General features: G+C 40.5%; 1 protein-coding gene across 5 annotated transcripts; it reads right to left on the bottom strand.

The window, feature by feature from the left end:
- Positions 1–63583: 63583 nt before the first annotated feature.
- On the bottom strand, positions 63584–109752 carry LOC106655883. 5 transcript variants are annotated; one of them, XM_023461209.1, is made up of 5 exons: positions 109294–109752; positions 94757–94814; positions 73816–74093; positions 66904–67281; positions 63584–66408 (listed from the first exon to the last, which is right to left on the bottom strand). In XM_023461209.1, exons 3-5 carry the CDS (start codon positions 74011–74013, stop codon positions 66187–66189), a joined length of 798 nt encoding a protein of 265 aa, XP_023316977.1. In that variant the 5' UTR covers positions 74014–74093; positions 94757–94814; positions 109294–109752; the 3' UTR covers positions 63584–66186. The 5 variants fall into 5 exon arrangements, with proteins under 5 accessions (XP_023316977.1, XP_014231965.1, XP_014231964.1 ...); XM_014376479.2 differs by having other exon boundaries at positions 73816–74075; XM_014376478.2 differs by lacking the exons at positions 94757–94814; positions 109294–109752 and adding an exon at positions 90560–91111 and having other exon boundaries at positions 66904–67041; positions 67132–67281.
- Between the last annotated feature and the right edge of the window lie 34427 nt (positions 109753–144179).

Here is a 144179-nt window from a genome sequence, read left to right as displayed (position 1 = left end):
TAACGTATTACATGTTACAGTATGTATGTATACTTATAGGTGCATACGGTATAGAGAAGGACTGTATATGCACTGTTACATATGGGCAGTAGCTTGCAACGCGGACTATAAGAGATATCAACGCGACCGAGTGAGTGAGAGAGATTACGCAAGCATAAAATTTAGACAGAAAATGTGAATATACATGTAAAATAAAGAACAAAAAAAAATAAACACACACATAAAGGAAAGAGTATAGTAGAGGGGGAGTAAAAGGCACGAAAGTTGGTACATCAAAGCGACGCGAGAACAAGCAACACTTAATACATTCTTGAAAACCGGCATATTATGCGAGAGACGCACGCGCCGTCGATCCCAATTAAACGTCTTTTACCTCGACTCATTTTTTTTTCATTCCTTTTTTTTGCTCTCTTTCCCGTCTGTCTCTCTCTCTGTCTTGTGTTTTTTTTTCTCTTCGTTCGTCAGTTGGTACATACGCACACACACAGACACAACAGGCCTCGATCGCCAAGTCCTCCCTACCTCCCCGATTTGTATGTAAAACACAACTGTTATAAGTTCGTACGTAGTACATACATAGCTAGTCAAGGATATAAACTTATACGCGAACTGTGCGCATGACTTAAATCACTCGATCGAGTTTTACCAAAGGCTAATCGAAGCGAAGCGTTTATGCATTACATGTGTACTGTCGCGGGGCACGCGCGCATGACTAAACACACACACACACACACACGCATCTGGATGACCCGTGCCTGGCATGCGTGGACTTATATAGATTGGTCGCGCTTACCTAATTATATTACATAGGATCGTGTTTGGTATTAGCTCGTCGAGAGATACTAGTGCGTTGATCAGTCCGCGCGGTCAATGCGATATCGATCTCATTCTGGTTGTCTGTCTCTGTGAGCGAGTAAGCGATTTGTTTTGTATCGCGACGGATGATGCTGTGCAAGAAAACTTAAGAATCGGATGAGTGAGCGTGTATAAATACGTTGTAAATATTTGCTATAAATTTGTTTGTATTATATTTTCAGCGATTTTCTGTCACGATTATGTACAAAATAGACTAGATTTCAACCACATTAAATACTATAATTAAACCATTAACATCCAGAATAATGAAATTTTGCTTCACTCGAAAATCTTGAATTTAAGCCTGGATTCTGGAAGGGCATTAAATTTTACGTCAAATTACGTTTGTGCAACGTAATTTCAAGGTCAAGAACACAGAAAAAATCCTAATTTCAAACAAAGCAGAATTTCATTGTTCTGGATGTTAATAGGTTGAATCCAAATTCCACCACTAGATGACGAATACATTGTCTTCGTAAACCTGCAAGTGGAAAAGTAAAAATAAATGTATAAGTCAAGACACGGTTTCGAAAAAATCAAGTGTCTTAAATGAATTTTGCTTTTATCTACAAAAAATATTCATTAGCACCTATATAAGTGTATAAATATGGAAAAATATAATCGAGTTTCATCGAATTGTGACTGTGTTTCTGTTGGTATAACATATCCCATTGAAGAAAACGCGAATAAAGAATAATGTCGCAAGACAGTTGTAATAACGAAATGTTAACACGAGAGTAATTACGTTTTTTCACTCGATTCACTCGATAATTATTAGTTTGCATATAATCATAAATCGCCAAGCATGTCGAATATACATTAATTCCGTGTAGGCATAAGCACACCTGGATATTCAGTGTAATGATATAAAAGTTAGATACAGCAAAAATAAGAATAGTTGACGAAAAAATTGATAAAAATGGGTTAAAAACATCTATTATTCACTGCAAACCAAAATGAGCAAATGTCAACCGAGTCCGAGGTTCGATTGATTGAGTTATATACGTTTCATATCGAATAATCATTAGATGAAATACATCCGATATTCACAATCGGAGAGGAAAAGAAAAAATGTCGAAAAATCGTGTCTATAACGCGCGATCTGTAACACTCAATCAATATAAAGTCAATGAACGTCGGTGTGTGTGTACGTATGTCGATACTCATCATCGTGTAAAATACAGTCGCCAAATCGACGACTCTCGCGTCGTCGCACATACCCGTTCCTCCTTTTTGACTTTTTTCCCCTTTTTTGCAGTTTTTTTTATTTTCATACAAAACCCGAAGAGTCTCTCACAATGACTCTCACCCTCACAGCTCAGAGAGAAAGAGCTCGCCGGTTTCTCGTAAAAATTATAGGCTCGTCGTGTGTGCTGCGAAGATGAAGGAGGCATGGGGAGGCTAACCTAGGCCCCGAAATCGACCCGAAAAATTCCTCAACTGCAGCAAGAGCAGCGGCAGCCGCATCGGGAGAGTGCGGTGTATGTGTGTGTGTGCGTCTATATGAACCTCAAGTCCAAGCAGAAGAGAGAGAAAGAAAGAGCGAAAAAATAGGGAAAAAGAGTGCGTGCGATCGGAAATTCTTGCTGTCGGACCATCAGTCATTACCCAAAATTCCCGAAATCTTTCGCTTCTTCGTTTCTCTCTCTCTCTTTTGGGCGGCAGTTTTTACCTTCATCTTCTTCTTTTTTTTTTACTTTCCTTGCTGACGTTGTTGTTACTGCGTCGTCGTCGTCGTTGTCGCTCACGATGCACACACACACACACACACACACATACATACACCAATGTATATGGCAGCAGAGAGCAAGAGCAGCCAGATATTAAGATGTTTGGAGAGAAAGAGAGAGCTATGTCGCACGACGACGTGCATATATCCCCATTTTTGTGTGTGCGGTCGCAGCGCACAAAACAGCACACGGCAAACCGTGACAGAGAGAGAGAAACCCCCACACGAATACACATCGAATGTGTATGTCACAAATACACTCGCAGACTCGCATTTATATATCCTTCGGTGGAGCGAGTGTAAACGACAGAAATTGTTCAGTTGAGCTAATTGAGGCTTTGACGAATGCCACGGAATGCGCTGCTGCTGCTCTCTTTCTCTGTCTCTGTCTCTTTTGCTTCGCGCTCTCCTCTCTCACTCTCGCGAACCTGGTGGGTCTTCTTCGTGGAATAGGTGGTGATTTTTATCGATTTTCTTGCCAACTTGACTCTCCACTGCTGCTGCCTGTGCGACTTGTGGAGCGCAAGTCTCTCTCTCTCTCTCTTTCTCTGGACGACGTTTCTGATTGTCCTTTCATTTCTCTGTATGTATTTCTTTCTCGCTTGGTTACTACTGCCGCCGCTGCTGCTGCTGCTGCTGCGTGCATCTGTTAGACCCCCTATATACTCGATGCAAATATTCGAAAAGTATAAAAATGTTGACAAAACTTGAATTAAATCGATCTTGTTATATTATCTAAGAAGATGAGTGAAAACATTGCATTCTCTCTTGGGGATACGTTTGACGACGATATTAAAGGGAATGAATCGTCCGAATCTCATACTTTTTCTACTCGCTGCAAAAGTATAATTACTAAATAAATAAAGGATCGTCGTCGGGAGCCGGTGATTGTTCTGCTGCATGCGTCGCGTTTACACACGAGTCCAAAGTACACATACACACGCCGCGGGTATATACGAGGTATACGACGTGCGCAGCGTTTGACGAAAAATGTCATAAGACAGCCTGTGTTTAGTTCCTTTAGCTTCGTCGTTATTAAATACACACGCACATACACATTTATGTGGCAAGTTTGAGTCTCGAGTGAATATCGGAGGGTTTGCGATTAGAACATTCCAGGGTGCGGGCAGCACGATCGTGATTGAGGACAGGAGAGCAGGTATATATAGCTGCGCACACACACGCACACACCTGATGCAAACTGAAAAAAATTAAAAATAAAATTATATGTATAAAAAAAAAAGATGCGACACGAAGAGCGAGAACGAGAGAGAAAGAGTCCAAAGAGAGGGGCCTCTCGCGTGTGTATGTATGTGAGTGTGTGTGTGGACGCGCGGTCTCTCGTCGCTCGCGATGCAGGTGGTCGTGAAATGGCAATGTCGCGCGAGCGAGCGATGCATCGCACACACACATACACGACTCATTCTAGCGCAAGTTTTCACCGTCCGTTTAATAGATGACGAAGCGCATTGTCTATAATTGATGTGTTTGTTTATGCGCCGTGTGAGTATAGGTGCTATTTTTTTCTCTGTTCACGATTCAATTCGATACATCGATTTCACAGATTCGCTCGGATTTTGGTGCTTCTCTGTCTCTCGTTTTTGCTCTGCTCCTCCTCTGATAGATTTGTATTTTTTAACAAACCTCTTTAGCTATTTAGCTGTCAATATTTACGAGACAGTTAATCTCGCCCCGTTTTTTCCTCTTTATCTTTCGAGATTTAGAATTTTTTAAACTTCTGCTCAGCGCAGTTTCTTTCAAACGCCACACACACACACTTACACATACACTAACTCATATAAAACGCTAATGCATGAAACGCAACATGGTCTATAATGGGTTGTAAAATTTGACAGGTTGAGTGGTACTTGGGGTCCGGGGCTCTCTCTCTTTCTCTCGCTGCGTTTGACTCTAATTATTAAAAAATTCGACCACGCGTGTGTGTATGAGTGTGTTGTATATTATAGACAAAGAGGAAATGGCGCATTATGCACGTTATATGCAAAAATATGCGAATCTCTCTCTCTCGTGAGTCGTATATCAATTTACATCCAATTCGTATCTCCTATAATTTTCCATAATCATCATTCTTATGTATCGCAGGCAAATGAAAGTCCAAACGGTTGGGTTTCGATATATCGATGCGTTGTGTACATTACATATATAATACATATCCTTGTTTTCTTTCTACATATACGCGCGGGACTATTTGCGCCATTTTTCAATGATCGGTCCACTTTGGAAAAACGTATTTTATATGGCGTTTAGCGCGATCGAGACTTATTACGCGCGAGAAAGCCACCTTGTGCGAGCTGCGGCGCGGAGTCCGGACTTGTCTTTTTCTCGGGTCTAAAGGGGGGAGAAAAAAAAAGTATATAGAGGGTATAGACCTCGTTACAATGTCGGCATTGGCTTCCTAAGATCTACGAACGCTTTACGTGCTTTCTGCGAATCTTCCTTCGTTGCTGCGAGCGGCCGTTTTTCTCTTTTTGTTTTTTGCACTTTACTCTCTATTTATGCTCGTCTTTTTTTTATTCTTTCCTCTCTCTCTCTCTCATTTCTTCCCTTTCTCCGTGGGCACCGGTGGTACAAATTAATGTCGTCTTCCGGCCTTCCCTCGCTGTTGTACTCCCATAAGCTATATGTGTGTTGTGCAAGTGGTATTAAAACTTCGAAAGCAGAGCAAAGGATGCGTGTGCTGTATGCCGCGCGGTCGGTTGGTACCAATACAGCAGCAGAGAGCATCGCTCCACCTACCGCATAGAAAGAAACTCCGAGACCGAGAAACGCGCAGGGAGCGTAATATACACGAGGCAAGAGAGTGAGAGAGACACTTTTTAATGGCTACTGCATTTGCTGCTGTTGCTGCTGCTGCCGCACTGGATGCAACTCGAGCGACGGCCATTCGACGAATCTATGGGGGAAACTTTGCGGGCCATGAGCAAGAGGCCTGCTGCTCTGGGGCATGTATTCGCACACACATACACACACTTACACGGACACTTGTTACATTTTGCACCGTAGGTGTATAATGAACTTTCAAACTCGTCGCGCCGCGCTTGAAAAGAGCAATACCATTAGCCGGACATTTTAACGAATCTCCAGAATTTCGCGCTTTTGATTCGTGAGCTTCTTGAATTTGTATCGACGCACGTTTTTTTTCGTATTGCTTTGTCGTTGTGTGGCAATATAAAACGCTATTTCGTAAATAACGGCGGGAAAATCTTGTCGGTCTAATTGGATAGGTTTTTGGGGAAATTTTTACTCTCTTTGTATGGACAATTTCCCTTTATCTCATTTTTGGAGATATTATTATGAAAATTATGTTAAAAATTTTAAGCTTATTTTAAATGACCTGAAAATCCAACTGTTTCACATATATAACAAATCATATCACCTAAATACAAAATAATATCACCTTTTAAGACCCCACCACTAGATGGCGTGTATCTTTACCTACAAACCTGCAAGTGGCAAAGTGAAAATAATTGCATAAGTCCACCGGATCATCAATTCCGCCGTTTCTCTGATATAACCTTAACTGACATCTGCTTTTGATCATGCTTTAAAATCAAAATCAATTAATAGATTAATAATCATTAAAAAATTATATCGTGCCGTGACACCCGGGTATGTTGAGAAATTAATTTTCTTGCAAACCCAAATCACCAAATTCTATATATTTATAGATGAATAAAATATCAATTTAATTTAGTTTATAAACTGTTAGTTAAGTTTGAATAAGGAGAAACAGTATGTAGATAATTCTCAATACGTGATGAATATCCTACTGAGAAAAAGATGAAATTGCGCCTTAACCTCTCTCCCAGGGCTTCGTATGGCGCAGCAAGAAATTATGAAACGCGAGTTTATTTGAAAATGGTATTCTAGTCAGTACAATAAAGAATTTACGGTCGATAAACTAGCATAAAATATTAAGGGGTATTCGAGACTTATTTAAAAAATTTTTAAATATAGTCATTAATTAGCCAAAAAAAGAAAACGTTACACTTTTGGTTAGTATCTAAGATGCCAAAAGCAGCACCCTATCCTTGAAAATTTTGAAAACACCTTTTATCAATTTTATAATATGTAATATTTACTTTATATCTTACAATATAAAACGGAACGATATATATCATAGTTTTAATGGGCTTACACATTTGTCTCTCTAAACTGACTGCGCGTATCAACGTCTCGGATTGATTTACGAATCGAGGGGAGATAGGCGCCTGCAGCGAATGAAAAGATAAATACGTCAATGATGGCATCGAGAGTTGAGCTGCTGTTGCCCCGGTGTCGAAAACACACATCATCGCGCGTTTTTCGGCAGGCTCGCTCGCCATCACCGATCGATTGATTACTTTTTTCATATAAGAACTAAATTATTTACCGCGTGGATCTCGTGACAGGTCTCTGTATACAGGCATAAAATCCTATTTTATACATCGTTTATAGCCACGGCCGTACTATATACATTATAGCCGTCTCAACTAGTGAAATGCCTCATCCTGTGAACGAGGCGGCTCCGGCTACTGCTGCTGCTGCTGCTATGTGCACGGCCGGATCTCACTTGAGAATCCCGCGATGCTGCTGCTGTCAAATTATGTGAGTTGCAGTCGATAAATCAGTCGACGATCTGATTGGAAGAGATACTACACACACTCAAGTTCCTGCGGTATGAAGGAGCTAGAACGAGAGAGAAAGAGAGAGAAAAAGCTCCCCGGGCAAACGAGAGTAAAAAAATATTCATAAAAAAGCTGCGATCCTCGTGTGCCTATGCTACATAACAGCGATACAATACTCGTTCGGGACGAGAATGAAACAGTGTGTGTGTGCATGTGCGTGTGTACCCAAGAAACAAGTCAAGATAGCTAATTGGAAGTGTATAACGCACGCACACACACACACACACACACTCACGAGTCTCGCTCGCGAGCGAAAGAATAGAAAAACGACGAAACAAAAAGAGCGCGCCCGGGAGACTGAAATGGGGCTTAAAAAAATATATTATGAGGAGATCATTGAATGGGATAGATCGAGTTATTATGTGCGCGCGTTATATACATACTGCACACGGGGGCGACCCGCGCGTAAATCTGATGGTACATTGTAGACGATAAGAATTTTAATGAATTCATTTATTATTTATGTATTATCTTGCATCGCATGCTTTGGCTCGAGTGGTTTCTCTGTGTGTATGTGAAACTTTGAGCGGATGGATTTGCAATCAGATTATAATATTACGAGCCCACGCGTGCGTAAATTCCATCCGATACGATGACCCGCTATCATGCACCTATATATTGCGCTCTTGGTTTTTTTTATACATATTATGTTGGCTTTCTCACCAAAAATATTTCGGAATCTATATACGCGACGATGAGTTATGGATTTTAACCAGCTGAAATATTTGCTATACTCGTACGCATCCTTCTTTTTTGTTTTCTTTCTTTTTTTTTTCAAATTTTGGTCGAAATCATCGAGCAGAAATAATGGAGTGAAAAAAGGGAGAAGAAGCAGAAGCCAAGGCGCTGTGAAAAGGCACAAGACAATAGGGTAGCAGCTGATCTTTCCTTCGATCGTCTCAAAGATCGCACCATCCTAGTAGCAATAAAGTGCACACCTCTCGACACACACACGCGAACGAGCCTTATAGCGATTCTGCTCCTCCGCCAAGCCAGACTACCTCACAATACCCATTATGTATCGTACAACACGAGCGACTAACACGCATATAGACGTCGTGCCGCGTATCCTCTTCCTCCACCCAAGGACACGGGTAAAAATCGCTTTCACATATTGTGTGTAGGTGTGTGCATTAGGTGGCCCACCCGTGCGCCACACGCCGATTCTTCCTCGTTGTTTGTACATATTTAAGCAGCTCGTCGTTGGCCCATTCACGCGCTGTTCCCACGTACGGCGCCCCGAGGCTCTCGTATACTCGTGTGGATTGTGTATCGAACTACGCGCAGTGCGAGAAGGTAGTTCGAGTATCGTTAAATGTAGACCGATACATTTGAGTACGATGAAAGAAGCACGATGTATCGAGTCTATGGCCACGAAGGACTCTCCATGCGAAATCGTGTTACCATTGTGAAGAAGAACCAATATGTTCGTCAAAAACGATACTTTGACTTAAATACAATTATGTCCAATTTGTCACTTTCATACTTATAAATAAAGGTACTCGCCATCTAGTGGTGAGGGCTAGCTTAAATTACGATAGAATTACAACTTTTTTGTACAAGTAACCCAAAGTATTAAAACAGTAATTCTCAATCACAATATTCATAGTTGAGTACTTACACAATTGAATATTTTTCGTTAATTTTTACCATAAAAAATGTTTTGTCCTGTTTGATTAAAAAAATAAATCGGTACTGGTGCGTTAATTTTATGATTTTACGAAGATTTTACATTCGGAATGAGATTTTCCAGTTTAAAAGAGAATCGGCTCGTTATTCATCGTTTACAGACGTTCTTATTTTTTGTTTTGTCGCAAAGTCTGTATAATTAAAATTACACCGATCGTTAATTGAACAGAATCTTTACCAAATGTATGCATTTTTTCTCTCCATTCCTTAATTTTGATTCCTCTATTCACTGCCATAATGACCATTCGTTTTTCAAATATCAAATGTTACCTTTTAACATACTTTTGAATGCTTATAACTTATTTTTGTTTGTTTACTCGCTTATTATAAAATTAAAAATCCATACAGGTGTACTACGAAAATGCTCGCTGTAAGCATACAGATTATTTCCGAAGTCAATCTTCAACGTCACTGAAGTCAAAAAGAATTCAATAGTTAGAAAATCGTAAAGATTTTTTTTTAACCCATTAACCCGTTTTGGGCCAAACGGACGAAATTTCCTACATTTTTTCCGGTACTATAAACTTTGTGAAAAAAATATCTGAAAAATGTTTAAATAGTCTTATATGATGTGAAATTTTATGAACTTTTCGAATCCGGTGTCCGAATTGTCAAAAAAGTTGAGGAGCAAAAGTTATGAACAATTGAACAACAAAAACACGATTTTTTTGAAAAAAATTTTGATTTGACGTAAATTTTCGAATTAAAAGAGACTTGATTCGTGGGCCAAACACATATTTTTTGCGTCCACGGGGTGTAGAGATAAAAGTCCAATGGTTATAATATCAAAATTCAACATGGTCCAATATTTGTACACATAATCCAACTTTTTTTTAAATTCAAAAAATTTAAAAAAATAATCGTAATTGTAATTGTGCCCGTGTACAAGTTTCATGTGTACGAACGATACCTTGCCGTTTTCATAACTCGAAGATAAAGAACTGGACGTTTTTTTTTTTGATAAAATCAACCATAACTTTTGACTTGTTCATTTTTTCGAAAATCTGAGCTCAAATTCAAAAAGGGCATTAAATTTTACATAAGAACAGGCTACTTGCATATTTTTTGACTCCTTTTTCATAAAAAATACAGCGACCGAAATAAGTGTCAAAAAAACGTCATCTTGGGACTTAATGGGTTAATTTTGGAGCGAATTGTATGATCTATAATTCAGGTGGTCTCCTTGTAAGAACAATATATAATTATGTGTCAACAAACATAAAAATAGTATTAAATTTTAATCCATAGAAGTTTGTGCTGTATATTTTACTACTATTTTCTTTATATTTTTATTGTTTATGTATTCTATTAGGGTATTCATTTTTTATAAATTTATGTTTTCTTGTTTGTAGATGAAGTCTCGCCGTATTTTGGAAGAAGAAATAAAAAAGTTCATCAATAGGGCGGCGTATAAGAACTGGGCAAACAGAAATCTTCACCCGTTTCTGGATGCCCTAAGGCTCCTTGTTTTATTTTCACAACTAAATCTAACGTGTAAGAGATATTCTCATACGTTAGATTTACATTATTTTAAGCAAAAAGAGGCCAAACTTGTTTTGACAAAATTTTTATTAATCCCCAAAACATCATAAGTGATTCAAGTGGTCACTGGTTGGGGCAAAGGCAGCAAAGACGGCATTTCGAAAATTCAAATGCTGACCAGGATATCATCACGATAAATACAGCAAATGATGATCAGTCATATTGAGTGATAGTACGGCACACTTATTTGAAGCAGAATCTTGTATAAATCTCTTGTGACTTCACGATACTCCCTCTGTTGACAAATTGAAAAAGCTTGTGATCTTGTTGCGAAAAATTTGTAAATAATGAATGTTGTTATAATATTAAAGGAATTTCAAAATATGAACTTTTATATTTCCATACTCTACATCCTAAATTTTATTCTTACTACATTTAATATAACAATTTTCAGTAAATCGCCGAGATTTTCAAAACAATGAGCTGCAGAAGGTGACAGTGAAATGGTAACATTTGGCCTATGAACACAGTAGAAAACCTCTATAATTTAAGTTCGAGACACTTTTCCAAGCGAAGTTAACTATTTTTTTCTCTCTGACCTTCTTCCCGTTCATACAAACAAACCATTCTCGCCCGCCTATATGCTCGTCCAAAGCTCAATATAAGCAGATAGTGTAAATTTCAGTGCTGCGCATGTTTGTTATGGAATTTCATCGAGGCTCTCGCGCGCGCATAATAATGACATGCGAAATTCGAGCGGACGAACGGCACAAGTCTCATTGACAGGTAATGTAGTCGCCTTTGCTTAACGAGCCCGAACTCGTTGTACAGTGCGACGTGACTCTACCGTGTACGCAGTCGCATTATCAACACGTGCGTATTTTAAAATACTGGATGGGAATATTTTTGTGCCTGGTAACAAGGATCTGCATAAGTGCGTTGCTACTACATGCTTTTGAACACTCTCGCAGCGAGTGAAAAATGCTCGCCGCGTGCGTATGGGGCCATCGAGCGACGCGACTTGTCGATCATTTTTTCAGCTACTTTTTTTCATAAAATCATTCGAAAATACCTCCACGTGCGTGTATAGACATGCTGTTTGAAATGGTCGATCGCTCCATGTAAAGCTGATCGAACCCTCGTAACTTCGCGTCTAAAATGCACAACGTGGTTGCAAATTTTCGTGTATACCGATCAGCGTCGTTCTTTTCTTTTTTAATTTTTTCATTTTTCTTCTTTCTGTTTTTACTCGATCTCGCGAAACGTACGTTTATACGCGCCAACGCATATAACGCGCGACACGCCTCCGCGTTTTTGCGAGGATCTTTGGGGCAGTTTAATAATACACACGGGCACGCATTTTTTAATTAACCTCGTGCGTACGTACGTACTCACGCACTCGTGCGCTATTCCGGATGATTGGCCCGAATTAATATTTTTTTCGGGCCTTTATCTGATGATGCGTGACGCCGCGCGTGAGCACACACATACGCACTCGCGAGATTCGGGTTGAAAAATAATTTAAAATATTATATTCCGCGAGCGAATGCGCCAAGCCGATGTGATTTTTCGACAAATAAATTGTTTCGCGTCTTGATGAATGGAGGAAGATTAGGGGAAGAGAGTTATTAAAATTTTACGCAATAGAATTGACTTTTTGGGGTGAAAAAAACGAGGGTCTGGTCAATGCCCTTTTCTCGTGTATGAAATATAAATGTAGCGCCTCGCACACCCATGTGGTATATGAGTTGGAAAAAGGATATATCGTCTGCTCCGAAACAACGATATTGCCTCGTGGGTTTCTACTCTTTAACAAATTATAGAGAAGTGGACAAAATTTATGCGCATTTAAGGAAGCTTGTGTCGAACAATCAGAAGACGATAATAACGCTGCTAATAATAAAACGTTATTATTACAATTCTAAAAATATTCGGACACGATGTCAACAGGTATCTCGTTTAGAGTAGGTGGTCCAATGAAAAAATGCATCATTAAATCGATCTATACGTTGTCGATGTCACGTACGTTTAGCGAAAGGACGCCCAAAATTCTCTCGTCGAAACAGGCGAGATTTTTTTTGTTCAAAAGTCTGCTCGATGCATTAAATTTTTTTGAGTTTTTTTTTGCGACTCGTTAAACGCATAAGTTGAAAAAAATTGTTCACGCTCGAACTAATACAGCGAAGCTCTAGACGTTACATAAAAATATTAATGTGCTCGCGCGTCTGTGGTCTGTGGGACACATTTGCATTCGACACATCGTGATGCGCATTTCTGTATTACGCGCGTCCGGACAAATAGCACCAGCTCTTGGTTATTTAATCTTAGTAACACAAATTTAAATGCAGAGTGTCGAAGCTCTCGAAGCTGCACTGGTCTCCCCAAAAGAGCCCATAGGACCAGCAAGATTATTATTGGCTTCGTAAGAGCCTTTGTGGTCGATCCGCGTACATGTGTATAGCAGCACTTATTATGCAGTTTTGACGTACTCTAAGCTAATATTTCGCACTTGATATGTGTGTGCTCGAGCTCGCGCGCGCGAGCAAGAAAAGTGGTTTATTGGTTAATACTTAGTCTTTCTACGCGCTTATAGATAATAGGCGTTGCGAATCTCTCTTTCGAAAATTTCGCGACTCAATTCGCAAATGTAAATTATAACGACTTATGCTAATGAATTTTCTTGAAAGCGTAGTTAAAAAAAAAAATAAAAAGAAGAAGAATGAGAAGGAGGAAGAAACGCAGAAAGAGAAAAAGACGTTCGACGTATAATTTGAGTACGACTACTCTTCTGTAAAGCTGTGAAGCAGCTCGGCATTTTTATACGAATAAATTTCGAGGTGTCGATGGTACATGGAATATAATTGTTGTAAATCACATTACAAGATCTTTCTTTCTCTTTCTTTCTCTCTTTTTCTCGCCCACTTGCAAAAATAAATATATACAACGAAATATCATAAAAAGCATTGACGAATCCGTGCGTGCACGCGTGGAGAGATGTCAGCATCGCGCGTTACTATACCACAAGAAGACGCGTTGACTTTTTTTGTCTTCTACCTCACTTTTAACGACTCCTATTACGAGGATGGATTTTTATGCCCCGGGATTATGAAAATTTTTCGGGTCGAAAAGACGAAGAAGAGCCGTTAATCACGGCGCGGAAGACGAACTTATACATATCCGAGAGCGACTGAAAGAGAGAGAGAGAGAGAGAGAGAGAGAGAGAGAGAGATCCCGATGAAAATAAAAAAAGGTAAGGAACAAAATGAATTCCTGTGCGATGACAAATATAACATAAAGGAATAACATATATACGCGATTGTATATAATATTAAATCGGTTAGCTTAATAGGCCGAGTTGTAAGCGACTATTTGCTGTTGTGTGCAGCATCTACAAATGCAGTAGAACGCATTTATCCGAGCGCGAGTACATTATCATCATTTATATGCTAATTGTATGCGCTGATCGTTGCTCGTGCAGCTCAGCACGCCATGAGAGTATAAATGTCCCTGCGTGTGGATCCAAGCGATATGCAGTAGCAGTGCATTCGTCTTCTTTCTTCGCATGCGCGCGCGAGAGGACATCACGTCAGTTTTCATTTCCGGATCACCCTCGATCCGGTCGTCGTCGAGCTCAAGCAAAAGAGTTAAATGGATTAGCGCGTAAAAAGAGATGTTCGGATTTCTTATTACTTTTTTTCTACGCGTTCTCGAGAGAAACATTATAACGATACCGGTATGTATTAATTTATATCGACGCTACTTAAGTCTACTTGCGGCGATCTCGATGCAATTGAATTGTGCGCATGAAATTTCGATTTATCAATCGTCGACGCTATTTCTGTCGTATCGTTTTTCGCATTCAAAGTGCGCGTATACGTACATAAATAAACGCGTAATATGTGCGATGATGCGACTTATTTATGATCGATATCGTCATGCGTCGGGTATGTGTCGTATATAATATACCTAATTCATTAATGGATCGTTTGTCAATTCGTATTTGTAGGGGATTTAAAGTACTTTTTTTTTATACGTTTACCAACCGATCGAGATTATAGCACATCACAAGCTGCCAAAGCTAAACTTTTTTCTAAAGCTCCACTCGTATATGTATAGGCCCGTTCGTAGACTTTCTGTTTTTTTTACACGTTATATGCAAGCATAACGAGAAATGGACGCTGCCGCCGCTCGGCTTTTATGGCTCCGAGGCATCGATCATTTTTCTTCGCATCTGCATAAATAACTCAGATTAATAATAAAGTATATAAAGGTAATAAAAAGGCTACACGAGCACACACAATGAGCTATAAAAATGCTATGATCGCGGGCTAAACGCGGGCTATACACGCGTGTAATATAAAAATATATATGAGCCACTCGTTCACGAGTGTATCAGAAGAACTGCGAAAAATAAACAGAAACGAATGAAAAAAATCACTGGACTTTAATATAATACGTCGCGAGGAAGCTTTAGATCCAAAAAATATACCCACAGATGAGCAGAGAAATGTGCGAAAATTCGGCCGATTTTTTTCGCTTGAATTTCTCTCTGTCTCTTTTACTGCCTTTAAGAGGAACTCGACAGAGAGAAAAAGACTAAAAAAAAAGAATACACTTACTTTTACTCGCGCGAAAAGTATAATATGGAAAGGAAGAGTCGCGGGCGTGCGCGTGCAGGACAAAGAGAAAACTTTCCTTTATGTCTTGCAAATGAAGCGCAGTGAGAACGCATTATGTATCAAAACACGAATGTTATAAGTTCAATATATAATAGCAAAAGATTAAAGGAAAGTCAACAACGCACTCAGTGGATAATGAAGCGACTTGTCAAACACTTTATTGGGGGGTTTTTAGTTTTGCGCGAAAGATGACCACGGTGAATTGTGCTTTTGATAAAGAGAGCTTTTATCGGGCTCTCGAGTCCATTTGGCTACGTCTAAATTACAAACTTCTCGATATATTAATCGATATACATTACCTTGTACTTGTCATTGGGGGTTGGTGCTATCGCGATTCTCGAGGTACAGTTACAAGTGGAAAGCGGGCTTGCGGTGAAAAATCGAAGACGCTTTATCGGGTGAAAATATACGTAAAACCGTGTGACAAGCGTGTACTCGCGTACACTCGCGGGGAATTCGTTCGAGAGTTCGCACACGCAGACAATTTTAAGGGTTCATTAAGCAGTCAACGAGTTGTAATAAGCTGAATTTACGGTTTGTACGTGAAGAGATCGCTGCACTATAATGATAATAAAAAAAGTGTATAAGCGCTCGTATTATGGAATTTATTGTATTATATAAAAAAAAAAAAAAATAATAAACAAATGTAATTTATATCGTCCGAGTTGGCCTACACGTCGCGGATAAATACAAATGCATCTTTTTATTGCTTAGCCTTTAGGCGTATGTAATATGTACGCCATACGCACACGTGTACAGAATCGCATATTATAATGGACTGGATATGGTAACTATTATAATAAAGCGCGGGCGCACTCTGGGATCTCGAATTTTTGCTCACAATCGTATACACTTATTTGTCTTCAATGGCAAATGGAATAATTTGCCGTAGATAATAAACTTGATTGATTTTTTATCGGGCAGTATATACGCTATTTACGCACGACAATGTTTATTACACTCGAGTAAGAGAGACAGGATGTTACATATAACGAAAAAAATCCCCGCAGCACGATCACATCAATAAATTAACTGTCAAATTAATTTATGATTGCCTCAAATACGTTTTGGGCAACAGAAAGAAGAAGAAAGATTACGCGCGCCCGGCTCTGTATATACATGAGACCGCATGCGCCACCGCACATCATATCAATGTCGGAAAATCTTAATCTGTCCGACTGCTATACTCATGGCGAGCTCTCATGATCGATGACGAGTGTCTTTAAATTCGTATTATGTATATGCACTCGTGTGTGCGCGTAATTTATACCTGAAGCCGATCCTCTCCGACGAGCGCGCACATCGCGAGGCATCATCATTAAGAAAAGCACATAATGTAATCGTAATTTAAACTACGGGCGACGCGAGCGGGCAGCGCGTTTAATCAATCTGTGCGCGCAGCAGCTCTTAAACCGTTACGAGTGCGCGGCCAGTGATATCGGACATAGACATCTCGTCCAACTCGAGTATTTTTTTCTGTTCTGCTCTTTTTTTTACGCTTGTCGAGAGAGAAAAAGATGGTTTGTATTTTTGCAGTAGGAATTCGTTTTACCGAACGAGCGAGGCAATAGTAGAGACGCCGTCCCGCCAACTGCGGTGTATACTCGTGAAGCCGAGAGGGAGACTCTTGCTTGTATACGCCGGATCGGATTTATAGAATTAATTTTTCAAGTCGCTTGATTGAAAAATACAAACTTTTTATAAAACGTGTATTAAATAAAACGAATTTTATTTGTACGCACTATTCGTACAAATACAATTCGGACAAATAATAATTCATTTGAAAGTTTACGAGCACAACGTTTTTTATTTGACAGTGATGAAAATAGTATCATTTAAGCCTTTATAGATATGATTCAAAGATTAAAAGATAATATTTTATAGTAGTTATATTTTATTTCCTTGAATTTATTGCCTAGAGTAGAAATCCAAATATTTATTGGAAATTCTTACGAGCAAGCTTGTCGAGTGCCCCTTAATATATACTTCCCGACCTATCGATCTGATGAGGTATTTATCAAAGAACAGGCGTTAGTTGATTCACCAAGTGCGACGAATGATTGTTTCACTCTGTCTATATTTATTCAATATTATATTTAATTTGTTATTACATTTTAAGCTCGTAAAAATTATTAAATAACTCACTCCAACGAGAATTATTAAAATTAAGCAATTGAAGACAACAATTCTTATTTTCGAAAATTTCAATACTTTTGTTTTATCCTACCGAGTATATTAAAAGGAAATTAAAACACTCAAAAATAGAATTGAAAACATTTTTAGGTTTTTAGTCTTTGCCTTTGACAATGAATTTTTAAATATTAGCTAAAACCATATATTTCCAGCCCATAGTAAAAGATCATGAACGGCTCGAAAAATACTAATAAAATTTGAGGACATTATTGAAATAAAAACAAAACTTTCACGAAAACATAAAAAATTTGTTGCATATTCGATTACACGATAATTCAAAGATTAATGAATCAGTATTGTTAAACAATTATTGCCAAATAATGTCTCTCAATAATTGAATGCACTTATGCAATGAATAAGCTGCATTTTCACTACTTGAAACTTTTTGTAGCTTTTGATAACTTGCTAAGTTTGGAAAAAATTTCTTACTTAAGGCAAGTATTTTCAATAAGCATACCCATAAGTAGTTACTTCAAAAATATTGTTTTTATTTCAGTTGAACAAAGAAAACGGAGTAAAAGGATTTTGAAAATCACGACAAATTTGATAATTGTTTATAATATTTTATTATTTTTCCCAAAATTGAGACATATTGGACGATTTTCTAAAATCACGTATAAGCTTATTCATATGATTGCAGAAGTCATAATTGCATCCAAGGTTTGCGACTATCATGTAATACATTAATATGATATTTTAGATTCTTCGGGTATCAAAATAATTTTTGAAAAAATTCCACATTCGAAGGATATGCTAGGACTGTGTACTGTATTTATGTGAATTATGAGGCAATATTATTTTCCAAATGATTTGTGGAAAATGTTACATTCAAACGGTTTAATACGATTATGTACTGAATTTATGTGACGTTTGAGGTATACTTTTTCTCCAAATGATTTATGACAAATCTCACATTCAAAGGGTTTAATTTGATTATGTACTACATTTATCTGTTTAGTGAGGTTACCCTTTCTTCCAAATAATTTGTAACAAAACTCACATTCAAAGGGTTTTTTACGATCATGTACTGCACTTATGTGTCTATTGAGGTCTTTTTTGAGTGAAAATGTTTTGTGACAAATGTCACATTCAAAGGGTTAACTTTGATTATGTACTGCATTTATGTATCTATTGAAGTTACCCTTGTCTGAAAATGACCTGTGACATTCGAATCTCACATTCGAAGGGTTTTTAAAGGTCATGCACTGTCATTGTGTCTTTTGAGACTACTCTGATATCCAAATGGTTTGTGACAAATCGAACCAACATTTAGTCCGATGCTATCATGTTTCGCACTGAAATGGCTTTTTAGACTTGCTTCTCTTTCATAAGTTTTATGATATAATTAAATCTTCTTTTTATAGAAACTATTAGCTTTTTTTCAGTCGAATGATTTTGCAGAGATTGCTTTTCTATTTTCCCAATAGGTAGGCCAGTTTGATACTCAGTTTTGCAGATCGTTTTTGGAAAAAGCTTCAATTCAGATATAACATATTTGCACTCAAAATCTATGAATATTTTTTCTTCTTGGGTAAATCACTAACCTCTTTCATGTGGTTTGCCTAAAATTAAAATGGATTAATAGATTTTGATGGTGAGAAATGAGAATATAATCAACATAATCACTAAACTCACTGGTGCTGTATGAAACAGGAATATTTCAACGTTTTTGACTTCGCAAGAATCCACTGAATCGAAAACATATTCTTTGCCTGCAGCTGACCAAGTACCTTTCGGCTCTTCTTTCACTCTGAGGAATGATCAAAATTGATAAAGCGATTGCTTTTAAAGTATTATGGCATAAAAAATATTTATACCTAACTGCATCCTGTTTGGTGTCCATCACTCACTCCACCACTTGATTGTAATTGTGAATTCTCCTAATCAGCACTGAGAAAATATTCAAGGTTAGACACCTCGAGTAGGCGACACTGTACCTTGATTTTAGGTAGAGACCTATACTCTTTTTTTTATGTTATTTGTAAATACTTGTTTACTGCAGGAATTCCACTCCTAGTTAGCTACTCAACTACTCGTATTTCAGCGAGCAGATTCGGCGATTGAGATAGCTCTTTGTATTTTCCCCCTCTACCATTGAATAGCCGTACGCAGATATGTATTGCCATCTGTATTGACGCTCGTCACCTTAGTGTGTGTTGCCATTCATTCAGGCGCCCAATTTGCGCCTTACTTGCGATACATGCCGAATACGTTCACATAAAAAATGTCTAAGCCCATATCGAGTCGAGCCCATATTGTGACGACAATTTAACAAAACTTTTGATTTGTATAATTGAGTACTTGAGCACTTTCAAAACTTACTAGTGTACAGAAACATTAACGTAGAAATCGAATTATATTTTATCTGTAATTTCGACACTGAAAAGTTCGCAAAGTTTATATTGTAGGTTAAATTAATTGATTAAAAGTCGCGGTTGTACTCTTAGTAAATTTTTACAGTACTATAACTTCTACTCCAAGCATTTGGTACATTTAAGCTAACTATCGTATGTTTTCAAGTGTTCGCATGACTCGATTTGATCCTATGTAATCTCATTTTCTTCGATGAACCATTGACAATGGTCGCAAACAAACGCTAAGCATAAGACAAACTCCCCATACAATTAAATACAATATTTTATTTATTTTTTATCGCTTTTACTACAACATTTTACAAGCTTTTGGTTACGACTATGATCCACCGAAAAAAATGAGATCACATAAAATCAAATCGAGATATGCGAACGCTTGAAAATCTACGATACGTAGCTTGAATACCATAAATAGAAAAATGAAAACATTGAGGATCCTATTAAGCGTTATTAACGTTAAGTACATTTACCTTCAACTACAAATTTGATGAGGATTCGGCTAGTTGTTGACTGCTTCCATCCTAATACCGCAACAATTATACCGGGAGAAAAATGTTGTCGTAAATAAGTAAGATTTTTTTCTAGTAAAAGTCACGCAGTCTGCGAGGAACAGTATCCCCTGCATGAATTACAGATATCTTCTGCTACACGGTCAGCTCGCCTTATTCCGGAAGATGTTTGCAAAATTAATTGATATTAAATGTCATCGGTTTCGCGTTAATTCCATCTGCATACTAAATGATTTCTAATCACTGGGGTTATTTACGGACCGTCCTCGGAAACGTGCGGTTGCGCGTTCTCTCTTTCTTTCTTTTTTTTTCTATGCATTCCAAACATTATGCTCACCCTCGAATAAGCCGCTACGGTGTGTGTTATATACGCATCGGAACGAATTTATAGCATCGCTGATCGGAAACGCTGCTGTGAAAAAAAATGTGTGTCTTCAATCCACATGATAATTAGCACCGACGGAATTGTATAATAATTCTACTATGATCAAACATCGCATCAAGGGACGACGATGATTTCTTCGTGTCTCGTTCGCAGCGCGAATATATTTCATCGATATAATATTATAAGCGAACAAATTGTGCTAATCCCTCGAGTCACGCGCTAATCCTCGCGCACTACAAACTGTATAGATATTTACCCAAGCTAAAACAAGATGTATTTCTTGATTTTTATTAATTTCTGCTGCTGCTTGGCACGAGAGAAAAATGTCATTTTATTTTCTCCCATGAGCTTTCATGAATATATGCTAATACAAACGTATAAATAAAAAAATCATCATCGTGCACTGATGCACGCGCCGCAGCAGCGCGATGACTATCAAACTTTTAAGTAAAAGCGCCTGCTATAATCAAGCGCTCGGCTTCTTTAGGAATTTTTGAATCTGAATTGCCGCGCCAGCTCCTGCGCACACGACGTATCGCGGGGCTCGTCATATCACGACGCGTCGTGCCTTTATCATCAGTGCAGTACACCTTGGTTTTTTTGACGGGCGCGCAGTCTCTCCTTTTTTTTGCTTGTTAATCCTACGACGCGCAGTGATGCAGCTTTTTATCATCATTATTATTATTTTGTTACTAAAAGTACTAGGTATGTGTATCTGTGTGTACACAGACGCACAATCGCAAACGTTTCGCTCGGAGCTCTCTTTTGTATACACCGTCTTAGCTTCTGCTCCTGCTGAGTGTACATTGTTTTTGTATCCCGGGAATTATATCAGGTTTCATACCATAAATTTGTATGAGAGATTCGCTGCGGCCAGACGCACACGCACACAAACAGAGGCATGTGCACTGCCTGCTGCGGAGTGTAAGAGAAAGAGACAAACTCGATTGAAGCTTTGTGTTGGGACGCTCTCTCTCTCTCTCTCGATTGCCTTTCGAGACAGAGATAGAACGTGTTAATGATAAAAATTAACATTCAAATGGTCCATATAGACGAAAAAGAGTATCATCCCACGCGCGCGCACGCCTCTATCGCGGCCCGCCAATCTCTTACATCTCATTTATAATTCTTCTATCCTTTTACTTTTTTTTGGCTGAAATTTTTCTGTCTCTCTCTCCCACTGGCGAGTAATTGCCCTTTCAAGAAAGGGAAAGAAAAGAGAGAGAGAGAGAGAGAGAGAGAAAAAAAATTATCTTTTGCTGAAAACTTGAAACTTATCGCGGGCAGCAACAATGCGCAGCAGTGCATACCGCGCCTGCACGTACGCTGCTGCGCGGGTCGGCATAGAAAATCGAGCAACGCGTGTGTGAGTGTACAACGAGAGTAACCATACCTGCAATATAATACAGAGCGCGAATGAATCATCGCTACCATACCATCGTCATCATCTTCATTCTCGAGTGAGAGAGAGAGAGAAGCAGAACGAGTTATAATACTGCAGGAGGCCCGAATGGAATGTAGCCTCAAGTATCTCCCTCTCTTTCTGCACTCTGTACACTCTCTCTCTCTCTCGCTCCCTCTCTCTAGCTGCCGAAAAATTTTTACGTGCACCCGGACGCACGAGCACACACGAATTCGCGTATCAAAAAAGAGAGAGAGAGAGAATGAGACGAACCTCTCTCGCATCTTGTATAAGAGAAGAGAGACTTCAGTGGTTAGCAGCAGCATCAGCACGTGAGAAAGGGAGAGACGCGCGAGCCTTCTTATATGCATTCGACAAGGTAGCAGCAGCAGCTCTATCTATATATTTGCGATCTCGTTTAGTGGATGAATGAAGAGAAACGGAAAAAGACGCGCGCCCGCCTACGGTGAATCGGTATGTGTGTGTGTGCCCTCTTTGCTGCTGCTGCTGCTGCTGCTGCTACCTCGTTAAAGGAGCCGTTTCTGTTTCATTGAGCTTCCAACAGCACAACGCACGGCGCTTCTTGGCTCCGATTCTCGTCCTATATATAGCTGTGCTGCAGCGATCAACACACACGCGTGCTAGCGCCCGTTTCTTCCCGTCGTGTCCTGTACACCGTACAAGGAGTAATATCAAAAGTGTCAAGGGGATCTCTCGGATTCTCGCTTGTGTGTTTCGTGGTACATAGGTACCTATGTGTACACTAGACCCAATCTAATTCCCTCCGATCGACAAAGTTGTGGAACGTGTCTAAGCATAGGAATTCCGGCGTTCCAGCGGACAGAATTAGATTGGGTCTAGTGTATTTTATGCGAGAGTTATAGCAGGTTTTAGATTCAAGAACCTGGCGCACGGTTTATTATGCTGAGCGAATCCAAGTCACTCCTGCATCAACTCCCATGAATTTCCAATGGGTTTTTGTGACTATCGATCGTTTTGAAAATTTAGGGAGTTGATAAGGGGAGCTAGGTGAAGTTCTGATGACGTTCATAATCTCGATTGCTTAACAACCCCTTATGTACTTTTATGCCGTTTTAATGCTTTTTCCAAAATTGTGAGAATTCGGTCAAACGGTCGACGGGAATCTTTTTAAAATCCGTTTGGAAGCTTAAATATGATTTTTCTTTAATTCCGTCAAATTCGACGAGAATTTATTTATAATGCGTTCAGTAGCTAAAATGTAGTTTACGTCGCATTATTTTATTAGATTTTGCATCACAATGCGCGGTTATGCAATTTACATGCATTATTCCCCAAATCAAGAGAATTCGACCGGAATTTTTAAAAAAATTGAATTAATTTATGCCTCAAGTAACGGGACATATTATCACATTCTTGCTCGCTCTTACAATTACATCGATGCATTAGTAAAGAAATTGTTCAAATTTGTTCAAATTTGAATTAATATATGCCTCAAATCGATTCATTGATCGTTTGTTGCTTCGGAAGTATCGGATTGAAAGCTCGTTTAGGGCTTGCAAGAGCTACGCAGTATATTACTCTGTATAGTCCGATCAACGTTTCATTACACCTACAGGAGGGTAAATTAAAGTCGTCGAATCACGACATCGACTTTCGTTCGCGAGAGCTATATTGTGCCGTATATCTGGGTAACGAGCGAATCAAGAACGAGCACTCACGCAGCAGCAGCATCTCTTCGAATCAGTGGTCTCGAAAAAGAAGGGAAACAAAGAGCAAAAAAACAAAAAAACAAGAGGAAGAGGGATCTCACCCGCACTTGGTCGTCATCTCGCGCGCGCGTCGTCGTCTCCGAGTGAGTGAGAGAGAGGGTGGGCGCGATCGCGAAACGAAAAACGAACGAGCGAGCGCCTTGTTTTCGGTGTCGAATTACCTTGGTCGCAACTACTACTACTGCTGCTGCTACCCACTACAAAACACAAAAGGTCTCTGTCTCGACTGCTGCCCCGCTGATGCGGATTCTTATCTCTGTATCGCCCAACTTGTTAACATACCAAGCTAACTCGTGTCTGGTGGCTGCTGCTCTTACCGTGTGTGTCTCTCGCACCCGAATGAGCGCCCAGCTACTACTACTACTACTACCACTAACTCTTTTTTCAGCTCTCCATGTCTCTCTGTCTCTCTTGGCGCGTCCAAAGCCGCACCTCTGTTTTACACATCGCGCATCGCTTTGACTCCTCTTCGTTGTCTTTCTCACTTTTATATATAAATACACGAGAACAAGAGCCCCTGTTCGATGAGTACTTCGGTGCCTCTCTCTCTCTCGCTCTCTTTCTTTCTACCAAAAGTCGTGTCATCGCAGGGATGGCTCTATTTCGCCAGAAGGGTGTAAATAATTTTCCTTTCCCAATGTACTACATTAAATTCGCTCGATACAACAAATGATATTTGCCGGCTTTGTTCAACCCGAAGCTGATCTCTTAAGATGCTCAATTTGCGTGCCTCAAATACCTCAAAGCTCGAGTCGCGCTCCTTCACAACAAAAAAAGAAAAAGTAAAAAAAGAAAAAAATTTCATCTCATAATGTTACAGAGGCCCCGGCGTAAGCAGCAGTAAAAAGACATAGATTAGTCGAGCGCACTCATTCACAATAAGTCAATTGTGTACGAGGGACCACGCATATGAGGCACACGTGTAAACAGGCCACCATCGGTCGCGCGCGCGAATTCCAAGACGAGGTAGTGTTGGCCCCAAAAATCGGCAAAGTTTAACAACGTTAACTCTCGGCGGAGATGTGTGTGTATAAATGCATGGCGCATGTATACACAGAAAAGAGAGAGAGACAGACTGACAAAGAATGAAAAAAAAAGGAAAAAAGAAAACGAAATAAAATAACACACGTACAAATCGGCGAAATGTCGTGTCGGTTATTCAAAAAAGCTTATACACGTGTGTGTATCAGCAGGGGGTTCCCTTAGCGGGTCCTCGTACTCACACACGTGTATACGTAAGTGTGCATGTGCGAGCCTCACGGCTCTGTTTGACTTAATAGAGAAATCACCCCTATTTATAACACGTACAAGGTAGATGTGTTATATTGGACGTGTGTAGGACGCGTCGCGCACACAGCTCGCAGCACAGACACATCTCTTCTCGCTCTCATCTTCGCCTCGTAAATTTATATAAACGCTACGACGTAGAGGACGACGAGCTGCGACCATTGTCCGCATCAGACTCGGCAAGCGGATGCTTAAATGTGCTGCCTGATCGTGTGTGTCGTTGTGGTACACACACATACATATAAGCCTTGCAGAAAAAGTGAGAGAGAGAGAGAGAGAGAGAGAGAAGATGACTGATCGATTTGTATCGTGAATTATTAATCAGAGTTATGCCCCCTTTTTTTGTAGCTGCTTCTTTAATTCTTCTTCCTCCTAACGTTTCAGGGTTTTCGAGAGACAGAGAGAGAGAGAGAGAGAGAAAAGGATATCGTGGATCACCTGCGTTGATATTTCTTGTATAGTATAGAGGACCGGGCGCCGCTGCCGACGCGCCGTGACGTTGCGCCTCTCTCTCTCTCTCTCAGAGAAAGAGTAGGTGTGTTTTTTTACACCGAGACGCGCGAGACAGAGAGAGAATGTTATAATACACTTCGCACATTTGGCTCTCTGCTTCTTCGGTGTGTAAAGTGATTAATAATATCGATCTCTGCCGCTGCTTCAGCCTGTGTATGGCCTTTATATTTGCTATAAACAGCCGCGCGAGCCATGTTTGATGATCGAGCTTGCGCGATAATCGTATTTAGCGCGCTGCAAATTATCATATAAGCATATATAGTATGGTACTTGGGTTATGTATATATCCTCGTCGACGATGATTAGTTTATAGTTGTTTGGATCGAGCTTCGACAAATGATTAATGGTCTCGTGCTCACCTCTTCTTCACGACGATTTCATTATGTATATATAGCTATTTCTTTCCGATCGGATAATATATTTAATTGAGCGCGCGCGCGGAAGCGTCGATTCTTCTGATTCGGATATCTGATTAGGTTTTCGGTCTCGCGCGCGCGACGCTAATTTTTTCAACGAGCCAGATAGTTTCCGTACACACGATTGATCGTTGAATAAAATTTGACTGATCGAAGTAAGTATGTAATATGTGCGAGGCACAGTGGCAAACGAGACTAATGCGCGCGTTAACCGCCCGACTTAATATTATATCGCATAACCGCGCGCGCTGCTGCTGCTGGACGAGGTTTATTTTAATTCGGTGCGTATACCCGAGTGATTTGAAAAATTCAAAAGTCATTTAGGCTTTTTTTATAGTCCCGTATTATATGCATATAATACATACAGCACACACGTCGTTTGGGTGGTATCTTTTGATGGTAGCGCGCGAGCGAGCGCGGCTGCGCTTTAAAAAAGTGGATGCAATTATCTTTCAGCGATGAGCTCGTATGAATCCACGCAACAATAAAAACAACAACGACGACGTCGACGACGACTGGTCTTTTGTGTGTGCTACCTCCTGGTTTGTCTCTCTCTTGCTCTCGAGTGGAGGAATAAATGACGATGATGAACGCGATATAATAATGGCTATAAAGGACCAAGAGTTTCACAGGCCGACCAACAAATCAAGCCCTCCGCTTATATATAAAAAAAAACGACGTCAGCCTCGTTTGTTATCTTATCATTGACGAAATGGCCATTTTTATTAGTTATGATCTTCTTCGTCTTCTTCTTCATCTGTACCTTTTTTTTGTATCTAATGGGCTCGTCGCTTCTTGTTAATCACATGAGCTTTTACTTCTTTTTTTTAATTAAAAAAAGGAAGAGCAAAAAATGTTTGCCCCATTCACAAACTCTCGGCATCGGTGGTTCGCGTGTACGTATGCGCGCGGGTAAAATTAATAATAAAGAGAATCGTACGACCTTGATCGCATCCTCCTCCACTCTCTCTCTCACTCACTCACTCCCTTCTGCAGATGCGCATGCAATCTCATCTTCTAAAAATCCATCGCGCGAGATACATTTTTTTCCTGCGCGCGCGCCTCACTCTTAATGAAATTACAGGTATTGGGTGCTTTGCGCCCAATTAGTGTTTTAAGGAATATATATCTGTGTGTATATGTGTGTGTGCTGCTCCTTGTAGGAGAGAGGGGCCCTGGCCTAAAAATGCGTTGTAGTACATAAGTGCAGAGGATATAACGAATAAGAAACAAGAGAAATATACAGCAACTATATAACGAAAAACTCGTAGGAGTAGAAGTAATAACATCCTAGTTAGTTATATTCTTTTTCGAACGAAATTCCAGTTAAATAACCCCCGGTACATATAGAAACTGTGTCTCTCGCTCTATCTTTCTGTCTCTCTTTCGCTCTCTTTCTCTCGCAATTTTGGGCCGAAAATGTTTCAATTCCACGCGCGCTCCTCACGCCTTTTCGCGGTTTTATATATACATGTACAAGAAGAAGAAGAGAAATCTCTCTACGAGCCAGACGACTGTATCGCTACTGCAAAAAGCTTCTACTACTAGCACACAGACACCTGTGAACAAGATGGTTAATGCCGATAAAAAAAATTCACGCAGACGCGCGAGCTTCAACGCGTCGCATAAAATGTCATAAAAAAATTAGTCACACACACACATGCACACAAAAGGCAAAAGACTAGCAAAAGGCATCCTACTTACGTAAGAATCAGAAAATCTTTTGGTAATCTCTCACAAGATAAAGCATTTTGCGAGCGCTTCCAGCTCATATACATATTATACGCTCGTGTATCTACAAATGTATACATACATACATACATATGTATATACGATTATAAGCTATATAGCTATGAGGAGGACAGCTGTGAACTATGCATAAACTTTGCGCGCGCGCGCGTTTTGTGCCTGCGCGCTATAAAAGCCATATCTCTGGAAATATATCAGCATAATTGGTAGCTCGTATAGCAGCACGCGCTCAATTTATTCGTGGCAATAAAAAGGCGTTAACATGTAGTATCTACCAAAAATACAAGCAGCAGAAACAAGAGAAAGAGAGAGAGAATAGAACGATCGAGACTCGTCAGAAGCAGATGAGTATCGAGATTGGAATTTCGTATTTCTTATTGCGCATCATACGTCTTATAAGTCGCGCGTCCATATACCTGAGTGGCTTCTCGTAGTTTACCAAATTTAATCGCGATACTTACGGCTGTTTTACGTATATTGGTGTATAATTTATGCCGAGAGAGCATGAGATTCCAAATGCAAAGTGTAATTTACAGTAAATTAATAAAAAAGCTTACAATTTGTACACAGAATTTAAGTTGATGATTTTATTATTCAGGGTTTCAGTTAGAAAGCTTACCACTGATCTGAAGAATAATTGGGAAATCCTCATTCACAATGTTGGAAAATTTTTTTCGCGTGCATCATTTACGATAATATTTTTCTTGGTTTTGAAAAAAAAGAAAACATTACTTCGTGAATTCTCTCTCAAATCAAGCGATAAACGATCATGTTAGCGAATTGGGAGTACGTTTCTTTCAATAATTAAATCCATGATATTTTTAGAATCAGATGAGCCGATTTGTCAATGCACGCATCCCTCCGTATTCACGGTTAATGCGTATCCAGAAAGTACCGCGAATATTGAAACTGCGAATATGGAAACATTAATCTTACGGAAAAACGGGTAATTGGTAGACCTAATTGAGGTAAGACCTGATTGTTATTAGTTATTAGTGTTAGTTTTATACGACTTTTATTGCTAAACATTGTATAATTAAATGAAGCATAAATAAAACTTGTACTTACCGAGTTTTTTCTCTTCAACCATCAATGCTGTTGAATTTAATGGGTGTACGGAGTTAGTGTGGTGGTTAATTGTCGGGCATTGTTACTCAATAAATATTGCTTCAACGTCAGGTTTTTCTATTCGTATACCAATTAGGAAATAATTGGGGAATAGGTGCAACTGATGATTGTAAAGCCAAAAAATTGGCTCACCAGCAGTACTTTAATTTTAGTTTATGTACAAATGTATGAACGGTTTTTCACAATCACAACAAAATTAAAAACAGTTGCATCTTAATGTTTTCGGACAAATTGCAATCGTAGGGTTTCTCACTATCACGCACTGTCTATTTATGTATCGTTTAAGCTGATCCTTGCAACTATATGACTTGTGACAAATCTTACATTCAAAGGGTTTGATGCGATCATGTAATGATCTTATGTGAACATTGTGGAAACTTTTATGTCCAAATAACTTCTGAAAAATGTCACATTCAAAGGGTTTGCTCCGATTATGCACTGAAAATATATGATGATTGAGATGACTCTTGTATCAAAGCAATTTGTGACAAATATTGCATTCAAAGAGCTTACAGCTATAATGTATTGTCTGTATGTATCTTACGAGAATTTTTTACTGACCGAATAATTTATGACAAATCTTACATTCGAAGGGTTTGACCCGAACTTGAACTGTATTTATGTATAAGATTTTGTGTGTGAAAAAGCTAAACGAAATTCAAATATGTCAGTGAAAATTGTTCGTTTATAGTAATAACACGACGTATAATTAGGCTCGCATTGCGAGAGGCCCGCGGGCTCGAGCTGCGAAAAGTAAACACGTAATTTTTGGCACATTCATTAACGCTTCGTATACATTTACCAAATATAATACTTTGTAACGTACATCGCATCGAGCCACAAACTGTCTCTTGGTTCGGGATCATCTCGTCCCCCGCGTAGCTCGCCCCTAGACCTAGAAAAAGTTTCCTCTAGCTCTCAACGCGCGTTGTAAAAAAAAAAAAAAAAAAAATACAAGTGAAATCATGGATCCAAGCCAACTAAATCTACCGCCGACAATCAGCAGCAGCACATCGTACGACGCGCCAGAATTCGCGGCGCAAGTAATCGGGCCTAGCAAGAGACGGCGCGAGCAGGGCGCCAAGATCCGCGTGGTCTCGGGCCCCAGCCGCAGCCCGAGCGGACACAGTCCTGGACAAGTTGCCCGGACTCGATCTCGCCCGATACGTCAGCGGAGTGGTCCAGTGGGTCGACGAGCCGCTGCTCGCCGCCGCCTCTAGGTAGACCGAGTCCTTCACAAAGGCAACAAGTTCGTGGCCAGTACCTCGAGATCGACGGGCACAGGCTGCGCGCGAGGCCGCTGACCAAGGTGCCGCTCGTTCGAGTACTGGCCACGAACGTGTTGCCTTTGTGAAGGACTCGGTCTACCTAGAGGCGGCGGCGAGCAGCGGCTCGTTGAGCTTCGCGCGTTACCTCTACGTCGAGCCCCAAGACGTCGCCAAGTTCCCGGCCAAGTACCACCGATCGCCTCGACGTCAACGAGCGAAACCGTGAAAAACGAATCGGATACGAGATAGAAGTCTCGGCCAGACCAACGGAAGGCCTCGCCGTTGAACACCTCCGATCAGGGCAACAGCAGCGGCAACAGCAGCACGCAGATGCAGAGCTCGTTGGCGAAGCCCGCACAATCACCGTCTTCGGTGTGTCGAGATCCAATTGCCCGCAACAGACTTATACGATACGCGCAGTCAAGCTGCTGACAAAAGAACAACAAAAGCGTTATAATAAAATATCGGCAAACTATTCAGATTTACAAAAAAAAAAAAAAAAAGCTATTTCCCAATCCGCGCATTGATTCCTTTGAATGGGATTAAACGCGACAACGGGCTGCCACTTGTTTTCGATACGATCCTATACATACTCGAGGCAAAAATCATTGCCACGCAGCACATTATATAAAAAAAAAAGGTGGCTCAATAAAAGTCATCAGTTGCCGAAATGACATCGTATTTCACGAGTCTCATTGTTCACCCTGGCGCTTTAGAAACAAAATTATGGATTCCTCGACGCGCTCGAATATGTATGCGCGCGCGCGCGGTGAATCACGAAAAATTTGCCGAAGCGGCATGGAAGGAGAAGAAGACGATGAAAAAGGCGAGAAAAAAAAGTTATCGCCGGGAGAGATTCGCCAACAATGTGAGCCTGCAACGCGTACGCTGCAACGCGCCTCTCTCTCTGTCTTAAAGTATGTAATATACAGCCCCGACACACTATTTGACTGAGCAAATTAACGTCATCCCTTTCACGCTCGCGAAGGCACAAAAGTCCGCTAAAGGCACATAAATCAATTACCCAACATCGGGCCGCGCGCGTACCCGCGTACTATGAACTTGTGAGTGTTAAAAAAAGGACAAAAAAAAAGAAGATATTTCTAGCCGTGCACTCGAGCGCACATATACATGTGTACCTGGCTCGTGCAGCGGCATGCGCGCAGGTCGAGACGGGCGCGTCAATGCAGTCGTCGCGCTTTCACGCGTGAGAAAATTTAGTCACGAGAGAGAGAGAGAGAGGCGCGAAAAAGAATATTACGGCGGACGGAAATCGTAGTCGTCGTCGAGCGCTGTTCTCGTCGCGTATGTGTGTGTGTATGTGTTGCAGAGTATGCGTGTATGTATATACTGCACACGCGTGACGAAGTGCTCATATTTGTATGAAGGTGACGACGCGTAGGAACGCTGCGCGCGCGTTTGTTTTGATGGATTGACCGCGAGAGCTCTTTAAAAGGGTTAAAAAAAGAAGAAAAAAATTCTTACTCGCGAGAGACTGAGAGGTCGTCGGAGACTTTGTCAGTGATTGTTTTTTTTCTTCTTTTTTTGCACCCAAGCTGAGAAATTATTTATTGCACAATAATTTACCTTTCTTTGCATCGGTACTCGATGAAAAAAAGATTATAATATACACTGGTCGCGTTTGCTTTGAAATCGAGAGAGAGGGAGAGAAGGCTCGAAAAAGTATCAGCCTCGCGCGAGTGTGTTTCTGTATCTCAAATATTTTTAAGTATTTCCGCTGCAAGAGATCGCCACAATGCATTAAGCTGTATTATACAGCGATTATTCTGTAATAAAATATCTTCCGCGACGGTCTTGGTATGTACCCCGGTCGAACTGGCATCAAAAATTTTCTCAATAGTCGGGCTTATATACATACAGCCGAGCTCTGTCGCGGTTGATCTTGGGCACAAGCGCCGGTATCAGCTCCTCGAATCTTCGACGTTTCTTACCCTTGGCGCGCGCGACGCGAAGCGCGCAATATTATGACAGCTTTTTCAGATGATGATCGCTATGTGCGCGCGACGAGAGAGAAAAATCATCGCACCGGATGTCCACGCAGCGTGAGGCGTCAAATTCGCGCGTGTCGTAGTTCGCTGCTGCATTATACATTATTGTATATATACTACAAACTGCTCTGGCTGCGTGCGAGACTTTGGCCAAAAGCTTGTGCTGCTGCCTCGCATCTTTAGCCGCGATCTCCGTTTTTTCGTCCCAAAAGTTCGGGCGCAGAGATTTCGTTGAGCAGATAAAGGACTTTGCGCCTGACGCTCTCTTAGCCCGGGACCGGAGGAAGAAGAAAAAAAAAGATTACGACGCGATGAGCCTTTGACATGATACACACGTATGTAGGTTCGAGGCAGAAGCAGCAGCTTACGGTAGTGCGCGAGAGGCGTGGTTGCAATGTATATTTTTGACGTGTGCACGCGTATCTTACGTACATTTATGTATATTTCGATGACGATCATCGACTGCGGCGATGAAATAGTTTTTGTCAATAAAAATCGATGTTTTATACCTGTTCTCGTTAAAAGCGCGATGCGCGCAGACAGCCTGACGCAACATAAAAATTTTCAAAAGCTCTTTTTTCGATCATAATGATGAATTAATGTAGGACCCACACCGCCACGCGGTGGTTAATATTGGTTTTAGCGTTTTTTTATCTTAATTTTTACTTTCGTACGTCCAAATTTATTTAAACACGCGAGCTTATATGATTCATTTCGCGACGTCGAGTAGGCCAATTTAACTGCCAATATAAAGAGTCACCAAGTACACACAGCATACATATATTTATTTATTCGCGCGCGGATTATATACATTATAAAAAACGAGATCAAAAGAATTAATGAGATTAGGGAAATGAAATAGTAATACGCATTCACGGACGTCGTTATAGATTTTGGCTTCTCGAGCGTCAGCAGCAGCAACAGCAGTCCGCGACTCTCTTTGTTCGCGCGCTCGAACGCTATACACGGGCACAGGCCTAAATAACTCAATGTCTCGTTTCTTTTCATTCGCGAGCTCGCGCGTGTCTATACGTTAATTCGCCATAAACCTTAATACGAGCCCAATTAACATCGCGAAAGGCGCCATCGGGGATTTTCTTTTCTCTTATACATTATATATTTATTCTCTCTCTTTATACGCTGCTGATTCAGGATCAATCGCGGGCGTTAAAATCGCTTACTTAATTTTTTTTTTGACTTTGCATCGATCGGATCGATACATCACCTATATGAGAGAGCTAGAGGACAGAGCTAGAGGACAGTCCGCGATGAAGACTCTACCCTGAGCATTATCTATCTCTCTCTCTTGTGTGTCTCTCACTCTGGGCCGCCACCGCCACCGAAACCTATAATTCCCATCCATAATTCACTTCGATCAAGAAGACGCCCTCCGGGGTTAGATTTATATACATTGTGTATTGACAGAGACGAGCGCAAAAGTCATCGATGGGGTGTAGTTGTTGTTTTCTTCTTCTTTTTTTCGTGTGTTCTTCGCTCCAAAAGAGAAGCCATATAAGAGAACACGAGAAAATGACTCGGACTGCGACTACTCGCCGCGAGGCGGGCGGCTCTCGAGCAAAAAATACTAATCCGTAATCTTGAAAAAAATAATCGCTCACGCGCATTCGAGAACGACAAATGTATTTATTCCGTAGTATTAGACGAGCGGGTACATAATGCCATAGTTTCAAGGTATAATGTTAGAAATCAACAAGAAACAAAAAATGGAAATGAGAATGAGTTCGATGCAGACGCGCGGCACCAAAGTTTGAAAATCATATAGAAGCAGCAGCAGCAGCAGCAGCCTGCACGTATAGTCACCGGCGCCGCTTCCATGATGGTTGTGTGCGTGTATACACTACCCACACACGTATATATGTATTTAGCGTGTGAAAGAATGTCGCTGCGAATCCGCCGAGCGCATGGGCCGTATTATGTATTATTTCAATATCGATTATGGTCGCGCACGTATTAATTTCGTTTCTTCTCTTTGCTCTCTCTCTCTCTTTTCGTATTATATGCCCCCGCGCGCGCGCGACGTAACGCGAAATTCCGCAGACACGATCTTTTTCTAGACAGCAGCAGCGGCAGGATTTCTCACACTTGTGCAGCGCAGCGACGAGCGTTTGAAACTCGTTATACGTACACACCCGGGGATCAATGGGATCTATACTACAGAGAGGCGATGCCGCCTGCCAAATTGTGCAGGCCTCCCATTCAATACTACGCAGCAGCAACTCGTTCGATTTTGAACTCGATACTTCATCGCGTTTGTAATGTAAGTAACAATGGTTCGCGTCGCAGTTTGGCCCTTTTTGGGAGCATTATATAATGCACTTATTGACGTGACGTCGTACGTCGAAACAAATAAGAACACACATTTTCGTATAAGTGTGGGAAATTGAATGAATCACTCCTACGATTCGAGGATGCATTATTACATCGCGACAAGCGAAAAATATAAAAAGCTTATCTCGAGATTTTAATGAAGCGTTTACACGGTAAGACATCCATTAAATTTTTTATTTCTTTGCGGCTGCTGCTCGACTTGTACATTATTACTTTTTTTACGCACCACATTTCGCACAATAAAAATCATCGGCTCTCTCGCGCGTCGTTGACGAAAGAGAGGCTTTCCATAAAAGCTACGGAACTAATCTTCGGTGACGATAATAAAAATGAAAAAATAAATAAAAAAAAACTTGCAGAGCATAAATAATTCATAGGTTTCGTATCTCGCGCGTCAAAGACGTGGCTTTTCGGATAGTCAGAAAAGTTAAAGGTATGTAAAAAAAGGAGAAGCCGTGTGCGCAAGCACCCGAACACAATATGTTGCTCAAGACGATTCGGAATCGACTCGCGTGCTCGAGCTTGACCGAGAACTCGTAATGTGTAACAATATATTTTATGGTACATATCTTGCGTTAATTTAAATCCCCCATATGTCATTCATAAAACCTTATACATACAAGTCTCTACGAAAAAAAAAAAAAAAAAAAAACAATAACAACGAAGGAAGAAAGAACACATCTCGAGCTTCACGCTCTCGAACACTTACTTTTGTTTCACTTCGCGCGCGCGTGGAGCGTTGCGTGTGAGTGTGCAAGACAAAAAGACGACGTTAGAAAGCAAAAAGTCGAAAAGCAAAAAAAAGGAGGTAGCCCAAGTCGGTCCGGGGCCGGCAAACAATAAACGTTCGTTGTCATCGTTAACTAAGCAGCACACACATAAAAGTTTCGCATTCACGCTTGCATCGATAAAAATGGCCTCCACCACCTCCTCCTTCTCTCGCACGTACTACGCAGGTACAGGTAGGCAGCAGCATCAGTAACACAACATCAGCATAAACAGTATGTATACAAGAAGCTACGAAAAGTGGCGCCAGATTGTCGAGGTCCGATGCCGGTGCTCCCAAAGCAAAAAAAAAAAAAATAACAGAGCATCATCGACGTTTTGTAGAGAGAGAGAGAGAGAGAGAGAGAGAGAGGAAGGAAGAATGTAGGTTCGCGCGTGTAAAACACGGAGACAATAAAAAAAAAGAGAGAGAGAAAAAATGAGCAAAGGTATCGAGCGAAAGAGAGGAGCAAAATTCCAGAGGGCGACCCTTACCTACACAGAGCGATACACTCAGATACATGTGTATACTGCGAGAGCCACGGTACGAGGTCATCTTCAGATTTCCCTTATGCGTGGCTCTGTGTCGGTGTGTGTGTGTGTGTACCGAAATCTGTTAAATTTTGTCCATTGTGTTTGGGAGTGGTGCTCTCTGCTCTGCGTATACATACATATAAGTTTGTGAATGAGAGAGAACGAGAGAGAATTTCTCGAGCTCCGTACACAGCCAGGAATCGTTTTGCCTCGTTGAAAGATGCTGGATAATAAAAATAAGACGAAAACAGGATATGTGGATGTTATATACATATAAGCGTGTGCGTTTGTGTGTTTCTGCGCCGCGGCGTAATATATATACGAGTGAGCTATGTCGCTATAAATATACTTTTATATTATTGTATATTATATGAGTGTGATGTGGTGTGAAATTTTGGGTCAGTAAAAATAAAAGCGAGAAGAAGCGAATCGGTCGCGATCGCGCGGTCATAGGGTGGAGTTGATGCCTTTTTAATACTTCTAGGGAAGATATCGGAGCGCGGCACATTTATGATTGCGACTTTCGGAATTAATAATGAAGAAATTAAGCGCGAACACCGTTTGACACGTATACTCACAGGTAGGGGAAACAGAGGTGATGATAAATATTCGAAATTTTAAACAATCTTTAGATTACTATTTTCTCTGCAACCCAAAAAAAGTAGTCGACATTTTCCAAATCGCCGCCCCCCGACGAAACTCTTCTTGTCCCGCTTCAATACGAAATTGTCAAATTCAGCAGAAAATCATGTCACTTTAGGGTATATAAAAGCGCGCGTGCGTTTCTTTGTCGTTCCTCGGAATCGACTTTTCGACGTCGCTAGTTCTCGGCAATCTTTCTCTCTCTCTCTCTCTCGTCTGACTGCTCTTTTCTCAAAGCTCTCTCGCTCGCAGGCGCGCGCTGCGCTTATTATTCCGACGCATCAAAGCGCATATCCTTCGACACCCGCACAATGACATATACTCGAAATACACTCAGTCTACACACGTATACCTCGAGTCTCGAGCGAAGAAAAGAAGAAGGAAAAAATAGCGAAGGAGCACAAAATCTGTTCCGCTTTTGGGACGCATGTATATTCTCAATCGTTACACGCATTCTTCTTACATTATACATCCTTGTATACATTATATGACCAAGTTTTCAACGCGTCGCTGCTCTTTTAACTTCTCGACTGGTATATAGGTATAATCCTTCCGCGCGACGCATCTGCATAACACATATTATATATATGCGAAACTCTTTTTCTCTCGTTATGTACATAGGGGAGAGCCGATCGCGGACATCGCATTACGAGGGCGACAAAGGATTTCGGTACGTACTAACATATCAAGGAAAATGATCGCACGCGCGCGACCGAGCTTACGCCTTACGTGTACGCACATTCTTTTGCCTACGTTATATGCAAGATCGGTAATAATAATGTTTAAAGAATGCATGAATTCGTATTCACACGATCAAACGAATACAGACGCGTATCGAAGATCGTCTCGAGACCCGACGATATTCGTATGTATGTGCGTGTGTAGGTGCCAGCGGGTGGCACCTTTTGCTGCCGTTTCTGCTGCTGCTGCCTACGTGCTCTCGCCTCAACGAGTGTGAAATAGTAGCCCGAGTTTGTTCATTCATGAAACTCGCTGCTGCCTTCTCTCCGCGCCCCAAGCCTCCTCTTCTTCTTCTTTTTTTTTTTCTTATTATTTTGCTCTTTTTTTTTCTCTCATTCCCTCTCGTCGTTGCTCCACTCATGACCGTACAGTAGTGAGGGCCTTCGGCGTCGGCGTCGACTTAACACACACACACATGTCCGCGCCGGCCCATATGGGCGTGTAACGCGTTACCGCGCGCAGTTCCGTTCTGCAGCGATGTCTACACGCGATCTCGCTGTGTGCCGTTTACATGGTATATAATGTCGGATGGGGTTGTGGCATGGTTAATTCGTGCACACGCAGTAAACGCGCGTGAGACTGCGCCGGCCCCCTTTCGGTGCGGGGGCGTTGAACGTACATCCGTACCTATCGTTATCTCGAGTATTTTCATGAACTTCATTTTATTTTTGGTTTTGTCCATGTAGAAGCTCTGTGATAGACTAGAAAACGAGTTCTTGAATCGGGTGTCATAGTTTCATTTTTTCACTTATTTGTAAATTAGATTGAAATTCTTACCATTGTCTTGCAGGGTTGAAGTGGTTCTTTGGAACGTTTGCCTAGTTAATGTGAAATCAGAGCAGTTAAATTTTTATGTGTGAATAAAAACCAGAGAATTCATAAATTATATAAGTCTTATACTGAAAATAATAATTATTTTATCAATTTTTTTGGAAAACTTCGTATTTTAGATTTGTTGAAGTGTTTTTGGAATATTTATATGACTCCTATTTTAAATACCATGGAGCATATTTTTCAGTAGAAGCTCCTCGCCAATTAATTGATAGACATTTTATTTGCTTCACTTTTACATTAACTTCGATCCTGCAAGAAGCGAAATAAAGTATAATTTTTACCCGCAGGGTAAAGTACGTACAAGCGTGTTTACTGCCAGTCACGCTGCTGTTTCAAAATGCTACTGCAGTAACGTGACGGTAAATGAACGTAATTGCTCTGTTTATCAACAAAACTCGTTAAAGATTGTACTCGTTACACATTAAGTAAGCCCTCGTTTTACAGAAAAAGCATCTTCGCGCCGGTTGCATAATTTACTATTAATACATCAAATTTAATCAATGCAAACTATATATTTCGTCAAATTTTTGACACAAATTCCGTAAATATTTTACTAGGACGGATATTTGATGACTGATGTAACTTCCAATATCAAGTGTGTAATAATATCATGTGCTGTATCGGTGGGGTAGAAAAATAAATTTCTCTTTTATGTAAGTGAAATTTTCATTGCAATTTTAGGTAATGATTTGCTTGTATCTATATGTGTTGCAGGACATAATTGCGTATGACTAGTCGATGTTGGAGGAGGAAAGTATCGCCAAGGAGCAATCACAATCGCTGGAACACTGCACTGATGTCCCTTTAAGGTGCGTACAGTCACTGGCAACGAGCTAAATTCCTGCAGTTAGCAAGTGTTTACAAATTGCTGAATTACAGTTAGAGCAGCTACTCGAGGCATATAACCTCAAATATTTTCCAAGTTTATTTCGTGGAAATTCACAGTGAATACATATAATTAAGCGAATGATGGAAAGCAGAGAGGACACATTTAGGTCCAGTAAAATCTCTTTATAGCGGACACCCTAATAAAAACTCGAAAAGAGTCTGTAGTATTATTTTTTTATGAACATGCGGTGATATTTTTTTCAGCAATCGCTTTATCAAACTTGATCATTCCTCAGGGAGGAGGAGCCGAACAATACTTGGTCAGATGCAGGTGACGATTATAATTTCGATTCGGTGGACTCTTGCGAAGTCAAAAACTTTGATACATTCACATCTCATGAACAATTGGTAAGTTTGATGATTTATATTATGATCTGATTCTAGACTATCAACAATAACGATTACGCAATTTTCATTTTAGTCAAAACACATGCACAAGACTATGGCGCTGCAAGATAGGTTAGATAAAGAAATATTCATAGATGTAGAATGTAAAAACATTAAACCTGAACTGTCTTCTCTATCAACAAAAATCTGCAAAACTGAGTATCAGAATGATCCACCTATTGCAAAAATAGAAAACCTGATTCAGACCAGTTACTTGGTTGAAAAAAGTCCGATGATTTTGATGAAAAATGTAAATGTCAGGAAAACTTTCGATTAAAGCTCGACAAAGCAGAGAAAATATTTGAAACAGGAACTGTGAACTAATTATCTAATGAGAATAAAATGCGTCTCAAAACGTATATAGGAAAAGCAAGTCGAAAAACACATATTAATACCAGGCATAAAAGCATTAAACCATTCGAAAGTGACATTTACCACAAATCATTTGGGGAAAAAAGTGGCCTTAAGGGGAGTCATACACCAATTCACTCCTCTTTATCATTTTTTGGATATAAACCACAGTTTTATGTCAATCTACATTTTCAACATAAAATTGACATCTCTGAGCCCTAAAAAATGTGAAAAATTGCAGAATAGGCCTTTGCATCTAAACGTAGCTCATTTTTGCTATTCCTTTTGGCACTGTGGGCAAGGTTCAGATCAGAGTTTTTGGGTTGGGAGATCCTGATAGGTCTCAAAATCTTCAGAAAAGTATCCTTTATGGGCTGAGTTTTGTAGAATTTTGACTTAGACCTTCATATCAGTTCTATTATTCAATGTGTGCTCAAAAACATTGATAACTTTTTTTTATATCTTGTTTTTTTCACATCTTTTGGCATACAAACTTTTTTATAACTCTAATCGAAATTCCACAAAACTCAGCCCATAGAAGATACTTTACTAAAGATTTTGAGACTTATTAGGATCTCCCAACCCAAAAACTCTGATCTGAACCTTGCGCACAGTGCCAAAAGGCTAAAATAGCAAAAATGAGCTACGTTTAGATGCAAAGGCCTATTCTGCAATTTTTTTCACATTTTTTAGGGCTCAAAGATGTCAATTTCATGTTGAAAATGTAGAATGACATAAAACTGTGGTTTATATAAAAAAAATGACAAAGAGGAGTGAATTGGTGTATGACTCCCCTTAAACGTCACGTGACAGCAGTACATAATCGTATCAAACCGTTTGAATGTGACATTTGCCACAAATGATTTGGGGAAAAAGTGACCTTAAACTTCACGTGAAATCAGTACATAATCAGAGCAAACCCTTTGAATGTGACATTTGCCAAAAATTATTTGCAGAAAAGGGTACCCTCGAAAGGCACATAAATACAGTTCATAATCGTATCAAACCTTTTGATTGTAAGATTTGTTATAAGTCATATAGTCTCAAGCATCAACTCAAAAAACGACAATCAAACGAGTAAGCTAGATAATTTAAAAAAATCCTTCTTATAAATATCTTTCCATACCATGAATAACAATAAAGTATTTAATACTGTTTTTAATTTTGTTGTGATTGTAAAAAACCTTCTACACACATATTTATATCAACTTAAATATAAACAATATTTCGGAAATAGCTACTCTCTATTCATGCGCTGGTAAAAAATGTGTTCCTCAAATAAGAATTAATATCTCCCCTACCTCTTCAATTGATTTTATAGCACTGCGTGGCATAAGTTCACATTTATGGCACGCCTTTCTGTGGCATAAGTCGTACATTCTGGCACCGCTGCGTTCGCATCACACTCGCATACGCTCGTGCGCTAACCTCACTTTGCGCTACCAGAAAGTGCGTCTTATGCATCGGAAAAGGGGGCATAAATGTGAACTTAGCACAGTACTATAAAATGTTGTACGATACTCGTGTCATGGGGACACTTGTATCGTTAATTACTATTTGTACACGCATGAAATTCAACATTGTGCGATTGATTCTCTGTGACATCAAATGAATAAACAATTTTTATTTCCGATCATATGAAAAACTTTTTTTCCCACTCTAACCTAAAATACGCAACTTTGCCGCTAATTTTAGGCTCTCGTAGGAAAAAATAGTATCTCAAACTGGTGCAGATATGGTTTTTTAACAAAACTCGTTACAGCACTCGCCTTCGGCTCGTGCTATAATCCCTCGTTTTGCTAAAAAACCATATGTGCACCCGTTGAGAAATATACTATTTTTATAAGCATTCATCACCTTTTTTTAGAGACGGCAAGTGGTTTTATAGAATAAAGCTTCAATGAAGAATATTTTAAAAGTCACACTAAGCATTCTTAATAATTATAAAAATAGTCACATTTAGCAAAGGAAGCACTGCACCAATGTATCGGCAGCTATTGGTTCATTTCTCTCAATCAACATAAAAAAACGAAGCGTACATGAAGTGTAACGACACATCCACCAAATGGCATTGCTTATAAACATCGTCAGAGAAACCAAAGCCACGAAAAACGCAGTGGCCGAGCGTCGATCGATCCGTCTCGTACCGGGCGGCGCTTCGATGGATTCCAGGGGACTAAATTAGCCCTAACGCGGGGCACTCCGTACTCTATCGTGTTACCAACTCTGCTGCTGTTGCAAGCCCAAGTAAGTCTATTAATTTCCCGCGTGTATGCGAACGCGGTCGAATGAACAACACCCTCCTCTCGTCTTCTTCTTCTTCTTTTTCCTCTCGACTCGAGTCACCTTGACTTTGATCTCCTCGTATTATACGGTCGCGAAAAAAGGTCGCAAGTCGCGCGTTCGAAAGAAACCCTTAAGGATTCACGACTCACTTCTTTACAACATTTATCGGCTGCTTATATGCAAAGTATGTATACTTTCTGCTCTCTTCACTTTCGCTCGAAAATCAGGTTGGTTATATATACACACACTATGTGTGGTATATATCGAGTAAGAGAGGATACACATCGTATATAACCGCTGGCGCGCGTCGATCTCGAGCGCCGCCCGTGAACATATAACACACACTCACACAGACACTGGCTCCGATATCAATACGTTTGAATCTTGGATATACGTACACGTACGTGTGGGTGCGAGAAAGGGAGGCTCTCCGCTTGATGGGCCCATATAAAGCTGCAGGCTAGCAGCAGCAGCTTACTAACGAGAAACGAGATTCCGGGGCCGCACGTGTGTATGTGTGTCTGCAGTATTCATATCCAAAGTGCGACAGATAGTCGCCTCGAGGCCGGCTTGAAAAACAAAACAACAACAAAAAATGAACAGGGATGCGAGCGAGAACAGGAGTTCATATTATAAGTAGGCATGAAGAGAGAAAGAGAGAGCAAAACGAGACATGATCTCGAAGGTGCAAAGTGAAGGAGGTACTCGAGGCAGTTAATACTTGATGGCTGTAGCCACCGTGACTTCCAAGGCTCTTAATTAGCGCTCCAATGTATGTGTGCGTAAGTGTGAGTGTGTGTGTAAGCCTATACATTATATTATATAGTCTCTTTCAATACGCTCACACATCGATGATTATCCGATATATTCTTACACATACACTTTATACACGCATACCGATCGTCGGCGCGCGTGCGACCATCACGATCATTAGCTATAAATATATTAATAGGCCTAAACGAATTATTTATTGTTTCTCACTATATGAAGTAAAGTAAATGTACTTATGTGTGCTCGAACTCGATAGGCTTTTGTGTAAAAGATTTCTCGACTTATTATTATTATACTCCGCACAAGGTTTACCTTTATGCTGGCCACATGTAAGTATTGTTTTTTTGCTTTCTTTGTCTCATTTTCATCGATATACACATAATCTTTTTACGATATGGGTGTACAATAAAAATGAAGAGTCACCTGGCCGATACGTTTATTACATGCAAAAATCGCTCATTAAGCGAGTCAAATTTTTCACCTCCTCTTTACCATGTCCAAAAAAAATCGAGTAAATTCAATATCGCATCATCTTGAGGCAGCTATATATTACGTAAGTTACTTTTTTTTGTCGAAGGGAAGCCTCTCATCGTCGCGCCCTGTACACATAGGCGCTATTATTATACACGAAATTCGCCTCGCGTAACATTTCAATTTTCATTTCCGGCCTGATCATTGATCCCTTATAACTCACACATGACAATGAGCACAAAACTGCTCTGTGTGTCATACGCGCGTTATTATAATATATAGGCGAAATCTCGGATCTTGTATCATCGTCATCCATTACCCATCAAGCCGTACACAATCATAAATTTCAGGCCTCGTGTGTCAGAGTCACCTGTGCGTGCGTTTGTGTGTGGCGCCGGTGTATTTCGCTCGAGCCCCAACCCACCCTCCACTGCTTTATAGGACGGGTCGCGCGGGATATAAAATGAAATGCATTATAGCACGTGTGGACTGCACGAGGGACAGGAGGATGCTATACTGTATAACGAATACATAAAAAACCTTGAGCCGATGCAGCATCTTCTACACGCGTATATATAGATATAAACAGCTGTAAACGCGAAATCAAAACAAAACGACGGGAAGCAGCAGAAGAAAAACAAAGAGGCGAAGCAAAAAAAATCGAGTCAGTGCTCTACACAATCGACACGGCCAATATAGTATATTATCGCCACACGTTTTTTCGCCTCTTAAAGCCTCTCGTATGTGTGCTATATGGCTCTACTACTACTACTACTACTACTACTACTACTACCACTACTACTGCTACACGACGTTGCACATTTGACGGCGTTTCTCTCTCTCTCTACACTCTTTCTCGCTCGCTATATACCGTGGCCTAATCGGCTATTCGTGTGGTCCACCTTTGTTGAGCGCAAAAGATCGTCGCGTCACACTCTTATACAAAGGAGTTTCTGCGCGCGCTGCACACTTTACCCCCTGATCTTATTTTTCTTGTTTCTTTTTTTTTTAAACCTTTTCTTTTTCACGCGATTCGGTTGTTTCTTCTTTCTCTCTCCCATCCCTTCCCTTCGGCTCTCGGCTTCTATAAACATAAAGGCATGTGTAGATCTGGCTCAACTCTTTTTTTTTCACTCTCTATGCGTGAATAATATGTTTATATGAACTTAAGGGCGGATACGTCCGTCAAGCCACCCTCGTGCGCCGCGGCCGCCACCGGGTAAGCGAGATGAAACGTAACGATTACCGCGAGTCTCTCGTGACGCGTCGAATTGTTTTTGAAATATTTTTTTTTTTTAATTTTAACAATAATTTCGACCATTTTCCGGTTCACTTGCTTATTATTTTGCATTACAAAATCTGTCAATGTAGTATGCGCGTTCATTGTTTCCTGATGGCAATGGGGGTAACAACAGCTGGCGCGATCGGTTGACACTCGGTACTGATCGCAATATCGATTTCTCCTAAAAACCAAAGGAAACAAAAATTGAGGAAAAAAACAACAAACAAGAAACGAAATCTGAATCGATAAAGTTTTCAGTTCGAGTCGGTTGGTATAGGTGAAACCAAACAACAAAAAAAAGGGATCTAAAAGCCGAATTTCACGTCCAGCTACACACTTGGCCCCCTGAACAACTGAAGCAGCAGCAGCAGTAGTTGTACGAACAGCAGCAGCAACAGCAAACACCTTGTAGGCAGGTATAGGTAGTAGTCCTGGCCTCGCGCGTCGTGTGCGTATAATATGTAAATGTCCATCTATACCTATACCTACTCTGCCTGTATAGTGTAAGGAAGTCGCCGACTACGACGACGACGTGCCTGACGCTTGTTGTATTATTATGGTCGCGTCGCTTCTCTCTTCTTTTCTGAGCTGCTGCTGCTGAGCACAACTTTACAAGGCGACCGTGTGCATATACGTGTGTTATGTGTGTTGCTTTAATTATTCCGCTGTTCTCTCTGTCTCTCCTGTTCTCTCGACACACGATGCAAAAAGGAGAAAAAAAGTAAAGAGTCTCGCGCAGAAGCGACAGAGACGAGCGAGAAATTCGCCGCTGTGTTAATAATACGGCGCCGCTACTATGTACCTGTGTAGTAGTGTGTAGTAGTGTGTAGGATATACACACGCGGAGGCGCGCGCGAACGCACAAAATTAATTCGAATCGAGTGGTAAGCTAGAGAGGAATAAGAGAGACACTATATTGGTAGAGGAATATACATTAGCTATATGAGCAAAGTCAAGTAGTAGTAGGCGCTCGTTGGTTTTGTGCGCGCGCACGCGTTGATGATCGCGTCTTTAAGAGCCTCTCCGATCGCCACACTTGTCTCTTATACCATTTCTGATGGATCGACGCAGATAAGACAACACACACTGTATTAAATGCGATGGGGCAGTGGCGGCGTTACACTTAAAGGTGATTCGCTGTCTCTCTATGATGCGCCAATATTATTATAGTATACTACGCAGCGTCTTCGTGTGTTTTATAATGTGCTCCGATTTTTTTTTCTACCTCGGCCGGCACGTTACGTATTTTAATATTTTGTGCTGGCCCGATGATGACTGACGTCGATGAGATATGAGACCTTGTACACATATTATGCGACGCGTGTAATATGTGTGCTGGACCGACGTTCTTCCTAATTTTTTTTTAATTCACCTTACCCCCGTCGTAATACGTGTAACGAAAATTTCGAGCCTCGGCAATAAAAGTGTGTATCCCCCCCGCGTCGCGTTGCCACTTACTTAACAAGTTCTCAAAATCTTCCCTTCTCTCCAGCATCGAGACCGCCGCACACAATACGGTTGCGGCAAAAAAGGTCAAAACTTATGTTATCGTGGTGTATATACAAGAAGAGGCGAGTGTTGTTGGTACATCCCGTCCTCCTTCTCTTTTCGGGCTCTTGTTTCTTTTCGCCGTGTGTCTAGAAGGAGAGAGAGAGAGAGAGAGAGAGAGAGCTCTTAGCGCCGCGAAAGGGTGACAAGCCGAGAGGGACACCTTGCTGAAACGCGGAGCGGAGCAGCACAAGCTCTTCTCGTTCTCTCTTTTTCTCTCTCTACTCGATGACGAAGACTCGATGCGGCAGCCAAAGCAGCAGCAGCAGCGAAACGTACTGTATACGCTGAATGAAGAAAGAAATACAAGGATATATATTTGTGTATGTGTGTGCGCGAGAAAGAATCGAAGCAGAAGAAGAAGAAGAAGAAGAAGACGAAGACGAGGACGTGGACGACGAAGACGACGACGACGAAGAAGAAGAAGAAGAAGTGGAAGGACTAAAAAGACCCCCCACGGTTTCTCGCACTTTCCCACGTGCGGGTGATCCTGTTTCATCCTGCGCCGATTAAAAAAACGCATCAATACCTGTGTATTGTGTGCATGTATGGGTGCTACATGTGCTATATATATATTGTAGCATAACTGAGCTGCTTAGGCACGATACGCACACACCCAAATAATCTATGCTGCTGCTGCTGCTGCTCGAGAGAGAAAAATAGGAGTGACGTCAAGGCCGATACATATATTAACTTATAATCTCTCGCGTGCGGCGCTTCGCATCTATACAGGCGCTTTTTTGGGCGTGTGTATATTATATGCGCCATACGATCGCGCGTCCCTGATTGCGTATTAGCGCGAGATGTGTATCGATGTTTAAACACCGCATTCTTCGCGCTGGGCGATTATTATTGCCGCCTGGATAATCGTACTACATTGTTAGAGACAATTTAAGTTGAAAAATGTGTTCGCGTTGATTGAGACGAGATTCATTAAAATATATATGACGCTCGAATGTATGTTTGGGTAGGTGACTCGGGACTTTTTCCCCCGGACAATTACTCGCTGTGGCGCTCGTGCCCCAACAAAACAACGATATAAAATAATTGTACATCGTCGAGTGCATTTTTTACACTTGTCGTCGGATTCACTTGGCTTAATGGAGAATGATGAACTTGGTTTGTTCTTAAAAACCCGGATGCTGTGTAAACAACTTACTAACATGAAATAGATCGATATAGGCTTCCGGAAACACGACACTCGTTGTCGAGTAAGTCGAATTAAGTTTTTCTTTCTTCGATTATCGATTATTATCGATGTTAACGGAAAAAAAATCAGCGACATATTAGAATAATGATTACTCACTGGACGGCTGCTGCTGGGGTAGCTACCGTGGAAGCATGATTTTCTCGATTATATAAAATTAATTTATGCGACAGAAGCGCGGCATCTTCACACGGCAGCAAACACAGCAGCAGCGTCAGGCTCGAAAATTTCTCGCGCGTCGCTTCCTTTTATTTCCCGCATAGGCGCGCAGGCTTCGCGCGCGTAAAGATTTCGATCTATATTTCCACTCTGTCGAGCAGCTGATCCGACCTATTCGCTCCCTGAGCCCTCTCCAACGTCAAGTGTTACATGGCAAAATATTATATACCGTATATATTTAAAAGTCCTCAAAAATGACATTGTGTGCGGCCTCACATCGATCAGTCGTTAAAATGCACTTTCCAATCGATCATCGGATTATATTATTGTATTGAGCTTGGCTGCGCGGGATCGCTGCGGCGCGAAATTTTCGTTTTCGTCGAGTCACTTTTTTCGTTCGTCAGATTTTTTTCCAAATATCTCCAATCCGAGGCACACCTGTGCGTGGCTACCAAATTTTCACCGCGTACACACATTCAGACACACGCGAGCACTAAAGGAAGCTACGTATTATCGATAAGTATGTTAGGAGTGTTGCTTATATCGGTGTACATGAAACGGAGACGGTGTTATAATCCGAAATTTTTTGTGGTTTTCTAAATACGATTCTCACATTAGATTCTGCTAAATTTGATGATTGCCTTTAATCTCCTTAATCGTAGATTTCGATTAAATTTCCGAAATTTTAAATTTTAAAGGTAGCTTTTCAAGCTAGTAAAGTCCTCGAAAACCCATACAATATTAAAATGGACAGACGAACTATCATGGTTACAAAGCTCCATCATTTAATATTTAAATACAATTGTATCATTTGATTTTTTTTTTTTTTAATCTTTTATTGGCTTTGGTATGAGTACAAAACTGCCTATCCTGGGTATCATTTGATACTTGCGGCATTTGCAATGCTCCATCTGTTGATTGAATCAAAAAGCTTTGATTTTGATAAATCTCACTACGATACAAAACCAATTTCAATTGAAACAAAACAATTAATTCTTACATTTTCCAACAATTCATTGTAAATATTCTTATAAGCCATATTTTACAATGGAAAGTACGTAGCAATGGTAAAAATGGTTTATAGACATTTTTCAAATTCAGATTTACAAAAATAACTAGTATCACATAGTAATACATTCAGAAGAACACCTCGATTATTCGACTCTTGGATACTTTTCCCATCAACCATAGCAATTTTTACTGCTATTTAATACAATGTTTCTCTTCATTTCACAGTTCATTTCCTATTGTTTACGATTTTTCATTGAAAATATATAAATTGCTACCATACAGTGGTTGCATACGTAACGATTGATCTTCCTTGTAAATCAACTAAGCATTGCAGTTCAAATAATTCGCTTTCATTGATCGAACAGATAAAGTACAATTTAAAAAAAAAAAAAAAAAATACAATCGAAAAGAGAAGAGTAACTTTCGAAAAGTGTAATGGATTCTTTTCGATTTCGAGGTACCTTCAATCATTCAATGCATTCGCTGTTTGTTGATAAAAGTTTCTCAATAACCATATTAATTTTTTGTAATAAAATACATATTTTTATAAACATCTCTCTCCCAAACGTTCTATACATTTCTCACCTATACCAAGGAAACATGTTCTCATAGAGGCACACTTTACACTGCTCAAGATCCTGTTTCAAGTGCTTCTCTTATTATTCGTGCAAAGCAACATGTGCATGTGTCATTCGTGTGTCTATCTGTGTGCGATTCGAGGCACTTTTCAAAACGACCGCAATGCACAGGTCTCCTCGCGCGGGCTGAAGTTTTGCTTATACATGTATTTAAAGTGCTGCACCGCTGCTGCGCGCATCATCGTGTAAGTCAGTTGATCGGGTGCGCGACTACAGAGCTTGAATTGCATTATGGTGTCCTTTTTTTTTCATCGACACCGTGTACCGTGCTTATTATATGCGCGCGATTATGAGTCATGAAATACAATACACCTACCACGTTCGCCGTGATATCTTACTAATATTTCAGATAGCGAGTGAAAAAAAAATTTTCTTCTTCTTCCTTCTTCCTATAACGTTGTCGACACAATCCGCGCGGTCGAATGACGTCGGTGACGATGATGTACAAGATTACAACTGTACTATACTATCGTTTGGTACGTGTCGCGCGCGAGAAAATAATTAATCGAGTCGTTGAGTATGTGTCACGCGTGTATCACACAATTTTGGGGCGCAGATCTTTTCTTTGGATCGTTGGGATCGCGCAGCTTTGCATATATTCCTGAGAAAATCAACTCATTCGACAGATTTAACGATCTTGATTGATACCCACATCTGTTAAACACACACTCTTAATCGGAGCTAGCCAACTGCAACCGCGACCGATTCAAAGTAAACGTCAAAATTCGAGTGGGCTCGGGTATCATCGTACATAGACACGAATTAATAATGCCTGTATTGATGCTCACCGCATGAACAGCAACGCGCCATTGTACGAGTAGATTGATAACTATAAAATTTGAGACGTTCATAATGGACGGTGTGACAGTTGCCCGTCAAATTTGACGTAACTTGCACTCCTTTTACATTATACGTCGATCTGGAGAAAAATATCGTTACGCAATAGTATATCGAATTTTATGGATATAGATACAATGCAACAAAAGAGGTGAAGCTAGTTCAATAATGGACGCGTCTCATATTTTAAAGCCCAATTATAACTGATCGTCATAATTCGTAAAAAGCCAGCGAGCGCAATTAAAAAAAATGAAAGAAACACGCCAACTGATAAGTTGCCTCTCCCATCTCTCGTATCCGAAAAGCTATACACATACATCGTGCTATATATATCTGCTTCGAGAAAGAGGCGAAAGAGTGGAAAAGAGAGAAAGAGAGAGAGTAGTGGTAGTGGTAGTAGTGGCATCGCCTCCACATTTTATCTGTACATACACATGCATACAACTCCGAGTCTTCGTCTTCCCCCTCTTTCTGCCCCTTCCACGAACTGTTGCGCGGCTATACTCGCTCTCTCTCTCTTTTCTCTTTTACTCGAGCGCGTATATACCACACGTACACCCAATGCAGGCGAAAATAGGCAGGTACTTAGCGGCGACGAATCAACGTTGATTTAGGGCGTGTTACCGAGGCCACCGCTGGTGCTGCTGCTGCTGCTGCCGCCACCACCGACGTCGTCGTCGCCGTCGCCGTCGTCGGTGTATATCGCGTCGCAGTACACCGATACGCGATACAAGCGCGATACACTCACACAGACGTGTACGATCGAAGCGCGGCTCAGCGTAATAGTAACAGGTGTTTTTCGAAGCGGCTCGTTGTTTTGAAGCTAGATCGGAGGTGTCAAGGCGCCTGATTGGTGCGAGCGGATTTAAATAAATCTTATTATTACAACATATGGCACGCATGAATTGCATTGTTTACGCGTGTGCATTTTCGCGCCTTAAAAATGAGAGAAGAAGATGGATGATTCGCTTTTCACGATTCTATCATTAATTTTTATTAAATTATAAGTATGCAGCTCTCATTAAAATTTCATTTACTGATCTGTATCAAACCGCATGACGTGTCGCGTGACTTTCCGATATCGAACACTTTTATGTGCATTAATATTTGCTCACTCGATAAGGTTGAAAATTCACCAGACGATCGTATGTACCAAGTGGTACGATCTTTGTCCGTACTGTACGCTATGCTCATACGAGTCAGTTAGTGCCTAAGCAAACATCGGAGTATCGTATGGACTGATGTGCAGTAATGAAGAGACCAGCCTCATAAGTGTGTGTGTGTGTGCAGACGCGCACTTGACACCGCGGCCTGCGCGCGGCGACTCCAAAGTACATTCGAACGTATATACTACGTCGAAGCAGCGAGGATCTACATACATTTTTTTTAATGCCCATATAATTATATTAATAATCTCAATTAGCTGCCTTGGGTTTTTTTATGCCCTTCCCAAAAAAGCCATGCACGAGATAGATCGTTTTACAAGGCGCGCGTGTTCATATATGCTCCTGCTGCTCTTATAAATGGTATACATTCTCGCATATTATAAACACACAAATGTAGAGCGAATCTTCCTTAATAATCGATGCAGTTGACTGCTGCCTGCAGCGGTCGTCCTTCTCCAAGTATGTATGCCAAGTTACGAACGTGTATGTGAGGCTCACCTCAATGGCCATTGTTGCGGGTGTGTGTGCAACTGCTGCAACTGCTGCACTCTCCCTCTCTCTCTCTCTCTCTCTCTTCACATATCTCGCGCGGCGATACATATTATAACTACAAGTCGCCCTTCGCTGCGCTACACGCTGGTGCGGCGTAAGAACAAATGCACCCCACCATCTCGAAGCGAAGCGAAGAAGAACGGAAAAAAAAGAATGAAAATAAAATAAATAAGGCAGAAAAATCGCGAGAAGGTCTCGCAGCATAGCTCGCGATTTTCACTTTTGACCCACGCGCGCACGGGTGCTCATGCAGAATATTATAAACCGAGAGCGTACCTCTCTGTCTCTCTCTTTTGCTCTCTGTTTCACTCTCTCTTTCTCTCTCTCTCTCTCTCTCTCTCTTTCTCTATATCGCGGTATGTGCGCGCGCCTTATAAGAGAGCGAGCTCTCGCTGCTGCGGCCAAAAGGTATGCGATGATATCTCGCTCTACGTCCCGAGAGGAGTCGGAGAGAGAGGTAGCGCAAAACCTCTCCGTGAGTCCATATGTGCTGCAGTATATGAAAAGGGTGTAGTTTGACCAGAGATTTTATATGTATTGTTTCGCGGCTCAGGAGAGAGAAAGAAGCTCTGAGGTCGGCTCTCTCTCTCTCTTGCGCTTTGACTCAAAGTCTCCATGACAGAGATTTAATGTTGCAGCAGCAGCAGTACCTACACACACACACACTCTTCCTTTCGTACCTTTTTACCTTAGTATAATATTATATATGCACGTTCGTTGCGTCCGTTTGATTTATGATAAGTTTCGTGCTCTCGAATTACTCCTCCTCCCCCCCCCCCCCCCCNTTAACGCTGCAAATAACCCCCCCCCCCTCTCTCTCTCTCTCTTTCTTTCTCCATGCGCTCAATTAGCATAATTTCGTGCACGCACGCGCGAGTGCGCTTACGTTGACTTTTTTCGTTTGCTCCGAAATTAGAAAAACTCTATATTGATATTTTAGTAATATATATAATATGTGTTGATGTGCGCCTATAACAAAGATGGTCGTAAAAATTGAGGTTTTCACGTGTAATAAGTCGCACCTCTATCTAACACGCTTTTCCACAGTCGATCGTGGCCACCGCTCGTCAATCATATCTTAATAACTCTATAAATCCAATAGAGGTAGATCTAACTTCGATCACGCTTGAGTGTAATAATCTTACCACCGAAACATCGTATAAACGACATCTTTTTAATTTATCATACGAGTATAAATCTCACTCGCGTGCCAGTAAAACAAATCACGGTATACACAGCTCGCACCTTCCTACAGAAGCGATCTTGAAATTATTTACATTATAAATATAACAACGCGATGAAAAACTTGTGTGTGTATTAAATAGAAATAAATTTGCTCGTGCCACGGAGGCACGTGGGCACGTGGATGAAAATAAGAAAACGAAGGAAGAGTCAAAAAAAAAAAAAAAAAAGGAAAGACAGAGACCAACGTCAAAAACAGAGGAAAAAAAGGGTGGACTCTCTGCGTCGTGACCGGCGACGCTCTCTGGCTGTTCGACTGCAAAGCAAGAGAGAGAGAGAGAGACCACCGATGCCCATGCGCGGAAAGCTACATTATATATATACACATTATATATATACACACACCTGATTTACATATTGTCCACCGTTTCATATATAGTTCTCTTTCTCTCACAGCAGCAGTACATACAGCTCTGCGCTACAGGCAAGAGCAGCGAAAGAGCAGCATTGCGTTTTTGTCTTTTCTTTTGGAATGCCGTCTTCTGCTTCTTCTGGGCTCGCTCTTCTCTCTCTTCTTTTTTTCTTGTCCGCGGATGCAGGCAAAAACGCTAAAGAGTGCAGCAGCAGCCATGCAGAGAGAGCAGAGAGCTTCGGCGGATCGTTGCGCAGGGCGCGCACATATTCACATAGATGATGCTTTATCTGCTTACTCGAGGCCGTGCGAAGAGGGCATTCATGTGTATTATATTATACGTTACATGGACTGGTATTTTGCCTATTTCGTGCCTCGGCTGAATCAGTTTTTCTTTGATTTTTCGACGCGTGGCCAGCTATGAATGTATACCTGATTATGCACAAAGATCTCTAAATCATTTACCGATCTCTTGGCTCGCGACCCGTGGCGATCGATTTAAATTTGAATGGGCTCCGGCAGCTGCTACGTTTAATTATGCGTTATTAAAATACTTAAATAATATTGACGATCGCTCGATCGGCATACATAATAGGTGCGCGCAACGGGCGGCGATACGTATGCGCGCGCGACTCGACCCGACTTGTCCGCACACCTACATACAGAGCAATGCTAATAAAAGCTCCATATGATATATAAAACACGTACTTGTATAATGTAATGCCGGCATGCGCCAGGCGCGTGTGCGTGCTTACGAATTACCGAATTAAGTGGAGAAAAACACAAAAAAAATGTAAAAAAATGTTTACAGATGTAAATTAAAGACGAGTGCGTACGCGTGCGGGTATCCGTTTTTTCTTCTACTTCGCCTTCTTGCGTTTTAATGTGCGCGTATCGATTTAAATATCTGTATTATAACGTGTAAAAATTCGGGAGGCCGAGGCGTGAACGGAGGAGGTGACAATTTCACTATATAATACACGGGCAATATATGTACGTACACGTATTTATCGACAAAAAAATGTATCGAAACCGCTATCGACTCGCTACGCGTCTTTACAAATGTATATTGGGAAATTAACGGCGATCGCGACGCGCCTCATTCGAATATGAAAAGAATTAATTGCAGCACATCGACACAGAATAACATTTTTTTCTTATTTTTTACAAGTTTTTACGTGTATAATAGAGGCAAAAACGCGTCGAGCTCGGGATAAGTAGTCTATGTAACGCGGTCTGTGTATATTAAATCAGTTTTGGCACACTATGAGCAGCTGGGGTACTCGATTTGCGCGCGCGCGACAGCTATTATAATGGCATCAGTCGCGTGCTTAGAAAAAATCAATCGAAAGAAACACAAAAAAACAAGAAAATTGAAAGAAACGATCGAAAAAAGTTCAACGACACTTGCTCCGCGTCTGTACATGTATGAACTTTTGTCATCCTCGTGTCTGTATGTGTGGGTATATTTCGCCAATGTAGCTCGCATCGAGGCGCTATCCAGCGAACCACCAACGTCGATCTCCTTCTCGGCTAAAGGCTCCTGTTTTGCAGCTCCTTAAAATCCTTTCTCTCTCTCTTTCGCTGGTCGAAACTCTCTTTCCACCTCGTGCTGCATCCACACACACACACACACACATATATCGAGAGGGAGCACACGTGACAACGTGACCACCGCTAAATACCTGTCATACAAACACATACACGTATTGTATGCAAACTGTTGCAATGACCCAACATTGGATCGTCAACCGAATGGCCAATAATCGAAGGAATCCATTTAAAAACTTTATACAAATGATTGATTTCGTTTCTATATTTATGCGTAGCCAAAAGTGATTACTCATCGTCGATTATCCGCGCAAATTAATCCTTTTAAATGACCAATGAACCAAAATATATTTAGTATTATTCTCCTCGACCTCCGAAATCATTAATATCTCTCTTACGTAGCCGTTTGTACATAAATACAAACAGGAGACACAAGTGTAATTATACGATGACATTGAAAATTCGAAGGCACACACATAATACACAAATGGTACAGCGTCTTTATAATATCGAACTGTGTGTGTGTGCTACCTTGGATCCTGACCCTCGAAAGTAATGGCTATTAGTGGTTGGCCGACCGATAACGCCCGTTCGAGGACCGGAATTCGCTTTAAATACCTTCGCTCGAGAGCTAATGCACCAACGAATCGCCTTTGTCGTCGTCGTCTTGTCTCTTACGTGGGGCGCAACGATCGAGTCACACCGCAATAAATCGCGCGCCCAAAAAGCTCCGCGTGTTATATGCACCGTGAGATTAAGAAAGCATCGGGGATCCCTACATAACGATATAATAATATGGATTCGTAAGTATATGATATGCTAATTTTCTTGCGTCGAGCGAGTCCTAAGTCCTGCGCAACGGAATCTTCGTGAAAAAGGAAACGAAAGAGATCGTGGGCGCGTGTCACTAGGCAGCTTTTTTCCTGTGCCGCTCACTCGTCGATCGACTCGAGAGAGGCTTTTACGAGAGACTCTAGGTGTGCTAAGGCTGGCCGGTTCTTATGCGATACACGCATTTTTCGACATCGTCGGTTCCTTTATCATCTCTCGCTTCTGCACCTCAATTAGTCGTCGACGCACGCACATTATGTGTATGGATGCGAGATACACACACACGATTTTCAGCTGTTGCTTTGTTGCGCCCGGGATTACTTCGTTTTCGGACTTGTACTACTGGACAAAGCAGTACATAAATCTCATATTAATATGATGGATACGATTGTATACGAGAGCATTATTCTAATTTTTAATTTTAATATTACTCTATGTATATTAGCAGCAGAACACCAGCAGCAGCAGCAGAGAGCAGGCCATTTATTGATGGCGCAGCGAGCAGCAGCAGCAGCAGCAGCTCCGCGTGACCAGATGTCGCGTCTCGGGCTCAAAAAGTTCCGATATTATAGCGCAGCTCGCGTCAACTCTACGAGTATATTAATTTAACGATTAGAAAGACAGAGAAAGAGAGAGAGAGAGAGAAAACCGGAGATCGGATCTCTGCACCTAATATCCACGTTAGAAAATCATTTTCTTTTTCTCTCTCTCATTTTTTTCTTCCTCTTTTTTACTAACGATTCGTACGAAACACAGATTTCTATGTCGCGCGTTACTTTTTTTACCGCGTACTTTTGATCCATTCATGGAAATGAAAGGAACAGAGAGAAGATAAAGGCAGTAAAAATGTCAATCTCGCGTGCGCATTCCGATGCTGAATTGTTCGGGTCCGCGCAACTTCCGGTGATATTACGCGAGTTGTAATAAAAAAAACACCGTACACATAAAAACAAAAGGAAAGCAAAAAGTTTTCTATTAATTTAAAATCACCGGCCGAGCGCTTGATTTGCATGCCTCAGCCTTATAGCAGCTCGTACTTTACGATATTTATTTTATGTACGTATAATCGTTTCGCCACGGCAATTTAATTGCTTCTCAGTCGCGCGCGCAAGTCTTTTGGGGCTAAACTCGCGTGCCCGCCTTCTGTCCGCGGTGGGTCTATCAATCCTCTCCTCGTCAGTTTCACATAAAAAATAGATAGACAGGAAAAAAATATTATGTATATATCGCATAATCCCAAGCGATCATCCCATGCGCCGCCACCACCGAGAGAATCGCAATGTATTTAATATAGACACAGAGGCAAACACAGACAAATACCGAAATGATTATCGAAATACGTGTGCGCGCGCGTCGTGTATATTATTACGCAGTATTAGTTCGAGGAATAATCCGGTCTATAACCGTGTGGCGCGGAATTCCTTTGCCTTCTTTTTACTCTCTCGCTCTCTTTTTCGCTCGCTCTGCGTGAGCTCGCGCGCATCGTCTTGATCGTCTTGGTGTTTGCTGCGCTATGCTTTTTGGGAACAAAAAGCGAAGAAGCGATGAAGTTGTCGTCGCGCGTGAATATGGAAATGCCTTAATAATGTGCTATATTGTGCGCGCGCGGCGTGCGGTCGCTCGTTGCCTCCTGATCTCGAGCGCCAATGTTAATATACTTACGTGTCAAGATTCCTCGCGGTCGGTAAATAAGAATTTATTGAATTTCATAATTGAGCTCTTTCTCGTTTGACCAGATAAATATCCCTCCGATCAAACGTGCGAAGGCTCTTCTTTTTATCAGCAGCTGCATTATGCGCAATTTTTCCTCCTCTCTCCATATCTTTCTAATTTTTCAGGTATGCTTATTGGACGATTTATGACTACCGATTTTTTTTCCCGACGCGTCACCAAAATTTTTGTGCGCATTATATAATATCGAGTCCGGCAATCTCGATTGAGTTGTAAAAACATGTGTTTACGATAAGATATATATGCACACGAGTCCTTATTGGCTGCGACGATCTGGTAATATCTGGCTCGACGTGGCGCGATCGATTCGCAACACACGGGGACTGATTGAGATAAAAACACGCATTTTTCGAGGCAAAATTTGCACGGATCGAAATCTAAATTTGGAGACGCGTGCGTCGCGTATATTATATTGTATGTATATAAAAAAGCCGATGACTTTTTTTCCTCCGTTGACTTGTAAAATTTTAATCATAATTTATTAACGCCGTGTATTTTGACTGGCTCTAAGGCTATGCGTTATATGGCAAATTAGCTTGGATTAAGAATCTTTAAATTAAAAATTCGACCTTCCGAAGAGCTAGCTCAAGAGAAAGAGAGAGAGAGAGAGAGAGAGACACGTATACGTATCCTAGCTAGCGATAATGTCGTTTCTGAAATAACCACAGCAACAACAAAAAAAGCACGAAAAATACTCGTTTGAGCTCGACCCGACAAACACCTTGCAAAATTACTCAAGTGCACCGATCAGCAGCAGCAGCAGCAGCCTGGGAAAAGCGCGCAGGTATAAAATCGCAGAAATTGGCGTGCACGAGTCGACGATCGGCCCGATGATCGGTACGAAGCGAGTAAAACAAAAAAGAAGGATGGAAGGGAAAAGAGGTTACGCTCGTCATTGCGTCGGTAGCAGAAGCTGTACACAGGATCGGCGTCAAGTCGTTTGTAACTCGTATACCTTTTCACGGGCATCAAAACCCCAAACACACAGACGAATCTGCTTCTTCATGACGTATAAAATACTAAGTATATAAAAAACGTCGCGGTGCGAGCGAGCTGCGGAGAAAAAAAGTACATTTATCTATATAGTCCTCCGACGCTCGAGAAGCATATTTATACATCCGAGAGAGAGAGAGAGAAGAGGAAGAAGAACACAAGGACTAACAAGGCGAAATTAGTCGCGCGCGCGAGTGCGCCGTGGACTCTCTTGGCCGTCGTCGCAGCAGCAGTGCACACAGGACCAGTCATGGAATTGGTAACGTGAGACACACGGAGCAGAAAGAAAAACGAAGTGGAAGATGCGAAAGAGAGAAAGACGGGAGAGTAGAGCAGCGTGTAGTGTATATATAGGAACCGATAGCGATCTCAGCGACTCGCACAGACACACACACACACGCACACACACACACTTGAGGGACGAATTTTGGGTGCTCGAGAGGCTCGAGCTCGACGGCAAAAGCTGCAGCGGTGCGATGATAATCGAGATTCATGTGTGTAAGTTGCGTTCGTTGCAGGAGCAGCAGCAAATGAAACGATGAAGAAGAAGAAAAGAAGAAGCTGCTGCTGCTGCTGCTGCTGGTTGAGAGAAACTGAATGGGTTGAGGCTCATATTGTTGGGCACGCTTATGTATATAGGTGAGATTGATGCGCGCAGATGCGGAGATTGAAATAGCTCCCCCGTTAGACGTCTTGAAGGCTGCGTTCGATGATGTTCCACGTGTCAGTAAGGAATAGGAAAATTTAAGAAACAAGATTTTGAATCATAATCAAATCTAGAAAAAATCACTATATAATTGCTACACCTGGTAGTGTTCATTATGAAAAAGATCATGACTCATCTGCAGAGAAAAATTGTTGGTCCCCCGAGAAATTATTCGCTTTCAATGTAATTTTGGAATTCGCTTGATTGACTTACATTTCCTCGAGTACACTAGAAGCATATACCCGTTTAAAAACTAATTAACGACGCTAAATTGTTGTTGTATAGGCTTGCGTCGAAATTGAAATAAAAAAGGATTGCTTAAACGACGGATGAGATCATTCATCTCTAAAGTAAACACGATTATAATAGGTGCCGAGTAAATACCTCTCTCTTGAAAAAAAACAACAACAAACGAATAAAAATACTCGCATGCCTCGGATCAAAACGGTTATATATCTATTTCGTCTCTCTCTCTCTCTCTCTCGCAGCGATGAACATTAACAAAGCGGATAAAAAAAAAGGAAGAATCAAAGCTTGCACGAATGGAATGCTCTCTACCTACCTTATACCTACCCCCTCGCTCGCTCGCGAATGCGGGAGTACTGTCCTAATTACTTTTGGCTGCCGCGCGCTAAAAAGGATGCCCGAAATATTTCAATCGAGTGCAGCGCGCGCATACACAAACCTCAAGGACCAAATGATCGAGGACTCACACAGACACACTTGCAGGAGAACAACAACGAGTCTCTCACTGCTCGCGGCTCGATGAATGAGCATCGGGAAAAAAAGTACAATTTTTTTTCCCCAACAGCGGCTCCTGAGAGACGTTTTGATTGTACGTGTATGCGTGTGCATGTGTGTGCATAAACGAGGGAAGATCCGAGCTAATTGTTTAGCCAATCGATGCGAGCGATATAGCGCCCGGGGAGGTATATATTATACGGAGCGCACGAGCGACTATTATTACGCTATATATAAGTAGCCGTTTATGCTTGCGGTGCACTACTCGTGAGTACTTTCACGAGCCAACAGCTTCCCGTATTTATCCAGAATTCCTCGATTATCGCGCGGTTATGCTGGGCGGCATAAATAAATCCACTCGAATTTTCAACGATTAATAAGAAAAATAATCATAGATTTGATTAGATCGAGCGTCAGGCGACGATTTTTCGATAGACAGACAGAGAAATTGAGAATTCACACTTATTGCTGGACGCTTTACTTTGAAAAAAAGATGCTCTTCATGCGCCATGTATCGATCGATCAATCATGCTAGTGCCGTTGCCGTTGCTGCTCTATGGGAGAAAAATGACTCCGGACATTTGACGTATATAAACCGAGCGACTTCTGTTTCTTTCGGGGCATTTAAATCGACGAGAGTCCGTGGTTGGTACACGACGACGCGACGACGACATATATTTGGAGATGCGTCCGCAGTCTTGGTAAATTTCAATCACACATGTACTCACCGCGTTGCGCTATAGATATTGATAGATTGTGCGCGATTCGATGCTACCCGAAGTGTGAAGCTGTGGCTTGTCGCCGACGGAAACGCCAATTATGTAAAATTATATCACGCGCAAGAGATAAGAGAAAGAAGAAGATGTATATTCGATGAAATAACCGCTGATGTATGTGTCACCTTTTCGTCACGCTCGACGCATAGCAGCATCGATCGACACGCCATAATGTAACGCGGAAAATGTATAATAATATAATTTACATACTCGTGTACCGCGTCAAAAACCAAAATTCGGTGTACGTACTAACGAGCTGTACACGTACCATATTAGTTAATTAGATGCAGCCATTAAAATACATATAAATATAAAAATCCGTATCGGTATGTAGAGTCGGCTTCTGCTTATTTAAAAGGAAACCACAAGTTTTACCGCGTATTAGACACAAATCATGAGCGTATCACGAATCTCCTCTTTTTCTTTTCATTCTTTCTTTCACGGACATTACTCATATTATATATGTATACATCGTGTTTCGGACGAAATTTATGTAGTTCCATCAAAATCGGCGAAATCGTGTTTTATATATATTTATATGTTTTCTATCGATCTGCAAACGCATGAACCAGAAATAAAAAAATTTTTTAAAAAAAGACGAAAAAACCGGTCTGTTTGCGAAGCGAAGTTCTGAACACTGCTCGTCGTCGTCGCGGTGGAATGCAATAACCCAACACACTCGCGATTATATAGACATGTAATGATTTTTCGGAGGATATGATCGGTAGTACGCAAATCGTCTCTTTCTCTATCTGTTTGAGAGGAAGCGACGACACGCGTGTGTACTACATATACGTAGACTCTCGGGGTCGAGTACGTATGTATGTGTATGTGTCAACACATATCTGAACGATACTTACAATAATACTATGTACGTAGGCGCGTGCTCTCGCGCATTTTGCGCGCCGCCGCTGTTTGCCCAAACTGTTAGCTCTCGCGGTGATTTTTGTTTCGGCTTGTGCTTTCACGACGTCGAGTCGAGAGTCCGCTTAATAATACAATACACACACAATATCTTTGCCCGCGCGTGTATTAACCACGTCCTTAAGTCGTCGTCTCTCTTTACCGGTGAATTTCCGCCTTTTTTCGTTTTTGCTTTTTGCTGTTTTTTTTGCTTTGTTTCTGCGTGCCTTGGAGTGGTCGCGGTCCATGCGACGAGCTCGACCCGCCGCCGAGGTGTCAATGTTTTACCTAGGCATTATGGCAGCGGTGATTTCCTAAGAAGAAACGGAAGTGTACTCACTGATAGCCTCGCACAGCTTCAGGAGGCTATATAGCCTAGCTCTGCGTGCCTCGCACCAAATCTTTATAATGTGCTAATGCCGCGCGTCGTATATAGCGCCCTGTTAACGGTGAGAATCGAGGCTTCGGCATATATACAAGTTTTAACATTATTAACGAGAGAGAAAAAGAATATGCTTATAGCGTGTCTGTGCTCGCGTATTATTTGCCGTGTGCTTGTTTTCTTTTTTCGCCGAAAGCTTCTACATCGATATTATATATTATACGGCTAGTATACTACTCGCGATCGACCACGACGACGACGACGACGACGACGACGATCATAAGAAAAGAGAGAGAGAGAGAGAATTGAAGAAGAGAGAAAAAAATTTCGTATTCATCGAAATGAAATATTTACCCGATTTTATATACATGTAGTATATATATTGGCTCTCAACGATCACGTGAAGAATGTCTGAACTTGGCCTTAAAGCATTATGCGAATATACGTGTAAAAGCACAGACAACAAGAGTCTGGTAGTAGACAAGGCGATTTTTTTTTGACGTTAGGAATTGCGGAGAGGGATTAGGACTGTTGGTACGTGTGTGACTTTGGTTTTTTTGCGCAATAATAAATTCAAGTACGTAATTTCAATGATTGAACGATCTTTGGTTTAATACTATACAATAGGGGATGAGGAATCTCTTCGCGAGATTCTCTCTAAATCTTTACAATTTTTCATTTCATTTCATTTAAATCTTGCGTTATTTGTTTTATAAATAATAATTTATAATTTTTCATCTCTTTTTTATCTATAATCTGGGATTCCATTTCGACTCTATTTACAATATACATATAAATTTGTATTGTGTTTATAAACGACAAATTCGAATAATTTTTCGCTACTAGACGTAAGATTATATTATATTTATAAATCAACACTTTGATCGTGACCTTTGCAAAAAAATTGACTCTGTGTGTGTATGTGTGTGTGTTTGATCGAACGGCGCTCGTAGTGCAAGTTACAGCGCGGACACCCACTTGTCCAATCGGTGGTCGTCAAATTTTTTTCTTCTTCAACATCTTGCATCTTATCCACATCGGACGATAATCGTCAGGAGAAATCACGAAGACAGAGTTCGATACGTAGTGCACAATAGTGATATTCGTGTGAGAAAAATTATACTATACATAGCAAAAGTACATGCGTGCTTCGTTTGTTAATTATAGAAGTAACACATCTGCGCGTAAACGAGTTCTACACAGTGTTTGTACATAATTACAAATAGAAGACGATGCTTTTTTTATTCAAAAAAAGTGTTCTTTTTTTGCATACTTCCAACTATTTTCAAAGCTGTTTTACAAAATAAATTTCGATTACAAAAACAAAACAACATTCATTGCTCTCGGGCAAAGTATATAATAATATAATGCGTTTGGTATACACACACACACACACACACACACACACACATACTCATACACGGGTACACACAAGGGATAGTGACAAAATTCGTTCGATTTTATCGTGATAAAAGAGGGATGTACAAAAAAACATATACAATTATTAACGAAAAAAGATATTGATCTAAAAACGTGATACCACACAATCGATTAGACGGAGAGACACATTCGAACACACACGGTCAAGAGTGCGAGCGAGGCTGGGTCGACTCGGAGGAACATCATTTCTATTTTGTAAATTTTTTTTAGTTTCAATACTTTTTGTGTTTCGACGATTTTGACGAATCGCCCAAGATTTTTCCTTATTACGAAATAAAAATGCCTAATTTTTGTCGAAAACTTTTTGTTTCCGTTCTGTTTTGCTGTACACGGATTATATTCACATATAACTCTTTTTTTTTAATATTTATAATTTGCTCGCGCAATAGCTTCTTCCCTTTTCATTAAATTCTTTTACAATTTCGAGTCTTTTTAAAGCCATCTCAACATTATATGCGGCGCGTCGCGTTGCTGCTCTTTGACTATCATCATCATCATCATCATCGAGAGTGAGAGAGAGACGAGACGAGCTCACCGGTTATATCCTCTTTCTCGCCCACTTTTGACTTTTGCCGCGGCACCTCTCTCACAAGTTAAAAAGAACAACATAAAAGAAGTTATTGACAGAATATAAAACGAGTCTCGCGAGTTAAAATCTTAAACCTTTTTTTTACTTCGTTTCGTTTTTACGACAAAATTTTCTCGAATTCGGAAAAGTTAAAATCACAAGTAAAAAATTAAAACAAGAAGGTACGTTGCGACCGTTAAAAAAAAACAGAATGATGATCGTGAGGCAGCAACGCGACTCGTTCCTTTTTTTTTCTTACACACGGAATAAATTGCCTAAAAATATTTAATACTATACTCCATTCATCTTACATTTTAAATAAAAATCGCTTCTCTCTTTGCGCCGACTGGGTGCGATTCTCTTTCTCTTTGAATTTATACGCCTAAATTATTTACAATTTGATCGCACTCTATATATTCGTAATGAGAGGGGGTTTGGGGGCCGCTTTTTTTCATCCTCGCATCATATACGTGCACACCGCGTTTGTTTTTTTTATATATTATATATAAAAAATCATATTTTATAAATATAATAATCTATTATAATAAATTTTTTTCGCTCTCTAAATTATATATAATATAGATTCCATTTTCATCGACAAGGGTGGGTGCGGAGGCGTGTCACACGTAAAGTCTTTACAAAAATAAAAATAATAATAATAAATCTGCGACAAATACATTCATACCAAAATGAATATAAAATTGATACAAGATGACGATGATAAAAAAACAAGTATAATCGTACATTATATATAGAGAGTATAATAGCTACGCGGTTAAGTCAATTAACAAAAAATTAATCGAATATATTGTACAAAAAATTGAAAATTGACCGACGCGAGGGGGGGGGGGGCATAGGGGGGACATTAAAAAATCAAACTTGTTCATGGTTGCTCGAAATCTCTCTCGCACTGTGCGCTCGCGAGGGCGCGGTGCACTCGTTATCTTCACGTATATTCTCTAATAATTATAATCAATCCGTCACGATCTATCTATGTACAAATGCTCTTTCTAAATAACAACAGAAAAAAAGAAAAAGGAAGGACGAATAAAATTTTGCTCAACATATACCGCGCGAGATTTCAATCGGTATGTATGAAAAAGATTTTACGCTTCCGTTCTGGGCCGATGCTTTCTTAGCTTCGCGGAAAGCATCGCGCGAAATCTTTGCTCGCGCGCGCACGGATATACGCAAACACACAGATATCCGTATACGTAAAGGCATCGCCCGCGTGCTTGCGGTCCAGAGTGTCAGTCAGTCGGCAATTTTTTGTTTTTCTCGAGATATCTCATACCTCGCGCGATCGCGACGATTGAAAAAACTGATAACTTCGTTCTTTGATGACGATTCCCCGATTGACATTGACGCTGCGTTGCTTCGAGAGGGAATCGGAAGAAATTATCACTTTTACATCGTCTTTTTTTTTAATTAATCTTGGTATCTCGCAGCACGAGCCTTTGGATCAGGAGTTGCGTATATCGCGTTCGCGAGCGTGAGTTTTTGGTGGTAGTGGTGCTTCGAGCGCGTAAAAAAGCGAAAAAAGATAAAAAGTTACAATCGAGATAGAAGAGTGGGGAAGAGAGAAAATAGAAAAGGGCAATTAAACTATCTATATATTCACACCGATCGCTTAAAAATCAATTACCATACATGCGGATACGCAGCAAATGAAAATTGTTCACTTTTCATGAGGGTAATTTTTTTTAGGGTCGATGATATATCAAAAACCAGTTTAGTTCTCTTGGTATATCGCGAATTGCACTAAATTAGTCGTCGTCACCCGCTCTCTCCGACGATTTTTCCCTTTTTTTTCTTTCACGACACTCGCTCACATACTGACAGACAGACAGAAGCTCCGAGATCCAGATCCAACGTTGTATCCACAAAAAAAAGAATCTCCTTCCTTTTTTTCTTCTTGTCGCGCGCGCGTGTTTACGTGTGTGTTTGATTCGGAGCCAGCGGGGCAGCAGGGGGCAGGTGCGGGTGCGAGTCCTCGTCGCGTTGTACGTAGTATTCTGGGACCTCGTATATGGTAGTGACTCAGCGCGATACATGTATACATAGCGAGAGCCAAGAGCGTACACCTCGTCTCGTATATATAATATATGAACTTTGTCACTCTTTTTTCACGAAAGACACAGAGCCAGTTTTTCCTCGCAGCCGCGACGCATATCTCTGCAGATGGTCTGTATTTTTGTATTGTTTACTGGAATTTTGTTTTTTATTATGGTTATTCATTGATAGATGCTTGCGACGTTGTTGACGATGACGACACGATGACAAAACAGAGGGGGGAGAGGGTCTGCTGCCGATGGACGACGATGATCTTCTACTTCTTCTTCTTCTGCTCCATTACACTAATATACATAATAATGTAGAAGCGTTGGTGCAAGCACGCGTTAACGAATTAACGGGGCAGAGAGCCGCGAGCGGGTGCGTAACACAGCTCAGACGGACGTCCTCTGGATCTGCGAGATCAGATGATCAAACACCTCGACGATGTACTCGAGGCCGTTCATGTAGTCGCGATAGATGAGCCAGTCGCGCAGATTGCGATAGGTCGCGCTGGTCCACATGTTGCGATACTCCTCGGGCATGATGTCGCGATCGATGTCCTCGCGCTGGGGCACGTTGCGCTCGGCCAGGGCCATCTGTACCTCGCACAAGACCTACATGAAATCCAGGGCAGAAAAGGATAGCGAGAAACGCCAAAGTTATTATGATGTTTGAGTTGAGCGATTATTATAGAGTAGTATATTGTAGAGTGAAAGTATAACGATTTCCACACTTGGATATATTTCCTTTTTTTTTCAATAAATAATAAATCTATAATAGAAAAGCGGGCGGGAGAGTGAGAGCAATACCGGTAAAGGCATAAAAAGTCGAGTATATAAAAGCTCGCAATAGTTGGCTTTCCGGAGACCCCCGGAGTCTTTGGAAATATATCCATTACGATGCGGCGGCGCAGCGCAGTCAGGCGCGAAATCGTTTTTAAGGCTAAAACCTAAATGGACCGCGACTCGTAGCAATATACAATTAAAAATGATTTTTCCAGCAAAAGTAATTAAGGCGCGCGCGCTTGGAAAAGAGAACAGAGATAGAGAAAAAGATATTTATGTATTTGTATTTTGTATGGAGTAAAAGAGGAGGAGGAGGATAATTACCGATCGCAGATGATTCTCCATGTCCTTGAACTCCTGCTGGAAGGCGAGCGCGTTGTCCTGCTGGTCCCAGGCGACCTGCTCGAGGCCGACCGCGTAACGCTGCAGGTACTCGTACACGTTGAGCAGTGCATTGTCGAGCTGCGTTTCGCGCAAAAACAGAACGGGACGATTAGCTTGGGTATCGAGAAATAGTTCCGGGGTATAGTCGTGCCTCAGCACGTAACCCACCATGCGCACGTCCAGCTTGTCGAGGTAGTCGAGGCCGAGGGGCTCGCCTAACTGCTTGGGTATCTGCGCGAGGCCCGGCAGCCAGTCGTAATGGTTGTCCTTCCAGGTCAGGTGCAGATCCTTGAAGTCCGTGCCGAATGTCCGCTTGATCTGTTTGAGAAAAACAAGAGGGACGAAAATTAGTTCGAGACTCGTGTCGTTAATTTATATATACTGTATTTCATATATGTGTAGCAGAGCAGCGTATAATATACGCGAATTTAATGATCTCCCGAGACTCGCATTATGTACGATGTGTATAAAGCGGCAATCAAGCGTATGTCTGCGAGTCTGCTACAGATTTAATGACAAAGGTCGCGTTTAGCGCGCAACATGGCGATCGCGCGCGCACCGGAATTAAAGGTCTGACCGTGCCGCCCTTTTTCCCATTCTATATGGCACTGATAGGCGGCGCCTTGGATATATCATAAGCGGCGATGATCCCCACGTACGCTGCGTGTATCGTATATACGAAAGCACCGACCGACCGGAACTGGAACATTATGTGTTTTGTATGTGTGTGTGTGCGATGATGATGATTCGCCAATGGAGTTTGCACGCGCCTATATACGAGCGGATAGATATCTGTATATATAGTGTGCCCGCAAAGCAACACTACTCATCGCACATATTTAATATTTGCTCATCTTGAAGTATGCCGCGCAGCAAATCTTATAATATACGCGCGCCAGGGCTCGTGCATAAGGTGAAATCGTCGTCGTCGCAAAAGAGTAAACCTGTGGGAATCGAACCCCGAGACAACTTCGATTTTTCGACTTCGCACTCGGCTCCAAGATTTTTTTTTTAACAGAGAGAGATGAGTTCTAGAAGCAGCGGCAGCAGCATGACGTGGGGGACGACGACGTCGTTGCGGTTGCGAATATCTGGGCCCTATAAGTTCGACGAGCGCGTCGAGTATTTATAGGTATGTAGAGAGAGAGAGACGCGTCTCTCTCTCTTTCGTTCGGGTAATTTTAGGGATTTGAAAGTGTTTTTTCTCTCTCTCACTCTTGCCAAGAGAGCTCAGGTCCAGGGCCAGCAGCAGCGGAGCTTAACTCTCTGCGGAATTCGTGAAATTGGTCGGTAATCGATGGGCCTCAATGATGATGCAGAGCAGACGAGAGAGAGAGAGAGAGATGAGGGACACAGGCAGCTCACCCGGTGTAACTATATAATATATATAGAGTGAGAGTAGTGGCGTGTGCGGTTAAAAACGCGCAGATGAGAGAGCATAATATAACGCGGCTGCTGCTGCTGCTGATGCCACCACCGCCGTGAGAATGTATATTTCGATACTTTTTTTTTATACATATACCCGAAATGGTCATTCAATTATTATCAAAATTACATCTATGCGCGAGAAGAGAGAGACGCCAGGGCGGATGAAATGCCATTCTTGCGCGATCGATCGACCGCGTTTAATTATGTTATAAAAAAAAAATAATACGAGAGAGGGAGAGAGAATGAAAAGACTCAACCGATGATGATTCGAGTCTTTTTTTTTATCGAACAATACGACGCGCGCATTATTATAATATTATCGCGCGACGCGGAGTCGATATCACCGGCAAAACCGCACGCAGACAGAGCGTTATGATACACGCGTATACTGCACACATGGTGGAGTGCAAAAGAGCCAAATCCAAATGTACAGAAGGATAGATAGAAAGAGAGAGAGAAAAAGATATAGATGCAATCGAGCTGCGCTTCTGGGTATTTTAGTGTAGCGATATACTTAAGTATAGGCGCGAGCCAGAGAGACTTGAAGTGCACACACGAGCTCGCGCTCTTATCTTTCTCTCTCTTTTCTCTCTCGTATGTAGCATATAATACTTTGGAATGGCAATAATAATCGCACGCCAGAATATGCACTATATGTGGGGGCTGCTGCTGCTGTCGAGTAAAATACATTTTTGTTCGCCGAGTGCGCAGAGAGAGAGAGAGAGAGAGAGAGAGAGAGGAGTCGGATTTATATAACAAACAAAAGATCAGGCAGAAGGAAGGAAGGAAATATTAGACAGAAAAGCGATTACGAGCTTGGCCTCGTCGTTAGGCCTTATAACATAATAGAGTCAAGACGAGAAATTAGCAACGCAGCTAATAAAGGCGTGTGTAATGTCGACGAAAAGTCGCGCGTATATGTACACATTATGAGAAACAAAATGTATCATAAGCGTGTGTGAGCGAGCTAATTGATTTTTCTGCGCGCGTCCCGACGACTTTTTAAGCGCGCACAAGGATTTAGCGCGTTATATACACCAGCGAGCCATGGCATAAGGTATATGATTTTGGGGAGGGAGTGCACAAGTCCGAGTAGGCCTACTTCCTGTCCGAGTGTGTGTCTTTTGCTACGAGACAAACTATAACGCCCAAGATTTGTGGTTCCTTTTTTACGATCGTGTTTCTCTCTTCTGGCGTTGTAGCGTTTCGGCGTCGTTCCTCGTCGTATAACACGCAAAATCGTAATCCAGGAGGAGGAAAGGTGCGTGTGTGCTTATACAGAGCCGAAAAGGAAGAATATAAGAATATTATATGCACGGCACACAGAGGATTTTTACGAGAGAGTGACTGACGCTAGCTCGCTATACGCGTTATCGCCAATGTCTTTATGGGGAGGGATTTGTTTAGTCTTCTTTGATTTATCGCTTCGAGACTCGTTCGCGTCGCGGTTGCGCGCGACGATTTTTCGTCGATACTATACATGATAATAATAATAATTTCTAATGTCTCGGGAGCCACAAGTGTATAGAATACATCCAAACAGAGCAAAAGAAGAGTGAGACATAAAGTGCAAGAAGAAGAAAAAAAAATTGTCGCGGGAGTGAGCGAGAGAGAAATTGTTACGAGAGCGCTAGCGTTGGCATTCGTCGAAGAACGTGCAGCAGTAAGCAAATGTGAACCTGTAAGCCGCGCAGCAGTGAGTCGAGAGTCGTAGCCGAGCGCGTTTCGGGTGACACAGGATGTTTACACATGTAACCGATTTGTTCGCAAAAACGCCAATGCAAGTACTTTTTCTCTCTCTCTTTCTCTCTCTCCTATTCGTTCGTCGCGCAGGTTTTCTTTCGGGGACCTGCGGAACGATGCGGAACTTGAAGAATTGAAAAGAAAAATAATAATAATAAAGGTGAAGGAGAAGTCGAATCTATATCCCGAATCTCGTCTCTTCCTTTGCTTCGCGATACAACGTGTATAAATACGACGACGACGATGTGTATATGTAAAGAAATAGCCGCGGCGAATCAAGTCATTAATTAAGCGTCCATAATTCATTTCGAGATAAATATCGCGAGATCGGCAGCGGCGGATTACAACGCACGCGCCTTATACACATAGCGCTGCACGTAGCCAAATGTTATACACGAGTGCGAGCGTGTATTTTCGGCGCCTTGTAATCTACCGATTTTTATAACAATATTTGGGGGAAAAGGAAGGATCCGAGCGCCGGGTATGCGACGATCGGCGCTGACGATACGAGTCGGACCAAATTAACTCGCTGGATTCGGAGAGACACATACAATACGCAAACGATCACCTAATTAGATGCCTATAAAAATATCTCCAAGTTGAAAGAGAGAGAGAGAGAAAAGAAAAATCCAAATCTTTGACCAGAAAAACGATGTTAGCATATCGAAGCCGGTGTGGAGGGCACTTTCTGCGTCACTTTCAGCGCGCGCGCGCGGTATAAAAAGCCCCCGAGAGATGCGCGCATCCGGCGCGATTTTTTAGTATGCAAGTCAGGCGGGCCTGACTCGGCAGTTATATAGATATTGTGTTTATATATAATACAGCGCACAAGCTCGACGCTCGACGCGATATATACCGATGCCGACTGCCGACGCCGAGATACACAAGAGAGGACCCACGTGTACAGCGTGAAAAAAAAATTATTATTTTTTTTTATACATATACGCCGTATATAAATAAAATCGGGACTCGGGATGGTGGTGGCGATTCTCGCGTCGTTTCGCTCGGATGTCCGCTCGATTCCTTCTCTCTTTCTACGCTTCTTTTTTCTTTCGGCTTTCAGGCGCGATCGCGTCGTCTCTTTTGTCTATACAGCGATAATGTATACACTCGCTTAACTAATATCAATTTATGGTAAAAGTTATGTATAGTTATATTTGCGACCGAAAAACGGCGTCGCGATGCCACTTGACCGATAAGCTCTCGTCAATAGCCCGCAAAGTTCAAGCGGGGAATTATCGTCAGCGTCCGGACTGCTGCGTGTGTAAAGGCGCTTCGGAGATAAGGAACTAATACGATGATACAAGCGTGCCCGAAGGACACGAAATGAAGAGAGGTAAAAAAGCTTCCTGTTGCAGCAATAGAGACGACCCAAGACGTGTTATATTTACCTATACAATAAGTATAAGCGCAAGCATATAACATTAAACATAGGGACAAGATCGCCATGACTCTATATTATAATACGTCAGGCGCCTTACGTCATATTTGTCGCGCGACACACGCTGCTGCTGGCTGTTACTTATTCTTATGGCCTTTACCTTATTTCTTTTTCGCTGCTGCTGCTGCCGTAACTGCACGCCCTATCGACGCCTTTTTCTAAATTGCAACGCGACACTCTCTCGACGCTTTCTTCTCGAGGGCAATAGTGTGGATACACGCGCGTCGGCTTGCTGCTCCATATACACGCATACACCCACCAATATGTAGTGTGGCCATAATATACAATAACGTATGTATACACACATATATAATATACATATGTCGTTTGTGTGTGTGCATAGACTATGGAGCTCAAAGGAATGTGTCAGTAGTCGCCTTTTAGATTTTTCTCTCTATACACGTCATGTTCTGTCACAAAGGCTAAAAAGTATATACAAGTTTAGTGTGACGTCGCAGGGGGTCGTACTCCGCTTGTCTCGTATTATTGTAGGTCAATTCCGACGAATCGTAAATAATCGTAATCGTAAATAACTCGCGTGTCGGAATATTTCAATTTTCGGTATTATTCACCGCGTCGTTCAATAGTAAGAAGTCCATCGTCTTCGAAAATCAAAGACATGAATTTGTTGAGAAGAAAAAAATTATTGAATAAATCGACACGCGCAAACAGGTGTTATATGGAAGCGAAACGAGTGTAAACTTTTGTACATTAACATCGCGAAGCTGTGTTACGTATATAATCGATGAACTGCCATTATATATGCTTCGTGATCTCGTGCGCGCATAAATTATACATATATTTAAGCGAGAGAGTCGAGGCTTCATCTCGTGTGTTTAGCCTTGATTTTCGGTGTGTGTTAGTAATAATCGACACGACTGCGAGTCGCGCGCGCGACAGAGAGATTTATGCGACGATGACGGGATCTCAGCCACCGCCGCCGCCGCAGCAGCAACAAGTGCCGATGATCCAAGTTCGCACGCGGCCAAAAAAAAGTAGCGTATATAGTGTATAAGATAACGAGCGTGTTCGACCGATCGTTACCGGTCACACGCTTTCGTTTCGCTTCCTTCATCTTCTTCGCTGTTCTTTTTTTTGCTTTTGCTGCTGATGCCTTCTCTTTTTCAAGAATATTTATAAAGAAATCAGCGCGTCGCGAATATTGGGATAGAAGTAGAAGAAGAAAAAAGGCCAAAAACCGATGATTTTGCACCGTTGCGATCATGCCGATCAGACTATATACACGACGGTAGACGACGACGATTCAATCGAGGCATACAGTGTGACTGCTATAATGCTTAAATACGTGCGCGTCGCCGCTGCATCAGGTATAATATATTATATCGGAACAGCCGGTAGAGAGAGAGAGAGAAATAAAAAGTGAGCACGAGAGAGAGAGAAAAGACGGAAGCTCGTCATACATAAAAAAAGTCGTTGTCTCGGCCGCCGCAGCACGCGGGGGGTATAATATACCTCTTACACACACGTTTTCTGCTTAGTATCCAACTTCTTCTTCTTTTCATTGAAATTAACAGTGTCTTAATCATAGAGGCGTGTGCCGCTTCGTCATTACTTCACGAAGAAGAACTATTGAATTCTCGACAATCGTATCGATTCCGAGTGCATTTTCACGTGATGCTCTTTCCATATACTATTATAAAAGTATGTAGCCGAACTCGTATACGGTATGATGACTTATAAGTAAGTACATGAATATATTTTTCTCGTGCTTCGAAGCGGGCGGGCGACGGCAACAAGTCCCAAATGAAAACTTCTCGGTACCAATACCGGACACGGTGAACAGGTCTCTCGGCGAGCGAGAGACTGTATACATTCTTGAGGATTCTCTGTATAAATGTATACACACGTACGCAACGTGGTATATAATCGCGCTCGCGAGTGTGTATGTGTGTGCGCGAGATTCACGCGCTCGACTCTCTGCCTCGCTTCTCTCTTTCTCGAGGTGTGCTGCTGCTGCTGCTGCTCGAGATTCCGAAAAACGAACGGGTCGGTTTTAGTGTAAATCGAGGAATATCGCGGCGGAGCCCGAGAATCGAGAGTCTCCCTCGAAAAAGCAAGCGTATATAGAAGCAGAGAGAGGAGCGGAGAAAAAAAATTGAATGAACGAATGAATGAAGGAATATTTAGAGTTAACAGATCAAAATCGTGTGTATATTACTCTTACTGCTCTTGCATTATGAGTAAAGGAATAAATAAATATAGACAAATGTTGTACTCACGTAATCGTCGCGCACGTTCTGGGCGTAGTTGAGCGCCGTCTTGGCCTGCATGACGATGTTGCCGAGCAAGGTGGCGTCGTCCAGCTGCACCACCTCCACGTCGTCGTCGGCGAGCTCTTCGGCGGCGAAGCCGCACGGGTTCTTCCATTTGGCGACGCTCACGAGGCGTCGGGCCTCGCGGGCCTCCTGCGACATCATTGCGAGCGGCGCGCCCTGGCCGACCGTGACGGCGAAGAGCGCCACCAGAAGGCTGCCGAGGCCTACCAAGCAAAGACAAACTTGTCACATTATTACATTTGCGTTCTCAGACTCAAAAAAAAGTTTTTTATCCATATATTTTTATATTTATGATATATTGATTGATTTAAATATTTATTGTATAAATTATAATTTAATTAAAAAAAAATTGTGACTCTTTTATAAAAGGGGGCTCGATCGATGTATTGGGTACAAACGTATACGCTACAATTTGCGCGTGATGCAGAGCGAGCAACGCGCATTAATTTACGTAATGAATGCGCGAGAGCAATGTACTTTCTAGGAATCACAATACGCGCGGCGATACGCACACAAATCATTCGCAGAATGATTTATACACGAAGCCGCCACGGGCCCAAAAAAAACGAAAAAAAAATCGGTTCCGGGGGAAAAGGGGGGTAAGGAAGGCACACGAGGGGTCTCTCTCTCTCTCTCTCTCTCTCTCTCTTGAAGAAGCAGCAGCACATTCGTACCTACATAATAGCACCTGTGCCGTAATACGTGCATTACACGATGCTTCAGCAGCTCTTTTATGATCGCAAATTCGCGCGCTCGCACCGACACCCGTGATTATCGTGCGCGGCGCTGCCGCCGTGTGTGCTATATTAGGTGGCCGAATCAAGCCGCCATCGACTCTGCGGGTAAATTATAAATTTTTCTTTGCTTCGGCACACACACACACACTTATATTCACAGGTAATTCATGTGAGTCCGGGGACATAACACCGCTGCCGTTTAACGAAGCAGCATATGGTGGTGTCACGCGCTCAAGACGTATAAAAACAAAAAGCGTCGCGAGCAAGGATTTATTAACAGGCCGGAAAGACTAGAAAATCCCCCAGACTAATCTCCGGGGAGTATATCGATTTTCCGTCTAGGCGAGATGTCACTCAGACGTTATTTCCCCGCGCATTAATTTCGCAGCCCCCAAAAAATTATCGTCTCTCTCTCCCCCCACGACGATCGATCGACTATTATATATGCTACAAGTGTGTTTATGTGTGCACGATATAGTTGCGCGATCGGCAATGAGCTTATAATACATGCCATAAACCTGCTGCAAGCGTGTGTGTTTACGTATAGGTCTATATGTACGCGGCTCGTCGAGGTAAATTAGAGGCTTCAACTGCTGCTGCTACTTCTGCTTGCTGCTTGTTTCGCACAAAAAAAGGCGGTACGCGCCCATCAGGCAAAAAAGGGGGAGTGTACACTCTCCGAGGCGAGCTGCCTGCCTGCCGCAGCGGGAGCTGTTGCTGCTCTATGTATAAGAGAGGCACACACATGAAAAGAGAGAGAGAGAGAGAGACTAACTAACACACGCAGAAGAAATCGCTGGAAAAATGCAGTAATGGTGAACGCATTGCTCGGCGACAATTATACGCAATTACCGCCGGGGCATACACGCGTATATGTATTTCTGTCTCGCGAATACGAGTAAAAGAGAGAGAGAGAGAGAGACATAGAAACGGTGGCTAGATTTGCGGTAGGTTCAGCAGCAGTTTAACAGAGAATGAGTGCGAAACCATACACACACGCGCGTTGGATTCTTCGTCTTCTTCTGTATATTACAGAGATATATCTGCGAAACGAGCGGCATTTTTTTTATTATACATATACACTGTGTCGGGACCCTACATATAGGTGCTGCTGCTGCTGCTCTTTGGAATTTCGGAAATTGCGCGATGATCGATGAGGCCAGCGCCGGGATCGGTATTATACACACACAAGGCGCATTATGCATACATAATGTAATACGTTGGGTGTATCCTCTCTCCACGAGGAGCAGAGCCACCAGCAGTTCTTTTTTTTGTGTGTGTATCTCTCTGAAGTATTAATTAAAAAGGCGTTACTAAACGGCTCTTTGATAGTAGTTTGTGTTGCGCTGCGGCTGAGCACAGCGATCGGCCTTTGTTCCCCTCCGCGAGATCAATGCCATCGGAGAGAGAGGCTTTTTAAATATATTCAGGACGATTTTTATACACACACAGACAAACAGAGGGCCGCGAGCAGGCGTTATTATTTATATAGGCAGCAAAGAGATTCTGCAGAAAACGTGCCTTATGGGGCATTAAAGATTGACAAACGACTTTCAACACTCGCGCGGGGGGAAAGAGAGAGAGAGAGAGAGAGAGAGACAGAGGGAGGAGGTGGAAAAAGAAAAATAATAATATATAAAAATCAAGATCTCTGCCTGTAATAACAAAGGAAAAAAGCGGACTGTGCGCGTACTCGAGTTAAAGAAACTATTGTCTTTATAACGATATTTACCGAGGGTGCTGCTGCTGTTAGCTGCTGCATATGCATATAATGTGTATAAGCGAGCGCGCGCGAGATGTCGATTTGTGACGCAATCTCATAATCTCGCGAGCGTCAAAGCCTTTATATTAATAATAATCGGCCTTTTATCTCTCCAACGACTGCAGTAGTCATAAGCACACATGCATGTACGTTTCTAATGCTAAATGCATCCTTCGATTCTCATTGTTGTTGCTGCCGCTGTTAAAGGTTCTTATTATAGCGCAGGGACTCTATAAATAAATATATACATGTGTCTGGAGTGCGGCTGCTGTGCTGCACTTGTTCGTGCACACACACACACACACACGTACACACATAAATATAAAGATGCGCAAGTGCATGTATTAATCATACACATTGTAAAGATCGTAATGCAGGCTGCAACCGGTGGCGATTCCTCTGCGGCAAAAATATTCGAGCTATTCCCGTTTAATTATTTTCATCACTCTGCTCGGCGCGGTGCAGTGGCTCGCGGATCACCGGCAGCGCAGCAGCACGTGCTAATTGTCACCGCCGGACTTTTTCTGTGCTGCAGCAACACTAATGCTTAATTCATTGCGGCAGCAGAGAGTATAGTGCTACAAAGCGAGCAACACGAGTTAGTAATATAGCTGAGCAAAGAGTCGAGTTAATTTTTGGCCTGGAGACGATCGGAATTATTTCAATTTTTATTCATCATTACTGCGTTCCACATTATTATTTAAGAATAAAAGCGAGAATCAGCCAGTAGCGTCACGTGCTCCGCATTATATAGAATATAATTGTTATCCGTATGATACGCGCGGCCACATGGCTCCGAAGCTTCGATCGACCATATAATACAAGAGAATATACAAGCAACAAACAAACAATAGAAAAAGAAAAGCAAAAGTCAAAAGCATCGGTGTACAAAGAAGAATGAAAGAGAAGACGCCCTTACCGGAAAAAAGTGACGACAGAGCGACGAGTTGGGGAGTACAGTCCTGCCAAAAATAATAAAATACAAAGCGAAGGAAAGTACGGGCCGGCGACAATGAACGCGTATCCTCGGGCACGTACGGACGCGGAGATTCACGCAGCGACACACGGCCAAAACTTTTGTCAAAAATACCGTTAGACGTATATACACGGCGCGTCTTTATGCACGCGATAGTGCAAGCGGCGGATGACTAATAATTCGCAGCTCGTCGCGCGGAGTATATAGAGAGGAGACGACGCCGCCGCCGCCGCCGGTGCAGTGGCCAAGGCAGGCGCACAGGTAGCTATAGGTGTAGAGGCGCGCACTCGCACTCGTGTGTACGATCTCCAATGCGGCGGGATGACGTCACTGCGCGCCCGATACTTATGTATATATTCGCACTCACGCAGGCGCGACACCGACGACGCCGACCATCATCATCATCATCGCACGTACGTCACTGTATTTGACTGCAGCCGTCGCGCGTGTGAAAAGTCGGAAAAAACGTGTGTAGTCGATTCTTGTGCGTGTGTGTGGCCGCTAAGTAGTTATATACACGTGACATATGTAGTTATTTGAAAAGGGGGGAAATTCGTCGGTTATAATTACGCAACGGCGGCCCCCCTACATGCGCTGACTCGGGGAAAATCGGTACGAAAGTTCAAAACGATTATCGGTAAGGTATATCGCACACGCGCCGCCGCAAGTGTAAAAAGGGAAGGTGCCGCGCGCGTATGTATGTGAGGCGCAAAAAGCGCCGCTGCTTGATGGCCGTCACGCGCGTATATATGACGAGTGGCTCGATTATAAAAGCTCGGCGACCATAATATACGATGCACGCACACACATATAGCCTGTTACGGGCTTTTAAACGGTCCCCGCGGGGACTCGAGCGACGCGCGCTAGACATATCGCATGGCGGCCGAGTACTGTATATAGCGAGCAAAAAGTCGACTACGCGCTGCAACGTCGCGAGCGTAATTAGTCTAGGGCGACACCGTATTTTTCCGTCTGTAGACACTTTGCTCCGCCGCCGTAGTCATCGTAATAGGTGCGCGCGCGATTCCGTTAATGCGCGATAAATCACGCGCGATACCCTATTAAAGTCGCGTATCGCCAGCGCAAGTATTATTAAACTCTCGTTTTATTAACTTTATATAGAGATGCACCTGAGAGACTGCTCGTAAGAAGAAGCGTTGACAAGCTTTTCACGCTCGCGATTCATCAACTAGACTATCTCGGGCCTTTCATCGATTCTTTTTCATTTTTTTTATATACGGCTACGAAAATTCTTCCTTATTTCCTTTCTTATTATATATATACTATTTTTTATTTAACCGCGAGCTCGACGTTTAATACCGTGGGAATATCGCGACAAAAAAAGGAAGCGAGTCAAGAGCAAAAATAAGAACAAAAAAAAGAGGAGGAAAGATAATGCCATGGCTCTGACTCGTAGTTACTCTCTCTCTCTCTATCTCTCTCGTCTTGCTACGAGCGAGTCTGGTTTGGCTACTTTTTCGCGACTGTATAGGACTTGTGTATATAATATACACATGCAAAATCACGAGAAAACACGTAACACACCACGTTTAGGTCTTCATTTTCACTTTCTTGCCGTACTGGAGCAGACGACACCGTACATACACACACACACGAGATCGCTCCGAAAGAATAACACGCGCGAGACACACTGAGACAGACTCGCCGATTGTTTTGACGCACTTTATTAAATTTGATACAAGTACATTATTATATTAACACGCGTACTTGTATCGATAAGCGTCGACCAAAAAAAATTATTCGGATTGAAACATTAAACCTCGCGCGTCTCGTTAAGACGACGACGACAACGACGTCTCGACGCAAAGGCGCACACGATGAATGAAACGAGCAGAAAGAAAAGAAATAATAAAGAACTGCGGTAAATCGATTATCACTTTGACAGCTGATCGCGCGAAACGTCTCTCCGTGCGCGTCTGTATTTACACAAGGACCCAATTTCAAAGCAGCACCACAATTGTATATAATATTCGCGCTCTCGTCGTCTACGTCTCTCGTTGGGGGGATTATTTTTTATTTTATATTTATACTTCTTGTATATCGCGAACGTAAATTACCTTTTTCTTTCTCTCTCTCTTTTCCTTTATTTTTTACAACCACACTTGGGCGCATTAATTTCTCATACGAATGAATGCGCGTATACATATACCACGCGTACTACACAAGTTCCAGCTAATATACAAGTGATCGACATTCGTGGAATCGTTCCAAATTTATATACATTATAATAAGCAAAAGGAGCGAATACACATATAAGATCGGGGCGACAAACGTACACTCGGAGCATAGCTGCTATATGCGATATTTAATAAAGATGTGTATATTATGTACGGTACACATATCCGAGTGTTGGTTAACGTTTAAAAAGTCACAAAGCAGCCAAGTGCCGGCGTATACGGGATATTATTATATATATCCGAGAAGCTCAGCTCTCTCGCCGCATGCGCTCGACGCAACAAGTGTCAACTTGCTGCGCACCGTTTGCAACGTGCGTATATAAAGCGATCTCCGCCGACTCTTTATACGATTACTCCGAAGAGAGAGAATAATGAAAAAAAAAAGAAAAATTAAACTTTTTTAACACTTACTCAGCCATGTCCGGCAGCCGAACGCACACTTGGCTTTGCGCAATCTCGATAAACCGTCCTGGCTATCGGTGGTGCTGCCGGCCGTGCTCTCGGTGCTGCTGGCGCTACTCGTGCTCGTGGTCCTGCTGTCCGACAGGTCGACGCTGGTGTACGACACATGGTCGTCGCTTTTCTTTTCGCACGGATCGTACTGACTTTTTCTCTGTTGTTTGAGCATCTGGTCGTTGTAGGTACGCGCGTTGAGCACGAGGCCGCGCTGCATTTTGCATTGACTATTGCGATTTTGTTGCTGCTGTTGTTGACTCGCTATCATCGGCTGCTGATCGGCTGGGCCAGCGACCATTTCGTTAGCGCTACTGCTGTCGAGGAGTCGCTGACTCGCCTTTGGACTATTACCGACATTCTTACTACTGCTATGATTATTGTGACTATTGCTACGACTAATAATGTGACTTTTGTTGCTCCTCGTCGCGACAGCGACTCTGTTGCTCTCCTCCTTGTCCAGCACGGCACCACCACTACTACTACTACTACTGCACTTTTTAACATTATTATTATACATAGAACTGATCACTGCACCGTGTAAACTATCACTTTTGTAATTGTTGTTGTTGTTGTACTGCTGTTGCCACCTGGGCTGCTGCTGCTGCTGCTGTTGCTGTTTCTGCGCGTCGCTACCGGCTCGCGGCACCATCTCCGCTGCGCTTTTGTTGGTGTGACAAGTCCTTTGGTCGCGCTGGAGAATCTCGTCCATGCCCGCGGCGTACGCCAGATTGGGCTCGTACAGATGACGGCGTTGTGGCTGTTGTTGATGCAGCATCGGCTCGATGTCGATCGTCACCGATCTCAACTTGGTCGACGCTCGCGGATGCTGCTGCATTGCGCGCATTGTGTTGTTCATACTTTCGGGCTTGTGGCTGCTGCTGCTTCGGAGACGATCGTGATCGTGGTAAAGGTTGCTCGTTGCGACTTTCCTCGTCGTCTCGCCGTTCGCGTAGTAATTTGTCATCTCCGTGAATCGAGAGTCGCCGGGATAATAGGACGATTGTTAATTGTCGTCGAATCGATGCTGCTCATGTCAATACGAAAAAGAACCAGCAGCCCTTTTCAACGACGCTAATGCACAGCCACAGGTAATTCAATTTGATATTTTATTTGATTAATGATGTGTGTGGTCGATCTAATGATACTTCACACAAGCGATCACTTCCTCAATTATCCTGAACACTGTGTCACAGATGCACCAAGACACACAATTATTTTCCAATTGAATCAATGAAAAACTCTCACTCGCGTGTAAGTAACTCGATCCAAAGACTCCGGAATTACTATTGTTTTTCAATATAATGCCGAATGCACAATTGCATAGACTATATTAAAATTTCAATTGTTAAAAGAACTTGTATAGGCTCGGTATATACTACTAGCATTAATATAATGAGACGCGAGCGCGTAATGATATAGTCCTGCTCTCGTGTGCGTTACAGCGTTCACTGATCGAGCGCTGGATCTTGACTGGAGTTATATGTCTCTAAGCCACTGTATCTGTGTGGTGGAAGCCTGCCTCTCTCTCCGTCTCTCTCTTTGCTACATAATACGTAGCGGCGCGTGTATGCGTGTACGTGTGAGAGCCGACGCTGCCGCTTAACCACGACACTCGTATGTATATGTATGAATGTGTATAAGGTGGAGGGCGACGGATTATCTTATTCTCCTTCTCTTCTTCTTCTTCTTCTTCTTACTTATTCTTCGTTCGTGCTCGTGTCGCCCATGGTGAATACCCACACACACACACATACACACTGTATAAAGGTGGGAAGTAACAAGAGAAAGAGAGAGAACGATAAAAGCTCTGCTCTGCGCACATACAGATGCACACATACACGCCCACAATCTGTATGTGTATTCACTCTCGCCTTTCAGAGCAGTGGTAGAGTAGTTGTGGCAGTGGTAGTGGTGGTAGTAGCGAGCACGTGGCCACACAATCCAAAAGGAGATAAAAGTGCACCTTCTCTATATCGTATGCGCGTGTGTGTGCTCCAATGATACACAAATGCAGGCCGAGGCACACTTACACAGACTCGCGCGCGGCGGCGACGATACGTCGAGAATCTCCCACTCTTCTTGCTTTTTCCTCTTCTCTTCTTTCACTCTGTATTCGCTATAGAACAGCCACGCGCTGCCGACGGAGACAGAGCATAGATTCAATGTACGTGTGTGTGTGTGTGTGCAAAAGATCGCCCCTCCCTCCGGTTAACTCGGTTGTTTCTTCGGAGCGCGGCGTAGTGAAATTCATTCATGGATTTGGTGATCGAGCAGCGAGGTAGGGCATGAATTGCACGAAGAAAAGAGAGAGGGAGAACGGGGAGAAAAGTGCGCTGCAGCGTGTGCAGTCGCGCCTCTCGCCTCGTACAGCCTTGTGTACTATATGGCATGCCCTTAATTGCGCTCTTTAATTTTATAATATTGTGCGGCCGATACGCGCGGCTGCACAATGCACATGTCATGACTCACTCGATGCATTTTATCGATAAAAATATAAACTCACTGCACTGGAGTGTGACATTTTATACATTATCTTACTCCAAATCACTGACGCATTGAACGAATCAAACGGCAAAATCGGATCGAATCTTACATCTATCGGTCAACGATCGATCCATCTTTTCATTCGCGTTCGCGGGCGACAACTTGCCGAGTGACAAAATCCACACGCACGCGACGATCGCTTATAAGGTCGTCGATCGATGGCCGATGGCGTGCGAGATAACGTCGCCGCAGAGATACAATTATAAACCACACGCATTTTCTCATCGATCAATCAATTTTCCCGAGCTGGCCTGAAAAACTTTGAGGTAAAACACAGCATCGGCATTGTGTGGTCGGATAGGTGGTAGGTATAGACCTCATCAATAGCCCAATGATGGATGTACTTACTTGTGTTACATTACACATAGGTGTACGTATTTCAGGTACAGATACACTCTCTAAACGTACGACCGTCTATACGTATATATTATGAGCTCTCGCTGCGTATGTGAGCGTAATAGGCGCCACGCGCCGATCACCGCTCACACACTACACTGCCTCGTTAAGGTAATTTTTCGGGTTGTAGATCGGCGAAGGATACACATGCGAGAGGTGCGAGACAGACAACAAGGAGGTGTAAAAAAAAGTGGCTAATAATACATCGATCGATCGATCGTTATACAACGCACGGTATTATATACAGCCCGGTATATACAAGCAGGTAATAATGGACGATTTTATATCTCATTTATATTGTGCATAAGTGATCATATGCCTGTAGTATATAGAAAGATGAGTCGATCGCAGGCGCGAGCTACGATCATTGCGCGGTATGTGTGTGTGTATAGGTGGGACGGGATGCGGTTTGAGGTGTATCGAGAGGAAGATAAGGATCATCATCGCATTATAATATACACACGCCTTGTGTAAATACCTACGCACCGCAACTTGACCGAAAATACTCGGGGCTATTAAATTCGTGTTTTTTTTAACACCTATGTAACACCTATTTATTACACGCTATAATACAACGTTATTAATGCGGTAAAGAAAATAAAATATGTAACACAAACACCAGTGTGTGTAATGAGCTCGTAGATGACTGTGCATAGCAGCTAGCAGCAGCAGCAGCAGCAGCATCGGTAGCCGCCAGAGAATGATCATCGATTTTTCGTATATAATACAATGCGATATTTTTCTCTATTCCTCCCTCTCCAGGTAAATTCGTAACGGTCGAAAATGCTTCTCTCTCTCTAGGCGCCTGGTGTGTCGTGCACGTGACTGCCTGCTATATGTGTGCGTGTGCTGCACTTGAGTCGCGCGTAGGTACAGGATAATACAGGAAAAGATTTTCCGAGTCAAATGTTTTGCGGGTATAGAGATGCCACGTCTTGCGGCACACGCCCGCGCACGAGGCATACACAAAAAGGTAAAAAAAAAGGTATTATATCGTTGCGTCTAATATAAAAACCTTAAATGTACGTCGTGCACGTACATACCTTAACATGTCTCTCTCCTTACGACTATATAGCACGTAAGAAGAAGAATTTAAGAGAGCATCTGTCCATTATAATGCTTGTGCCTGTGTTATACACAGGCCTGCGCGACACGCGCCTTACATGTAGCAGCATATAGCAGCTCGTGTATGTAGGCCCCCGAAAAATTGTTGAATAGAAAAACCCCCGCAGATATCGTCGCGCTTCTCTTTTTCATACTCCAAACTCTCTCTATAACTGCAACAGCAGCAGCAGCTGTCTCGATCCTCTTTACCACTTCTTCCACACAATAAATAAACTATGTCTGCGCGCGTGTGTGTGAGATGTTGTTTGTTCGGTGCTGCTGTTGCTGTTACCGCGCCTGCCACCGCAACATCGTAAAAATTGCGTACGATGTGTGTGCCTCCCAGTGGACCTGATGTCATATATCGAATGTACATGATGCAAGCATCGCGCGATCATCAGGGATGAAAGAGTCCGCGCCGCGAAAGGTACATACAGACGGACGATATAAAATTACGCAGCATTAAAATATGACAGAAAAAGAAAATTTTTTGGTTCATAATTCAATATTATAATGGGCTCATCTCGCGATGTGCATACCGCAGTGGCTGTGTGTTTGCTTTTATTAATGTATGCCACAAAGCCTGGTCTCGTTAACGAGCTGCTGTGGAGCCGTTGCTGCTGTTGCTGGCTTAGCAACACCATATACGTTGCTGCTGCTGTTTGGAGCACGACGATGATAGTGTATTATTACGATCGAACAGGATTTTAATATGGACGCACAGTCAATAGATCGAATGATCGATCTGTTTGGGATTATGATTTTATTAAGGCGCTGGGCCTGCTTTCGACCAAATTTTATTTACACCCGACTTTTAATTACGCAATTAGCTACAATGGAACAAAGACATCTGCGGTCGGCATGTGCTACTATTCCCTTTTTCCACATTACGCAAATACATGTAATATAATTGTAAAACGAGCATAGTGTCGGGTTATCCCATATCGATAATAATGCATTGGTTTTTTTTTCAAAAGTACGTCAAACGTTTAATTTGTTTGTTTTTCCAGAGTAGCCGCGGTATGGTTTCGAGCACGAGTTACGACAATTAAATTATTATTATACATACTCGTATATCGGAGAGATAGAAAAAAAGCAGAAGAAGTAATAGAAAATAAAATAAAGCAGTTACGGAGCTGCTGCAGCAGCGTGTCGCAACGGCGCAACACACACACACACACACACAAACACACACAGAATTCCTACCGGATGATTGGCGCATTTTTCTATTATTACCGTTATATAGCATTTGCTGTTATTGTTGCTTACTATACCATTATTATGAAAAATAAAAAATTTCGTTATACCTCACGCGAAACAACGATAAAAGCCTTTTTTTCCGTGACCAATATGTAATAATAATAATAATATTTTTGATTATTATTCAATACTTGTGGCGTGTGCAGTTATCGCGAGCGCGTGAGAGAGCGTTGAAATCGTCGTTTTAATGGAAGCATATTTGGCGTTATCGATTAAGTGGAACGATGGGTTTTGATCGACGAAAAAAACCCTACTGTTATCGGTGAAAATGTGTATAGCGCCATTTAATTACCAAACATCTTTCATGTTTCAATATTTCAAGTGCAAAACGATAGCAATTTGATATATGATTCACTGCGTGAATTTATTTTTGTCCATAATGACAGAGTTTATTCTCGGCTCTATAAATCTGACACCTCTGATAATAAATCTAACATCGTCAAACAGTTTTTTCAGAAGATGCATGTACGTAAGTAGTAGGCGCGCGTCATCTTTCGCGAGTCAAAGGGACAAATCGCGACTTGTTATATCGGAATAAAGTGAAAATAACTGATATAAAATATTTATTTTAAATCTACGAATGATTTGCGAGGGTGGCAAACGTCACATTCGCCGCGAAAGAAAATCGTTAATGCATCGCATTACAGCCCGACATATTTCGAGGATGCGTATATAACAGCGGCGACAGCCGATTGAAATTTGTTTAATTTTAGAGCGCCTCCTTGGCGACTTATACTTTTGATATAAAATTCATTTGCAGCAAAAACGATCGGTTTCTCACGTAGTAATTATTGGAATGAGTCGATAGCTGTGCGGCGGCGGCGCCAATATATTATACGCTCAGTACAATGCGTGCAAACTTCAAAGCGGGAAATATTTATTCTTTCAATATAGACCAAACGAAAGTTCCGGATTGACGTACGTACCACACGGGTCACATGGTAATAAAATGAACAAAAATGAAAGCTTCGTGTATACGAGAAACATTTTTCCGTCACCGAGAATCGTATGAAACTTGATTCTTCCAACTAAAAATGTCAAAGATTGTATGTACGATAAAAATATTGGAAGAGCGTCATAAAAATGTTTCCTATGAAAAATACATCGAAATAATTTAACATTAGCAAAAAAAAAGTAGTACGACTCAATTTGCGCTCGAACTCGACACTATATTACACGCAGCTCGTGACATTTATTTATTTTATTACATGCACGAACGAGAACGCATTATTATTCACGGCTCGTCCTTGAAAGAAAAAAGTTGAAAAAACTCGGTGAAAACGTAAATAACATTGATTAGAGAAGTCAGTGACTTTAATTGGAAGTCGATACGTAATGTGCGAAGCTCCTCGGGAGTGCATGTTTATCGATACGCCGAGCTTTTATTTGCGGAGAATCGTGTTCTTTAAATTATACACAATGTGGATTACCTTTCAAGCGAACTCATACTTTTCGAGTGATAAATAATAATTCGATAATTTAGCTTCGGTGGCAACGAAACATTATACTGCGTTGTAACGTTCGATTCGAGGTGTAAACATTCATTATTTCACGTGCTCGATTCGCGCAGGGAGGAGGCAGAGTTTCTTAGAAATATTTACAAATATTTAGACAATTTTCTGAATTGATTTTCAATGTTTCGTATAGTTTTTGCGAAGGAAAAGTTCATCTTTGGCCTTATGGCTAACCTTTAAACTTAAACTCGGTGGGAAATTATTTACGCCTTTCTCCTCGATTACGCGTAACAGAGACGACGCAATAAATTTTTCAAATATGATCGAGCCGCGACACGTACGACGTGGAGTTGTTTTTCTCTTACAGTATCGTGTCTAAAGTTCATTGCTACAATGAAATACATAAATAAATAAATCATCAAAATATTGATTATTCACCGAGTAGAGAGTAATCGGAAATTTTTCAAACGTATCGAAAACATTTGCAAAATTATATATATACTGCGTTTACATACACACGACTGCCTGCGCGACTTTATTTTTGATAATTGATTTTTTCGTTGCTTTTATTTTCCTTCAATTTTATCTAATCGAAGCACGTGTTTTCATCGACCGAGTGTCACGTTTCGGGGACACCAAATGAAAAATAAAATATAAGCAATCATCATCCTATTGCGCTGTATATACAATACACAAAATAATAATAACGAAGACTGTATCGCATTTTGTGCGACTTTCGCGAATCATCGACGCGCTATGAACGATTTCGATTTTGATATATACCTAAACCTTAATCTGTCGGGCTCATCGGCACAATCGAATGCCGAACACGAGCATACCTGCATTATTCCAGTTTTTTTATCATAACATTATAATCGCTTTATATATTTTCTATTGACTTCTAGAATTGCCATAACTTTTGTATCGGCGTAAAAAACAACTCAATGACTTTGAAACACTGCCACCGAGAGAGTGAACGTTTCATATATTTGAGAGAGAGGCACGACAACTAATTACATAATCAAATCGAGTCCGTTACAGAAAAACCACCAGTAATAATTATTAAATAATTAGTGTTCATGCATATACATCGGGGGCATCGAAGCGCAATGACTGATTGTCTCGAAATAATTTTTTTTCTGAAACGATGAATACAAGAGACAACTGCTCGACACGGAGCTTTACCGCACGAGCTCAAGTCTCTCGCCGATGGATTTTTTTTTCTTGTCACTCGTGTACAGAGCTGTAACGGGATAGGTGCATTTTTTTATCCATTCATACACAGGAAGCAATGAAAACTATGGTTACAGTTTTTTCCAATATTCAATTAAGCAGAAAAGAGAAAGAAAAGGCCGCTTTATATTATTTCTATTGTGTCATTGACATTGAGCCGTAATTCTTCATATCTCTTTGAGCCTTTTCTTATATCTAAAGAAATGCCACCCTCCAAATTGACGTATCGAGTATCAAAATCTGTGGGAAACAATAGGACTGATTGATACGGCCGCAACTTTTCGTATGAGGCTTACCATGTCTTCTTCCGAATTTTCCACGCCTTAAAAAAATTTGTTTTTTTTTTCTTTGATAATCCATGAGATTCTCGTAGGCGATGCGAGTCGGTGCATTAATTCGTAGGCACATATTGAAATATCACATGACGCGAGCGAGTAAGTGACACATATACTGGGGACAAGATCACGTACAAAGATGCTCATGATCAACGGATGGGGACGACAGTTTTGGAGGCGTGACCAATACCCAGAAAGTAAAGAGTTCAATTAACATAACGTTTAAGCGACCCGCAACGATACCTGTACATAATGTACAACGCTTACAGTGTCACATACAGATATATGACGTGAACACAATATATTTATATATGGCCTGTCCACATTGGCTTTTCTAATTGCTGGGCGCTTGCGTCGTCGTTTTCACGTGGATTTCAACGTCGTCTTCACCTCGGATTTATGTATTACATGTATTATATGTGTTATACTTTTAATAAATCTTAGACCATGAGAAAAAAGCAATAAAAAATTTAATTAACGGATTTAAAATACCGGAAGTATCTCTATATATTCGATCTGTCAATAATTAGAAAACCATAAAGGTGTTTTCGTTACACGACGTTATTAATTTTTTATTTCTTCCTTCCTTCCTTCCGTCCTTTCTTTTTGTCACGCACAATAAACGATGGTGTTTCTCATCAAAGCCGCGGGAATTGCAATGTCAAAAATGTTCATAAATTCAATAAAAAAAACGGAGAGTAGAGTCGGGAAAAAAGATTTCTCCGCAGCGCAGTTCGCACGCACTGTCTCGCGTTGCGTGGATGTGAGAAGGTGCGCGAGTAATTCCTTCGTTATTTTGTGTGCGTAGAGATACAGCACGAGTAATTATCGATTCGTGTGGTCTATGCGGGGCTCGTTTCGGCGAGCAGAGAACTGCTCTCTCTCTCTTGGGTCTCTCAAAGGCAGGAAGGAGCAAATGAGAATCGAAGAAGGGCTTGTGCAAGCAAACGACGGAGACACTCACACAAAGACACACGATCAAGAGAAACAACAAAAGAAACGGATAGAGACATTGGTCGCATTCCGAGCATTTTCATTTCTTTTTTCCGCGCGCGAGCGAGAGAGAGAGACGACCTTTTTTTTCAAGACCACCCATTTGATCATCATGTCTCTTTCTGTCTCACTTATATACCTATACACATATCCGCTGTTTGTGCGATCGTGTATTATATATATATATATATATATGTATCAGCGAAACACACACACAGGCCGATTCAGGACACACGATCCGAGCTCGAAGCGCGAAAGGGGATTAGCCGTGTTTAGCGCGACGCGGACAACGCACAAGAGAGCCGTGTATGTGGGTATTATATATTTAACACACAAGTACGGAGTCGATTGAGAATTAACGAAGCGTGTTGGTCCCTCTTTGATTTCTCATCATATGTACGCAAGGGGGGAACAATTTTCAACGCGGCACATAACACGCGTGTGTGTTTGCGCTCAGCCGACTGTGTGGATCAACAAAAGTAATCTTTTTGTTATCGTTGTTGTTGTTGATGTTTATTAAATAACTAACCTATCTTGAGGTAACCTATTGTTCCAGCTTTGAGGTAAAAAAACGCCGCTCAGCCTCGATTCGCCGCTCGCACGACGATTAGCACAGCAGTGAGCAGTCTTCTATCGCACGACGACAACGACGGCGAATTTCATGTCTCTTTCTCACTCTGCGTCGTCGGCTTCGGGTACAACTCACACACACTCGCGGCCTTATTGGCGTCGTCGTTTAACTGCGTTTTTTTCGACTTTCTTCGATCTCTTTATCCATTTGTCCTCCTCTCGTCACTGTACAGCGCAGCTCGGCGAGAGAGTCTTTTTTTAGTTCGGTATACACGTGCTGCGTGTGTGTGCAACTTACGCGGATAATTTTTACACGCCTTCTTTGGTAGAGTATAACGCAAAGGCAAGCGTCGCGGCCTTTTTTTCATTAGCCTCTTTTTTTGTTTTTCAATTAATATAGGTGTATCTGAATTTCCTGAAAGCGCTTCGATTGCATCCGCTCTTGCGTCGGTGGAATGATAAAAATGTCTATCGAGAGAGACAGATCGTGGACATTCGAGAGCATAAAAAAGGGGTTTCGAGTGGGAAACGATTACGCACCGTTGCAGGAGCAACGATTACCGTCTTTCTCGTTAAAAATTCACAACGACGATCGGTATGAACTGATCAAAACGGTACATACGAGTGTCTTATTTGGGGTGGGGGATGGTCGTTCGGTAATCTACTTACTGATGTGAGCGTGCGATAGCTGATTGCAGCGAAACTTTCCAGCCGGCCGTTCGTCCAATTTTTTGTCGTAGATGAGCAATCTGTCTTGTCGTATTCTCTGCAGGGTGAGGATGACGGGAGATGAAGCACGGCAGTAGCGTCGCCCGGGTCTACCCGTGCTCACGATCGCGATCGTTCTCGTGGCCATGGTCAGCGGCGACGCGTCAACAACAATCGCTCCTTCGGCATTATATGCACATGGTAATTTTTTCAACGCGCGGATTGATTGGGATTTCTCGTTTAACGCGTATAATTTACAATCCTCGCGTTGGGATTTTTTCAATAAAAATTGAAGATAAAACTGCGCGCACTGCTACCCTCGTTGATGTTTCTCGACTAAAATAATAAAATAAAAAAACAGAAACGCGGATCAAGGTCTGTCGATCGTCGATGATCGTGCCGGCACTCGACGATCGATCGATGCTCGTTTACTTATTATTATTTATTTATTTATTATTGTTAAAATTGCGCGTGCGACACATAGAGAGGGAGAGAAGTGAGTTCGATAACAGAGTGCCGAATCGTAACTGAGGCATCATCCCAATGTATCGTAGCGTTATCATAGTCGTCGTCGTTATCGTAGTCGCGAATTTAGCCTACAATTTCGCGGTAAATATTAACAAACGTGAGGCGCGCGAATCAAACAGCTGTTTATTGTATACGTAGGATTAATTATACAGCTTGGGCGCGCGTGCAGCAGCCGCAGCAGCAGTAGCAGATTACACAGCACGTGAGCACGTATCACAACGCTAGGTTAGTGACCCTCGACAGAGGACTCGATTCGTATCTCGATTCGATCGATCGATCAAATTGGTCCCTTCGCGCGTTACGAGCGACACGATCGAACGACACGAAGCTGTCCACTGTATAATATTCGATGGGCTGCTGCGAGACGAGAAAAATATTTTATAGACTTTCGCTTGGAGATCTACATAAAATAACGACCCTCGGATCCGATCCACGACTCCTTTAAGATGCCTAGATCGAATTTAGCATACGCATTGCGGCGCGGCATGCGGTCTATTAAACTGCAAGTGAAAGTGCTAATAGCTGTGTATAATAAGCTCGTCTGGTCTGTAGCAGCAGCAGCAGCGGAGCAGATCTGACGCGGGGGCGGTGGTAGTGGTAGCAGCCTCAGGTCTGGCACGCGTACGTATTATTATAGCGGGCTGATGCGTCTCGAGTTCCGATCGAGTTGATTCAACAACTGTTGCTGTTTATGCTGCTGCTGCTGCTAAAAGGCGTGGAGCTAAGCAGCAGCCACGCGTCTAATATTATTTTTTTTAATAACCATGCCCAACACCGCGCACTGCGTCGGTTAAACATTATTGCGGGTCCATATAAAGAAATTGATCTACGACATATTGTATTCGGATGATATTATAACTACCCAGACGCCAGAGAATCGTAATTCATCATCGTTCGTATACGTACCATTCAAATGCGTACGTATCGGGACGTAAATCGCGATACATACAATAATACATTGTATATCACGCGCCGAGAGAGTAAGAGCGAGAGAGAGAGAGAGAGAGAGAGAGAGAGAGAGAGGGAGGATGAGTCATTACTTCGCGTACGTACGTAAGCGTGTGGCGCGGGGCCAGTGCGCGCGACACGATTTTCTTTAGATTGTAATTTTTTGATTTTTGATTTTTCACTCATGAGTCAGCGCGCTAGTGGCAGCATGTAATAACTGAAAAAGTTTCGCTCGAAATGTACACGTGTGCTTGCGACGCATACACACATGATTGTACTCTACCTCTGATACGCAATTCGTAAAAATCCGTAATCTGCGGAATAGCTTCGGTGACAGCTCATTCACTTACTCTCTCGCTCTCTCTTTCTTTTTAATTTTTTTGCATCGTGCACATCGCGCGACGTACAGAGAACGAGTCGATCGTGCTCGGCACAGACGCGACGAAAAGGCCACGACACTCTTTGGCTTTTTTATTTACAACATAATCGTAATCAAGCACATCGTGCACGCTCGCTCGTTTTTGGGTATATATATAAGAGGATGGGTGATTCACTCGTTGACAAAATCCAAATCATGTATTGAACGAGTGATCTTGAAAAAAAAGGAGAGATTGAGCTATTGTTTTCGTTAAGGTGCATGCGCGCTCGTTGTATACCTGAAAGATTTATCAGAGCGGCCCCAACTGCAAATTGCGATGATCCTTTTAATTACTGCTATATAATAATACATGTGAACCAGTGATACATTTATAACACTGTATCGTTACGTAACGAACGTCGATAAGGCCAACTTGTCGACTGCAACTTTCGTCGTATATAACGTGGGCAACGATTCTCGCGACGCGATGAGGCACGGGCCCGATGGAACTGTGTCTTATTATTAATTTTTTGTTTTCTTTTTCTTTTTCAAATCGACGTAGATGAAAGTATGAAGGTAAATATTGATGTTTAAGCGCGAGATAATTTTTTCTTCGCCGTCGATTAGTTTCGTTTTTCTTTTTTTGCGCCGCAATGGTTATACATCGTATGATAATTTGCAGCGCAAACACGATCACTGTGTGTATCGCTGCTAATGCGTCGTTAATATATCATGTACTGCGACGTAATAATTATTAAGAAAGGTAGGCTGAAGGTATAAATTCAACTGAATGAATGAAAATTTCATTGATTGAACAAAATCATGCTATTGGAAAAAATGCATTGTATAATCTGATTGTAATAACAACTATTTTGTTTTATGAATTTTAACAATTTATTTATCATTTGATTATTTCTATTCGAGCATTATTTAATTAAATTGTTACAAAATTGAAAGATTTTAAAGGACGCCAATATTTCAATATAAATATTTGTAGAAGTAAAAAGATTACACTTATTTACATGAACCAAATATTTATTTGTCTTGGAAAAATGCTTCATAAAATTGATCGAATATTGTCGACTTCTTGAAGCCTCTTTTGAATTGATGAAGTTTGTAATTAAACCAACCCTGATAAAAGTGCTCGACATTAATAACGTCCTAGTGACCAAAAAAACCAATGAAAAGGGGTTTAAAATACATTTTCTGCAATATAAAATACGATTTTTCTGTTTAATCATTTTACTAATATTATTGTAACAGTATTAGATGCATTTTAAATTAGCTGAAAATGGAAATTTAATTTTTTTTTTAATTGAGACCCGTTTTCAGGCACTTGAGCTTATATCCTTTATTCAAAATTTCACCACTAGATGGGGAACCTTTATCTGTAAATCTCCAAGCGGTATATAAAAATATTTGTATAAATCAAGGCACAGTTTTAAATATCAATAGTATCGCGAAATATACTTTAGTGGGCCAAAAACTAGTTATTAAATGTTGAGCATTTCTACCAGAGAATGAGCTCGTGCTCATTGGTGGTAGCATTTCTTTTATGAAATTGATTTGATGGATTTCGAAGCTTAACATTAATCACATTAAGTATTTGATTTATTCGATTAAAATTTTATTATTCCAATTGGTTTTTGCATAGAATCAATGAAGTACCAATTATAAAATCAAATTTGGTACAATTCACGAAATTTTTTTTTCAAAGTAGTAAACAAAATTCCCTCATCAGACAAAACTTGTTTTTTTTTTTTTTTTCATTTCTTACCTTGATTTAGTATTGTTTATGCGTGCATGCAAACACTGCGACTCACTGCAGTATGTGTTTACGTCGATCGCGAAAAATTGATGACATTTTTCAATTCTCTGTTGTCGATCCGCGACAGCATCATGCTCGTTATTATACATCCTCTCTTTCTTTTCTAGCGCGAGCTGATAATTATTTTCATTTTTTTCTCGCTCTCTCGTTCAAGGTGCTCCAACGCGTAGACGAGAGATAGCTACTCTTTTCGAGGGATCGTCGCGGCGCGACCTTAGATGCATGCACGACGCGTATAAGTCATTATTATATCCATTCGATGTCCTCGTTTCATCACTAATTTTAGCATTAATTATAATATCGCGCGTATATATAGACGTTGTTGGACGTATTTTAGTTGTAAAATATTGGGATAAATCATCGTCTCATGTTATACGTGACGATAATGGGCGAAAATTATCGATATATAATTGTGAATTGGCGTCAAGAGTACAGCATTGATATGTATGAAAATTTGTTAAACAATTAAATATATCGAGAAGATGTTGAGACTCACCTTAAGAAAGTAAGATAAAGTCAACGCCGAGCTCCACGTCAATCGACGCAGCTACAACCTATAACATAAAACAAAAAAAATGTATATTAGAAACTGTTTTCATCTTAGAAACCAATCTACTGTACCAGTATAATAACGACTCAAGCTTCAAATACATGTAGCTATCTCAAAGCATTGAAATGTGATTTTTTTTTGTGTATTTCGAAGGCCTTGCAATGTAACAATTACGAAACCCCTAGTAGAAATATTCTGCATTTTACTGCTAGTTTTTGGACGAAGAAAAAGTTTCTTGGGATAAAAGGGCATTTAGAACTTGGCATATTCCAATCAGGAGTGTAAAATTTTTTCAATAATTTATGGTCATATTACGCCTAAACAATTAATTCAATCAATTCTATGATACGGAAATCTCTATTGTCTATTGGCCGCTATTGGCTCAATATACAATTATTTTGACTTTGCCACTTGCAGATTTCCAGATGAAGGTACTCGCCATCTAGTGGCAGAGGCTTAACTTTATGTACTTAGAGTGCTTGAAACTAATCTAAATTTTCATTTAAAATGCGTTCAATACTTATAATAAAGTTGTAACAGAAAAATCGTTAAAAATCACTTAATCAATAGTTGTATATTTAAAAACATTTTAAATGGTCATTTTTCAGTCATAAGGCCATGATCGATGTTAAGCATTTCTACCAGGGAGGCTCGAGGCTCTTACATTACCGCGCGTCGCATGAGTCACTCAGAGTCGAAAGATACGCGAGAATTTCTTCCCATCATCGTCATCAAAAAACAAAACATCTAATTCCCGCCGTTGTCACGATTACTTTCGCGAATATCACATACAAAACGGAGCTTGTACTACTTGCGCTCGCTCTGTTTTGCTGCATAATACGTGTGTGCCGCGTATCGCTCAAACGAGAGAGACTCATCGCGAGTTTATAAGTACGTCGACACATATATCCGATGGGCAGACTCCTTATCAGTCGGACACACGCGGATAATGTAACAGACGTGTGTTATACACGCACACACACACATATTCACGCTCGCATATACGTGTCCACCTGCGCACGATATTCACTTGGCTTTTTTTCTCTTGCTAACTTCCCAGCGCACTTTTCGCTGTATCTACGTGTGCGCATATATACTGCTTATATGTTTTTATATTATATTATATTGTATCATCGTGCGAGCCCGAAACTACCCGTGTAATGGTCACGTAGAGCGCGTATATATATTACGTACGCCTGCTCGACTTGGAATTTGAGATGTACAAAATTGCATTATATGCTACGTACTACGTAGTACACACGGTAAAGATACGTCGCGCTGGCTCGAGTCGAACGCCTACGCGCCCATATTTATATATAAAAAGACTCGTTGCTATAAGTTTACGTACGTAAGGGAAAAATTGGCGCGCCATTAGCCTCCAGGGCGGTCCTTACGTATTTTATAGATTTATATTGACGGGTATCGGATTGACGGAAAGTTGGGCGCCAAGTAGAAGTAAGGAAAAATAAGGCATCTTTTGTTACACGCGCGCGCACATACGCATGCACACACGTGAGATTTTGTCGAGAAGCAGATAGAGAGAGAGAGAGAAAATTAAAGGGCCAATTGTCTGTTACGTAATACTATCTCGACTGGCGATCTGCAGCGTGATGTCTATGCACTTGGCGCTGTTACATATGTATATGAAGGAGAGAAAAAAGGAAGAGGCAGTTTTTCCAAGTACGACGTCTAACCGCGACGAGAGACGGAGCATCTTCGCAATGAAGATGACAAATTTTTGAAGTAAAACTTCTTTTGAGGCATATTGCTTTAAAAAAAAATTCTGTACCGTACACTCGTTGCATGATTTTATTTTGAGCTTTTTGATTCGATCAACAGATGGAGTATTGTAAAGTCGCAAGTGGCAAAACAATTTCCGATTATATTAATCAAGGATGTAAGAATGGTGTAAGAAATCTGCATCTTTTTGATCCCTATAGAAACCAAACTCTCAATAAGGATATAGGTACTTGTTTAGGTCCACAAATTTGTGTATACATCGTTCAGGACCTGTATATAAAAATAAAATATATATTAGTCTGAGCCACGGGGATATAGAAAAATCGAGTGTTTTTCTCGTTATCTATACAATTTAGCTCAGCGCTAGTCGTCTGCAAAGCATAAAAATATTCGTCTTCAATGAGAATAAATAAATAATCGTGCTTTAAAAAATAGGGCCTAATTTAAAGTGTACTTCATCCGCAATGCATAGTACTCATCTTGCTCTCTGCGTATTAACATGTAAAATCCGTAATAAATGTATGCCTAGGTATTAGAATACATAGCAGGTCGTCGTTACACTTTTGAGGTTTGATTTTTCACAAAATCAAGCCCTCCTCCACCTATTATAAATACATTTAATATTATAAACTGCTCGTAAGCTTTTTCGTTTCGCTCCCATGATGCACGTATGATAACAATAATAATACTGATATATAATAATAACAATAATAATAGCTCATCGCCTTGGCGCGTAACACATAATACTCGTGTGCGGTGCGAGTTGTCTCTCGCTTTGCTGCACTCGCAAAGAGCGACACACACAGACAGCAGATATTATAAATATCGAGACAGAGCTCCGATCCCATTGTTTTTCCTTTTATAATATTATACCCGCGTATCAAGTGCTGCTTGACGACGACGACGACGAGAGATGTCTCCTCGGCATTGGCACGTATGTGTATTAACTTCCTTTCTCTTCGATGCACACGCGATATATGTGCAAGCATCAGCATACACTTATACGATATGCGCGGGCGAGAGAGAGAAAATTGATAATCGCACACACACACACGAGGTATGATACACCCTCGCTTAGGCTACTGCCCGGGTCCCGTATATATACGATCATATTTCACCACGCGCGTACAAATGCAGACGATAAGATTATATTATTGCTGCTGCATAGTGCATGCATATCATACACATACAGGAATTGCAGTTTAAAATCACGCTTGTGGAGCTCGGCTCGCATGTGCGCAAACCTAAACCCCGAGAGTCGAGCTGGCAGAAGAGTAGAGCTCGCGCAAAACAGCACAACTCGACGTGCGGTATAAATACGCTCGAGCAAGAGTCAAGTGCCTTATAATTACGCCTCAAGAATGCCTCTATATCCTCGATACGTAAATATTCGAAGAGCATGGCTTGTGCGTATACCTTATCAGCACCGACCTTTCCCGATCGGTGCGCAAAGCGTCGAGCAGCAGCAGTGCGAGCTTTCTCGTTCTCGATGGGCTCAAATATCGAGAGTACATGTTACAGGCGCGTATCATGCGATTTGGAAAGGTCAATGCCATTATCGAACGCAACAATATATGAATAATACGTACGACATCTTCCGCGCTTTTTAATCGCTTTTACGAACTACTACTACTACTACTACTACTTGCGATCGCGAAAGAAAAAGAATTCGCAATTACGAGCGCAGGATTTTAACGCGTGCTGATCGCGTTTGCACTGGTTTGAAAAATTCTCGCGATCGTGGCGTTGTGTCCCCGCATGACGCTGCTGTAACAAGTCCTGACTAAATGGGTCATGTCTCGAAAATCCCATCCGATGACTCACTTCGTATATTATATACACGTACTTTGCAGCCAGTATATATATTTCTAGTGGCCCTTTTCACTGGAAATATAACTATATTACGGGTGAGAGAGAGATCAGGCATTCTTTGGGTAACACATATACTGCAGTCCACGAATCGACCGAGCAAGGAGGAATAAAGAAGAAGAAGAGGGAAAAAAGGAGCCGTTTCGCATTTGTGTGGCACTCGCTCCACGTAACGCACAATATATAATATGTATCACCGCGATATAAATTACAAAATCATGAGCGACTAATCCAGTTAAAAAACCACGCAAAAGTTCATCATCTTATAGGCGATCTCGTCAGCGGCGTGTTATCATCATTGTACGGAATAATCGCGTTGAATCATCTCGTACACTACTATACGGAGTCTGCTCGCTCGACTTACGCACATGTGTGTTATTTTTTTCCTTCTTCTTCTTCCTTGTATTTATAGCAAATAGGAGCTGCAAACATAGTTTTTCCGAGAACGTTTCATTCATCTCTTCTGCGCTCGAGCTCTTATGTGTATACGAACGTAGGTATATGCTACAAACGTAACTGGATTTCTTCTTGCGCGGCCCGCGCAGTACGGAAGTAAAAAGGTACATACGCTACGTATCGCGGTATCTTCCTCTAAGCAGATACATATCTCGCGCACTGGACAGATATTGTGCAAATGTACGTAACGCTCACTTATCGAGAATGTCTCTTTACGCACGCGTCTATATAAAAAAGATACGAATTTGTTTTTCCGCTCTTCAGGACAGGAAGAAAAAAGAAGAAGAAAAATGTCTATGTGCGGATTCATTATGAAGAATGCAGGTGTATGATATTATTGTTTGTCCGCGCGCACGGCATTATAGCCGACAATGCATATAACGATAATTGCTGCCGCCACGAGTATATAATACAACGTGTGCAACGATACTTGTATATTGTAGTAAATACACCGTATATATACGTCAGTGGAAAATCGAAAAGAAAAAATCATTAGAAAATTTTAGCGCGCGTCATAGAGAGGTTTAAATGCACTTGGGAAAAATTTTTTCCACTCGCAAAATGAGTCCCTCGCGCGTGCCTCCAATGTTGCGTAATGAGTTTTTTTTTACGCATTCTTCTTTTTTTTATCGATTGAAAAAAGAAGTAGTAAAGAAGAAGAAGAAGAAGCAAAAAGCTATTTTTAGTCACTACAGGTGCATGACTAACGCCTACGCGCGCATCATCCACGCGATCATCGGTACTTTTTACACGCATTGTGATTTCCCCGTTTCAGGAATTTATTTTTGGCCTATTCTTTACCGGAACGTGTATACCTGCATAATCTATTATTTCGAGGCTCGAATATATATATATTTGCTCGTAAATTTCACTGACTCGCTATACGCGCGAGAGAAGACGTGTGTATCATTTTTAACTGTAATTTTTTTCATCCTCGCTTGGCTGGCGCTCTTAAAAATGTGTGTAGTGATTCACTTGTGCACACAATTGACATCTCTCTCTGTCTCTGTCTCTCTCTCTCTGTCGCTCGCCTCGACTCTCAGCGTAAAATCGGCTCGATGATCTATTTAATTAATCGGTATTGAAAAGCCTCGAAATGGCTTTTAAACGCCTTTATATGGACCTGTCCCGATACTTGAGCGTATGTGTCAACAAACTCGCGTCAGTACATATGTATATTGGCCGATCATCGTCGTCGCGCGCGCGGCGTTAGAAAAACGGGCGTCACACACATAATGCCGATCGGAATGCCTCGCAGTCTGATTCATCGGAAGTCCACTTCCGAGTTGAGCACCGATTCCGATACACAGACACACACTTGGGTTAAGGATTTTTTTCCTTATTCTTCTTCTTCTTCTACTTCGTCTCCGAAGAGCTTTAGTCATCATCGTCGTTCGTCTCTTCGCTTTAAACAACTTCATCGCGGGCTTAACTTTTTTCGGGTTACGAGATTAATCCTTTTTATTTTTTCGCATAGCCATCATTGCATCATTGTCGAAGCCACACAACATAATTCCAAAATGCTTTTCATGGGATTCCGCTAATTTCCGATCTGTTTCGCCATAAATTCACTCTGTATGCTACGATGTGCTGCTGCGCGGCAGAAGCTTGAGGAGCAGCATCAGCAAAAGCGAGCTCCGGAGCGATTCGTGAGCGGCAGGTTCTGACTTGTCTCTCGTCGTATATAAGGTCCGAACTACGCAGGCTCTTTGCACTTTTTAACAAGTTTAACGTGGGAAAGAATATTCATAACTTCTAGGTACGAACGTTGTATACCGAATTTGTCTCTCGTGATATCGAATGATATACTTTTCAATGTACATATAATATAGAAGCCAATTGTGGAGCATCGATGTCGCTCGCTCTCACCTTTGCTTGAATTGAAAAATAAAAAAGGAGAACAAGTAGTTAAAGAAGAGATCAAACTACATGACTTGCGCAAAAAATAATTGAATGGCGCGTTAACGCGATACACCGATTGTTTTCGACGCCAAGTAGCCGGGTAAATCCTCGTTTTAAGTTCTCTTCTACAAAGTTTCATCCACTTGAAATATAATTATATCCAAGTAAAGTGGCAATAATGACACAATTCAAAGCGCAATTATATCAGACGCGCTTTATTATGACGTCTGTGGGGCTACACACTGCGCTCCGAGGCATTTGAATGAATTACTAACTCAACGCGGGGATTTTTTCATGAATGGAAATTCGCGAAAATTAGAAAAATGCCACGTACGTACGTACACTCTCGGTGTACATAATAGACAACATATACCAACGTCACGCTCGTTATTACGCGTAGCTCTTTCGTTTTCACACCTTCCCTCCTTTTTTTATACCTCGTCTTCTTCGTGTTTTCTTCTTCTTCTTCTTCTCGTTAATATTAGCGCGCAGTCATCGTCGTGTCCCACTAACCGATCGGTATCGGGAGTTTTATTGTGTCTGCGCGAGACCGAGAGACTCTACACTCCATAATGTGTGATTTAATTAATAATTATCCTCGTGAGAAACTGGTTTTTTTCTCTCCTCGTGTGTCTAGTCTTCTCTCTCGCAGTCTCATATCTAAACCTACGGCCCGTGTTATTACACTTTTCTTTACACCTTTGAATTTCGTTACAGGTATATAGACACACAGGTACTTCTGTTATCTGTATGGAGGCGAGCGATAATGCGAAAAACAGAAAAAAAAATCAATCGATATTGGCGACCTTGACCGTGACTCATTCGCGCGGCGTCGGGGAAATGATTTTGCGAATTTTTTTCTTCTTCTCATGCTCAACGAGATCCTCGCGAGAGATAATCGCGTTCGCGTGCGCGGATGCCTCTTTAACGCACGTGCTAAATGTTTGACTTGATAATTATGGCCAAACATTATGGGCCATTGTGCCATACAAAACGCGCGCGAGCCAATATAATATATAATACAAGAGCTCGCGCGCGGCCCGCACGCGAATACTTTGTGTGTGTGTATTATGTTCCAGTATATACGTTATATATTATAAAAGGCTTGGCGTGAGCGCGAGCGGCTCGAGATAGGTTTGTCAAATAAAAATATATATACTCGTTGCTAATGAGCGAGCACCGCGAGCGATAATTGGTTGAGTGTTGTATTATATATTACTTGGCGCTGCATGTCAAATGTTGACACTTGAATTTTGATCGACTTGGTGCGCCGTGATTTTTTTATTCTTTATTCTTTTGACAAAAAGAAAAGGAGCCGCTTATCGGTGGCGTAATATTAGTTTAGAAATATTTTTGTTGTTTTTTCTTCTAGAGTCTTAACGTTATCTTCCGAACGAGTCCTGAAATTATAATTTTCGCGCTTATCTTGCGGTCTATGTCGCTCTCTATACATCGTATGTGTTTAAGAATGGCATTGCACGCGGAGCCGAGCCTATTCACGCTAGATATATCCGTGCGCATTACATACACATATAAAGCTCATACGAAGCTGTTGCTGCTGCTGCTGATGATGATTCACGAATCGTTTTAACCGTTCGCGCCGGTGTAACGACCCGCGAGTGACGTCAAATATGTGTAGCGTACTGTGTTGCACAAGCGCCTATACGCCTCGCGCGACTATACGGCCAAGTGCATATAAAAGTCTCCAGCTATAATGTGCACTTGGGTCAGCTATATACAGCTGCACACGCGGATAAAAGTACGCGCGGGGTTTTGTTGGAAAATCACGGTGGAAATTTTCTTCTTTAATTTTTCTGCAGACAATGTCGCCGCACGAATTGTTACAAGTTCATCGATGAGTACACCGCGCGCTATTATATTACGTTCATTGATTAATTTCGACGTGATCATAAGTCGAATGCGTATAAGTGATAATTCGATTGACCATCGGGTAAAGCGATCGTCGAAGGCTGAAAACGATAATCGATGACTGATTTGTATGCTCGCGTCACGCATTACATAGAATACAGATGCCTAGACGAAATTTTCCCAACTCTGCATAGGCGAAATATTTGAAAATTTTCCAATTTCCCGAATAGGTACGTACAATAGTTTGCGGCGGTGCATCATCTACGCGATTGTATTGCGCGCGCCTACCGCATTCCTGTACAGAACGTCCGCGTGATTGGGAAAAATATTTCCTGGAGAAAAGTTCGTGAGTGATGTCAGCGCTCTCTGTGCGATAATCGGCCGTGAATAATCCACAAAAATGCGCGATACTTTTCTTCCGCAAATTTCGTACGTGCGTAGGGATGGTGATGCTGCTTGGGATACATATATCTCAGCTGCAGGCGCAGGAGAAAGTGAAGGAAAAACTGTAACTTTGCCATACGTCATATCGAGCGTTGAATATAAGGTCGAATGCGTACATGAATCACACGAGCAGAACTAGGTACATATTGCATTGCGTTGCATTATTATATCGTGTCTGTGTGTATGATCCATATTCGACGCGACATATCTTCGAAGCTCGCGTACATTAGTTCGAGCTATACAGAACAGAGGTGCGTACAGCACTCGCGAGCAATTGTGATTTGCGAATAAAATTGAGTCGCTACATACGATACGTGCACTCGAGTGTATATTATGTATACATTAGATTAACGATCTATTGCTTATACGATCTCTCTCTCTGTGTGTCTCTCGCGGGCACGCGACCTCGTTATACATAAATCTGAACGTTATATTATGTGTATATGCTGTCGATGACAAGGAGCACTCGATGATAGCATCGAAATATTTTTACACACACGCTACATTGCGTCGTGTATCACGTTATAAATATAGTTCAACGACCCACGGTGCGTTATTAACCACCTTATTTTTCTATTTCAGTCTTACAGGGGGGAGGTAAAGGGGGGTGCACCACAATAAAACTTTTTAACTGCAAAAAATAAGCACGCGTGCACTGTGTAATTGATTTGTAGGCAATACTAATGCGCCGAGATAATTTATCGCTGCGCAGCTGTTACGAAAGATTACGAGAGACGCTGTAAAAGTTGTAACGTTGGATAAAAAAAATCGTGCAATTCGCAAACCGTGAAATAAGTCGGTGGCAAATGCAATTGAACGTCGAGCTAAGCTGTAGAAAATATTTACTTTCAAGTTAAAGTAAGAGCGTAGGAAGTTCTTTACCTTTAAAATTCATATAAACGAATTTGAATCAATAGATACCATGAATCGGCTTGGAAGTTCAAAAATGACCAAAACGTCAGGGATATTCGATTTTAATAATTTCTTTACACAAGTTTTGACTCATTTTCATAATTGGTTTCGAAATCTTGCCTTTAAAACGATTATGTTTGCTTTCATACTTGCACACTTAGGGATATAGAGGTACTCGCCATTTAGCGGTTAAGAATGATCTTTATTACAATTGAATTTTCGTAAAAAAAAAAAAAAAAAAAGTCTTATTAAAATAAGTCTTAAAATGTTAATCTTCAATCTAATTGTTTAAATTTCAGTGTACAATCGAATCATTTTTATTAATTTTCACATTAAAAATAAAGTATGTGATTGAATTTCATGAATTTTTTGTACAGTTCATGATGTAAAAAAACCAGTACTTCATTACATTCTTTTTTTTTTGAAGATACCGCGTAAAATCACTTTTCAAAAATTCAGTATCGATGACGTTATCCGTAATGACATTAGTAAAGGATCTATTATGATTACAATTGTGTTTGGAACGATTTTTAGCTTGATGTTTTACTTCCGATCGAAATCTTGAAGCTTCATTAAATTTTGGCATCCTTTCCAGCGACTTTTTTCTTCTGCCTTCTAAAAATCCAGCTGTATTCGTATATAGTATGGTCCGGGGAGCACGTGAGCGAACTTTTGATATAATTACCGCGATGACTGGTCATTGTCGAGCCAAAGAGTCGAGCGCGTTCCTTTTTACACGCATGTTTTACCGATTCATACCTGAACACATACACGCATACACGTGTTACGCGCAACTGTATTATTTACTACTCCAGCAGCGGCAACAGCAGCGGCAACAGCAGCGGCAACAAGAAGAAAGAAAGAAAAAAACGGCACGTAGACGACGACAGAAATCCGTGACCTTGGCCTGCTGACCGCGAGAAGGCAACCTATGTATTATGTATAGTGAGAGTCTCGGCTGGATCATCATTATGTACGCACGAGCGAAAAACTCATGTAGTTTCTTTCTCCCGCGAGTTTTTTAACCGTCCGCGCGCTGACCACTACACGCGAGTATGAAAATTTGCGCTTCTCTTTCTTTTCATCCGCGATACACGATAACATTTCACTCGTGCAGTTCGACCGTTAAATTGCGTGAGATTACATTTTTGTGCGTGCAGCAGTCTGCTGCAGTTGCTCAGTGCATAGCGCCGATGATTTTTCTCGCGCAACCTTCGGACAACGGCAAATCCGTTTATTGCCGTACTATACTATGTTGCTGCTGCTGTTATTTTTTTCTCCCTCTCTCTTCAATTATCCATCGCTAAAAATCTCTGCAAAATGATAAATCGCTCGAGCGCGCGTCTTTTATTAATATTACTCTCTTACGCAAAATCGTAAATTTTACCCGCGTTGTTGCGTTGCAGCGCGGCACAGAGTCGTGTATACATATACGGCATCTTTTGTTTTAGTCGTGAAAAATATTATTTACGTCTTTATAATTGCTGGCAGGTGATTATCATTCAGGATTATGAGGATCGATGAAGTAACAGCTGATATGCACAACGCGAACGGTCGTATAATTATGTTTTCCCCAGGTTTTTTTTCTTCTTCTTCTATTTTTACAACTGATTTACGAAACAGCGAATCAATTTGAGCGCGCCCTTTCTTCTCTTGTTCATAAGCATAGAATTAAAAATATTCAAATTAGTAGGTTTCATAGTATTCGAATTAAAAGTGAAGCAAGTTTTTTCCCGTTGGTACTTGGCAATAACCAATGGAACTAAAAGTTACCGTTCTATCACTTATACTATTATTTTGACTTTGACACTTTCAGATTTACTTGTAAAGGTACTCGCCATCTAGTGGTGGCTCTAACAACTAGTGGAGGCTCGAACAATTTATGTTATAAATTATGTGCTTCAGTAAAAATCATTTTCGATCAAACTTCTCTAAATTTGAGTACAGAATTCAATCTTTTTTATGATAGATTTCTTTAAACCGTGTGCAAAAATGTTTTTTTTTTTTACATTTGGCTAAACCAAATTTGGCTCAGCTCAAACGCACCGAGGACGAGGACAAACGATTTGTTGTTCGAGATAAGATCGTTTTTACGGCCGATAGACGTGATTCTTTCGCCGGGAGGAATAAGTAATTTTTTTTTCACTATTTTTTTTTGTTTCTAGCTTTTCGTTATTCGTGCGTAATCTGCATTAACTATTTTTAGGTGAAACGCTTAGGATCACACTTTACACATACATATACGTGACGTCGGATTCTAACATCAACGCATAGAAGTATCTTCACTTACACACAGATACAAAAGAATACCAAATTGTGTGTACGTAGCCACATAAAAAGTCTCGACCCTTATTAACAATCCGCGAACGTCCTTTGAAACCTGCGCGTGACGTATATATGCAGTCACACAAGTGTGTGAATATAACGTATACTATCATCGTACGAGGATAGAAGTCATTGTCTTGAATGAACGCCGACGAGATTTTATTTCCTTCCTATGTGCTCGCATGATCTTACATTCAAATTTTTCGCCTTTTATTTGTTGCTGTTGTTGTTTCATATCTAAAAATGTAAAAGATTAAACTGAAAATTGTATGGATATATCCACGCGTTGCGACGCCATTCCTTTTTTTCTTTTGTAAATTGTCAAGGTACGTCCTGATTTTTAAAAGCAATTTTTACTATCGCGTTATACGCCGGAAGACATTAATTTTCGATAAACTTTCTAATGCCCGGGCGCGGAACAAAAGGAGCATTTCGATACACACGACCATTTATTTTTTTCGTCTTCTCCTTCTTAACATTCTGAAATTTTTATTTTTATAGTTATTATACGTGTTTATCTTACAATAGAATTAATATCACCTAGTTTCACGTTGTCGACAGCGATTACAAACCGACGTTGCGGAATTTTCATTTATACAAACACGTATAAATATTGATACGGCAATTAAATTCGAAACGAGAGAGAAGTAAAAAAAGGTGTCAAACGGTTAATAAACATCATGCGCACATCATTCGAGTCCCCGGCGCGTTCAATATATTATATTTAATGAGCTCTAAACGCACGTATGAATTTCAGTAATCCAAGTACGTTAAATGCGCTATAAAAAAAAAGTCGACCGCGCGCGACTCGTCAACGTGCTGAAGTAATGGGAGGCCCGCGAGATATTATATTATACGATACAGAACAAAACGAGAGCTGCTCGCGCACGAAGAGACAAACAAGACCACCGTACGAATGAAATACCCCGAGATCTCCTTTCATTCATCTCTAGCGCGCAACGAAATCAAAAGAGCGAGAGGCAGACAGCAGTAGCACGCGAGCGAGCCAAACGATCCTCTTCATTCAATCGGGCTCGCGCGCGCATCGTTTCATTCATAAGAAAAATTCCGAGGCGCCGACGACGACGACGAGAAGCAGCAGCTGTTACGCGGGTACCCCTGGGCTTACAACATAAAATGCCACCGACAAAACTTGGCTATATATATACTTTTACCTGGACTATGTACGCGTGTATGAAGCAACTAACCTGATGCGCGCACGTGTGCCCCTGACAAAATAATAATGGGCTCATGATTATCCGCTTTACTGGGCCATTTCTCTCTATCTGTTTCTCTCTTTGGCTCTTTTGCTGCCTGGTAGAAGTACGAGCGATTGCCGCGTCAAAGTTACGCGCCCATATATACTACACAACAGTTATATACCACACATACATTGCAGTAGCAGATGCATCATCGATGTGTATACGTATACTACGTAAGTTCGAAATTTTTCGTCTTTTGCACGCAGGTGTCGCAGATGCGTATTTCATACCGCATCGACAGATCGTCAATAGCTGCACACACAAAATCAAATATATATGCGCCTGTGCATTGTATACATTATACGCTGGTACACTCGTAGAGATCGATATTTATATATACGTGGTATACGTACGCGAGCGGCTTCGATTGTCATGAAATTCTTATACACATACATAAGCAGGGCAAGAGAGAGATAGAGAGAGAAACGGAGACTCGAGGCGAAATGGCAATAATAAAATACCGTAGGGGTGATATTATATGCCCTTTTGGGATGTTTCGAAGGTATATACTTTCGGAACTGCTCGAGTCGTTTCTATTATATCGTACACTTCTCTAGTACGAATTCGTGTTTCGTGTTGGGCTGTTAGAAAACGCGTAACGCTCAATTTCACGCCGATGTATGGCTCGGTGTGGACTCGAGTCGAGATCGATCGAGAGAGAGTCGAAGCGCGTCGAATCGCGATGACCGGAACCAAACCGATTTATTACAAATCGCTATGTATTTACAAAAAAAAATAATTTATACATTGGAGGGCAAAGCGATCTCTATGCGCTACAGGAACAGACACTCGCAAGTGGTTGGTAAATACATTTCGATCGAGAGCATATTACTTAGCGATTCGTAATTCGTTCCTCTTGCCAATATGTATCTTTTTTTTTTCAGCAAAAAATCGAACGCAAAGAGCCATCTGTAGACGCGAACGCACAACAACAGCAGCTCGAGCGAGGTGTGTGCAAATACGCGTACACACGCTATTATATGCTCGCACAATGAACGCGCCAAAATCTGACTCACGGCTTGTATTAATATCCGGCACGCGCGATCGGGAGCAGTGGCTTATATACTCGAGCTCGCTGCCTTACCGATCGCATAGAGCAGCAGCAGCAGCAGCTCTACGATTATCGATCGCGCCTCGGTGTGTAAACACACGGAGACGATCTCGCGCTTAGCAGTTCTATACATCATTTTTTAGCTCTATATATATACTCGCGCACGCAGCTTACGAGTTCGCGCATACATGCTTTATGAGAATCTATGCCAGCGGGTCGAGCTCGGAAAAATCGAATGGGCGCCGCCGGACTATATATGAAAGAGAAGCAGTGCGCCCGGCAAGTTGATCGTATGCTGCATGCATATATTATGGGCTCTATGCACCCGCGAGCCTGCAAGAATAGAACATTTGAGTTAGAACGTTGCGATATTCACACGCGATAACTGTGTAGGTTTTTCCTATTGATTGTTATTGTACGTATTTAAGAGAGGATTCAACTATTCGATCGATACTTGCGAAGTATATTGCCTCGTTTTTTAACAATATCGATCGAAAATCATCATACATCTGCAATGCAGCGACTTTAAGCATTACTTCGAGTTTGGCAAAAAAAAAAGGCCACGTGTCAAGCCGAGCTTCACGAGAGCCTATATCGATGACTCATCTCTCGCTGCACATCTTTGGTATATAACAATTGCTAATTGAACAAACCTCGTTTTCTGCACGCTGTTTAAATTAGCTGCGAACGAACGAAGCCGTAGTGACCTTGAGATTCTTGCAGCAGCAGCAGCAACGCAGATTGCCGCGTGTATATACTCGTGTATATATTATAACCACCACACAAGCAGTTGTCAATCAATCCTCTGTACGGTCGGATGGATCTGTTTTTTGATTCACAAAATTTATTAACTCACGATTCACACGATACGTTGGTTACACCTTTATACGTATATCTGTTTTACGTTGATAGATATAGGAATGTTCAGCCAAGAAGATGACGACGATGCGAAAACTTGGTGTGCTTTTTGGCAGGCAGTATTTACTAGACTGAAGTCGTACAGTAGAGTTGACGGGCTGTGGTCGCGAGTCGCGATTCTACACATGTGTGCACAAGTATATATAATACATCTTATCGATCTCGTATACTACGTGTGTGTGTGCGTTCGCTCTCGAACGACGCGAATTGACTGGCCCCGCGTGCACACACATGTGTATAATGTTAAAGCGAATTAATACTCGATCCGAGTGCTCGCCGCTGATTGCCAATTGCCTTCGGGCTGTACCGGTTATATTATACACGCTCATGTATCGATTTCTGCCCACACGTCTTTCCCATATAATATTATTGTTATTATTTTTCCTTTTTTTTTTCATAAAAAATTAAAAAATTTTGCTCACTCGATCCGTGCGTCGAATTTCAACGTGCCGATTAGCCGCTTTCTAATTATAAACTGATTACACACACGTGCGTGCGAGTGTATTATCCACGAATGTTTACTGCGAATTAGCGGTGGGAGCCGGTGGCACTTCGAATTACGCCGAGTGGACACTTCACTATAACCCGCGCGAGAATCGATTTTTTTTCGCCGTCTCTTTAGCGCTATAAAGCGCGTATTAATTTTAGATTATTTGTCACAAAAATTATACGCTGAGTACACGCCCGCCCGGTGTATGACGTTGTCGATCTAGCTGCGAATTTCGAAACGAATCTCTTTTTTTTCCCCACTTGCGTGCGTATTTATGCGAAGTTGACTGAATTATCGTGGAAATTATGCAATATACTGTACCGGATTGCGTTATACGGTGTGATTTATAATTTTAATGTCGATCTAGTTTTTTTTATTATGTTTTGGGATTTCGCTGCGATGAGTTTAAGGATTTATTTTCAAAGTTATATCACGTTGAAAATATTTATACCTGAACTTTATTAATTTTAATGAAACAAAAGTAAATAAATAAGTATTTTTGTACTAATAATGAAATAACAACTATGATGTTTTTATTTTCATGGTAAATATAACATGTATCTAATAAATATTTTAGATAAATGAAAATAAAAAATTTAAAGGGTCCAGTCAGTAAGACTTTGGAGCGCTCGTAATCAAGTATTAATTTTCTAATAAAATAATCATTACCCACTTATGTCAACACAAATAAATTCAAGCACTTTATTATTCAAATTCAGTTACCAAATCAAAACTCAAAGTTCGTACGATAAATTTCGAATAAATTCTTTTTCTTGATAACGAGCAGTAGACGCGTTATATGTACACGAGTTTTTCAAGTGCTCGTCGGTAGCGGCACAAATATGACAGTTGTCTCTCTCTCGAACGTGTATTATGGATTTCAGCAGCTACTCTGGCGGGGCACAAGTGCAGCTCAGTACAACACACGAGAGTAGCGCGCAAAAGTGGGGATCGGTCTCGAGCCGCGACGTCGTCAAGTCTTGCGTTGCCCACCTATATATCTTCGTCTCGCTTGTACGACATATAGATTAGATGCCGGTTTATGTATGTGACCTTGGTGTATCGCGCAGCGCGTGTATATGGATTAAACCATGACAAGTACGATATGCCAAAGAACAAAGTTGAAATTGCCGTAATGGCCAAAAAATTACCATTTAAAATGTTCTACAATTCATTGCCATTAATTTGCTTGTTTGTGATGACTTCAAAATGACAATTGTATTGCTTCAAACAATTTCGATCAATTTTCAACCTCTTTCAATACGATAATACCACATTAGCGTTCACCGCTAGATCGCGAGTACGTTTATTTTTAAATAAAGTGGCAAATTCAAAATAATTGTAAAAGTCAAAACACGGACGCAAGCAAGATAATAACAAAAAATCCGGAAAATTCACGTAAATAACAAAAAGACCATATTTTTTCATTCATAGAATAACATTTATGAAATGAGAATGAATCTCAAAGGTTTACTGAGAGTACGCACTTGGTTTCGATCGTGCTTTTTAACAAATTACATTTGTTTCAGTTCAACCCATATACCTACACACATAAGAGCGGGACACATAAATAACACTCGGTTTCTTGAAGTTTTCGCGCGATTATACACCGCGAGCGAGTGAGAAGTTTCTGAAAAGAAGTCGCGCTATCCGATCGTAACACTAGGAGGTTGCATTTCTATACAAAAGAAAACAACATGTCTCGTTACTCACGGGATTAAAAAATGTATCATTATTGTCATAACTATTCAAGCAATAATTGAAAATACCTTGATACAATTTTTACACGGCGAGCTCTACGAGCTCGTAGTGTTCTCATGTCGGAAAAATGCGTATCTCGAGCGCTCATTTTTTTTACTCATCTGAAAAGTTATTTTTCAAGATCATCATTGATCAAAGTAAGGCTGTCGAGCTATGTCACATAATTTTGCGGTTTTCGCACGCTCTTGCACGATCGAAGACGACATACTATGGGATTCGATATTTTTTTTCTCATGCTTGAATATAATTTTCTCTCTCAAAAAAAAAAAAAAAAAAATANAAAAAAAAAAAAAAAAAAAATAACGACGACGACGACAGGTTGCATCAGTATTTAAAACACATATTTTGCTTTGTTTCCATCAATTATTGCTCAATTAGTACACATCGTATACGAGTATAATGAATGACCGGAAAAAAAAGATTCATCCGTCAATTCAATCCCATCAAATAATGTGTACATCAAAGAGCATTCATCAACGAAATGCAATAAAAAAAAATGAAAAGAAAAAGTAGAAAAAGTAAAAAAAGGCACGTTTCTTCAAATCCAAAGGCGCGCTCGAGCTGAAATGCCGCGAGTCGTACTCTACACGTATATAGATATATTGCACGTATAGCCATGGGTATGGGAACGGGTCAATTAAGCTCTCTCCGGTTCGCGTGTGCATCGGCGATAACCAGCTGTGTGCTGGTGTGCCTTTACCTGTGAGTGAATTTCATCAAGATACAGCGACCAATCAGTGGCATGGCCACGCCTACGGCAAAACATCGGTGTATATAGCACTCGAGCTCTTTCTCTCTCTCTCTCTCTCTCTCTCTCTCTCTCGGCTTGGCTTGGCTCACTTCTGTACTCGATACTTGTGTGTGTGCTCGATCCTTCGTCTTCTTCGTCTTTGCCCCCTCGCGCATGAAAGAACGGAAATGTATTGACGAGCTTGGGCTGATGATGAACTTATCGACGAGTGGGTTAAGCGGATATTGAATTCAGACGAACGTTGGTAGTTTTAATGTGAAAATTTAAAAGATAATACGATACAACTTTTTCGATACTTGGAGTGGTAAAAAAATATTATAAGTATTAGCAGTATATACCCCTAGAATTGGAGCAACAGTTGCATAGCGATCGACAATAGTTTTACCACGTCAATACATTTATACATCTCGAAAACGAATGTGAAACAAGAAAGCCATTGTTGTTGCAATTGGCAGCCTGTTAAATACGTATACATATAATAATGCTCGATGCATCGACGACACATAATAGAGAAACTGTTTTTTATTTTCTTGTCTTTCACCCGAATTTCAAGTCCTCAACTAGTTCTCGACTTAAGCGGCTAATTGGATGCTAAAGCTCAACTTTTGCGCTTATTTCATTTCAATTTCATGATTGGAATGAGAATTTTTAGAAGCAATTACGTCGCGCGCGCTATTGCAGTATAGACATCCACGTATAACGAAAACCAGTTCAGGTGCGAACTGAAATAATTTACGCGATGAAAAGAATACAAAGCATGTAATCTCGTTGCAGCTGCCTTTCAAATCGAGGTGTCTCGATCGAGTCGCACACGATGTTATCCTATCTAAACTATTTTCTCGTCGGTAAAAAAATCACAGGTAATGAGTCTTTTTCTTCGTCTCAGGCCAGCTCGTTCGAGTCTCGTTAATAACAGGCGACGAAAATTGAACCATATTTCTTCATATCATGAATCACACACAAGAAGAAAGGATCTATAGCATGTGCGCGGAACACAATTCATTTTATCGTAGTTAAGCAGAAAAATTCGAAAAGGGAACGAAGAAATAAAAATGTCGAAGAACTGAATCATCGTTATGATATTGTGTATACGTACACGTATCAAATGCATTTTGAAGGCAAGGCAATCACGCAGCAGAGAGTTAGAGCGACAGAGATAGAGATACACGTATACACAATATATATAGAAGTGCAGAGAGCAAAAAAAAAACACCTGTTTTGCAATGCAGCACAGTAAGCATCAAGATAAGTGTCAACAATGCCATTATATACAATGCACCATGTTCTTAAATTTAAAGGATCGTATTGTATATCCATATACTGTACGCTACCATACAGTAGCTCTCCGCGCGCGCACTTGCCGCGACTTCGCGTCGACGTCGCTGAATTCAAACGTCGCTGACGCGACGGGATTCCGTGCATGCGGCTCGACTCGTCTTATTCGTTCTTTTCTTACTTTTTTTTATCTGTTTCTTTTTTTTGGGTTGGTCACTGTCCCGAGTGGATTACAAGCGCGTATGCTCCATATGAACCAGTAAACATCCCATCGATGAGAACTTTTGCAATTTGACATTCCTCGTCGTCTAGGTTTCTTTTTTTTTCGGGGTTCTGCGGTATAGAAAAATTTCTAGATCATAGCCGTGAAGCTGCTGCGCGCGACACGGAGACGCGAGATGGAAAAAACTGTGTCTAGCGTCTATGGCGTCGTTACGGACTACGTATGTGAACATCAGAAGAGCAACCAAATTTTTTAATTGAACGTATTCTAGTCCCTGATGGTAAACTTATACACCTAACTTTGTCACTCGTAGATTTACAGATAATATGTACTCGCCATCTAGTGGTGGAGACTTGAAGTAATTTTATCGTATTTAAAGTGGTTGAAAATTAGTCTAAATGTATGTAGGAAACAATATAATCATTTACTTAATTATTCAAGTCGTTTGAAATTCGATTGGTATTTGTGGTATGATTATATTAGAAGAATGAATTGCTACAAACAAACCAATTAATTTTTATGTAAGTCAAACAATTTTAAATGTTAATTTTTTTGCGATTTATTGATCTTTATTAATCTTAAGCATTTTTGACCTTTTTTTGAAATTTCATAATTATTTTCTGATGGAAAAAATTTAACGCAGGTTCTTATGGAAAAATGTCTCATTTTATGTTTTTATTTACCAATCTCAAAAATGTAATAATAATATTATAAGAAAATTTGCACATAAATGGAAATACTTGTTATCTCATGAAAAAGTTACTTATCATAAGATCATACTTTTGAGCTAAGAAATGGACAAATTGTAAATTATATCATGGTTCACTTATGAATGTCTAGTGACTTATGGGCTTTAATGTTCAAAATCATTGAGATTTATACAATGTAAAACTGGGAGTTCAATGAATGAATAAATGAATAGTAACAATAATTTAAATAGTAGTTAGTTCAAGTTCAATTATTGCTCCCTCCTCACGGAAGCTCTGTGATGGGCTTGAAAATGAGTTTTTTGAACCTGATATCGTAGGAAAATTTGGTTAACAAAATTTTTTCAATGATTACAGTGTCGTTATGTTCAATAATGGTCAAATTAGCATATTATCACCAAACAAAAACTTCAAAATCTCAATCACGGTTCCTCCTACGAATCTACACGTCATTTCAGCCATTTTCTTTTCATAAAACGCAGCTTACCCATGCACAGTTGGCCACTACTCAAGTCGATCGTCAAAAAGTCTCTTTATCCGGTTCACCTCTACTACCACCACCACCACCATCAATGCACACGTATCGAGAAATAGCGATGCATTTTCCCTCCACATCGTCTCGTGCCCTTCCCCTTCCGATTATAAATGTATGAAGGTAGCACACGCAAGAAGGTACCTATATTATACACGCATTACCCCGTGCGCCACCCAAGCTGCGTGTGTGCGCCCAGCTGTATCATCTTACCGTGGGAGGAAACGCACGCGCGCTCGTCTCTCGTGCCGCGCAGCAGCAGCAGCAGCAAAATGCGAACGTGGACGAGCTGGAGAAAAAAATGCGCGCGGCACCAGTAGCTCGACCGTGCGTGCAAACTCGCGTGAAGTGAAGGAACGAGAGCGAAAAAAAATTAGGACTTTCGAGGAGTAGAAGTAGAAGAAGAAGAAGCTTTGAAAGCATGCAAAATGACGTAATCGAAGGGGATGCTTGGCGTGCCGTACGTTCAACGGTCCCAGGAATCTCGCCGTGCTCGCATAGAGTTATATAGATATATGTACGTGGGTTTGCGTCGGCGCATAACCGTCGTTATGCACCCTAGAAATAAAAACACACGACAATGGTTTATTGGCTATTATTAATTATTTTAATAGTTGCAGAATGTAGTTTTTACGTGTAGTACAAAGCGATAAAATAACACAAGAAGAACTTGTCATATAATAAAAGCAAATCATAATAAATTTTTACAAATATACTAGATCATACATCATGGTCTCTTGATACAATTGGACGTACATTTTTAAATTTATAAAATCATAATGAGTCTGTGCTGCGCAACATCGATGTGCCTTTTAAGATTACTCTTCCGTGCAAATGACTTTTCGCAAGTCTCACACGATCACCCATTATGCGATGATTTAACATGCCTCAAGAGGTCAGATTGATATTTATATTTAATTCCACACTTATCACATGCATGTGTTATGCACTACTATGCATACTATTATGCACCAAATCGATGTGTTATTTTACATAACTCTTCTCTTTAAATTTCTTTTTGCATAAATTGCATGCATGTGTGACACCATTGTGCGCCTTTTTTACGTGGATTTTGAGATGATGTCTTTGTAAGAATGACTTTCCACACGTATTACATGCATGTGCGATATCTTTATGCACCGTATCGATGTGGGTTTTTAGATTATACTTTTGTGTGAATGTCTTTTCGCATATGTTACATGCGTGAGTGATACCATTTTGCAAATATCACATGTATGTTTGACACCATTGTGAGCCGAATCGATATGGATTTTGAGATTAATTGTCGTTATGAATTTCTTTTCGCATAAGTTACATGCGTAGTTTATATCATTGTCCATTGCGTCAACGTGGACTTTGAGGTATCTCTTTGATGACAATTTATTCCTGCATATATCGCATGCGTGAGTGATACCATTGTGCACTGAATCGACATGTAATCTTAGAGAATGTTTTTTCGTAAAATTTTTTCCACGTGTATCGCATGTGTCATTCAATTTTGTAGCTTCGTCTCCAGAAATTTCTTTCTTTACCACCTCTACAGTTTCTAATTTATTGTGTTCTGAAATTCTGTGAATAATTTTGCTAATAATCCTCCACTTTCAATAAATTCATGCTTGGTTTCATCTCTTTACATTCAATATCGATTTCCAGGTTGTCAAGTTCATTTCCATGATTTTCATTGTACTTTTGAAGCATCTGAGCCTGCAATGAATTCTAAATTATGCCATTAAAAGTATTTATGATGCTGATCAAATATAGATATCAAGACTTACTATATTATCTTGTGGAAATCTCAAGTGTTGATGATTTCAGGATAAAAGGCAAAAATTTTATCATCGTTTTCGTCGGGAAACTCATCTTTCGGTTCGACTTTAACCCTGAAATAAATACAAGAAGATTTAATATTTTCCCGTTTTCTTTCAAGTAAAATAAATATTACTTTGATGGTAAAGTTGAATGTATCACGCGATTCCATCTTTCTTAGCTGAAAGTTTACGATCTACTGTTCTATCTGTTGTATAGTAACGTTACTTATGTATTAAATTAACTTATTAAAATTCAATATTATTTACGAATTACGATATGAAAATGTGCGTACATATAAACGACACAATAACAAATCATCGAATATATTTGAAGAAATTGAATTATTCTGCTTTTGAGTGAACAAAAATGATTCATCTACAATTATAGATATCGAAAAAAATGATCTCAGAGCTCTCTAAGTGCACTAAAATTTATTTAATTTTTTAAACAAAGTGAATGAGCTTATTTTGGTGAAACTCGTCTACTCGACTTGTACGACCACACAAGACTTGAAATTACAATTGTAAAATTGAAATTCCAACATTGAGTTTCTGCAGGCGAAAAGAACGCGTGACCCTCGGGTATCAAATTTTCCAAATCGATACATTTTTTCACGTGCGTCGTTTGGTACTTCATTGTTGCTAATGACGATTGACACAACACAACCGATGTGTGCATTACGTACCGATCGGTTAGGGCAAAATGCCCAATCCATAATAATACGGGTTAAAACAGCGATCGGGAATGCCTTTCGTTCAGTTACGCACATACGTCGTATATAATGGAACATGAGCCGTACGTATGTCGAGCGCCGTCGACGAGAAATGAAATATCTTTTTAAGCTTTGAGGATCGCACAGCTCGTCGTGTGTGTGTGTGTGTCTCTCGGCTGTCTTTGTTTATTACGGAATGCGATCGTTAAATGCGCATAACAAAATTGACGTTTGAATGAGGGTAATGGATGTGTACATTCAATTCCGATCCTCGCGCAGTACATACACAGTGGCATCGGGTTAAAAAGCATATTATAGACAAATGGCTATGTGTATAACGTGTGTGTTGGACGGTGGCACCGAATCTGTATATTGCGTGTCGCTCGCGAACCGCAGAATGTGTATAGGTATGTATCCCATATTGCTGCCAAGTTATGTTCGCGAGTATTAAAAGTTGCGCAGGACCCGAACAGGTTTTTCTGTAAATTTTTCGTGTCCATTATACACGCCAGACAAATCCGTTTCATTTCGCATTCTTTCTTACGAATTACAATATTTCGTACTTATCGCAGTCAAATTTCTCGGCCGATTTTGCATGGCGGCCCTTTTACCGGGATGCCTCGTACGCCCCACCCTGTTTTACGCCCTTAATCGCGCCAGCAGCGGCAGCTCGACTGCATCCAGCCGCGCGCGCCGCGGTAGGCCTCAGCAACTGCCTGCATAGAAGCGAGCGTATTCGGAGCGTAAAAAATTAAAGTCACTGCCCTTCCCTGCTACACGCGTGTATGCGATGATTATGCCCTGCAACGGAGAGAACAGGCCCGGCCCCTTATGACCATCGCATCGACTGCCTCTCTCTCTATGTATACGCGTATATAAACGCGATCGGTAATTGACTCACACGATATAATTTACGTTTATCGATGGCCGCTGAGAGAAATGTACACACGGGCGTAAAAAACGCAATGATCTCTCTCTCTATCTGTAGTCTAATTGACGCGAGCGTTTAGAAGTAATTTTAATTTTTTAATCTTTCGAAATTGACTTTTGTCGCTGTCGCGCGCGCGACACTGGCGTAATTATATTATTATTGCCTTCGTCGCCGATCGCGCGCAAAGGAAGAGAAAATGTGTGTATACGTCGTCGTCGGTCGGTAGTAGTGATTTTGTTTTCTTCATTATAATAACTCATCGCGGCACCTATACAACGCGTCAAAAATCTAACTACTAAAGTGTACTAATCGCTATTGATTCTTCGCGCCTTCGCGACGTTAACATGTTTTTTTCACCTATACGAATTACTAATGCTTTGGCGCGTTGACGCGCGGGTATTGAGCTATAGAGCCGCTGCTGCTGCTGCTGTTTTTTGACAAAAGATACGCGCGCGCCAGGGAGACAGCGAACGAACGAGGTGAAAGTAATAGTAACGATATTTGGTTGTATTTTTGATCTAATGTTAAGCCTTGACTTTTCAAAAAGCCCCTAAGGAATTTCAAATGTCGCTTCTGCTGCTGTATTATATGAATGCTATGTATAATATAATATGACTAGGCAGCATGGCCACCCTAGCTTTAATGAAATTTTTTTTCGACACACCGAAATTTCTCGGATTTGATGAAATCGGCTCTTTGCTCGCGCCTCTTGCTGTGTATGTTTGTGCTTGTGTACCAAACGCCATGCGGATGTAAAATACACTTTTCGCTTGCGGAGTTCGACAAGAAGAATAAAAAAAAAAAAGATCAGAGAAAATACAACAATTGGCAAGCAACCGGTGAGCATCGGCATTGACTTTTCAATGCGCTTCACGTAGCTGCTCCTGCCGCTGCACCTCGTGCTGTGCCTTACGGCGGCGCCTTGGCAATAATCGAACGGAAGTGGAAGTGATGTGCCTCGAGTCGAAGTCGCAAAACGAAAGAGCAGCCGCCCTTTCATCATCGGCAAAGCTCGTAACTCGCCGCTGTCTCTCTCTCTCTCTTCTTGTCCCTCGAACTCTTTGCTCTCTCTCTCTCAGTTATGCAGTTGATTGACTTTTGTGCAGCGCGCGCAGTGCAAAGAGCTCAGAAAGAGATGTCTATTGTCGTTCGACGAACGGCCAGCCGTGCGATGATGATCGTCAAGAGCCGAACCGGAGTAAAACCATTTGACGCTGTGCTTGCTGTGCAGCTCGATTCTACCCCGCTCGCATGTATACACACTCACCTCCTTCCGATTGGGAATCGTAGTAAGCTCGAGGCGTATCGCACGCTCGACCGAGCAAACAATGGCCGTGGATTCGTTATTATATATTTTCGTTGTTGCAGACCTCTAGAAGCACCGAGCGCCAAACGTTGTTGTTCAATTCTACGGGTATATACGCATTTTGTCGAAGGAAAGCGTGCTTAAAAAATTTATTTTTCAATTTGGCGCGACGATTGCAGCGCGCGCGAGAGGTGAAAGCTGCTGTTGCTGCTTCGACAACAGAGAGGTTTCCAGAAATCATGTATCGATTCACGAGCCCGAGCCATTTTCAACTTGCGTTTTCTCCTTTTTTTTTGTTAACGCGAGTACATAAGCAAAACAATAAATTTCTTAAAGTAAGATGCGATGCAAACATTATTTACATAAAAATTAATGTAAAAGTGGAGCAAGTTTTTTTCCTCGGGTAGATGAATTAATTCATCTGAAAGCAGCGAGATCGATCGATTTTGAGCTAAATTTAAATATTTTTTCGTGAATCATTTCATATAAATTGAATGTAATTTTTTACATTATTGTTTCAAGTGAGTTGTAAATAATTTGCCATCATATAAATAGGAGGTTTATCTACTTAGTTTGTTTCTTTATAATTAATTGTTTGTAATTCTGTTTGTAATTTGTTTCTGGTGTCTATTCTATTTGTATATCGGACTGTTACTTATACATTTATTTTGATTTTGGCACTTGCAGATTTACAGATGGAAATGATCGCCATCTACCTGAGGAGGCAAGTTTTAATTATGAATAATTTTTTCTCCTTTTTTTGTACAATCATCGAAAAAACCACATCAGTATTAAAACATTAGTTTGGATTTTGATAAGAAATTTTAATTCCTTATCGATTTTTACATAAAAAATCAGAATTTAAACATTTTTTTACATTCACCCCAAGACAGCAAAATTAAATATCAATAATGTAAATTCACCTTTGAGCTTCTGTAAATCTATGAGGGAGGGACTTTGAGCCTTAAAAATTTCAAGAGTTTGATTTTTATATTTACTATTCAGAAGTACATGGTACATACACTTTTTGAATTTTATTTTTTTGCGATCACGCAAACTTTGATTTTGACCATGTACTCGAAATGCTTTTGGTCGATATACGAATAATAGTTGTTTGTTAGTTTTTTTTCACAAAAAATAAACTTTCATTAGTTTTCGCTTATCCACAATATTATAAATACTTAGATATATTAAAATTAATGTAAAAGTAAAGAAAGTTCTCTTCCTGCTCTTAAAAAAATCAATATCATGTAAAATCACTAGATTAATAGATCTACAATTTATATTAAACGATTTAAGCCAAACGTGTAAGTATAAAAAGTATTTTGCTTTGACTTATACAATTATCTATGCTTGACCACTTGCAGATGTACAAATGAAAATACTCGCCATCTAGTGGTGGAAAAGAGCTTTAATCACGTTTGAAGTTTCATAAATTTTATAATATAGGAAATTAGTAATGAATAATAATTTCCAATCTGTATTTTAATTTTAATTTGGAAATTTTAATTCATTGTCAGTTCCTTTGATTTCAATGTATATGATTTCTCATCAAATCCGCATTAAATTAAAGTTTTCTTTTAAAATTACACATAATAGTATGTAATGTATTAGTCATCACGAAAACACGAATATCCTTTTTTTCGTACATTAATGTATGCTTTTTTTTTAATCGCAATTTTTAATCGGAAAATAAATTATTTGACACCTAGACACGCTACTCGAAAATTCAACTTTTGTCAGCGATACACACAGATGTATAATATGTAATAAAATAAAAAATTCATACGTATTTAATTCACTGGACGTAACTGCGTTTTCACGCAACGAGGCTCGACCATCATCACGGCGCTTAATCACCGTATACTTATAAATTATAATAGATTTGACTTGGCTGTCAGAGAAGAATAAATAAAGTAAATAAAACAAGGACCTTTTTTTACAAAGAATCGATCGATCGAGCTGCCGAATTGGCAACTTCCAACTTGACTTTTCACGACTCGATGCGTAATAATAACGCCTCGACACGCGTACGTATATTGATCGAGGTCTACCCTGGTAATGCGGTAATTTACGATGTTCCAGCTCGGCTGCGATCGACGTGTAACTAGATGTATCGCGTATACATTATACTTTCGGTAGTTATATTATAATCCCGAAAAATTACCGCGCGCGTATTTCCGAGATTCGGAGGCAAAAACGCGCGTATATTACTCATTCGCGAATTCCTTCATTATTTCTCTGTTTTTTTTCACAGCTTGAGCGATTCGCGCGTATTACGGTGACTCACGCGCGGCAATCCTGCAGCGACTTGTAACAAGTTATATAGCTGTCAACTGTTCGCGCTCGCGCGGAAGCTTCGCAGATGGAGCGCAGGGTAACCAAATAAACGATGGTAATGCGAATAATAAAAAATCCACGTGAGCTCGCGGGTGTAGAAGTGTGAGAAAGAGAATAAGAGAGAGCGTGGCAGTGACAAAAATACACGAGCATAACAGAAATTTTTGCATGTCCGCTCGCTGCGTTGTCATCGATGAGATGCTCTCGCTCGAGCGCGAGCTATGCTGCGCTGCTGCCGCAGCGGTGGTGGTCATTGAGACATCCAGGAAAAGGAATTTCGACATAATGAAAAAAGGAGCGAGAGAGATAGAAGCCACAGGGGGCCAAAAACGCGCTCGTCTCTTTCTTAAAGTGTGTGTATGTGTGCGAAACCACCCGCGGTAGCGGGTAAGCTCGCGGCATCGTAAAGTCACTTCACAGTGCGCGAAGAAGAAGCGGGGCAATTTTCAATCTCTTCCTTTTACTTTTTTTCTCTCTCTCTCTCTCTCTCTCTGTTAATTTGGTCTCAAGATTTTTACGCGAAACTCGGCGGTCAGTTTGCTGCGAGAGTATAAAAAGCCGAAGAACTAAGAAAATAATTCAATCTCAAGGGAGGTCATGCGCGTAGTTTCCTTTTATGCCCTTTTACAAAGAGAAATAAATAAGCGAGCGAGCGAGAGAAAAAGATGGAGAGTGCCTGCACCCGCACCAGCGCCTATTCCTCGATACATTAATATATCTATTATGTATGCGCTTTTATTATTACATACGTCTATATGAGCAATTCTCTAAATGAAACGCATTTTTGGAGGTAGAATCGCGGCAAATTTTTTTTTCAACCTACGCGGATACGGACCCCCGGGAAATGTTTTTGGGGGTCCTAGGAACATGTAACCACGTAGGAACCATTGAAATTTCAATAGTGCTTATTTTTATAGCTACTTTTGTGATTTAGAGGACGAAAAATCATGTTTTCTCGTAAATACGGCTAATTACTCAATTTCTAACTCGCTGAAAAAGTATCAAAACTCATCTAAAAAAAATAACTGGCTACTGTGTTCGACAGGAAATTTTCTCAGCTTTCCAATGGTTGTATCAGATTTTCCGATAAGTCGCACATTCACCAAGAAAATCGCCATCAAACGTGCCAAGCTAAATATCTCGAAAAACTCGTTACGGAATAAGTGAATTTTTTGGTTTATTTGTGGATTTTTCTCATGAAAATTGAATATTTCGGAAAATCTGATATTGCCATCGGAAAGCTGAGGAAATTTTCCATCGAAAGCATATCTTCATTTATTGTTTGAGTCGCATTACAATGTTATACAAGGGAGGTTCTTTTACTTTGTTCGCTGTTTTCTGTTTCCGAGCTGTATTCAGCGCGGTCGCGAGGTTTTCGGCTCGCTACAATCAAAACTAGCTCGTAATTCCACTGAAAAAATAAATGAATATATGATTTCGATAGAAAACTTCCTCAGCTTTCTCATGGTGCAGTCAGATTTTCCGATATATTTCATTTTCACAAGGAAAAATCAAAAGTAAACCTCAAAAATCACTTATTCCGTACCGAGTTTTTCGAGATATTTAGCTTGGCATGTATGATGGCAATTTATTCGGTGAATGTGCGACTTATCGAAAAATCTGATACCACCATTGAAAAGCTGAGAAAATTTCCTATCGAACACAGTAGCCAGTTATTATTTTTAAATGAGTTTACACACTTTTTCAGTTACTTAGAAATTGAGTAACTAGCCGCATTTACGAGAAAACATGATTTTTCGTCCTCTAAATCACAAAAGTAGCTATAAAAGTAAGCACTATTGAAATTTCAATGGTTTCTACGTGGTTACATGTTCCTAGGACCCCCAGAAACATTTCCCGGGGGTCCGTATTCGCGTAGGTTGAAAAAAAAATTTGCCGCGATTCTACCTCCAAAAATGCGTTTCATTTAGAGAATTGCTCATATATGCAAGTCCGAGGCGCAAGAAAGACATGTAGCTATTCCCGGGATATGAAGTCTTTGCGCGGGCCCCGTCGAGTATATCCTATGAAAAGATTCGGTGCGGCCCGTGTGTATAAACGAGGCAGCGATTTATGGATTATATAGCACTCACACACGCACACACATTGTTGCCAATATAGGTGACGTTTAACCGAGAAAATTGAGCCTACGATATACCTGTAAACTGAAGTCTTTATTTATTTTCGTTATAACAGATACGTGAGTGTACAGCGTGTAAGGAACGCGTCGTGTGTCGGCCGATCGGTTGTCTCATTCTGCGCGCGCTAAATGAGAGGTAATCGTTAAAGAGTCCCGCGCGATGAATGCGATCGCGCACGCTTCTTTATGAACATTTTGCCGCACACGCGGCACGAGTGTCTTTTCAAGTCGACGACGACCACGACGACGATAATGTTTTTTTGTATCCGCGTAATATAAGCTCGACGCCTCGAATATTGTCACATTATTATGTCCATTTAGCGAGTCCCTGTGTGTATCCCCCCATTATCCGCTTAATGCCACAATGTGTGTGCGAAAGCCTCTATTTAGCACATGCCGTGCTAGGCTTGTTTTCGATGAATAGTCAAGTGTATGCGCGCACGCGCGTGCAAATTGTTATTGTTATGTATGCCTCCACTAGCAGGGCCTTTCGACGCGGCGGACCTCACCGATCGTTTGAACTACAAAGTGCGTTGTATGCTTAAAAAGTTGAAAAATGAGGTGAAATATATCGACGCGCTCCTCTTTTCCGAGTCTCTCTCTCTCTCTCTCTCTCTCTCTCTGGGTAATTTTCTCGGAAAAGTTGTGGCAATTTTGTAGCTAATACACAACGGCCGGTACGGCAGGAGAATCAATCAATGGATTCGAGGCCTTGTTAGTCCTGGTGGAAATGCTCAATATTTTATGGCTAGCTAGCGAAAAATTTTCTTGAATAAAGTATAACCACTGACGGATTGTAAAAAATGCTGCCTCCAAATGAGACAAAAAGATTCTCGGATGATTGTTGTATGGAGAGCTGATTGTTGTAGGTATGTATTTAGTTGTCTTGTTCAAAAATAAAGCATCAACCAAAACAGTGAACAAAGTATAATGATGGTTTATAGCACGAGGCTCAGCTAAGACATAAATCTTTATTAATAAAATTTTGATTTTAATTTTGAAAAAAAATCTATCTAAGTATCTTTACATACATACAATTGTCAAGAAAAAAATCAGCGGTTTTTATTATTTCACTGATAAAATTATTCTATAATTTACAATTAATACTTATTATTCAAGACCTTATATTTTTCTATAAAATTGTGACTCTATGAAGAAGACCCAAGAATTCAAAGTTGCCATTGAGCACGGATAGTCATATCTCAAACACTTCAAATTTTTCTTGAAAAACTCGTTTATCATCGGCCTAATCGATTTTAATTATTTACAACTTTTCACACATTCGCCCTAGTGAGCAAATAATATGTAAAAAATTAAAAACAATTAAATCGTATTTTTCACTTGAGTGTAATTGTGATTTTTTACAACTTTTCGCACATTTGCATTAAATTTGCCTTTATCGGACCTCGAGAATTATCCGATAACTGAATTTTATGGACTGCCTTTAAGTGCCTTTAGGTGAAGAAATTGCTTCGATCCTGACACTTTTTCTCGCACCTGCTGCATGCGTAATCTTTGCGACTTTCATGTATTTTCTTTGATGAACAAGCAACTGCGATTTTTGTCCAAATTTTTTCTCGCAGTTATCACATGCGTAATCCTTGCGACCTTCATGGACTATCTTTTGGTGCCTCGAAACATCGGATCTACACCCAAATTTCTTTTCACATTTGTCGCATGCGTAATCTCTGCGACCCTCATGGACTGTTTTTATGTGATCAAGTAAATTACGTTTTTGTCCGAATTTCTTTTCGCAATTGTCACATGCATAATCTTTGCGACCTTCGTGCACTATCCTTTGGTGGGAAAGCATATTCGATTTTTGTCCAAATTTTTTCTCGCACTTGTCACATACGTAATCTTTACGACCTTCGTGTACTATCCTTTGGTGCTTTAACAAATCTGACTTGAATCCAAATTTTTTTTCGCAGTTGTCGCAAGCGTAATCTTTGCGACCCTCGTGTACGGCGTTTTGGTGAACAAGCAATTGCAGTTTGCGTCTAAATTTACTTTCGCACTTATCACATGTAAAATTTCTGCGATCTTCATGAACTATTTTTTGGTGTCTATTTAACTGACCTACTTCTACGAATTTCTTTTCGCACTTATCACACGCAAAGTCTTTGTGACTGTCATGCATTACCTTTTGATGAGAGAGCAAACTCGATTTGTGTGTACATTTTTTCTCACATTTATCACATGCGTAATCTTTCCGACCTTCATGGATTGTCTTTTGATGGTAAAGTAAATCGAATTTTCTTCCGAATTTTTTTTTACAATTTCCGCACTCAAAATCTTTTCGCTTTTCATGTACTGTCTTTTGGTGGTTAAACAAAGTCACTTTTTGTCCGAAATTCTTTTCGCATTTGTCGCATGCGTAGTCTTTGCGACCCTCATGTATTGTCCTTTGGTGGACAAGCAAATTTTGCTTATGTCCGAATTTCTTTTCGCACTTGTCGCATAAGTAATCTTTACGTCCTTCATGCACTGTCGTTTGGTGTGAGACCAAATGCGATTTATATGCAAAATTTTTTCCGCAAATGTCACATGCATAATCTTTGCGACCCTCGTGGACTGTTGAAATATGCAAGTGTAAGTTCCATTTATTGCTAAATTTCTTCTCACAATTGTCACATGCATCAACTCTGCAACCTTCACCTTCATGGTTTGTTTTGTCATGTTTATGTACTGTCTTTATATGTAGGAGCAAACTGTGTTTATTCCCAAATCTCTTGGCGCACTTTTCGCATAAGTAATCTTTGAAAACTTCATGGAATATTTTTTTGTGCTTGAGTAAAGTTGATTCATTTTCAAATTTTCTCTCGCACTTATTGCACGAACAATTTTTGCTATCTTTATGTACTAATTTTTGGTGCGTAAGCAAACTCGATTGTTTTACGAATTTCTTCTCGCACTTGTCGCATGCAAAATCTTTGCTTTCTTTGTGTACTGATATTTGGTGTCTTCTCAAATGATTTCTGAACTCAAATTTCTTTTCGCACTTGTTGCATGCATAATCTTTCTGATCCTCATAAATTTTGTCTCGGTGTGTTTTCAAACTTGATTCTTGTGTAAATGCCTCCGGATAAATATCACAAACGAATTTTTTGTCGTTTGAATCAAGCTCGTCTTGTTCTTTTGAGCTATCTTTTGAGACAGCTTCATCGAGTTTCTTCTCAATTTTATCCATATTTTTCTAGTAATGTCACAGTAAATGAACGAATAAAATTTTTCTCTCTGTATTATGGCTTCTATCATCGGGAAAGATAACATTCAAACTATTTAGTGTTTACTATAATCGAGATCAGCGTATTCGAGAGACGATGTCAAAATGGATTATGATGTTAGGGTATATAATAAAATTACCGATTTAAGCAACGTTTATGCAACGTTTTTACAATATTTGAACCGGATTAATACTTTAACTTGGCGACGAATGGTGTGGTTAACGTACTGAATAATCCACCACCACACGCAACAGAAGCCCTTCATACGCTACCGGCAAAAGCCAAAATTGTTTAGGCAAATACTAATGCGATGAAAAGGTACTAAAGGTATTAAAGGTACTAAAGGTACTCGCCATCTAACGGCGGAGACTTCAAGTAGCATGAGCGTAATTAAAGTACTTGAAAACTAGTCTAAATTGGTCAAAAAAGTTGAATTGTCATTTTAAAGTTTTTTCAATGCATTTGATATTTTTAACATAATTGTAATAAAGAAAATCAACAAAAACAAGCCAATTATGATCCTATACTTTGAAAAGTTCCAAATTGTCCCTTTTTTGTAATTGGAAGATTATCAATGCTAACTATTTCACCAGATGTGTGTGTTTCTTCTTAAGTCGACGAAATTCTTGTTCATTCACAAATATACATCTGCATACAGCCGAGCCCAAACAACAATTGTAATTTGTATCATTTGTTCCATAGAGTTAATGATCGCTCTATTGTGTTTATAAAATATGAGCTCAGATCCATGTATATCTCTCGGACTTTATGTTCAATATCACCACAATCACATAGCTCCGGGAAGACGATTTCAATTTTCACACCCTCAGGAGCACTTTAGCAGTACGTTACCCTCGATGATCGGGGATATATTTGTGTCTCTCGGATACTACCGCACGTTTAATTTTTGCATCTAGAGAAAAACACGTATAGATAGCACGTACCCGGCCGTAACTGCTCAGCGTATCGATTTCCAACGAATTCGCAGCAAATATAATATGTCGGCATTTACCCGCTGCACCGTGTCAATTTGGATCGCGCGCCTCGATCTCGCGTACAACGTGTATAGGATACACACAGATCTCCTCGCTGTATAAATCTCCGCAATCGAGAAAAATCTCTCTCGGATACACAATTGTACACAGAGTATGACTGTATATGGAGCGTTTAACGATCATTAACCGACACAGCAACGGCGGAGCAGCGTCGATGATTGCACCTGAGCGAGAGGCAGTTATAATAGTTTTAAACTCGTTAAAATGAATCTCGTGCACACACACACACACACACACACACATCCATGTATACGTATGTATGTATGAGTACAAGACTATGTCGCCTGTGTATATGTGTATATAAATACGAGAGGATGATTAACGGATGAGACTTGTTATCGAGTCGCGCGCGGCCCGCAGACTTGTACTGTATGGAGACACATACACACGCAACAGCTATTATGGCGCGAGGCGCGCGAGACGAATCATTATTCTAATGCAAACAGCACGCGATGCGGTTTGAGCAAAAAAAGATAGAGAGAGAGAGAGAGAGAGAGAGAGGCAGAGGTAGAGACAGAAAAAGTAGAGTGTCGACGAGATGTATATCTCTAATACGCGTTTCCTTTTTTTTTTTTCTTATTTTTCTCGGCTTGATTTTGTCGACGTGAGATCTGGGTGGCCAATTGGTGCTACGTTTATAATTTCGACGCGGATAATCGCTTACTTTATTGAGATAATTATTTTAGAAGTAGCTCGCGAGGCGGCTCGGGTTCACTCGATCGGAAAATAAATCGTATTTATACAGATTGAAATTCCTCCTTTTTCGCTGCTGCACATCCGACAAAAGTCATCGATTGTTCCGAAGAATCGATCGTACGTTTCCTGAAGAATATATAAGCTAATAATCGATCGGTGCTCATCCCGCGTTAAGCTTCAAATGATTATTTTTCAATCAAGTCGAAGATTTACTGGCGACGGTGCGCGCCTCGGTTGATCTCTTCCTTTTGACGAAAAAGTCGCGGATACGCGCAAAGGATCTTACGCCCGACTCCCGCGGCGCAAATATAATTGCGGCTAAATCTCAAAGCTCCGATATCTGCGTGTACATAAACTTCGGCCAGCTCCGGAAATTCGCGACCTAACAAGAATATAGTTACGTGTATAAATTGATGTTTTTTCAACGCTTCCCATATTTTTCTGGGCCCGGCGCGTCCACATCTATATCCATATAGGTAGTATTATAATATAGGCGCAATGGGTGTCATCGCGAGCTTATAACGCCGCGTATATTATAAGCAAGACCGCACGCAGATTTTAGCTCGACGTGTGGCTATGGGCCTCTGCTGTTGTCCGTGTCAACGAGAACGGGCCCGAAGAGTCATAATGTAGCACATGTGTCTTACCATATATAATATACATGTATCGGCATTTCGGATATACTTTCAGGAAATTTCGTCGGCGCCTCTTCTGGGCTGTGCGGCTTTTATTGTCATTATTATTATTATTATTACCTTTTTTTGTCAGGCTTCGTAATCTCTCTCTCGTTCGAAAGAGAGACATTTTTATTCACGTATAACATAATAATCTCTTCGCCAAGGATATGTTTCGAGGGAAAATTTTTTGCCGTTAGTGTGAATTTTTTCTCTTCTCTCTTTCTTTCTCTCTAGTGCTAGAATTGTGGGTCTTTTATCGAGCTTATAGCGCATAATACTTATGACAAGCGGGAATGTTCGGAACCGATTTGGTGCGACGCCGCGCCTGTCCGGTCATGCCAATACATGGATGTGTGTGTGTGTGTATGACACTTGTAACAATCCGACAAAGTCAATATTTAGCTAATAATATGAATGTGTGGCTGACGGCGAAGACGACAAAGCTCAGCGAGACGATGAGTATAGCTCTGTACGCGCCGCGCGTATCATTATGCTTCGAGACAATACCCCCCATTACGCCACGAGTGAGTCTTTAGTGTAATAAAGTGACAAATAGTTAATAGAATCAAATTTTAATGATCAAATCGATCAGAATGAGATTGTGTTACGGCTGTTCGATTAAGATTGTTAACAGGAACGGAAAAGTTAGTTAGTTATAAATGGTTTTCTCGTTACGTGTATACTGTAGCAGATACAAGTTTTGTAAATTAGAAATTATTATTATCCAATAAATTAAGTTTGAATATATGAAAAAATTAGCTTTTTAAACAATTTTATGTAAAAATATGACTTGTTATTGGCGTATAAAATGTAAAAAGATGGGAAAAGTATGAATGTATAGGCAATTTAAATATCGATTCCTAAACAGAAGTACCAAGAAGGATAAATCATGCAACATAAAGGCAAATTTATGAAGAGCAAACTTATCTATTTTGATAATGCGTTTATAATTCTATTGCCTCTCGCCACCTAGCTTTAACTCAATGACAATTCGACTACGGAGCATATTATCAACGAACGCTATGAAATATAAAAATAAATAACACAAAAAACTATAATCGAAAAGTATTACGAATTTTTATTTATTCCCTTGGTACTATTGTTTTAAACGACTACAGAATAATTTTAAGATGCATAAAATTCTGACAAAATTGATATCTGTAATTTCACTTTCTTTAAGGGTTGAAATAGTTTCCATATGAATGTTTCAATATAATAATAGGAAGTGTTCCGTAATTAGGACGGAGCTCTAAGCAAATATATCTCCTCGGTTTTTTTTAATCCTAATCCTTAATCTTTATTAGTTTATAAAAATTTACAATTCTGAACCATCTTTTATTTACCGTTCCGAAAATGCACATAGTTGGGTAAAATTTGTGATAATAATACACATTTAAGTTTATTTCGACTCGTTCGTGCAGGATCATACAGGAAAAAATTTCTAGTTATTCTGCGAGTTTTAAATGGCAGCTGAGAGTCATGACTTGAGATTAGCTCATATAGAAATTACACCTTTTTACTGTTAACGCTAATACGTAACTTTACATAAAAATTAATTTGCTATAATTATAATTGCTTAAAAAAACGTACATACTTTGGCATTCTGTAACGCAATCTTAAATGAAATGAGCCAAATGATCGCGTTCACAAACTCGACTCTCCTTCCTGGGCTACGACCAGGTATTCAATGCAACTTGTGCGCATCAACGAACATACGAACGCGACGAAATGAGCTGCTGCAGTTTAGCGAATTAACAACGGTCATAACTGCCTCGTTTAACTTGTCACAAGGTGTCAGAGATCTGCTGGTGCCGCTCGCACGCATTCACGCACACACGCACACCATATACCTGCCAACAGCGCGTCAGGTCACACTCCGCGAGTCGGCATTCCAAAAACGGCGTGCTCGCGACAAATTGCATCGCCTCGCCGCGTGCAAGCCACGGTATATTTATTACATACACTTGGCTCTCAGTGCCGCACACGCACAAGCTTCATATATATTATAAAAATGTTACCATACTATATAGATTCGTCATTAAAAGTCCTGCCCGCGCCGCAATCGCGAAGGTGTCTATACAGGTGCACTGTCTATATATCACCTATTATACCGGTTATAATCCGCGCGATTCGCGAATCGACGAGTTAAACAACGGCGCAAAAAAAAACTAGTATAGAAAACGTCGCTGCTGCTGATGCAGCTCGAAAATCGGGAAAATTTTCTTCTCGCAAAGCAATTACAAGAGCCGCGTCGGGCGCGCGCGCGTGAGCGGCTAATTAGCCCCCGTGTGTTATAATATACTCACACACACACACACACACACATTGGTACATAACGAGACGCGACCGCTTAACGCAGTCCGAGGCATAAAGTAAGAAGTTAAAAAGACCGTTCGCATAAGCGCGATTTCTCATACCTCTCGTCAGCTCGGTGTATGTATCTGTGTGTGTGCGCGTTGTTTGTCGGCGGTGACGGCCACCCTGCTGCTACTGGCCAGCCGCAACGACGGCTAATTGCGCTTAATCGACGCGGCCGACATGAGTGCGTCGCCGCTGTCACCGCCGCAGAGTGAAACAAAAAGTGCCAAGCGCGTTGAAATATGCGAGTCACGCGCGCGACGCGAACGCATCACCTTTGTTGCATGAGTGCCCTGCAGTGCAGAGCAGTGCAGTGCAGCGCGGCTGCTGCATCATTTTATTCGCCAAACGTTTCATCTTCATAAGAATGTGTGCGCGCGAGGCGTATGAATATGTTATATGATAAAAAAGACGTGTTTCCGCGCGCGCGACGCGTGACAAATGCTCGACGTGCTCGCGGCAAGAGGAACGAAAAAAGACAAAGAATATGATAAAGTATAGAAAAAAATATTATTCATATAGGGTAACCGAGCCAATAGATGGCTGATTCGTTATTTTAACGATTGTTAAAATTATTTTAGTGTATTAAATGTTTGTAAATATTTTATTATCCCAGGTAGAAATACTCAAATTTTTGGTCGACGAAAAAGTTTGTTCATCATGAAAGGGCCATTAGAACTGGACGTATTCTATAACCAAAAAGATCTATATTTCATGGCTAAGCGATGATTCATATTTTTTTGTTGAAAATTGAATTTGTTAATTTGAATTAATTACTTATTAAACACAAACATTAAAAAATGTTGAAAACTGTGTTCTGACTTGTATAATTTTTTTCCTTTGCCACTTGCAGATTTACAGATAAAGGTACTTGCCATCTTGTGGTGGAAGCTGGATTTAATAATGATATAAATTTCCATAAAGTGTTTGAGAAATAAATGAAAAAAATAATTCATTAGTAATACATTAGCACCTTACTTTTGTAACAGAAAAGTCGCCAAAAATATCCCATTTCTTGAAAATACGGCTTCTAATATCTTTGAATGTGGTAAAATAGTCTTAATAAAATTATTAAAACATCTAATTGTCCATCTTCTGAAATCCCTAATACGTGGATCATCTAATATATAACTGAGCAACGTTTACCTGGTGGCGTTAAAAAAGATCCTGTTTTTGACAAGAAGACGCCAGTACATATCAATTTTATCTCGGGTACGTTAGAGCGCGGCGTGTGACATCTGTGAACTTGCTTGTATTCGCGGTGCGACAACGTGTGTAATAACTACTAATCCACAACACCTTTGCGCTTTGGGTGAAAGTCTAGCGACGCGAGACCGTACACGAATTTCTAAGCCGATTTACATTATTATGTATTTTAAATTACACACATGCACGACAAAAGTGTCGCGTGTAAGACTCTTCTTCCGTCTTTTCTAGATCGAACACACTGACGATACATAGGCGTCTATTCGACAAGAGACAAAACCCCATAGTTTCCCTCAAAAGCATACAAGCTATTTAAAAATTATTCAGAGCCACGCGTGGGCTACTGTTCACCTACATACCAAAACATGTGTTTAACGCAAAGACAATAACATTCACACACGGCCGTGAGACCGGACACAAAAAGTTCATTTGTCAACTATTAACTTCCGTAATTGACAATAAATTATTACAGGAAAAAAATTATTCAAGAAAAATGAAACTGCATTTCCATTTGTGAAAAAAAAAAAAACAAAATGACAGCGAATTTTCTCATACCCATGCGAGCGGTTTTTTTGTCTCCGGGGAAATTCAAAAGTCGGACGTGGAATTTTTAATTATAGTTAATTAATTTGGTGGCTTCTGCTTCCTTGTCGAGCTGCATCGAACCGGTTGACAATTCAGTGGTCACGTTAACAACAGGTGAAGCTTGTAATACGGAAGATTAATCGAGGCTCGAGTATTTCTAGTCAGGCTTATTACTAATTTTGCATTTCACACACGAGAGCAATTCGTACGAGGCGAGAAAACTTCGTGGCGACGTACATGTATCTATATAGCTAGTCCCCACAGCTTCTCTGAAATTAAACGGCTCAATCCCAATATATCGTATAATTTATGTACATTTCCGATTTCAAAAGCCACCCAATATAATGCGTACATTATGTGTATTATATACATGTATACCTTTTTAGCGCTTGGGCGGCGGCGTTTCTTTTTTTCTTCTGGTTTGTCGCGCGCACTCGTGTGTAGTCCTGTTGCTATTATAACATATAATATTTGCATTTGACGACGAGGACCTTCGTTATGTAACGAAGCAAACCTGCAAGATTTCTCCTTATATGCGGCGAACACACGTTTAAAAATAAAAGAAGAAGAAGAAGGGCCTTATAAAGACACGCGTACGACAGTACGGATAATAGAGATATATATTTCGTCCACACGAGAGAGTATAAATACATTATTCGCTAAAAGCTGTTAAAAAAACTTTCCCTCTGAGGTTTAACGTGTACTTTTGCTTCGCCTTGATGTTACATTATCATTATTATGGATTATTTTTAATAGAATTTTTACGAGCTCGATGGCGGCGGCGGCATGCACACCGCAACTAACCGAATACAATACCGACCGCGTCATTGTCGCCGGCGTCGCGACGAAAAATGGAACGAGAAATTATTGGTTTTTCATTATTGTTGCGTTTTTCTTTTTTTGCGATGAATATAAGGACAGCAGCAGCAAGCGGGCAACCTGCTTTTTCGATATGCTGCCTAGTTATTACACTTTGATGTCTCTTCCCGGAACGAGAGCCAGCGTATTCCTGTTTGATCGAAGAAATTGTTTCGATATTCGCATTTTAAAGTAGATATTAAGCATTGAAATCAAGTGCGAAAAAAATGAGAATGAAAAAAATGTCGAGCGTGGCGAATTATACCACTTGTGTGTCGTTACAATGTTGTGCACGATTTGTAAAAGATATACTTTTCGTAACTTGAAGCGTTAAAATCGCGTCCACTTTTTCGTGATTATTGATTGAATTGAACGTATTTTTATGAAGTTACTCGATAAAAATATAATGTTCTGCCTTGGGAAACTGCTTGATATTTACGAAAATTTTAACCCTTATAAACTTATTCGCTCAAATTTCTGGTAACAATCATTGTTTCATTTTCCTATAATGTTATCAATATTCCAAAGATTCATAAGACTTAAAATTATTTGACCTACCATAGTACCTTTTTTCATTTTTTTAGCATGCTTGCATGTTTTTCATTATCTCTACATTTCTATTATACATTTTTAAATAATGCAGTACCAAATTGTTTTTTCTTCTTAAAAAGAAAAATAATAATTATAATACGGAGATCTATAATGAGACAGTTGTAAAACTATTATAGTACATGACAGATCGTACGTACCAATTTATATATGCTAGGCAATCAATCCAAGATTGTTATACTCGTAGAAATCATTGCTTTTTTTTTTATAAATCTGTACCTTTTCTCTGTCTCTTTAGGTCGCAGATGCCTCTCGACCAAAGAGGACCGCCGATGAAGCTTCTTTTCATGCCCTGCGGGCTTAACTTATCGGCGCGTGAAAGCATCAATAATAATACCGAAAAACTATAACACCTTTCGAGAGAAGTCAAAGTTAGTAAAAGAGAGAGAGAGAGAGAGAGAAAATAAACGTCGAAGCCTCCTATTGTCCGATGCCCAGTCAATCTCTCTAAAATGTTTTACACCAGTCTCTGGAGAGTAAAAGTTTTCTTTTCACCTACAAACACACATATAAAGCAGATATTCTGATATTTAAAAATTTTTACATGTTATAGACGTGTTTTGAAAAATGTCGTATGGAACGCGAAGCGAGCCCCGAGCGGGCGTCTCATTTAAATATTCGCTGCGCGTCTTTTGGGACCGACCGAGGTTGCGCCGACACACACAGCTATATAGGCTAGTTCATTATTAGGTCTCATAAGTGACTGCGTTGTTGTGATTTGTTCTCTTTTTCTACAGGGGGACTCTATATAGCGTATAAGCGTTGACGGTAAAAGGTGGACTCGGCGTACAAATTTTGTTTTTTTTTCTCTTTTTCAGATGGGAGGGGAAAAAATGATCGAGGATTTGACTCGAGAGTGTCATAAGTCCCCGGGTATCAATCAAAAAAAGGCGTGTGATCGATCAATTTTTTTCTTCTTTTTCCCTTTGTCACGAGCCGATGCAACTGGCGCTTGGTCGCGTGTTTACACAAGCTTATAATATAAATACGCGTTTACCTAATGAAACAGATTTTTTTACCTCCGGAGCCGGGCAATATGTGTCGCGCCAAATCACCCGTGACTTTTATATAATACATATAACATATCTGTCCCTTTGTGCGAAGGCATGGCGACTAATCGCCTCCGACGCCACCTCTGACACGCGCGTAGAATCGTCGAGTTAGGAATCGACACGACACACACGCAGGGAGAAAAAATTGTCGTCTCTCCTCGCTGGATTTCTCATTATCGAGGATTTATAGTATTTTTCTCTCGCACGCGCGCGAGCGATGCACATTACGGGATACATACAGCGTTGCGTATATATATTTTATTTTTATTTATAAACTTCGCGCGTGCCTCGAGGGAAACACTGTACAGCCGATAAGGCATGCGATGGAGCGTTTAAACTTTTTATTTTCATATTTCTCCATCTATTTTTTTGTCATGTACTCGCGATGTGTGGAAGAGATTTATAATTCAATGCCGCTACTGCAGTTGAGGCTTCGAGTTATAGGCTCGTATTATATATACTGTGTAATTCCGACGACGATAGGAAGAAAAATTGTTTTTCTTCGATACCGTACCTACTCAAATGACTACCTGTCAGAAAATTTATGTAGAGAAAGGGAGTACGTTTTCATGCGTACACGCGATCGTCGATAATTTCAAGAACTACATCGTATATGGGTAGTATATTGAAATGAGGAGAAAAAAAATCATTGGAAGCGTTAAACTGTATACCTCACACGTGCGTTGCATTCTCCCATGTGGTTGTTTTGTGTGTACCTTGATTTGGTAGACTCTATTCTCATTGATGATCCATGCGGTCAATTTCTTTTGAATGAAATATTTGAAACAGTACACCGATACTTGGCCACAAATTGTGGCCAATTATGACGCGTCGAACAATGATGATCAGTCGTCTCGAAATATGATCGATGGTTATTTGACGGAACAATCGAGGATTTTCAAAAGCTTATCGCCCACATGTGGTGGCCTCCACAGCATTTTCGATAATTCCACTTAATGAAGGAACATCCGAATTGGAAAACAAAAAGTCGGTTACGGCATACTGGATCCATTAGAAAGACATCGCTGGGTGCGTGCGCGCGCGACCAAAACAAGTGCGCGACACAATATATATATATATTCATATCAATACCGCGTGTGAACTGCTGTAATACAAGAAGATCACGTAGCACTCAAAAGTAATGTAATGTTTTGACGTGCACTAACGAGCCCGTGTGGCCATTTTCACCTTAGTATATAACTTGGAGCTTGGCCACTACGAGGTTTTATTATTTATTGTTCGATGCGTTCTCGTTAATAACTGCAGAATATGAAATTCGGCGTGTGTGAGAATAATTTTATTAACACGTTCTCGGTTCCGGAACGATCGATTCATCATTCCGACAATGAACACATCCGACGTGTCTTTTCGTGGAGATACAAAGATGCGCTATTAGAATAGAAAAGTGTGTAATAAAGCAAAATTTAATTTTAGTAAATTTCGAGACGTTAAGGGTTACAGCGATGAGAGCGAAGCCATGTAATGATGAATGAAATGGCATAAAGTGAAATATCATTGACATACTTTCGCTAATACGAAGTTGTACCAATAAAGCCTTTGGCAGACCATTTACAATAAACTCCGGAACCCATGAAATTGCACCAAAAATACTCTTGATTCGCCAAACACGACTAGTGGGAGAGAGAAATTAAGAGAATCAAGCTGTTCGCAAAGTACGTCAGCCTTTAGTTTACGTTTGCGAATCACAAACTATACATTGAACGCAGGCTGCGCTGCGAAATTTGACTTTCGAGAACATCGTTTGTTGGAGCTGGGCTGTTTCGGGAAAAATTCGTGAAATTATTTTAGTGTTATTTTAAAAGTGCAAGTAGTTTTGGCAGTAGATCAAATTTACAACATGTGGGAAGATATGGGGAATAATTTTTATATCGTATATTTTAAGATAATTGTAATATTTTTCTAATTTACAATAAAATCCGAAGAATAATATTCATTTATATACATAATTAGTTTAATCGTACCAATTTAACAATTAGAGAAAACAACAAAATATTCGTTTTGAATATAAATAATTGTACAATTCAGTTAAACATTCAATTGATAAATTAAACTAGTCTTGAATATAAATAAGTAAGTAAATATTTCTGTTGGTGCCCCGAACATCCAAGGCAGTTTTGGATTGTAATCAATAATTTTAGGATCAATCGAAGAAGTCCCAAGAATCAGGAATCAGGGTATTTTTCAAAAAAGGTAGCAACAAATAATTGATATAATTGTGATGAGTAAAATTCATCAAAATTTTTTATAGACTATTTAAATTTTTAAAAAGCATAAATCTATGAATGTTATGTATTTTTGAACTGCGCGATTTTTTTTTGCAGAGTGATGTACATTTAAATCGAAAAATGACGAGGACTTACCGTCTGAAGATGTGGATCTCGCTTTTTACCGTGAGTAGAAATTATATTCTATGATCATGAATTTTCTTCCATACCGACAGTAGCAGTAGTGGTGAATTAACGGATAATTTTTTTCCCCAAAATCCTACTTATCATAAATGGATATTTAAATTACTTTGGACGTGAGCCTTTCCAAATGTAATAATGATTAATTTAAAATTTCAGTAGTAATAAAAAAGAGTTGATAAATTTTGAATTAAAATCAATTCTATCATTAAAATTATAAATTTATTTTTATTCTCAATTTTGGTTTGAACTAAAATATTATCATTACAAAATTACTTTAACATGTTGAGTGACACCTAATGTAATGAATATTTTACATGAATTTCAACACAATATTTCCAGCTCAGTATGGCCGATTACTTAGATTTACCATATACATTTTTATACCTATATATAATTTATTTCATCTACCTTCAAGGTCTCGACTTATTTCGAACAAATAATTGAACGTAGTCGAATTTTTCGCAATTGTTAAAAATTGTTTCCTTTAATTTCATAGGTAAAAGTTTCAGTCAGCATTCGTAGGGACTGAATCCCACACGCGAGATATCTGCCCATAATGTAATTCGTTTCTTTAATTGAGAGCAAAATTTCAACTCGAATAATAGCCGAATAATAAAAACGTGATGATAAGATTTTCATATTCCACTCTCGTCTCTGTGGAACGAACATGGAAACGTATGCTTTCGCAATCGTAATAATTTAGTTCTCATCTGAATTTCCTCTCGTGCAGGTAAAATTTCTTTTTAATAGTGTATGAGTAATTCTATAAAAAAAGCCTGAAAATTAGAGGCTAAAATTGCAATTAAAATTGGTACTTGACGGATAAGGACTTTGATGATTGTTCATTGCGATCCCAAAAATTTGGGAAAAATTATGAAAAAAATGAAATTTTGATAGGTAATTATTCAGCTTTCTAAAGTTAGCATGGAAAATCGTCTTTTTCCTGAAATGTAGTTACTTATTCCATGTTTGACATTGCTAAAATCGCTTGGACATGTTGCTGAAACGTTTATTTCGTGAAAACTTTTTTACGCATTTGCAAGTGATACCTTCACGCGATGCTTTGAAATGCAAGTGAGGTTCGATCGGATTAAATATATTTTTTCGCAAATATTACATGTACGGTGTAATGATCTGTAGATCATTCATGTAATTTATGCCTTGCAAAGAAATACGCGTCACAAGTAGCGTACAGAATTGTAGATCTCTTACGTTCAGATAAGAACGAAGCAGCATGAATGGGCATACGTAATATCGAGCCTGATTCTGTATGAGTATTTGCACGAACAAGCAAGCGCTACACTGTATGAGTGCTCGTACGGATAAGCAAGTGCTGATTGATATGAGTATATGAACAAGTGTGAGAATATACATGTTGGTGTATTCAAATAACAAGGTACGAAATTAAACGTATAATGGCATGCAAGGAAAGGTATGACTACAATGGAAATTGTTGAAGGGCATGACTATGTGTCAACTAACATGTACAATAACAGGTCTCTGACACAACAATTGAGCAATATAATTCGGCGAATTACTAATAATAACTGATATGCGCTTTCCTCTGCTTTTCAGTAAGCAAGGGGTGAAAGCATATTGAAAACATGTTGACGCATAAGAATAAAACTGAACAGCATATAAGCTAGGCAAAAGTCAAGTTCGAGAGCAGATCGGATATTATAGTTGAGCACGGCGGAGCTATGCCAGAGGGTCATACGAATTGTAACTGTTAACAAGGGCGAAGCTCTGCTCGATCGTAATTTTGTATCAAGTATTCGCAAGTGAATTGAAGTGCGGTGAGAAATAGTTCATCTAAATATCGGCTAGCTTTTGAAGCTAGAGTGTCATAAAAAGTACTACCGATCAGTAGGTCTTGGGCCTACCAATTCAGCGAAGTACAGACTTCAACTCTGCAGCAGCAAGAGCGTCTGTCAACTCTATAATACCAGTCTACATACAACGAGATACTAACGCCGTAAAAGAACTCAGTGTCACCATAAGCAGTAAGCCACGACCTATTGTTAAACAAAGACATTAATCGTAATAAATCAAAGTGTCCATTTGAAAAGTAATGAATGTTATAATATTATTTGTAAACCCCTCCCTATGCACTACGCTGAGATAAGGAGACAACAGTAAGTTCATATAAATATTCAAAGGTAATTGGGCCAGGAAAAGGGCTCATTACAATCGCGATTAATGCGAATTTTTCTTTTCGCATACACCACAGTCATGTATTACACCATTGTGCATGGAGACTGTGTATTTTTTTAGATAACTTGGAGGATAAATTACCTTTTTATTCATAATACCGAGCCAGATTAAAATCATAAAATATTTATTTATATTGTGCGTTTCTTGATGTAACTTATAATTAAACTTCACTGACACGAAATTGCGATGATTTATTTTAATGATAATACTGTACTAATCATAATTTATGTATTGGTATCAGGGTTGTATTATTTTTAATTTATCGATTAGAAATTAAATTCAATTTAACAAATTTAATTTCAAACTGCTCAAATTAAAAATTCAAATTGAATATTAATTTCAAACTGCTAAAACTAAAGAAACATTAATAAAGGCTCGAATGACGGACTCGTTGAAACGCCTAAGATCATACGCATTGCACCCCCCGTAAAAACGTCATTTTTTTAGACTGACGAAAATTTCGGAACTATTACAAAAAATTTTAAGTTTTTCGGGGCGTTTTGCCCAAAAATTTGCTAAGATTTTTAACGGAAAGTTATCCTCTTCTAGTCTAAAAACCGATTCTCGGGCTACTTTGGATGACACTATATACCCACGGGTTATTTTGGAGCAAAACAATACACTTTTGGGTTACTTTGGATGGAACTACCCCAATGAAAATATTTTGTAAGTTCTCAGGCAAGATTTTAAAAAGATCTTGTATAAGATCTTATGCAAGAACTTACGTATGATAATCGACTTTGTAAGTTCTTGCATAAGATCTTGATAAAATGTTAAGACATCTCGTAGCAAGTTCTTATATAAGATCTTGATAAAACTGGAAGACTTCAGGTAGCAAATTATCAGGGGAGTTTTTGATTTCATTACTGCAGAGCTCCGTACAACTACCGAAAATTTAGAACATGCAGAAATAGCTACAACAGAATCCAAGGTCATTTTCGGAGTTAAGGGTTACAGTCCAATTTCGCAAATAGTGTATAAATACATCTGTTTTTTAATTAACAAACAAAGCTATATACGAAGGCTAAGAATTATTTACAATAATAGGCAATACTTGATATTGAAATTTAACATAGATCTAAGAGATAATTATTTGAGTGAATTGACAAATCATAATCAACGATCACGCACTCATGCAATCCGATATAGAACAAAAGCAATAAGTTTTCGTACAAATTACCGCGTCTTGCTGGCATTCAATCAAGCGCACTGTACTCTCTGATAAATAAATACGTATTATGATTCCAATTAAAGTAGAGTGATGAATGTTAGCAACAATTAGTTCAAATAGCTCTCTTTCTTTCGCGAGAAGCGTTTGAAGTCTACGGTCTAAGCCCCAATGAAAATATTTTATGAGTTCTTAGGCAGGATTTTAAAAAGATTTTAAAAAGAAAAGGAAATATTTTATAAGTTCTTATACAAGATCTTTTTAAAATCTTGCCTAAGAACTTATAAAATATTTTCATTGGGGAGCCGCGTTTACAAAGAGTGCGAGGGCCCAAGGCCAGCCACTCACAAAAGTACATCACAATTGTCGGTTCGTTACTTGGGGGGGGTTATAATATATGTATTTGTCGGTAGATACTGGTTTTTTTTCGTTTTTTCGCTTCAATGGGGATTGTTTTTTCCTTTGCAAACATAAAAAATCGATCAAGTTCGACTAGATTTTTCTAAAAAGGATTTTGAAGATTTTTTAAAAAATTGTTTTGCTTTTTTTATGGTTTTTTTGTTTCATATTACTCTTCGAGTGTTTTTCTAGTGTTTTTAGTGTTTATCTGAGTGATTTTTGTTCAAATTTTGGAATTGGTGATTTAAGTGATTTTTTAAAAATTTTTCGATTTATTTTGTTGCTTATAGATTTCCATGTTTTGCTAGTATGTTCTAATGATTTTTTGAGTTTTTTTGAATGGTTTTTTAGCTTTTTTTGTTTTTACTTCTAAAAGTTTTCAACTTGTTTTTATTAATTCAGTGTTTTTAAGTTCTTTTTGTAGATTTTTTGTGTTTTCAGTATTTTTTTATTGGCTTTTGTTCCTGTTTTTTGCAAGTGTTTTATTGTAGTTTTTTTAATTTATTTTTTAAGTATAGATTTTTGTGCACTGCAAATTTTTTTGAGCTTTTTCGAAGCTTTTTAATTCATTGTAGGTTTCTAAATAAATCTCCCAGCGACGTACACAATTTTAATTTTGCGTCTTGGATATGACTATTTTCGTCGCGGAAATTGGTCAATTTTCCGGAAAGTTTTTGCATGCAAAAAATAAAAATAAGAGTTCTAATGAGGTCATAAAGCAATATGTTGACTTTTTGATAAAGAAACAAGTGTTTGCCTAAAAATTAAAACAGCTGTTCCAATAATTTTTTTTTATTTCTAGAAGTTTAATACGAATCAAAACAGAATTATTTTTGCAATTTGTACATAACAAATAGAAGAACTAACTCTTTCTTATGATATGACAATTCTGGATTTTGTAAATGAAAGTTTAACGTTGCACAACTATCTTGCGGCTAAAAATGAAAAGTATGAAACACAAAAGTTGCCCAAAAAAAAAATTGACACGAAAAAGTTCGACTTTTTTTTACTTAGATTGATTCAAAATTGTTCAAAGAAGTCCTAAAAAATATTTGAACAAAAACAACCGAAAACTTCCCCTGTAACCCCACACTCCTACTAGAATCAATTA

This window comes from Trichogramma pretiosum, unplaced genomic scaffold (assembly GCF_000599845.2).
Source record: "Trichogramma pretiosum strain Unisexual culture from Peru unplaced genomic scaffold, Tpre_2.0 scaffold49, whole genome shotgun sequence".
In the NCBI taxonomy this organism is placed as follows: domain Eukaryota; kingdom Metazoa; phylum Arthropoda; class Insecta; order Hymenoptera; family Trichogrammatidae; genus Trichogramma; species Trichogramma pretiosum.
The sequence above is the reverse complement of the archived record's forward strand: the minus strand, read 5'-3'. Positions and strand labels throughout refer to the sequence as shown.

Bases quoted from the DNA above. Each gene is read 5' to 3' on its own strand.
- LOC106655883 (XM_014376476.2), bottom strand. From the start codon at position 90,746: ATGGCCACGAGAACGATCGCGATCGTGAGCACGGGTAGACCCGGGCGA. The intron at 74,094-90,559 runs GTAAGTAGATTA...TAATGTGACAAG, and splicing joins GCTATCGCACGCTCACATCA to TTTGTCTTTGCTTGGTAGGC. The intron at 67,282-73,815 runs GTGAGTACAACA...TTTCTCAAACAG, and splicing joins AGAACGTGCGCGACGATTAC to ATCAAGCGGACATTCGGCAC.